We start from the raw sequence: 113,844 nt of genomic DNA, 5'->3' as shown, positions 1-113,844 counted from the left end.
AGAAAATCTTTCTCTCATCTTACTGTGAAAACCATAAAGGCATCAATTTAAGACACAGGTAGATAACAGTTTGGTTCCCGTTTGAAGTTGCTTCATGACACCCATACTTCTGTTGAGGGTTTGCTGTGTGCTACAGAGGACATAAATGTGAATCTGATAGGATACAGTTCTAACAAAACATGCAGCTTAGTAGCAGAGATAAGGCATCCTCGTAAATAATTGTATCAAAAGTGTTAAGGAATTGAAGAGGAGAAGTAGAAACACAGTGCTGGGGGAGATTAGAAGAGGATGTTAAGGGCATGTGCTTCCACCTCCACCTCACTGACCCATTGGGAAGAAAGGACGGCATTCAAACCAGAGTGACTTTGTCTTGAATAGGGGCTGAAGAAAATAAGGAGGAGACATACTAGGCTGCATTACAAGAGGTTAGCCATTCTAGTCACAGGATGAGATAGGAGGTTGACAGAAGATACAGGTCACAGAGACCTTGCTGATAAAACAGGTTGCGGTAAAGAAGCCAGCTAAAATCCACCAAAACCAAGAAGGTGAAGAAAGTTACCTCTGGTCATCCTCACTGCTAATTATAGGCTAATTACAATGTATTAGCATGCTAAAAGACACCCCCACCAGTGCCATGACAGTTTACAAATGCCATGGCAACATCAGAAAGTTACCCCATATAGTCTAAAAAGGCGAGGAACCCTCAGTTCCAGGAATTCCTCACCTATTTCCCAGGAAACTCATGAACAATCCACCCTTATTTAGCATAAAATCAAGAAATAACTATAAGTATACACCACTGCTCTGCCTATGGCGTAGCTCTTCTTTTTATTCTTTTACTTTCTTCAAAAACTTGCTTTCACTTTACTATATGGACTTGTCCTGAATTCTTTCTTGTATGAAGTCTAAGAACCCTCTCTTGGGGTCTGGACTGGTGCTGCATGCCAATGGCACACTAAATTCTACTAGAGAAAAAATTATTTGATGATTCTTGTTAAAACACAGTAAGTGACAGGGCTCAGGACATACCACTCTAAAATGTGACTGCCATAGTCCAGAATATGCCACCCCAAAATAGGCCTCTTCGGCATACAGATTATTTTGAGCTGATTATTTTGAGAAACTGCAGACACAGGAGACGTTCTGGAAAGTTACCCTTTTGTGTAAGAGAAATTTGCAGCTATAAAGGCAGTCTCCATTTTTAAGTGTGTCTCCCTCTCTGCACCAGAAGGAAGACTAAATCTCTAGAGATGCATAATCAATAAAGAAGGAAGGCATCAACCTAAATCTGTATAACAAAGATACCTTTGTTTAAGATGCTTTTTCTGGCCATCTTATCTTAGCTGGCCATTCCCTCCATCCTTATTTCTTTGTTTCAGAGAATAATTATGTTTAAACCTGAGGTTTTAAAATCTTTCTTTGAGAACTACTCTAGAGATTACTCATATCTCTGGGTTATCTCCCATGTTACAGGAGGTATACATGTTATTAAACTTCCGTTTGTTTCTCTCTTGTTAATCTGTCTTTTGTTACAAGGAGTGCCAGCTAAGAGCTCATGAAGTTTGGAGGAGACCATTATTTTCCCTCCCCTACTAAAGAAAGGCAAAATGTTACGTCTTCCCTCAGGGTTTGTTTTTTTCACCCCCACAAGCTGAGAACAAAATTGACATAAGAGAGATCAACAGGAGAAAAGCATACACATGTATTTAGTACAGTTTTACATGGCACGGGGGACTTCATAAGGACATGAAGACCCAAAGGCACTGCTAAAAATGAACACTTTTTTTTATTATTACACTGTGATATATAATAAAAGAAATGAACACATATAAAGAATTAAACAAGAGTAGTAAATTGTGAAAATGTGACACAGCAAAGGGTCTTGGGCTAGGGAAGTTAACTAGTGGTGTAGTGGCTAGGAAGATAAGGATTAGTCTACAAATTGGTTTGTTCAGATATCCTTCAGCCTCAACTTCCCATCCTTGATGATAAGAATGATACTTTCCTTCTGGAATAGGCAGACTATCCCTCACATGGGAATTTCATCTCCTGCTTTTAGGAAACAGAAGGAAGGTCAGAGTGATATTCTTGCATCTGCTGTTTTTTGAGTGCCTCTAACTCAAAATTCTCAAGATGCCAGAGCAGCATATTGTGGGGTGGCAGGTTCTTAACCCCTTCATAAGGCAGACTTCATTCAGGACCATTCAGATACATATAGGGACCACTGTAATGGGATTTTTTGGTAGGGGAGAGAGATTGGGCTCAACTTGTAATATACCATGGGCAAGTGAGAATTTAGAGCCAAGGAGCAGGATACACGTCAGTGGATGGAAAATTATAAAAGGAAACATGCAGGATAAGGGGAGTTCTGGCTAAACCAGCCTAACAGGATTCTTGATGAAGGCAGGCCAGGGTGATCAGACATCATCTGGGGGTATTACAGAACTGAACTGGGGTTGCCTTGTGTAAGGCCGGCTGCCTCACTGGGAGTTAAATGAACACACTTATCTCTCCCCGTGCCGGCCTCTCCATGCTGACACACTTATCTCTCCCCATGCTGGCCTCTCTATGCTGGCTCCCCACACCCACTCCTATCTGGTCTCTCTATGCAGGCTCCACACACCCACTCCTGCATTCCTCACTCGACTCCTTTAAAATTTAAAAAGCCTGCCAAAAATTTGTCCAATGGCAGCTTAACATTAACCTCCCCAGCCGGTCAGCCCACCAGTAGTCCCACCTGGCAACCAATGGCAGCTCGCCCCATCAGCACCTTGACTTCCCCTCACCAATGAAACTCTCTGTTCTTTGTTTCCCTAGTAATCAATCAAACCCCCTCACCAATGAAACTCACCAATGAAACTGTCTGCTCTTTGTTTCCCTAAAGACCAATCAATTACCTCCACTCCCTATAAAACCCCACACCCTGAGAAGCCGAGTGCGACTTCTCTGGCCCCTTCCCGGACCACAGAACCTCGCCTGGGAGCTGAATAAATTGGATTCTCATTTTCTCACACTGGCCTCAGTTTCCTCATTTTAACTCAGCAATATACCTTACACCGGGCACAGCAAAGCCAATCACTGAAATTAGTAGAATGGTGTAGGGGAGAAAAAGTAATGTCTTTTCCTCACTTGTCTCAAGGTTCACAGCTGACGCCCCTATAGCAAAAAACAGGCCAAGTGTGGTGGCTCATGACTAATCCCAGCACTTTGGGAGGCTGAGGTGGCTGAATCACTTGAACTTAGGAATTCGAGTTCAACCTGGGCAATATAGCAAGACCCTGTAAGAAAAAAGGAAAAAAGGAGAAGGGAGGGGAGGGGAGGGAGGAAAAGAGGGGAAGGGGGAGGAGAGGGGAAGGAGGAGGGGAGAGGAAGGAAGAGGAAAGGAACCTGGGAAAGATTGTCTGAGCTTCCCCTGAAGCAGGTCATAAGACCTTATATGAAAGGTGCCCTATGTTCACCAAGAGAAATGGAACATCCTTATTTTCAAAGACACAAAGACACACAGAAGAGTCTGAATAAGCAAGACTTGCTAAGTTTCCCCTAGTTTATTACCATTAGATCATACTCTTTGCCCTATTATATTTCTCCATGACTGTCCACTCTTCATCAAACCAAGCACAAAAATACTCAGGCTTACTCCATTTCTTTGGGGCTTCATTTCCGTATGAAGCTTCTCTGTCATGTAAAACTTACATTAAATAAATTTGGATGCTTTTCTCTTGTTAATCTGTTTTTTGTTACAGGGACCCCCAGCCAATGAAACTAAGAGGAGTGGAAGGAAAGATATTTTTTCTCCTCTACAGTGCTAAGGTTGAAAAACCCTGATCTAGGCAATTAGAGAAGTGAGTATGTTTCTTCTGCTTTGCCAGAAAGGAAAACTGTATCCTTGACATTTGCTGAATTACCTTTTATCCCTCATTGTCTAACACGAATTCATTTGATTACCCCCAGAGTGTGTGCAAGGGTGAATAAGAAACTTAATTATTCCTGTTGAAAATAAGGAAAAAGACCCACCTCCCTACTCCCCCTGACTTTTTTTTTTTAAAGAATTTCTTTCTCAGTCTTTTTCAAATGTATGTAAGCCTTTTTAATAGCTAAATAAGCCTCTTTCCAGGCTCATAGTTCAGGAATGTTTTCTCAAGGACCTGGGAGTCATTTCTTTGAAATGGAACCATCAGGGAAGATAACACCCTACCTTCCTAGTCTCCTGGGAGGAGATGGGCTAACTTTGGCTGTCACCTGACTCCAATTTGCAACTCACCTGCCTAATGTGATGGGTTACGTCCAGTTAGCTGTATGTCAGCAGATTTCTTTCTGTCTTTGCAATCTCTTTAGCAGATTGCCTGAGCTGCACATCACATTCTGGTTTAATGCTTATTTAATCCGAACACTGTTTTCTTTGTCCTCTCTGTAGAAATGTTTTCTGAAATGGGAGTTTTTGTTTTGTTTTTTTTTTACTTATATTGACCAAAGAAATGACATTTTACTTACAATGGTTAAAGTGTAAGATCTGTCAGAGACATGGATACACAAATTTCTTCATGATTTCATGATAGGCTACTTGACCAAGTTATTCTTTTTTTTTTTTCTTTTTCTTTTTCATTTAACAGATGGGGAAACTGAAAACAAAGTTATTCTTATTTTCTTATTTCATCTTGATTGGTTTAAGACCAAGTTCTCTGTTGTTTAAATGTTCTTAGAAAGCTATTAATATTGTATAATACATAGTTATATTAGTAATATATAATATATATTATATAAATGTTTTTAGCTATTATATATTATATATGAGATATATATATAAATGTGTATATATATATAAGTGAACATATATATAAATGTTTTTAGAAAGCTATTATATAGTAGCTCAGAAAGCTACCATATCTATTATAATTTGGTTAAGGACCAAATTATTTTCAAATAAATTGTTTGTGATCTCAAAATCACCTTTGTTTAAAAAAAAAGTGAAAACTGAGGAATGATGAGGTTCATAAGTTTGGAAAGGAGAGCTTTATTTCTCATAAAGGGTTGCAGCCTGCAAGGTGGCCATTCTGACAGGCTGGGAAGCATAATTTCCCATCAGAAGCCAGAAACAACCACTTCAAGGTTGAGAAGAATAAGACAGGAATTTATACTGAAGGGGGTGGCCAAATATACATATTCAATAAGCTATAGGAGGAGCCATGAATGTTTATAAAATGAGAAACATGTGCAATTGACTTTCATGCCTCTTGTCACTCCAAGTGTCAGGTTCCAGCCTATGCTGAGGTCCAACGGCAGTGGGTGAATGGGTGGCAGAAAACTGAAAGAACACTCGGGAGACCATAGGCAGGTGAAATATGGTTTTATTCAGCATCTTTCTTACACTGTTCCTTTGTCTCAGCTGCCTGCTCCAGCTGCATCCCTTTTCAACAGCCAGCTCTGCAGCTCCTGTCACTCCCACACTTATAGCTGCATTCCCTGGCAAATTTGCTGGTTTTTGGGTCCCCCCCATGTCTGTCTGCAAGACTGCTGGCTCTCTCTACAGGCTCAGGAGCTTCACTCCCTCTGAGTGTGTGTCCCATGTACAGCTTCTACAGGGCAGTTATAACTTTTACAAACAATGGTGGCTTTGAGCCAAATATGAGCTTACACAAACAAGTTATATAACAGGAGGAGTTGTGCACCTGCGCTCCGAACTTGCTGAGTCATGCTGGCCTGCATGTCTACCTTGGCCTATTCTTGACTAAAGTACATTCATTTACCTTACACCTCTCCATGAGACCCATGTTTGAAAAATGGTGGCCTTAGCATGATTTCAGAGTGGAGTTTTGGGGCCTCTGATGTCAAAAGGTGAAGCAGGCTAGGCATGTTGGCTTACACCTGTAGTCCCAGCACAAACTTTGTGAGGCCAAGATGGGTCAATCACTTGAGCCCAGGAATTTAAGACCAGCCTGGGAAACATGGCAAAATCCCATTTCTATAAAAAATACAAAAATTAGCTGGGGACACTGTAGTGAGCTGTGATCATGCCGCTACACTCTAGCCTGGGAAACAGAGTGAGTAAGACTGTCTCAAAACAACAACAACAACAAAACAAAAAACAAAAGTGAAGCCAAGGACATGAAGACCCTCACTGTGCATCCTCTTTAGGCTGGCAAGAACTACCCCATGGTGGAAGGCAGCCTCTGGTGTCATGTTTTCTCACCAGGTCCCTGTGACAAGGAAGCAACAGTGACAGCCATGACACAGAAGCATTAGCTTGAAGCTTTAGTGCAGGGACTGCACAACAGCTGCCAGAGCCAAGCCCACCATCTCCTATGATAAGAGCACTTTTGAAGAAACATGTCTGTACTGTTTGCAGTTGTTGGTTCTGGATAACTCTCAAGTGTGTCTCAAATTCAAAGCCACATTGGCACCCAAAATACAGAAACTGATTAATTAAGAAGCATGAAATTATACACTCAGTTTTAAAGAAGCAAAAATTGTGAAAAAGTTCAAAGGCTCCAAAAGTGTTGTAATCAACAACAACTTATAAAATACGCAGAACAGTGAAACATCATGGTAAGAGTAGAAGCTTTCTATCAGCATTGACTAGCAATCCTACCACTCCTACAAGTAAACTCAGCCTGAACACACCAAAGAAAAGGACTGCAAACTCAGATCATGGTATGTCTGGTTCCAAAGGCAAGAGACCAGTATCAATTTTGAGAACACCTACATCTGGATAGTCAGTATTTTCTTGCTTCTCAAACATGTGAGCAAAACAAAGAGACATTTTTCTCAATGAAATGTTGGCTTCCTCTTGGCTCCCTCACAGTTTGGGGAAAAGTTTTTCTATATAATTCCAGGTTTTTATTGTAAAAAATGTATGTTAGTCAGAATGAAACCCAAAAGAATCCAAAGGTGGATCTCAGAAATTTCTGATCTTCTCTGAAGGGTGGACTTTGAAAATAAGAAATGCCTGACGTCAGTCAGTTCTGAAATTAAAGTTAGTGAAGCAACTTTTTAAACTTTTATTTATTTTTTGAATACATGGAAACTTGATCTGAATGGGAAAAAAAAAAATAAGAACCAGCACATGGTCAGTGATCTCTTCTCAGGAAGGAATGCTGGTTGATTATTTTGTGGAAACTGCAAAAGGGAGGGGCAGCATCAGGGTGTTGGTTTAATGAAGGGTGGAATGAGTCTTTCCAAAGGGCTGGTTTTGTTTAATCTTTAGGGAAAAAAAGTCTAATAGTGGTTAGCAAGGGCGGGAGTATAATGAGGCATGATATGTTTTGGCTGTGCCTCCCTGTCAAATCTCAACTTGAATTGCATCTCCCAGAATTCCCACATGTTGTGGGAGGGACCCAGGGGAGGTAATTGAATCATGGGAGCCGGTCTTTCCCATACTATTCTTGTGATAGTGAATAAGTCTCACAAGATCTGATGGGTTTATCAGGGATTCTACTTTAGGTTTTCTCTCATTTTTCTCTTGCTGCCACCATGTAAGAAGTGCCTTTCACCTCCTGAATGATTCTGAGGCCTCTCCAGCCATGTGAAACTATAAGTTCAATCTTTTTGTTCCCAGTTTTGGGTATGTATTAATCAGCAGTGCAAAAACAAATTAATACAGTAAATTGGTACTAGTAGGGTGTGAGGGGTTGCTGAAAAGATACCCAAAAATGTGGAAGCAACTTTGGAACTGGGTAAAAGGCAGAGGTTGGAACAGTTTGAAGGGCTCAGAAGAAGACAGGAAAATGTGGGAAAGTTTGGAGCTTCCTAGAGACTTGTTGAATGGCTTTGCCCAAAGTGCTGATAGCAGCATGGACAATAAGGTCCAAGCTGAGGTGGTCTCAGATAGAGATGAGGAACTTGTTGGGAATTAGCGCAAATTTGACTCTTGTTATGTTTTAGCAAAGAGACTAGAAGTATTTTGCCCCTGCCCTAGAGATTTGTGAAACTTTGAACTTGAGAAAGATGATTTAGGGTATCTGGTGGAAGAAATTTCTAAGCAGCAAAGCATTCAAGAGGTAACTTAAGTCTGTTAAAGGCATTCAGTTTTATAAGAAAAAGCGAGCATAAGTTTGGAAAATTCACAGGCTATGTGATAGAAAAGAAAAATCCTTTTTCTGGGGAGAAATTCAAGCTGGCAGAAATTTGCATAAGTAGTAAGGAGCCTAATATTAATCCCCAAGACCAAGGGGAAAATGTCTCCAGGCCATGTCAGAGACCTTTACAGAAGTCCTTCCCATCACAGGCCTGGAGGCCCAGGAGAAAAAAATGATTTCATGGACTGGGCCCAGGGTCCCTGTGCTGTGTGTAGCCCATGGACTTGGTGACCTGTGTCCCAGCCATTGCAGCTGTGGCTGAAAAGAGCCAATGTAGAGTTCAGGCTGTGGCTTCAGAAAGCAGAAGCCCCAAGTCTTGGCAGCTTTCACATGGTGCTGAGCCTGCAGGTGTACAGAAGTAATGAATTGAGGTTTGGGAACCTCTGCCTAGATTTCAGAAGATGTATGGAAATGCCTGGATGAGCAGGCAAAAGTTTGCTGCAGGGGTGGAAGGCCTCATGGAGAACCTCTGCAATGTGGAAAGGAAATGTGGAGTCAGAGCCCCCACACAGAGTCCCTACTGAGGCACTGCCTAGTGGAGCTGTGAGAAGAGGGACATTGTCCTCCATAATCCAGAATGGTAGATCCACTGACAGCTTGCACAAGGCACCTGGAAAAGCCACAGACACTCAATGCCAGCCTGTGAAAACAGGCAGAAGGGAGGCTGTACCCTGCAAAGCCACAGGGGCAGAGCTTCCCAAGACCATGGGAACCCATCTCTTGCATCAGCATGACCTGGATGTGAGACCTGGAATCAAAGGAGATCATTGTGGAGCTTTAAAACTTGATTGCCCCACTGGATTTCAGACTTGCATGGGCCCTGTTACTCCTTTATTCTGGCCAATTTCTCCCATTTGGAACAGCTGTATTTACCCAATACCTGTTCCCCCATTGTATCTAGGAAATAACTAGCTTGATTTTGATTTTACAGGCTCATAGGTGAAAGGGACTCATCTTGTCTCAGATAAGACTTTGGACTGTCAACTTTTGGGTTAATGCTGAAATGAGTTAAGACTTTGAGGGACTGTTGGGAAGGCATGATTGGTTTTGAAATGTGAGGACATGAGATTTGGAGGAGCCAGGGGTGGCTTGATATGGTTTGGATGTGTGCCCACCCAAATCTCAACTTGAATTGTATCTCCTAGAATTCCCATGTATTGTGGGAGGAACCCAGGGGAGGTAATTGAATCATGGGGGCTGGTCTTTCCCATACTATTCTTGTGATAGTGAGTAAGTCTCATAAGATCTGATGGGTTTATCAGGGGTCTCAGCTTTAGCTTCTTCCTCATTTTTCTCTTGCCACTACCATGTAAGAAGTGCCTTTCACTCCCCGCTGTGATTCTGAGGCTTCCCCAGCTATGTGGAACTGTAAATCCAATTATACCTCTTTTTGTTCCCAGTTTTGGGTATGTCTTTATCAGCAGCATGAAAATCAACTAATACAATGTGTGTCTGATTTTCCATCCTGTCATGTCCAGGAACTCAGTTTTCAAGGTTTCTCTGGGGTCCCCTTGGCCAAGAGAGGGTCCATTCAGTCAGCTGGGGGACTTGGGATTTCTTTTTTGTTTCTCAGTCATAAGACCTTCATGTGACAGCCAGTGAAAGGGACTGAAGACATAGAGACACCAAGATAAATCTGAACACACAGGCCTTTTAAGTCCCCTAGTTTATTACTGTTAGATCATACCCCCTTGTCCAATCATGTTTCTCCACAACTATCCACTCTTCATCAAACCTAAACATTAAAATACACAGTTTTCTCCATTTTGGGGATCTTCATTTCTGAAGGCTTTCATGTCACATAAAACTTTGGCTAAATAAATTTGTTACACTTTTCTCTTGTTAATTTGTTTTTTATTATGAGGTTTAAGCCATGAACTTTGCCAGAAGTGAGGAAAAAATATTACTTTTTGTTCTCTACACCGTTCTATTAATTTCTTTTTGAAAAAATTATTCTATTCTTCATGTGTAGGAGCTATACTTAATAAAAATAATTCCATAGCTGAGCTTACATAAGAAGTAGTAATTAGCCATGCAATTGCAAAAAAACTAAAATAAATAAGCTCCGATTCAGGTTGGGAGGCAAATATTGAACCCCTGCAGAGACTGCAAAATCCCAAAGAAAGACCTTCCCTTCTGCCACCTGTGTAGCCATCCAAAAACCAAGGAATGCTGAACACATGTGAATGCTTCAACAGCAATGTCAAATCTGAACTAAAGGTTAAAAAAAGACAAAAATACTAGCAAACAAGAGTGACCTAGAGGATATTGCCTGTCTTGTAACTTTTAATTGTTTTTGTTTTTTAATTACCTCTTGAGAGGAAAGAGCTTTCTTATCATAAAACTAATATTCACTGTCAAAAACTTAGAAAATAAAGAAAAGACAAAAAAAGTTTTATTAAAACATTTCCTCATCAGGAAATAACTCATGCTGACCCTTTGGGATGCATTCTTCCCACATATACATTTTAATTGTAGTGTGATGGGTTCCCGCCAGGTAACTGAAGGGTACATGCCTGCTGCTTGAACCTTGAAGGCCAGATGGTGAGCCAAGGCCATGGTGCACAGCTGAGGAGCAGGTATCCCTGAGATCCTAAGCATCCTGGGGAGTATCTGAGAGCCTACCAAGAAAAACAGTCTTATCACTCAAACACAGTAGGCAAAGAGCCGGAAAATTAGCTTAAAAATAGTTCAGAGATGCGGGTGGCACAGATCTCTAGAGCTGTCCTGCTGCCATCCAGGAGTGCCCTGTATGTAAATCTTAATAAATTCATCTATTTGACAAGCTGGACTTGTCCAAATAATTCTTTGGTCTCTTGTCTCTCTCTAACCTTGGGGGAATATTTTTTCTACACAATTCGAAGTTTTTCTTGTAATATTAATGCACTTGAATGTGCTGTTTGTTAGTCCTGTGTAAAGGAGACAGGGTCACTGTGGACACCTGTGGTTCAGACATAGTACAGAAGTTGCTAGAAGCTGATGAAAGTAATAATGATCATATCATTCTTGGCAGAATCATCCATCCTTGTTAAGAAGATATTCCAGAATGTTTGTATTTGTACATAGTCAACTCACAGTCTCAGATGAAAAAAAAATAGACTCTTTTGCAAAGACTTTGTAGGGGAGGAAAAGCTTTTTCCTCTACCTTCTTATGTTCTGTAGTTGGGGACTGTGAATTAAACTGACAAAAGACAGATTAATAGGAGAAAAAGCGGCCAAGTACGGTGACTCACACCTGTAATCACTGCACTTTGGGAGGCCTAGGCAGGAGGATCACTTGAGGTCAGGAGTTCAAGACCAGCCTGTCCAATATGGTGAAACCCTGTCTCTACTAAAAGTACAAAAATTAGCTGGTTGTGGTGGTGGACACCTGTAATCCCAACTACTCGAGAGGCTGAGGCAGGAGAATCATTTGCACCCAGAAGGCGGAGTTTGCAGTGAGCGGAGATTGCACCACTGCACTCCAGCCTGGGTGACAGAGCAAGATTCTGTTTCAAAAAAAAAAAAGAAAGGAGAAAAAGGTTTATTCGTATGCACCCAGAAGCCAACAAAAGAAGTAGCTGGCTTGTCAAATGGTTAAAGTTAAAGGTTTATAGACCTAAGTTAGCAGGGGAAAAGGAGGGAGGAGAAAGGGCTTCTATGGGAAGAACAATTAGGTTTCTTTAGGAAAGACAAATGAAGTTTTAGGAGAACAAATAGGAGAAAGAAAATTTGTGATAATGTTGTCTACATAGGCAAGTGGTCCTTCCATCTTCTTTGGGGCTATAAAACTCCCCTGAAGAGGAGATTTATGGTAGACTAACTCTTGCTCTCTCTCCTGGGAATGGAAGCCACCTCACAAGGGAATTTATGGCAGTCCTCATTTCTGAGGTTTCTGCTTTTAGTCAGGTAAGAGAAGGTCTGAGTAGGTTTCTTTCTGCATCTGTTGAATCTCAAGTGCCTTCAGCTCAAAATAATCTTTGTACCAAATCTGGGGTTCCAAGTGGGTCTTCACACCTTCGAAGGGGAAAAGCCACAGAAGCATGGAAGTTAATGCTTTTTGCATCATGGCACTGGGCTGGGCTCGGCTCTTGACTCACAACAGTTCCATGGAAGTGTTACAGGAAATGGGTGTTGATCCAGACCCAAAGAGAGGGTTCTTGGATCTCACACAAGAAAGATTTCAGGGCAAGTCTGTAAAGTGAAAGCAAGTTTATTAAGAAGGTAAAGGAACAAAGGAATGGCTACTCCATAGACAGAGCAACCCCAAAGGCTGCTGGTTGCCCATTTTTATGGTTACTTATTGATGATATGCCAAATAAGGGGTGGAATATTTATACCTCCCCATTTAGACCATAAAGAGTAACTTCCTGACATTGCCGTGGCATTTGTAAACTGTGATGGTGCCTGTGGGATTGTAGCAATGAGGATAACCAGAGGCCACTCTCATGGCCATATAGGTTTTGGTGGGTTTTAGACAGTCTCTTTGCTGCAATCTGTTTTATCAGCAAGGTGTTAATGACCTGTATCTTGTGCTGACCTCCTATCTCATCCTGTAAGTTAGAATGCCTTAACCATCTGGGAATGCAGTCCAGTAGGTCCCAGCCTCATTTTACCTACTTCCTATTTAAGATGGAGTTACTCTGGTTCACACGCCTGTGACAAAATTAAAAGCATTCTGCTTTCATTCCACAAACATTTAATGAGTGAACCCTAAGTGGAAGATTTTACAACCAGGCACTGAGGATGCAAAACCAAGTAATAAATTGATATTGCCTTGAAGGCGTTGCAGTCTAAGGGAAATCAAAGAAGGTTGATTACTGTACACTGTGGCTGGTGCTGTGATAGAGATGGGTATTCTGCATAGAAGCAAGTGCCACAGAAATACAGAGGAAGAACACCTGCATCTGACAGCCCTCTGACAGCCCTCTAGCTGAATCTGAACCTGAGAGGTACCTTATTTGACCGATGCAATTGTTATGGGTTGAATTGTGTCCCCAAAAAGACATGTTGGAGACTTAAACCCCTGTACCTCAGAATGTAATCTTATTTGGAAATAGATAGTTGCAGATGAAATTAGTAAAGATTCCTACTGGAGTAGGGTAGGCCCCTACTCCAATATGACTGATGTCCTTATAAAAAGACTGTAGGCCAGGCGTGGTGACTCATGCCTAAAATCCCAGCACTTTGGGAGGCTGAGGCAGGCAGATCATTTGAAGTCAGGAGTTTGAGACCAGCCTGGCCAACATGGTGAAACTTTGTCTCTACTAAATATACAAAAAAATTAGCCAGGCATGGTGGCACATACCTGTAATCTCAGCTACTTGGGAGGCTGAGGCAGGAGAATCGCTTGACCCAGGAGGCGGAGGTTGCAGTGAGCCGAGATAGCGCTGCTGCACTCCAGCTTGGGTGACACAGTGAGACCCCATCTCAAAAAAAAAAAAGATTGTAAAAGAAAATAAAATTTCAGGATCCTCTAAATTTATTAAGCCCAGCGGAAAGTTAAGCCCTAGAAACTGAGACACAGAACATGTTTACAACTTCCGTTTCTTAGATTATAGATGAAATCTTTTCCATAAATATTGTTCCATTAATGATTAGAAAAGACCAGAGACCAGGCCCCTCCCCTTCCAATCACTGGTCTTTGTTATAGATTAACTGCTTCCTTCATTGTCCCATATCTAAAACAGACCAAATGATGCTGAAGACCCCATGTCTGTTACCCCTTCAGTGTGGAATGTTAAATATACCTTTCCTGAGAAAAAAGACCAACTCAACTAATTCAATCATTGTAACAATGCTTTAGGCCTCACGTTGAAAGATACTGAAATTCTGTTATTCTCTATGTTTTGTCTAAATAAACAATCCTAAACTCCTACACTTTATTTTTATTTTTACTTTTATTTTTTGAGATGGAGTTTTACTCTGTTGCCCAGGCTGGAGTGCAATGGTGTGATCTTGGCTCACTGCAACCTCTGCCTCCTGGATACAAGCAATTCTCCTGACTCAGCCTACTGAGTAGCTGGGATTACAGGCATGCTCCACCACGGCCAGCTAATTTTTTGTATTTTTAGTAGAGATGGGGTTTCACCATGTTAGCCAGGCTGGTCTCGAACTCCTGACCTCAGGTGATCCACCTGCCTCGGTCTCCCAAAGTGCTGGGATTACGGGCATGAGCCACCATGCCTGGCAACTCCTACACTTTAGAACACTGACTTCCATTATTCAGAATCTGTGTTTACTGGGTGGCTGTCCTCAAATTTTGCATCTGAACGAATTTTTTTTTCTTTTTTGGAGACAGGATCCTTCCCTGTCACCCAGCCTGGAGTGCAGTGGTATGATCATGGATGATCATGGCTCACTGCAGCCTGGAACTCCCTGGACCCAGATGATCCTCCCACCTCAGCCTCCCGAGTAGCTTGGACTATAGGCATGCACCACCATGCCTGGCTAATTTTTGTATTTTTGGTGGAGACAGGGTTTCACCATGTTGCTCAGGCTGGTCTCAAACTCCTGAGCTCAAGTGATCCTCCCGCCACAGCCTCAAAAGTGCTGAGCTTACAGGTGTGAACCACTGTGCCCAGCCTAAACAAACTCTTTAAACTAGATTCTGACCCTTTGGATGATTCTTGGGTTGACAAGATGATGTGAAGACATGGGGAGACTGTCACATGATGACAGAGGCAGAGACTGGAGTGATGTGTCTGAGAGCCAAGGATGTCCCCACTGACACTTCGATTTTGGAATTCTAGCCTCCAGAACTGTGAGAGAATCCATTTCTGTTGTTTTCAGCCATCCAGTTGGTGAAACTTCCTTACAGCAGCCCTAGGAAATGAATGCAACAGTGTCACATTGTTTGTTAGACACTGTGATGCCTCATCCCCCTTCTGATGTTCTCTTTCGTGTAGCTGAGGTGAGCCCCACAATCATAATACCCCTGCCTCTCTCCCTCCCTGCACTCGCTCTTTCCTAGCAGAGGTGAAGTAAATTGTGATTGCTGAGTTTGAGATACAAGAACAGGGCTCATGTCCTAGCTCTGTCTTATCCCAGTGTCCTCTTTGCTCCTGCCCTGAGGGTCTCCCTTCTGCTCAGTTCTGCCATGCTCTGAGTTAGAGCTCTAAATCGGGTTCCCAAGAACCAGAACCTGAGATGAAAGTTCTTGTTTCAGTGTTTCACTGATGGATGCTCTCAGGAGAAGCAGAGTGAGGAATGCAGGATGGCACGGAGGATAAAGCTAAGTGAGGAGGTGGTCCCAGCTGCAGCCTGGCTTCAGTCTAATCCCATGAAGATGCTCTGGAGCACAAATGGCCACACAGAGTCAGTCCCTTTGAGGAGAGGGGGCTGGCCTTTTTCTCCTTCCCTGTGAGTTAGTCATCAGAAGACCAGGGGCAGATGGATGAGGATGTGGCAGAGCCTCCTGGGCAGGGCAGGTCCAAGCAGCTCCTGTGTGGCTGAGGGAAGTTCTCCAGCAACAGGGCAGCTCTGGAGTCCATCGGCCTGTAGTCACAGCAGCTGGGAGGCGAGAGTGATGAGAGCACCTGATGGCAAAGGAGATCTGGGCCTGCAGGCACCCCCACTCCTCCACCACAGTAAAGCTGTTATATTGTCCAGTGCTGCTCCTGCCTGGGGGTCTCATGAATGGAAGAATCAGAGCCTGAAGTCCCTTCTTCTCTCAGTGTCTTTCTAGCACCCTCTATCCACAAAACCTAACAAAGTGCTTGCTGCAAAGAACTGCTTACAGAGTCCAGTCCATTAGCACAGAGCAAATGGTAGAGTAGCTTTTGAGCTGAGCAGCAATACATTGATAACTAGCACACCCACTAAGATCTTGTTTATGAAATCCATCTAATTGACCCATAGAACTAATGTTTAATGGTTTCTTTCAAATAAACATAGAAATAGACCCTCTCAGTCTTGAAACTTAAGACAATTACATCTCTCTTATGTGAGTTTCTTTCTCAGAAAACCAACAATCAGGTCTTCCTCATGGTATCCAGGAAGTGAAACTTACTAGATGACCACATCTGGACAATGAGACACCAGATCCCTCATCAATCATGATTGCATAAGTGACCACCTGCTTCCTATGGATGAACTCTTCCTTACCCCTCCCGAATTCCTGTTTTTGTGCATGAAGTTACATTTCTTATCTGCTATATAAGCCCCTAATTTTAGTTGGTCAGGGAGATGGATTTGAGACTGATTCTCATCTCTTCAACTGAAGCACCTGATTAAAGCCTTCTTCCTTGGCAATACTCATTGTCTCAGTGATTGGCTTTCTGTGTGGCAAGCAGCAAAGCCTAGACTGAACCCCTGGTGTTTCAGTGACGTTTAGCACTAAACCTTCGTTTGTGTTTCTTCTCTTTCTTCCTTTTTTTTTTTAAGACGAGGTTTCACCATGTTGGTCAGGCTGGTCTTGAGCTCCTGACCTCAGGTGATCCGCCCGCCTTGGCCTCCAAACTGCTTGGATTACAGGCGTGAGCCACCACGCCCGGCCCTCTTTCTTCCTTTTTAAAACCTTTTTAAGTGTTTATAATATCAATACAAAAATTAGCAAAAGAACCTCTCCTGTCTTGTTCCTTTGCTCAGGCCTGCAGCACTGGCAGGATGGACAAGCGTCAGGGTCTTTGAACTGCCAGGACTGAGTGCTATAGCTACTCAGAATGGGACCAGAAATGTCATGATAAACACAACAAACAAACATGATAAACATACAAGGAGACTCATCTGGGCACAGCCCAGCAAATTGAATTGTGCTGGGAAAGTAGGGATTGAAGCCAAACTGCTCAATTCTGCCATGCGTCTGTTCAAGCAGTGATGGCTGCTCGAACTTTAATAAGGAAAATGATGAAGGCCATTGGATGTGGCTATAGAGAAGTCCCCAGTATTCAAAGACACCACAATGTTACCCAATTCACTTACCTACACCTTACCTCTGACAGGTGGATTTAGTAACAAAGATCATGCTGTTGGTGACTTTCCTGGAGTCTGCCTTTGCCAAAGGAGCCAGTGATTCTCTTTTGAGAGACAAGAAGAAAAGGCCAACATCATAAGTTTTGATAATACATTTTCATAAAATGTACTTATCTTTTATATTATATTTTACATATTTTTATTTTAAAATATATTTCAAGATAAGCCTAGACAATATAGTGAGACCTCATCTCTACCAAAAATTTTAAAAAATTAGCCTGGTGTGGTGGCACACACCTGCAGTCCCAGCTACATGGGAGGTTAAGGTGGGAAGATCATTTGTGCCCAGGAGGTCGAGGCTGCAGTGAGCCATGATTGTGCCACTGCATTCCAGCCTGGGCAACAGACCTTGTCTCCAAATATATATATATATACGTATATATATATATATTTATACACATAAATTTTTTGAAAAAAATAACCAAAGAAAATAGAATCACGTTGTATTTTTTCATATTTTTTCCATTATAGAACACATTGTCATTATTATCCTGAGAAGTTACAGAGGAGACCATGCAAAGTACCATAAAAGGTTTTTTCATGTTCTCTTGTCCGTGTTGATTGACCTCCAAAGTTAATTTCAAATAATGTGCTCAGCATTTACATGTGACATTAGAACTAAGCAAACCCATCAGGCAGAGAGCTTATTTATACTCTTGAACCCTGCAAAAAAAAAGAAAATCTGAACCACTCGCTCTATTATGCACTTCCTGTTCCCATATATTAGGAAATAGCTTTACATTACTTGTATTGCAGGATTTTTTTTTTTCGGTGTTTTAATTGTGCACTTACATGTACTAGAAAAGCTATTCATTTTTCCAGTGATCGATAGAAAAATGTTCTAAAAATCAGCAATTGCCTTCCTCTTTATGGGGTGATTTTAGAAATTATTATTATTATGTTCTTCCATTTCTGGGAACATTACCATTTAGAGGATTAATGGAAATTAGTGAAAAGCATAATACAGTACATTTAATGAAAGATACCATTAATGTTATTCTATTTATGTCAACTTTTGTGAATGAAAGAAATGCTTTAAAATATTTGTCAATTTGATGATCGGAAAAGTACAGGTAAGTGGATTGGGTAGCACTGTGGTGTCTGAATACTGGGACATCTCTGTAGCCACATCGAATGGTCTATTTTCAGTTCTCATTCTCTCCGACCTCTTTGAAATGGTGAATTCTGTCTACATCAGGCTCACATTCTTTATTCTTTGGGGCCTAAAAGGCACTGAGTCTCCTCTTCTCTGTCCACTTCTCCACACCTCTGTTTGCTCTTCTTTCCCTCCGACCTGGGGGTATATCAGACAGTCCTCATTCTCCTCCTCTTCATTGTAATTGTAAGATTAAAAGACATCTTGCTGGTTATATATTCCAAATTGTTTCCCCCAAATTACCTGTCACTAAAAGTTTCCATGAACAAACCATGCCGCTCTCATATCCATCTACATGCTCACAGCTAGGGCTCTAGAAGAACAGAACCATGAATCAGAAAATCTGGATTTCACCCCTTATCTGTTCACTCCTTGTGTGAACGTGAAGGTGCCACTTTGCCTCTGTGAACCTCAGATTCCATATCTGTAAAATGGAGATTTCTGCAGTACCTTCCTGTGAAGGTCATATGGGAATATAGACATGAAAGCACTTTGTAAGGAGTAGCTCCTTTATCAAGACCTTACAGAAATGCAGGTCTTATTGAGGCAGTCTTACACTTGTTATTTCATTTGATTCTAACAACAACCCTGTAAGGTATATATAATTATTATTTTACAAATTGAAAGAAATTGGGGCTTAGAATGCTTGAGTATCTTGTTCAAGGCCACAAAGTTAGTATGAGAGCTGAGATTAGAACCTTCTGCGTTTAATTCCAAAGCTCCCCACAAAGTATCACTCAGGGTTCTTGGTTGCAGGTGACAGAAACTGACTGAGAATTCTAATAGGAGGAGAGTGGAGGTTTCAATATTGGCCAGAGGCCTGAGGACCAAACTTGGAAAATTAGCTGGAACAAATCATCAGGAGAACAAGGGAGGAGGAAGTATACCAAGTCTTCTTTTCACCATGACAGTTGAGAGGGCACTGTGACACCAGACACTGCTGTCATCTCAACAGTGTCACTGCAGTGGTCATGAACAAATCCTCCGTGTCACGTGGTCCAGATTCAAAGTGCCCAGTGAGCATCAGATTGGTAGAATTTGGAACATACAACCCTATCCTGGCCACAAAGGGAAGCGAGAGAGGTGTCTTCCCAATTCCTCTTCCACAGTAAGAAGGAGGGCACTGTGACATGCCAGGTAGGGCCCCTTCCAGTTTCTGAACATGCCCCCTTCCCCCCACATACACCCCCACACACTCACACACACCCTTTCTTTCCTACCTCCTCAGAAGATGGAGTATTTTCTCTCTTGCAGAAAGCTAATCTTTTTTATCTCTTTTTGAAGCAGATACCTTCCTTCTTTCTTCATCTCTCCACTAATTTTAACCCCTCTACTCTACTTGTCTTCAATCCATGAGCAAAGGAGTTTAAGTCTCTCCAATAGCTGCCAACGAGATTCACACAAGGAAGCTGCTGGGTTTCACTATAAATTCGTAATCCCCAACCTCAAATGGGCCTCGGCCCTGCCCAGAAATCACACCGCGTTTCTCTCATCACCTCTCTCTTCCACGTGCCAGAACAGCTGCTTCACATCTCCCTTCCCATCAGATCCCTGAAGGATGTGAGTTCTGTTGCCCTCCAGGAAGGAGAGGAAAACCTATCTTCCCTCTCTCAGAAATGAACGGTAAATGACTTCACAGCCTCAACTAGGAGTGGCAGCAAAGTGGAATGTGGATTCTGGGGCACAGAAGAGGAGACCAGAGCAAGGAAGGAGGGAGATTTGCCTAAGACCCTCCTAAGCTGCTTCCAGATGGACTGAGACACGACACAGCTGAGAAGGTAAAGAAATGTTTTGAAGTTCTTTCTGGTAATGGTCTGAACCTACATCTAGGTCTTGGGGGCAAAGCCACAGAGTTATGTAAGAATACGGTTTCTATAAAGGATGTATCATCACATGTCAGATGGAGAAAGGAGGGCACATTCAGAAGGTGGTGTTGGAATAATTCGTTTAAAATTCAGAGAAATAAAAACTGTTTAGGTTCTTACCTAAATAATACCAAAATAAACTCAAGATACTTTAAAGATATACACATAACAAGAACAAAAACTAATAAACTAAGCTATAATTCAAAAAATAAACTATAAGCTGAAGGGAAGTTGACAAACTTTAGGGCATACTTAACTACATTAAAAAAAATAACTCCTATGTGTAAAAATGTAACAAGAGCTGTGCATAGTGGCATGCGCCTGTAATCCCAGCTACTTGGAAGGCTGAGAGGCAGGAGGATTGCTCGAGCCCAGGAGTTCAAGGCCAGCCTGGGAAACATAGCAAGGGACACTGCAACCTCTGCCTCCTGGGTTCAAGTGATTCTCCTGCCTCAGACTCCCGAGTAGCTGGGATTACAGGCATGTGCCAATACACCTGGCTAATTTTTGCATGTTTAGTAGAGACAGGGTTTCACCACATTGGCCATGCTGGTCTCCAACTCTTGACCTCAGGTGATCTGCCCACCTTGGCCTCCCAAAGTGCTGGGATTACAGGTGTGAGCCACTGCACCTGGCCACTTTTTTAATGTTAAAAACAACAACAACAAAAAAAGAAATACGCATGTGCCCACAAAAGTTTGCAGTGAAGGGGAGGTAAAACTTTACCCCTACCTTCTTAGGGTTTTTCAGCCGAGCCTAAGAATTAAATTAACATAAAAGAAATCATCAGGAGAAAAGCTTACAAATTTATTTAATATGAGTTTTAGGTGGCACAGAAACCCTTGGAAGGAAATGAGGACCCAAAGATGAAGTTAGCGTTGAACACTTACATACTGAATTGGACAAGGAATAGTAAAATGTGAAAAGGTGACAAGGCAAGCGGGCTTGAGCTAGGGGAGTTCACTGGATGGAGAAGGAGCTAGGAAGAGGTGGGTTAGTTTAATAAGGTTTATTTCCACAGATTTCTTTCAGTCTCAACTTCCTGCCCCTGATGATGAGAATGATACTTTCCTTCTGTTTAAGGGATGGCATCTTTCACATGGGAATTTCATCTCCTGCTGTAAGAAGAAGAAAGAAGGTCAGAGTGATCTTCTTGCACCTGCTGGTTTTTTTAAGTGCCCTTGACTCTAAATAGTCAATACGCAGAGTAGCATATTTTTGGTGGCATGTTCTGAACTCCTTCTGCAGCAGATATAGTCAAACAGTTAGTGTATTTTTTTTTTTTTTTTTGAGACAGAGTCTCACTCTGTCACCCAGGCTGGAGTGCAGTGGCATGATCTCGGTTCACTGCAACCTCTGCCTCCCAGGTTCAAGTGATTCTCCTGCCTCAGCCTCCCCAGTAGCTGGGATTACAGGCATGCACCACCATGCCCAGCTAATTTTTTGTATTTTTAGTAGAGACAAGGTTTTGCCATGTTGCCCAGGCTGGTCTTGAACTCCTGAGCTCAGGTGATCCACCTGTCTCGGCCTCCCAAAGTGCTCGGATTACAGGCGTGAGCCACTGCGTCTGGCTGGTTAGTGTATTTTTTTCCAAATTGCCATGTAAGTTGATATGAAAAATGCTGAGAACAAAATAGCTTTGTTGGCAAAGAACATTGTTTCAGGCTGAATTAGGTCTCCTAGCGAATTCATTTGTTGAAATCCTAGACCCCAGTACCTCAGAAGGTGACTGTATTTTGAGATATGGTCTTTAAAGAGACATTTGAGGTTAAAAGATGTCATGAGAGTTGACTTCAACACCAGTCATGTTGACTAATCCAACATGACTGATGTCCCTAAAAGAAGAGATGAGGACACACACACACAGGGAAGACTGTGTGGAAGTACAGGGAGAAGATGGCCATTTACAAGTCAAGGAGAAGAAATCACACCTGCCTGACATCGTGGATTTCTAGCCTCCAGAATTGTGAAGATTTTCTGTTGGTTAAGCTGCTCCATCTGTGGCACTTTGTTATGGCAGCCCTAGCAAGGTAATACAGATATAAATGATACTTTACATACAAGAATACAATTAATAAATAAAAGTATATATTCAACAAGTCAGAAGGGAAATCTTCACAAACGTGATGACATTTGAGCTTGATCCTGAAAAATAAAGAGCTGTTGATATCCAGTCCTCCTGTAATTATTATTCTCTGTTGGTTTGCTTGTTTTTAAAGAAAACACAGCCAGGCACGGTGGCTCACACCTGTAATCCCAGCACTTTGGGAGGCCGAGGCTGGCGGTCACGAGGTCAGGAGTTCAAGACCAGCCTGGCCAACATGGTGAAACCCTGTCTCTACTAAAAATACAAAAAGTTAGCTGGGCATGGTGGTGGGCACCTGTAATCCCAGCTACTTGGGAGGCTGAGGCAGGAGAATTGTTTGAATCTGGGAGGCAGAGGTTGCAGTGAACTAAGATTGCACCATTACACTCCAGCCTGGGTGACAGGGTGAGACTCCATCTCAAAAAAAAAGAAAGAAAAATAGAAAGAAAGAAAGCACTTCACATTTTGCCAAAAATAAGTACATTTGAAACACCAAACTTAATTTTGTAATTTGTATCCACAAAATAAGCCTAGGCAACAAATTCACTTCAGGCTTGTTCCAACAGGAATGTGTGCCAGATACAATCTAAAAGTCATCTGCGTTGCTTTGATAGGGTTTTGTGGTGAGCTAATCTTAGGGCAACAAATAGATTGGATGCTTTGAATGACCATTCACTGTTGCTGTGGTATTTCTGCCAAGGTCAGCACTGGGTTTGCATCTGCCCTGTGGGATGGATGTGGTGGACGGCCACACAGCTGCCATCCTAACTCCCTTCTAGTGTGCCCTCATGAGCCGCAGAGCTGGGAAAACCAAAACCCACGCTGCTTCCCAGGCTTCCTGCAGCTAGGTTCTAGACATGAAACAAATTAAGCAATTAGCCACATGCACAGCTCTGCTCCTGCTGACCACCTGTATCACCTGGGGATGCTTGATTTTGCCTTGCCTCAGTTCCCATGTCTGTAAAATGGGGATAATAACAGTATCTACCTCATCGGGTTTGTTTGTTTGTTTGGACAGAGTCTTACTCTGTCACCTAGGCTAGAGTGCAATGGCACGATCTCGGCTCACTGTAACCTCTGCCTCCCAGGTTCAAGCAATTCTCCTGCCTCAGCCTCCTGAGTAGCTAGGACTACAGGTGTGCACCACCACGCCTGGCTATTTTTTTCATATTTTTAGTAGAGATGGGTTTCACCATGTTGGTCAGGCTGATCTCAAACTCCTGACCTAAAATGATTCACCTGCCTCAGTCTCCCAAAGTGCTGGGATTACAGGTGTGAGCCACCACACTCAGCCTTCATTGGGTTTTTATGAGAACTAAGTGAGTTAAGCATACAAATTGCTTGCCCTGGTACATAGTTAATATCAATAAATGTTAGCTCTATTATAATTGTTATTGTCGTTTTCAGGGTGGGAGTGAGGCAGAGGCTCTCTTTCCTGCTCAGCTGCCTTCCTCTGGCAAGCACCGCTCTCAATCCCCAGGGACTTTCTACAGCAGGGTTCAAGCGTCCACCATTAGCTTCATGGGTGTCCGGAGGCAGCTGCCCTGGATCGAGGTTGTGGAGATGTGTCCTTGAAGTCAACATGCCCTCTACTGCCTCTAATTCCCTGTGGGGCCAATTCTGCATTTCGTTCCTGAGAATCATCTCAGAGGCCCAGCCTAGAGCCCTTTCTCCTAGCCCCTTTGACAATTTTGTAAGTGCTTAATTACCTTTTAAAAAATTCCTTTCTGCTTAAAACACATAGGTATCTATTTCCTGTAACTGAATCTTGAATGATCTACCCATGTGAGCGTCTTTCTCAGTTTCTCTTTGCCCCATTTCTAGTTATGAAGATGCACAGGAAGATTAGTTTAGGAAAAGGATTCTGCGTGCTAGATACAGGAACCACAGAGCTGTGTCAGTGTTGGCCACGACCAGCCTGGAACACAGGTCTCCTTTCTTCCTTTTTGTTAGTGCTTTTTTGTTAGCTCAGAATCGAAAGAAGGCAGCCTGTCCAGATCAGATAGCTGTTCCTGCGATCAATCCCATCTCCCCATAGAGCCAACTTCAGAGAAATGGGAGGAAAGGAATGCACATTTAATTTATTGACTTAGTTCAGGCTGCTGTAACAAAGTACAAAGTACCATCCACTGGGAGGCTTATAGACAATAGTTTGTTGCTCACAGCTCTGGAGGTTGGAAGTCTAAGATCTAGGTGCTGGCAGAGTCAATGTCTGGTGAATGGATGAATAGATGACCCTTCTCACTATGTCCTCACATGGTGGAAGAAGTAAGAGAGCTCTCTGGGTTCCTTTTACAAGGGCACTCAGCCCATTTATGGGGCTCTGCCCCCATGACCTAATCATTTTCCAATGTCCCCACCTCCTAATATGGTCACTTAGAGCATTGGGTTTCATCATATGATTTTTAGGGGGACACAAACATTCTGTCTATGGCACTGACATTCTCTTTGTGTTGGACACCTTCTCTAGAGGCCAGAGACCACTCTTAGTCATTTTATATCCCCACTATTCGCACAATCTCTTATATGCTCATTAAATGCCTGTTAAAAGGTCCAGACTGAACTGTTGAGCAGGGTCTATTATGTTATAGAATTCATGGATCTCCACAGGAAGGTAAAAGTTTCTGAGAATATAAAGGGAAAATTGCAATGTGATTATTTCTATACAGGTTCAGTTTGGTGTTTTTGTTTTGTTTTGTTTTTTATTTTGTCGAACATCTTATTTGCTTTGAGCTGGGAAAGGAAATCCTAATCTGGTAAAACTTAATGAAACTGTTTGGTCCATGATCCTTATTGCACTATTTTTGTTCTAAAAAAGTTAATTTTTTAAAGATTCAGATTCTGTGACTAATATTTAGTAAATTGCCTTTACTTCTCAGTCAGAGTTCTTTGGGTTACAAGTAAGAGAAACCCAAGCGAAGTAACCTAGGATGAAACAGAGGCTTTATTATAAAACGCAGGGGTATTTCATAGCTCCCAAGGACAGGATACACACTCAGGTTCACAAGGGACTGGCACCAGGAACCAGAAGTCTGCCAGAAACCGGCTGCTTTGTCTCTCCCAGGCTTCCAGGCCATTAACTACCGTTGCTTGTCTAGGCTTAGCTGCTTCCCTTTCTCTCTCTGCAGATGGGTTCCTTGGCCTCTACAGATATGTGGAGTGAGGGATGATGACCAGACCAAAATAGTAGCCTCAGAAACCCATTTACAGGGTCTTGCATTTGCATATCGATAGGTAATCTCCTGGGTCTGTAAGTCTCAACTTCCCAGAAAACAGTGACCAAGCTTAAATTAGATTCCCATTCTTGATCCGTCAGTTGTAACCAGGAAACAGTGACTATCACATAGTACACATGCACAGAATCAACTGCACAGAAATCAACTCTGTGGACAGGTGGGAGGAGCAGTTCTTGGAGGCAGGAAGTGAAGACAAACATTACAGAGCATGTGGGTGACAATATCCCAGAGAACAAAGGCTTTGTAACTTTAATGTGAAATTAATGTAACTGTTAAACTGCATATAGGAATATCATGACCTTCACATTTATGAAGTGGTGCTCTTGCATATGGATATGTACACTTGACCCTCCACAGCAACCAACCAGCTGATCTAATTCAACCAACTGTAGATTAAAACTTCAGAAAAAGGCAGGGCGAGGTGGCTCCTGCCTGTAATCCCAGCACTTTGGGAGGCCAAGGCAGGTAGATCATTTGAGGTCAGAAGTTTGAGACCAGCCTGGCCAACATGGTGAAAACTGATCTCTACTAAAAATACAAAAATTAGCTGGCTGTAGTAGCACGCTCCTGTAATCCTAGCTATGGGGAAGGCTGAGGCATGAGAATCACTTGAACCCAGGAGGCAGAGGTTACAGCACTCCAGCCTGGGCAACAGAGCAAAACTCCATCTCAAAAAAAAAAAAAAATTAGAAAAAATTCAAAATAACAATACATCAGAAAAAAAATACAAATAAAAATATAGTATAGCAACTACTTACATAACATTCAGATTGTATTAGGTATTATCTTTTTCCTTTCTTTCTTTTAAATTTTTTTATTTTTGAGACAGAGTCTGTCTCAATCACCCAGTCTGGAGTCCAGTGGTACAATCATGGCTCACGGCAGCCTTGAACTCCTGAGCTTAAGGGCTCCTCCAACCTCAGCCTCCTAAGAAGCTAGGACTACAGGCTCAAGCCACCATGCACAGCTAATTTTTAAATTTTTTTGTAGTTACAGGATCTGGCTTTGTTGCCCAGTTTGGTCTTGAAATCCTTGTCTGAAGTGATCCTCCTGCCTCGGCCTCCCAAAGTGCTAGGATTACAGGCATGAGCCATGGTGCCTGGCCTGTATTAGGCATTATAAGTAATTTAGTCCTGGAACCAGTCCCCCATGGATACTGTATTAGTCAGGGTTCTCTAGAGGGACAGAAGTAATAGGATATACATATATATAGGAATTTATATATATAAAGGGGAATATATATGTGTGTGTATATATATACATATACATATAAAGGGGAATTTATTAAGAATTAACTCACATGATCACATGGTCTCACGATAGGCCATCTGCAAGCTGAGGAGCAAGGAGAGGCAGTCTGTGTCCCCAAGCTGAAGAACTTGAAGTCCAGTGTTCGAGGGCAGGAAGCATCCACCATGGGAGGAAGATGTAGGCTGAGAGACTAAGCCAGTCTCTCATCTTTTCACATTTTTCTGCCTGCTTTATACTCTAGCCATGCTGACAACTGATTAGATGGTGCCCACCCAGATTAAAGGTGGGTCTGCCTTTCCCAGCCCAGTAACTCAAATTTCCTTTGGCAACACCTCACAGACACACCCAGGATCAATACTTGGCATCCTTCAATCCAATCAAGTTGACACTCAGTATTAACCATCACAGATACCGAGGGAACAACTGTTCTCACATAACAACTTAAAATAGCCCACATTAGCTCAGTGGCTTTAGTGTTTCCCTTATGCAAGCAAGACGATATGGCTACTCTGAGAACAGTTATCAAAGTAACTAGAAAGTTAATTAATGAGATAAATAAAAATAGAACTCTAGATGTTGCTTGGTGGCTAAATCATGCTCAGGATGCAAATTAGGCCATTTGAGAGGGGCATCCATTTATTCAGGCCTCTAGGGCACCATGTAAGAAATTATTATTCTGGTAAATGAGGGTAAATAGGACCCTAGTGACTGAAAAATTGGAAGTTGTTTCCAAAAGCACTAATTTGTACCCAGGGAGTACAAAGAAGAATCTGGGTGGAATAAATAGCTGGATAAATAATGCAAAAGCAGAGAGTCTGGGCCAAGGTGGAAGCCATACTTGAAAGCTCAGGTACTGATGGTGTTTTAAAGTGTGTTTTACAGAAAGATGAAAATAGCAAATTGATTGACACAGTGCTTTGACATTTGGGTGTCAGTATCTAGGGCACGTACCGTATGAATTCACAGATAAATTCACAGCTCAAGCTAAGTTTGGGTTTGGGACTGAGACCAAAAATGGCAATATGAGCTTTAGACAAGCGGAGCAGGCTCCTATTCTCACGTGGTTCCTGGTGTCCATGCTTTCTGCAGCCCGCCCTCCTGACTGCTTGTCTAAAGCAGACCCCTCCACTGTGGCATATACATTGTTAGTGCAAGGGGTTTTTGTTTTCTTTTTTCCTATGTCCGCATGGGTAATTTTCTGTGTACAGAAAGTTATTTTTATTTAAAAATTAACATTCAAATTGTTCAAAATCTAATTATTTCTTTAGCTTTCAAGAAGTCACAGTGTTTTTCATTTTCTATTTTTAGATGAGACCTCACTCTGTCGCCCAGGCTGTAGTACAGTGGCGCCATCATAGATCACTGTAGTCTTGACCTCAGGGACCCAAGTGATCCTCTCACCTCAGTCCCCCAAATAGCTGAGACCACAGGCGTGCACCACTATGCCCAACTAACTACTTACTTTTAAAATTTTTGTGTAGAGTCTTCCTATGTTGCCCAGGCTGGTCTTGAACCTCTGGCCTTAAACAGTCCTTTCACCTTGGCCTCTGGAAGTGCTAGGACTACAGGCGTGAGCCGTTGCACTCAGTCAGAAGTCACGGTTTTAAAAACACATGATAATCTTTATAAATCTAGACAATTTCAACACTTACTTTAAAGAAAAAATGTTGATTTAATTGAGTAAATTTCCTTAAATATTTCCAACTGTATTTACACATTTAACACATTTGATTTTCCTTTCAAGTACTGCTTAAACAAAAAAAAACTTTCCCATTTTCTTAGATAAGTTAATATCTAATAAATTAAACCAATAACATTTCAACTTAAAATCATGAGCTAAATTGCTCAATTACACACTTGATTGAGAATTACAAAGCTAAAGTATTACTCTAATAGGCCAAATCCTTTTAAACATTTCCATATCAAGTATGCACAGTTTCTTTAACCCCAAAATATTCATGGATAGGTGTAATTTCTCCTAAACATTCCTATACTTAATGCCTTCTGAGGCCGGGTGCGGTGGCTCAAGCCTGTAATATCAGCACTTTGGGAGTCCGAGGCTGGTGGATCACGAGGTCATGAGATCGAGACCATCCTGGTCAACATGGTGAAACCCCGTCTCTACTAAAAATACAAAAAATTAGCTGGGCATAGTGGCGTGTGTCTGTAATCCCAGCTACTCAGGAGGCTGAGGCAGGAGAATTGCCTGAACCCAGGAGGCGGAGGTTGCGGTGAGCCGAGATCGTGCCATTGCACTCCAGCCTGGGTAACAAGAGCAAAACTCTGTCTCAAAAAAAAAAAAAAAAAAAAAAAAAATGCCTTCTGAGGTTAAATAATGCTTACTCACCAAGGAAAAGATTATGTCCTTCCACATTCTTTGCAGAACAACCAGAGGTTTTAGCCAGGTTGAAGTCTCTTTTGTAACTTCTATAGTTTTTTATGCCATAACTTAAAAAGGGCATGGTCACTTACAGGACTGACTTATTCATTATGCAGAAGGGCATAGTGTCTAGAGCCTATGATACTTTCAAATGCCCACAAATGTGTTTTAATTTTCATTTCTTTTAAAACAGGACAAAAAATAATAAAATAATAATGCATATATAACATTGAATCCAGTTGGATTATGTTTATTTGTATACCAAAGCAGTGGTAAAATAAAATTTCTAATTCATTTTCCCACAAAGGCAAAAGTGCCCAGAGTCCATGAGAGTTATAACATGCCCTGGTCACTTAGCCCACATTCCTGAGTGTGAGTCCTATCACGACCTAATTCTTAAATCAACTTACAGGACTCAGACACCCCACCTAGACTGACCCATCGTGCCAATGAACTTTGCATTTCTTTGGCTCTATAGATAGTTATGTATCTGAATTCACAGAATTCTGCCCTTATATATGTTAAAATGTTATCCAATTAGCAAAAAATTCAACAGTCATTTCATAAAGGAAACTATTCAAATGGCAAATAAGCACTAAAGAACGTTATTGGTCATCAGAGAAATGAAAACTAAAACCACAGTAAGAAAGGATTACACACCCACCAGAACGGCTAAAATTTTTAAAACTGGTAACACAAAGTGTTGGTCTAAGGGAATCACGAGAGCACTCATACGTTGTTCATGGGAGTATAAAATGATACAACCACTTTGGAAAAACTTTTGGCAGTTTCATGTCACTCCTATGACCCAGAAGTTTCATTCCTGGTTATTCGCCCTTGAGAAATGAAAACAGCTCTACAAAAAGAGTGAGATAAGAATGTTTTTAGCTGCTTTATTTATAATAGCCAAAACTTGGCAACAACCTCAAATGCCCATCAGTAGGAAAATGGATAAACAAGCTACGATATATTCATGCAATGGAAACTACTTAGAAAAAAAAAATTGACTCAGATACATACAATAGCCTGAGTTAATTTCAAAAACATTGTGCTGAGTAAAAAGAACTTAACACAAAGCGTATGTAACCTGTGATTCTTCTTCCTCTTCAAGTTCTAGAGCAAGCTAAACTCATTTATGATGGACAAAATCAGTACAGTGCTCACGTTTGGGTATGGGGGCGGGGATTTACTGAGAAAGGGCTTGAAGGGATTTTCTGGAGTGATAGAGGTTTGGGTTTATGAATTTGTTAAAACTTATCCAATGTTACACTCAAGAATTGTGCATTTTACTGTAGGTAAATTTTACCTAAAAGCAAAAAGACCCATAAACAAATGTTGAACTCTAGTTAACAATGTGAATGTTGAACACTTTGTTTTCCTTTCTTAAGAGATAGGGTCTCACTCTGTCACCCATGCTGGAGTGCAGTGGTGCAATCATAGCTCACTCTAACCTTGAACTCCTAGGCTCAAGCAATCCACTCCCAAAGCGCTGAGATTACAGTCAGATGGAGTAAGAACTCTCTCTTAAGAGCCTGTGAGCCTCCAAACATGAAAATAAAGGAAAATCTCGAGTTCCTTCAAAGGAAATTCCAGGTACCTAGCAAGCCCTGAGAAGTAAATAAGGAACTTGACAAGCAGAAGGTAACAGTTGAGTCAGATGTCTGGTTCTTCTATAGAAACTAAAGACAACAACGTTTTTTGTTTGTTTTTTGAGACAGGGTCTCACACTGTTGCCTAGGCTGGAGTGCAGTGGCACAGTCTCAGCTCACTGCAACCTCCGCTTCCCAGGTTCAAGTGAGTCTCCTGCCTCAGCCTCCTGAATAGCTGGGATCACAGGTGTGCACCACCAGGCCTGGCTAGTTTTTGCATTTTTAGTAGAGATGGGGTTTTGCCATGTTGCCCAGGCTGGTCTCAAACTCCTGACCTCAGGCAATCTGCCCACCTCAGTCTCCCAAAGTGCTGGGATTACAGGCGTTTGCCACTGGGTCCAGCCCTAAATATAACATCTTAATATACATCCCTAGGGGCCAGGCGCGGTGGCTCACGCCTGTAATCCCAGCACTTTGGGAGGCTGAGGCAGGTGGATCACGAGGTCAAGAGATCGAGACCATCCTGGTCAACATGGTGAAACCCCGTCTCTACTAAAAATACAAAAAAAAAATTAGCTGGGCATGGTGGTGCTGCTGTATTGGGATGCGAGATTAAAATAATTCACCAAGACAAAAGTATGCCAAATTGCAGGGTCTTTATTGCCGGCGACCACGGAGGACTCACGTCTCTCTAACCTGCAGCCCCAAAGGGAGAGTGCCAAGACTTTTTATACCTGAAAGACCACCTTGGGAGTGGGGGTGACAAGCGGGGAGGGGGATGAAAGGGCTTCAGACATTCCAAGGGCTGGTGGATTCTGTAAATCACCTCCTGGGCAGGGACCGGGGGTGGGGGCCTCCGGACATTCCGAGGGCTTGTGGGGGGTGCTTATTGTCACTCTAATTGCTGCATAAATGATTCACAAAAGTCAAGATAAACATTAGTTTACACATTGTTTGGGTACCGGTGGAAATTAGAGATCTTAGTTCTCAGGGGCCAAGATGAGATTAGCTTGGGCTGCGCATTCTGATAAGCAAAGGCCAGCAATTCTGTCAGTTACTGATGAGAAAGGTAAACAACCTTCACCTAGTGGACATTATCCAGAGCAGACTAGCAGTCTTATTTACAGAAACCAAGTCAGCAGTTATGGCAAGGAGAATGGGGCAGTTATTACAGCTCATTTTTGGAGACACAGCTTTGTCTTATAAAATGGCATTGCTCAGGTTCTGGCTCCAGGCCAGCTATAGCACAGTGCGTGCCTGTAGTCCCAGCTACTCAGGAGGCTGAGGCAGGAGAATTGCCTGAACCCAGGAGGCGGAGGTTGTGGTGAGCCGAGATCGCGCCATTGCACTCCAGCCTGGGTAACAAGAGCGAAACTCCGTCTCAAAAAAAAAAGTTAAAAAATAAAATAAAATAATAAAAAGTATACATCCCTGAGTTGTTTTTCAGAAACCTGGACCTCCACTGATTGGATCCACCGGCACATCAACCTCAGATAAGCAGAACTGAAGACTGAACTCGGAGCACCGTTCTTTGTTCTTAATTTCTTCCTGAGGGGCTTGGAGAGAGTTGCACCCATAAGCCAGAGCTAACATTCTTTTCTGCTGATTTCAAATTTTTAAACAAAGCTTTCCTTCCAGCCAGAGGCAATGGCTCACACCTGTAATCCCAGAACTTTGGGAGGCCAAGGAGGGAGGATTGCCTGAGCTCAGGAGTTCGAGACCAGCCTGGGCAACATGACAAAACCCCATCTCTACCAAAAAATACAAAAATTAGCTGGGCATGGTGGTGCACACCCGTAATCCCAGCTACTCGGGAGGCTGAGGCAGGAGAATTGCTTGAACCCAGGAGGTGGAGGCTGTAGTGAGCCGAGATCACACCACTGCACTCCAGCCTGGGCAACACAGCGAGACTCTGTCTGCCACCCCGACCCTGCCCCACAAAAAAGCTTCCCTTCCTTAACCAATTACAAATCAGAAAATCTTTTACTCTACCTCTGACCTCTAAGCCCCATCCACCCTTCAAGATATCGCACCCTTTTACGTCAAAACCAATTGCAACCTTCATGTCTTGAGTTACAATTTTGTCTATAACTTCTGCTTTCTTGAAACTTACCCCTGCCTTTAGAAACCCTTACCTTCAAGCCATCCAGGAGGTCAGGATTTAAGCATTAGCTGCCTGATCCTCCTTGAAAATAAGTGTCTTCCTGACTTTTTTAAAACTTTATTTTTTAAATATAGAGATGAGGGTCTTGCTGTGTTGTCCAGGCTGGTCTCAAATTCCTGGCCTCAAGTGATCCTCCCACCTCAGCCTCCCAAAATGCTAGGATTACAGGCATGAGCCACCATACCTGCCCCACACCTTCCTTTCTACTGCTGTAGAACCTCAGTGTGGATATCTGGTTTTACTGCTCCAGGCAAGTGAACTCCGGTTTGGCTCTCTTTTTTTTCACCCTTTTTTGAGATAGGGTCCCATTCTCTCACCCAGGCTGGAGTGCAGTGGCTCACTGCAGCCTCAGCCTCCTGGGTTCAAGAGATCCTCCCACTTCAGCCTCACAAGTATTTGGGACTACAATCACATCATCACGCCCAGCTTTTTTTTTTTTTTTTTTTGTAGAGACAAGGTCTTGCTACATTGCCCAGGCTTGTCTCAAACCCCTGAGCTCAAATGATCCTACTACATTGGCCTCCCAAAGTGTTGTGATTACAGGTGTGAGCCACCACACCTGCCCCCAGTTTGGTTCTGTAACAACAGGCATGAGACACTGCACCTGGCCTGAATGTTGCGGTCTTTAAGAGTAAAGTATACTAATCTACAGCTTATACATATTAAATATTTCAAAAAATAAGATACTGGACACAGAATTTAAATAGACACTTCTCCAAAGAAGAGTGGCCAATAAGCACACAAAAAGATCATTTGTCATTAGCGAAATGTACATCAAAACCACAATAAGATACCAATTTGGTAAAAGAGTTCAGAACAAAATGCACCAAAATATTCTACTTTCGTATATTGATTATTTTGAACTAAAAGCACTTGAGAAACAACAGATGTAGAAATTCTCTGATCTCCGCTTTTTTACCAAATGGCAGGTCATAAAGTTTTCTAGGAGAAAGATGCCCTCCTTGTACCAGGAAGAAAAGAATATTCTTATCACCAGAAACTGAGAGTTACCCTGAAGATGATCTGTACAAATCTGAGCATAGTAAAATAGCTTTTATCTTCCACTAGTTTACTCATGTTTCCTAGTCTCTATTCCACACTTTACTGCCCCAGCCCGAGTCCCTTTGTCTCGTCACATCCCCACTAATTTAGTAGTATTTGTGGACAAAGGCATATAAGCTTTAGGGCCCAATGGCTTCTTTGGGTCTTCATTATCCTTGTGAAAACTCCCGTATACATGTAAACATATTAAATGAACTTACATGCTTTTCTCCTATTCATCTATCTTTTTTTTTTTTTTTTTTTTTTTGAGACGGAGTTTCGCTCTTTTTACCCAGGCTGGAGTGCAATGGCCCGATCTCGGCTCACCGCAACCTCCGCCTCCTGGGTTCAGGCAATTCTCCTGCCTCAGCCTCCCGAGTAGCTGGGATTACAGGCACATGCCACCACGCCCAGCTAATTTTTTGTATTTTTAGTAGAGACGGGGTTTCACCATGTTGACCAGGATGGTCTCGATCTCTTGACCTTATGATCCACCCATCTCGGCCTCCCAAAGTGCTGGGATTACAGGCGTGAGCCACCGCGCCCGGCCTCATCTATCTTATATCAGTTCAATTATTAGGTCACAGAACCTAAGTGGGTAGAAGAAAATTTTTCCTTCCCTACAATGGCCATAATAAAAAAGACACACGATAATAAGCGTTGGTGAGGATGTGGAGAAAATAGAACCCTCATATATTGCTGATCGGAATGTAATATGGTATAGTCACTGTAGAAAACAGGTTGGTAGTTCTTCAAAATGTTAAACATGGAGTTATCATATGACTCAGCAATTCTTCTCTAGGTATATATTCAAAAGAATTGAAAATCTTGTACATGAATATTCATAGGAGTATTACACATAATAGTCAAAGAGCAGAAGCAGCACAAATGTCCATCTACTGATAAATTGACAAATACAAGTGGTAGAGCCTCAAAAAGGAAAAAAGTACTGGTTTATGCTGAAACATAGAAGAACCTTGAAAACATGTGGAAAGTGAAAGAAGCCAGACACAAAGTGCTACATATTGTATGCAATGTCCAGAATAGTCAAGTCCATAAACACGGAAGGTAGATAGCAAGTAAGAGTTACTGCTAACGGATATGGAGTTTCTCTTTGGAGTGATGAGAGTGTTCTGGAATTAGATAGTACCAATGGTTGCACAACCTTGTGAATATACTAAAACCCCTGAATTGTACACTTTTAAATTGACCTTTAAAAGGGCGAATTTATTATATGAGAATTGTATCTCAAAGAAATAAGTTAGATTGATGAATAGAGAGAGGGATGATTGAATGGATAGATACATAGTTAACTGTAGAATCTAGGTGGTGGTTATAAACTTTTACACGTGTTTGCAATTTTTATTATAATAAGATGATAGAAATGGTAGAAAAATTTAAATGTTTCCCTGTTCCATGGGTTGTGTCTGAATTCTGGGGCACTTGCACAGTGCTGAGGTGTGATGCACGTCAGGAGTGAGGCCAGGGGCAGGCAGATGACAGGAGGAACTGATCTTCCGCTAATCTGTCCACCCAGGTATCACCTGGAACATCTATTGGTCCATCTGCCCCTGGGTCATCTGCAAGTCCTTTCTGTCAATTGCAGCTTCATCACTATTTTACCATATTTAGTGTAAAATGTTCAATGTATCTAAAATTCATTTACTTTATCACAGAAAATTTCAACATTGTCTGTTTTATGGGTTGACTCTGGGATCAGCATTACTTTTCTCATGAAAGAAAGGAAGGAATTGATGTGAGATTCTTTTAATAAATACAACTGTTAAATTTTTTTAAATTGTTGATTACCTACTTGCATGAGCAAAGTTTATATTAGGAACTTGAAGAGATTGTTGAACGTTATTAATCAAGATGGTGAACAGACATTTCAAATACACTGGATATTAAAAAGTTATGTTCTAGACAGACATGGTGGCTCACACTTGTAATCTCAATACTTTGAAAGGCTGAGACAGGAGGATTATTTGAACCCAGGAGTCGGAGACCAGCTTGGGCAACATAGCAAGACCCTATCTCTACAAAAAAATTTTAAACTTAGCGGGGCATGGTGGTGTGCACCTGTAGTCCCAGTAACTCAGGAGGTTGAGGCAGAAGAATCAATTGAGCCCGAGAGGTTGAGGCTTCAGTAAGCCATGATTGCACTCCAGCCTGGGTGACACAGCAAGACCTTCTCTCAAAAATTAAAAAAAAATATGTGCATGAACTCAAGCATTTATTAAGAAAATGGACGAAACAGTATTTGGAGGTTGTGTGCAAGTAAAACATTTTGCAAACATGTGGTCTGTATTTTACATTTATCATAATTATATAACATACGAAATGTAATGTCTTCTACACCCAGGGTGTGTGGATTCCCTCTAAAGCGCTAGCTTTCCCAGAGTGCTCTACAAATGCTGTAATTTTCTACGTGTGTCAAGGTGTGCAGAAGGTTAGGAAACTGCACAATGCTGAGAATTCTGATGCACCTCATAGAATCGTAGCAGATTTAGGTTTAGGCTTTTGAAAAGAAAAGCTTGTTCTCTCTTTTTTTTTTTTCTGCCATGTCACATCCCACCTTTGAAACAAGCCAAGCTTGCAACTTATTCAAAAAAGACTAGAAAGAAAAAAAGGACATAGAGTAATGTGTCTAAAACAATTCCTAAAATGTGGTCCACAGACCCCCGAAGAGTCCTGGAGACCCCTGAAGAGGTCTGTGAAGTCGAAACTCTTTTCATAATAATATTAAGATGTTATTTGCTCCTTTCACTCTCATTCTCTCCCAAGACTACACTGCAGTTTTCCAGACATTACATGATGTATTGTGATGTAATAAATTTACTGTTGACGTTCATGTGAGAATCCAGCCTCCTTAGTGAGACACTGAAGAGGTCTGCAGATACGTAAAACAATGACACGTTTCTCGCTGATTTTCTTGTTTTAAAAGTATAGTTATTTTTAATAAAAATATGCTTTTTATACTGATATGAAATGTGTTTATGGCCAGGTGCAGTGGTTCATGCTTGTAATCCCACCTACTTTGGAAGAGTAAAACAGGAGAATCACTTGAGACCAGGAGTTTGAGACCAGCATTGGCAACATAGCAAGATCCCCATTTCTACAAAAAGTGTTTTTTAAAAATTAGCCAGGAGGAACAGAAAACCAAACACCACAAAGTCTCACTCGTAAGTGGGAGTTGAACAATGATGATACATGGACACAGCGAGGGGAACATCACACACGGGGGCCTGTTAGGGGATCGGGGGCAAGGGGAGGGAGCGCATTAGGACAAATACCTAATGCATGTGGAGCTTAAAACCTAGATGACGGGTTGATGGGTGCAGCAAACCACCATGGCACCTGCATACCTATGTAACAAACCTGCATGTTCTGTACATGTATCCCAGAACTTAAAGTAAAATAATAAATAAAGAAATTATCCAGGTGTGATGGTACTTGACAGTAGTCCTAGCTCCTTGGGAGGCTGAGGTGAGAGAATTGCCTGAGCCCAAGAATTTGAGGTTACAGTGAGCTATGACCATGTCACTGAACTTCAGCCTGGGTAACTGAAGAAGATTCTGTCTCTACAAGAAAAAAAGTGTTTGTTATATTTTTAATTATTTAACAAATACTTTTAAAATGTCTCAGTTTTCATTTTTAGTGCACCAAATATTACAGATGTAAACCATGTGAAAAAAAAATTCTTTGAAATCCCCAATAATTTTTAATAGTGTAAATGGTTCCTGGGATTAGAAATTTTGAGAACTGCTGCCAAAGTTTTACTCTGCCACACATCTGATACATGGAAACCTCTGCAGCCATTAAAATGGAACATGAAAACATATTAGAATGAAAAGATATCCCTTTTTACTAAGTGGGTATGGTGTGAGCCCATATTTAATTAAAATAAATGTGCGTGTTTGTGTATGTGTCTATTCATAGGGAAAATGTATGGAAGAACACATACCAATAATGCTAATTGTTTCTAGCATGTAAGATTATGACAATATTTATTTTATTCTGTATTCCTTTTCTATACATACTAAATGTTAAAGCTTTTAAAAATCATGGTAAAAAAACACATAAAATTCACCATCTGAACCATTTCCAAGTGAGCAATCCAGTAGTGCTAAGTATATTCACATTATTGTGAAACAGATCTCTGAAATTTTTTATCTTGTAAAACTGAAAGTCTATAACCATCGAATAACAACTCCCCTTTTTGTCCCACCTCTGTCCCTAGAAATCACCATTCTACTTTCTGTTTCTATGTATTTGACTACTTTAGATATCTCATATAAATAGATTTAACAATACTTGTCTTTTTGTGACTGGCTTATTTCATTCAGCATAATGTCTCAGGGTAGTAGCATGTGTCAGAATTTCCTTCTTTTTTAAGACTGAATAATATTTTATTGTGTATACAAGAGGACTTCAAAAAGTTCTTGGGGCTGGTGTGGTGGCTCGTGCCTGTAATCCCAACACTTTGGGAGGCTGAAGCAGGCACTTGCAGTCAGGAGTTCGAGACCAGCCTGGCCAACATGGTGAAACCCCATCTCTACTAAAAATACAAAAATTAGCTGGGCATAGTGGCATGCACCTGTACTCCCAGCTACTCAGGAGGCTGAGACAGGAGAGTCGTTTGAACCCAGGAGGAGGAGGTTGCAGTGAACCAAGATTCTTAGGAAATATAATTAAAAGATAAAAATTAAAAATGTAAACTTCAACTGGGCATGGTGGCTCACTCCTGTAATCCCAGCACTCTGGGAGGCCGCGGTGGGTAGATCACTTGACATCAAGAGTTCAAGACCAGCCTGATTGACATGGTGAAACCACATCTCTACTAAAAATAAAAAAATTAGCCAGGTGTGGTGACAGGCACCTGTTATCCCAGCTACTCAGGAGACTGAGGCAGGAGAATTGCTTGAATCCAGGAGGCAGAGGCTGCAGTGAGCTGAGATCACACTGCTGCACTCCAGCCTGGATGACAGAATAGACTGTGTCTCAAAAAAGTAAAAATAAACTTTATTTCTCAACATAAGCTCCAGCAAAGATACCTGTCATTAATTTATCCCTAAGGAACTGAGGGTCCTAGGAATGTAACCATGTCAATGCAGTCTTTTTAAAATTATTGACTGAAGAAAAATGGGTACTCTTTAAAGATTTTTTAAAATTAGGAAACAAAAAGAAGTTAAAAGGTGCCAAACCAGGACTTTAAGGTGGATACCTAATGATTTCTCACAGAAACTCTCACAACATTACTCTTGTTTGGTAAGAAAAATGAGTAGGAGCGTGGTTGTGGTGAAGAAGGACTCTGTGGTAAAGCTATCCCAGGCATTTTTCTGCTAAAGCTTTGGCTAATGTTCTCAAAACACTCATAATACGTAGATGTTATTGTTCTTTGGCCCTCCAGAAAGTCAATGAGCAAAATGCCTTGAGCATTCTCAGAAAACTGTTGCCATGACCTTTGCTCTGGCCCAGTTCACTGTACTTTAACTGGACCACTTCATCTCTTGGTAGCCATTTCTTTGATTGTGCTTTGTCTTCAGCCATGTTCCATATCCTGCTATTATTTTTTGAAGAAATGCCTCAGAACCTTTATCTCACTTGTTTAAAATTTCCATTGAAAGCTCCACTCTTGCCTGCAGCTGGTTTATATACACAGCAAGTGGGCAGTTTGCTCAACTCTAATTTTTCAGTCAGAATTGTGCAAGCTGAAGCAATTGAGATGTCTAATGCTGTCGGTTATTTTTTCTGCTGTTAGTCATCAGTCCTCTTCAATTAGGACGTGATCAAGGTTAATTTGTGTGTGTGTGTGTGTGCAATATGGTCTGCTGCTGTGGACTTAATATTCAACATTGTCTAAACCTTTCTTAAAACAAGTAGTCCACTTGTAAACTGTTGCTTTCTTTGGGGCATTGTCCTCATAACTATTTTGTAAAGCATCAATGATTTCACCATTCATTCATCCAAGCTTCATCATATTTTTTTTAAATTTTTCCTTTTTTTCTTCTTAGCAAATATATTTTATCATATACCACAATTTTTTTTCTTGCTCTGTCATCCAGGCTGGAGTGCAGTGGTACAATCTCAGGTCAGTGCAACCTTTATCTCCCAGGTTCACACAATTCTCCTCCCTCAGCCTCCCAAGTATGTGGGACTTTAAGTGTGTGCCACCATGCCCAGCTACTCTTCGTATTTTTAGTAGAGATGGGTTTTGCCATGTTGGCCAGGCTGGTCTCAAATACCTGACCTGAAGCAATCCACCCACCTCAGCCTTCCAAAGTGCTGGGATTACGAGTGTGAGCCACTGCACCTGACCCATACATTTTGTGTTTGCTCTTGTTTCAATTTTTGCAGAATTCATGTTGCTCTAATAGGGCTTGATATGATCTATCTCTGTGTCCCCACACAAATCTCATCTTGAATTCAAATCTAATCAAATTGTAATCCTCATGTGTTGTGGGAGGGAACTTGTGGGAGGTGATTTGTTCATGGGGTGGTCCCCTCATGCTGTTCTTGTGATAGTGAGTGATTTCTCAAGAGATCCAATGGTTTTATAAGGGTTTTTTTCCCCCTTTGCTCTACACTTCTTTCTCCTGCACCATGTGAAGGACATGTTTGCTTCCCCTTCCACCATGATTGTAAGTTTCCTGAGGCCTCCCCAGTCATGCAGAACTGTGAGTCAATTAAACTTCCTTTCTTTATAAATTACCCATTCTCAGGTATGTCCTTACAGCAACATGAGAATGGACTAATATAGTAAATTGATACCAAGGTAGTATGGTGCTGCTATAAAGATACCCAAAAATGTGGAAGCTACTTTGGATCTGGCTAACCGACAGAGGTTGGAATAGTTTAGAGGGCTCAGAAAAAGATAGATAGGAAATTGTGGGAAAGTTTGGAACTTCCCAGAGACTTGGAGGGCTCAGAAAACAGGAAGATGTGGGAAAAGTTTGGAACTTCCTAGAGACTTGCTGAATGGTTTTGACTAAAATGCTGATAGTAATATGGACAATGAGGTCCAGGCTGAGGTGGTCTCAGATAGAGATGAAGAACTTCTTGAGAACTGGAATAAAGGTGTTCTTGCTATGCTTTGTCAAAGAGACTGGCAGCATTTTGCACCTGCCCTAGAGACTTGTGAAACTTTGAACTTGAGAGAGCTGATTTAGGGTATCTGGAGAAAGAAATTTCTAAGAGGCAAAGCACTCAAGAGGAAGCAGAGCATAAAAGTTTGGAAAATGGTTAGCCTGACAAAGCAATAGAAAAGAAAAACCCATTTTCGAGGGAGAAATTCAAGCCTGCTGCAGAAATCTGCATAAGTAGCAAAGAGTTGAATGTTAATTACCAGGACAATGGGGAAAACATCTCCAGAGCATGTCAGAGACCTTCAAGGCAGCCTCTCCCATCACACACCTGGAGGACTAGGAGGGAAAAATTGTTTGATGGGCTGGGCCCAGGGCCCCCCTGCTGTGTGCAGCCTAGGGACTTGGTGCTAAAAGTGGCCAAGGTACAGCTCAAGCTGTGGCTTCAGAAGGTGCAAGTCCCAAGCCCCACGGAGTCCCCACTGGGACACTGTCTAGTGGAGCTGTGAGAAGAGTGCAACTGTCCTCTAGACCCCAGAATGGTAGATCCACCAACAGCTTTTCCTATGCACCTGGAAAAGCTGCAGGCACTCAACACCAACCCATGAAAGCAGCCAGGAGCGGGGCTGTACACTGCAAAGCCACAGGGGCAGAGTTGCCCAAAGCTGTGGGAGCTCACCTCTTGCATCAGCAAGACCTGGATTTGAGACATAGAGTCGAAGGAGATCATTTGAAACTTTAAGGTTTAATGACTTCCCCATTGGATTTCAGACTTGCATAGGGCCTGTAGCCCCTCTGTTTTGGCCAATTTCTCCCATTTGGAATGGATGTATTTATTCAGTGCCTATACCACTATTGTGTCTAGGAAGTAACTTACTTGTTTTTGATTTTACAAGATCATAGGTGGAAGGGACTTGCCTTGTCTCAGATAAGACTTTGGATTTGGACTTCCAGGTTAATGCTGAAATGAGTTAAGACTTTGGAGAACTGTTGGGAAGGCAGAGTTGTGTTTTGAAATGTGAAAAGATGAGATTTAGGAGATCAGGGGTGGATGAGATTTGGGAGCTCAGGGGAGATCAATGATATAGTCTGGCTCTGTGTCCCCACATAAATCTCATCTTGAATTGTAATCCCCACATGTTGGGAGAGGTGCCTTATGAGAGGTGATTTGATCATGGGGGCGGTCCCCTCATACAGTTCTCATGACAGGGAGTAAGTTCTCACAAGATCTGATGATTTTATAAGGCACATTCTGCTCTTCTCCCTCTTGCCACCATGTGAAGAAGGATGTGTTTGCTTCCCCTTCCACCATGATTGTAAGTCTCCTGAGGCCTCTCCGGTCATGCAGAACTGTGAATCAATTAAACCTCTTTTCTTTTATTTTTATAAATTACTCAGTCTCAGGTATGTCCTTACAGCAGCATGAGAATGGACTAATACAGGGCTCTTTTCAAACTGATGTCTTACCCTTCTTAATGCATCAGACTAGATGCTGTCCAGACATGTTATAACAAGTTAGTAGGAGTTTATTTTGGTACAGAAAATTCAAGTTCCATGCATAGTTTTTTCATAATACATATTTTCCATGAACGTTTTGAAGACCTTTTCTATATACCATATTTTCTTTACCCATTCGTCCCTCTGTAGACAATTGGATGGTTTCTAAATATACTAACTTTTTAAAAAGAATATGTATTCACTTTATAAACAGAAACAAAAGAAAGCTATTTCCATTTTGGAAGAAGATAAAACATACTCCCTCACAAAGCACAGGTAAGAAAGGGAAAAAAACGTAAGTACATAGGTCTTTAACTTAGTTGATCAGCCTCTTCTCTAGGACTCCTGGGAAGTTAATCAACTATGGTGGGGTGGGGAGGAAAGACTGTCACAAATCCCCAAATCCTTGAAGAAATAAGGGTTTGGGCTAGTTCTCTATATATAAAATCTAGCAAACCACCTAGAAGCTGCAATTTATTCTAATTTGACCTTTTCACTTAGAATATTGGAGTCTCCCTGCTGGCTACTCACCATACTCTCTTCTCTCTCATTTAATACAAATAAACCCATCTAGACAGTCACTGACTTTCACACATGCTGCAATGTGTATGACTGAGGTGTCTGTGAAAGTTTTCCATACTGTAAGGAGGACTCTGTCTCCAGAGAGCTAAAATCATTATAAAATTCCTAATTGCATCTTGCTTTTTAGGAAAATCTGATGGTATATTTCTAGCATTCTTTTTTAATGCCTATAAAAAAATTTTTAAATGTTTTATTACAGACAATTGCAAATATATACAAAAGTAATAAACAGAATGGCATAACACAGTCCAATTTCATTTATATTTTGCTATGTAACAAGCTACTCCAAATCCATGATATAAATCAAGAGCCGTTATGCTCATAATTCTGAAGATCAGGATTTGAACAGCACATGGTAGAGATGGCTTCTTTCTGTTCCATGATGTCTAGCCTTCCACTGGAAAGACTAGAAAGGCTGGTGTAACTTGAATCACTGGGACCAGGATCACCCGGAAGTTGCTTCAGTCTTGTCTGGTTTCTGGGTGGGATAACTTGAAGGCTGGGCTTGGTTGTGTCTACTCACTGGAATGTCTATACATGGTTTGTCCATTTGACTTGAGCTTCTCTCTTTCTTAAACAATTTTTTTCTTTAAAATTTTTTTCTTTTTTCTTTTTTTTTTTTTTCAAGAGATGAGATCTTGCTTTGTTACCCATGCTGCTCTTGTGCTCCTGAGCTCAAGTGATTCTCCTGCCTTGGCCTCTCAAAGTGTTGGGATTATAGGCATGAGCCACCATGCCCAGCATGATTTGAGTTTCTCATAATATGGCACCTGGGTTCTTAAAGAGAGCATCCTAAGAGGAAGTGTCTGAAAAATAAGCATGCCAAGAGAATCAGGTGGGAGCTGCGTGGTCTTGTATAGAATGGCCTCAGCTGTCACATTGTGTTATTTGTTTTACTTTATTAAAGCCCGCCTAATATTCATGGGGAAAGGGCATAGATCCTTGCCTTTCTATGAGATGATAGAAAAGTCAAATTACAGATGAACATGGATGGAAAACATTATTGCCACATTTAAAAAATAAAATCTGCCACAACCATCATGTACCCATCTCCCAGCTTCAATAATTGTTCACTAACAGTTAATCTTATTTTATCCATATCAGTACCTACTCCTTTTCTCCCTTGGAAATTATGTTGAAGCCAATCATAAACATCATGTCAGTTTACCAGTAAATACGTCAGCAGAGCCGGGCGCGGTGGCTCACGCCTGTAATCCCAGCACCTTGGGAGGCTGAGGTGGGCAGATCACTTGAGGTCAGGAGTTCAAGACCAGACTGACCAACACGGAGAGACCGTCTCTAAAAAAAAAAAAAAAAATACATCAGTAGATATCTATGAAAAGCAAGCATACTTGACCCACAATGCCAATATTCCATCTTTTAAAAATTAACAATAACTTGTTTAGTATCATTCAGTATCCAGCCCATGTTTCCTTGATTGCCTTATAAATGGTTTTTAATAAGGTTTATTTGAGTTGGTATTGAAATAAGGTTATTTCTAGCATTCTTGAATAGGTTCTTTAGTATTAGTTTTTTCTTTGGAAGTGAAAGCACATTTCACTTCTGTTTTAAATCTTGAGTATCAGACTGAGGATAAAGATTTGTCTCTACTGGCACACCTAACGCTTTTCCACCTGGTTGCAAATGAAGTAAATTAATGAGACCCATGTTGCTTATCAATAGCATTTTCCATTTGCTATTCATTTCATAAAGTAATGACAAAGTCTAATACAATATTCAAATAATTGGACAATCATGCCTATCTTAGTCTGTTTTGTGCTGCTATAACAGAATACCTGAGATTGGGTAATTTATGATGAACAGAAATTGATTTCTCACAATTCTGAAGGTTGGGAAGTCCAAGATTGAGGAGCCCACATCTGGCGAGGGGATATTTTGCTGCATCGTCCTATGTGGGAGGTAGAAGGAGAGGGCGAGAGAATGACTAAAGGGAGCCATACTGGTTCTTTTTATAACAAGTCCACTTCTACAATAACAGCATTAATCCATGAATGATCTAATTGCCTCTTAAAGGTCCCATCTCATAATAGTTACAATGGCAATTAAATTTCAATATGTGCTTTTTGGAGGACACATTCAAACCATAATAATATCTGAACCATTCAATTAAAATTGTAGAAGCAATTGCCCATCCAGGTCTTTGGCCACTCCCACACGCACTCCAGGCTGAATCTGAATGCAAAGGGTAGCCATTACAAGGCCTTAGTCACCAGTGATAAAGGAGATCCTCCACAAGCAGTCTTTCCTACACAGTCCACCTTCCTTATTAACACCTTATTTGGAGTCCACAAAACAGAAGGTATTTTTGCTCTACTTCAAAACACATATTTCTTGAGAGAGCTAAAAACTGACATCTAGCCAAAAGCCAAGCACATAGTAGAGAGTCTAGCCTACATATAGTATCAGCATAGGACACTTTCTCCCAATCTCCCTACCCCAACCACTTCCTTTTGTTCAATGCACTTGGTAGAATTCTTCCTTCTATGCTATGGTGTTATGATATGTATTGGTATTCATTCACGGTTCCTGGCTCATAACTCTGATAGCCCCTCTTAGAGTCTTTTGTTATAATGTTGGATGCGTTAGGCCTCAGGGGCGGCCTCTGACCTTCTCCTTCCCTCCTTTCATCCGCCCCAAGGAAGGAGTCTAATGTTTCTTAATATGGTTTGGATCTATGTCCCCACCCAAATCCCACATTGGACTGTAATCCCCAGTGCTGGAGGTGGTGGCTAGTGGGAGGTGATTGGATCATGGGGGCAGTTTCTTGTGAGTGGGTTAGCACGATCCCCTCAGTGCTGTTCTCATGATAGTGAGTGAGTTCTCCTGAGATCTTGTTGTTTAAAAGTCTAACTCCTCACCATTCTCTCTCTTCCTCCTACTCTGGCGATGTGAAGTGACTTTCTCCCCCTTGGCCTTTTGCCATGACTGTAAGTTCCCTGAGTCCTCCCTAGAAGCTGATGCTGCTATGTTTCCTGAACAGCCTACAGAACCATGAGACAATTAAACCTCTTTTCTTTATAAATTACCAAGTCTCAGGTATTTCTTTTTCTTTTCTTTTTCATTCTTACACAGGTATTTCTTTATAGCAGTGTGAGAATGGACTAATACAATCTGCCTTTCTGATTGTGGATGTTAAGACCCTCGCCAGCAAGAATCCTGCTGTGTACCCTGGGGGAGGGAATGCTGACATCATGACGGTTCCATAAAATCTCAAGAGGACTGAGTTCAGGGAGCTTTCAGATAGCTGAACATGTGAGGGTTCCTGGAGAGTGGTGCCCAGGGAGGGCAGGGAAGCTCCAACCCCTTCCCCCATACCTCACCCTACACGTCTCTTCATCTCTATCCTTTGCAATAACCTTTATAATAAACCAATAAATGTAAGTGTTTTCCTCAGTCCTGTGAGCCACTTCAGCAAATTAGTCAAACCCAAAAAGGGGGCCATGAAAGCCCCTTTGAAGCCGGTTAGTAAGAAGTTCCAGAAGCCCAGGCTTGCAACTAGTGTGAAAGGGTGAGGCAGTCTTGGGGACTGAGCTCTCAACTTGTGGAATCTGACACAATAGTAGATAGTGTCAGAACCAAATTAAAGAACACCCAGTTGGTGTCTGCTACTTGGTGTGTGGGGGGGAAAACCACACATACCTGTGTTCACAGAAGTCATCTTATGTTGATGATTGTTGTGGTTTGAGAGTAGAGGAAAAAGCACAATTAGAGAGAGCATTTTCCCTACACACATATCCCCTGTGTGTATACTGTTTATACCATTTACAGAGCCTGAAGGCGACATAAGTAATGTCCCCCTCAATTCACTTCATTATGCTTTTTTTGACATGAGTATAACTAACATCTTCCAGGACCTTCATATGCTAAAGGCAGGTGACCAAACTTGGGCAGTCAGCTCTTTAGGGACTAATCCTTCAAACTTCAGGATAATAATCTATCTGGTTATAGTGTTGGTCAATGAGTTTATGAATTCTTCTTGCTCTAGAGATGCTTCCTGCTTTCTCTGGCATCCTCTAGTTCACACACTGATTCCCAGTACCCAGTACCCAATTGCCCACAGATGCAGAGAGAAATATATATTAATTGTGTACTGTGTGTATAAGCTGATGTGTATATATGTATATGTGGATATATATACACACACACATACATAATCTTAATCAATAAAACAGAAACCCCATATCTATAGAGAAATGCACATCCATGTTCTATGAACAGGCATCTACATAGGAGAGGAAATAGAACATTTATAGTTTGCCCTTTTAAAATATGAATCTGAGGCTGAGTACGATGGCTCACACTTGTAATCCCAGTACTTTCAGAGGCCAAGGTGGCATATTGCTTGAGTCCAGGAGTTCAAGACCAGCCTTGGCAACATGGTAAGACCATGTCTCTACAAAGTCACAAAAATTAGCAAGGTGTGGTGGTGTGCACCTGTGGTCCCAGCTACTCTGGAGGAGGATCACTTTAGCTCAAGAGGTGGAGGCTGCAGTGAGCTGAGATCATGCCACTGTATTCCAGCCTGGGTGACAAAGTAAGACCCTGTCTCAAATAAATAAATTAATTTAATTTAATATGAATCTGATCATATCACAGCACTCATTCCAGGCTTGATGCCTTTTCAATGGCTTCTCATTGCTCTAAAAATACTGCAAGGCTCAGCAATGTTTGTTCCTACATCCCCAGCTGCCCCTTTGCTCTCTGTAATCCAGACACACTAGCCTTCTCTCAGTCCCCTCATTCTCCATGCTCTCACACACCACAGGACCTTCCACATCCCATCCCCTTAGCCTTGAATGATTTCCCTCTACCTAGTTGTCTACGCACCTTTCAGATCTTTTTTTTTTCACTCTGTTGCCAGGCGCCATGCTGGAGTTCAGTGGCACAATCTTGGCTCACTGCAACCTCCACCTCCAGGGTTCAAGCAATTCTCCTGCCTCAGCCTCCCGAGTAGCTAGGACTACAGGCACACACCACCATGCCCAGCTAATTTTTGTATTTTTAGTAGAGATGGGGTTTCACCATGTTGGCCAGGATGGTCTCGATCTCTTGACCTCGTGATCCTCCCCCCTCGGCCTCCCAAAGTGCTGGGATTACAGGCTTGAGCCACCACGCCCAGCCTCAGATCTTAAATGTCACATCCTCAATGACCTCTCTCCCCATCTCTCCCAAAGTTGAAATCACATGTAATGCACCATGATCACCTTCAGAGCGCCTACTACACTTACAATTTCACTTTCGTGAGATTTTTAAAAATTTATTTTTATTATTTTTATTATTATTTTTTTGAAACAGAGTCTGTCTCTGTCTCTCAGGCTGGAGTGCAATGGTGCACTCTTGGCTCACTGTAACCTCTGCCTCTTGGGCTTAAGCAATACTCCTGACTCAGCCTCCTGAATAGCTGAAAGCACAGGCACATGCCACGACATCAGCTAAAGTTTTGTATTTTGGGCAGAGATGGGGTTTCACCACTTTGCTCAGGCTGGTCTTGAACTCTTGGACGCAAGCAATCCACCTGCCTCAGCTTCCTAAAGAGCTGGGATTATAGGCGTGAGCCACCTCCAGCCTGTGATTTTTAAAATGCCTTCTACTTCTGCAGTAAGACTTCAGAGTACAGGAACCATCCCTGCTTGCTGCTTACTGTCGCCTAGCTCAGTGTTTGGTACATAGTAGGCACCCAATAACTATTTGAATGAAGAGATGAATAAACAAATATGTGAAAGCACCTTGTAGAACACCATGCATGCAATAGATGCTAACTTCCTTCCTTTCACTGTTCAGCAAAAATTTTCTCTTAGTTTGTCCTTGCTTTGAAATAAAGTTTGATTGTCAAATAATTAAAAGCAAAACTTAACTTTAGGAATTCACAACCCAATAACTCAAAACACATTTGTAACCATTTATGTTCCTGGACATAACCTCAGATGCCTAAAATTTGCCCCCATTAAGAGATTTCTACATTAGAAAAGTCTTAATTTTCTAAACAGACAAGTGATAAGATTATTATTTTCTGAAAATATCCTGAAATCAGTCTGTTGTTTTACAAGTGTTTGTAATTGTTGACCAGGTAAACCTTGTGTGAATCCCTAAAAACCCAATGCCAGTACTGAAAATCAATCCACAGGCCACGTGGAAATGATTGTCACATTATAATTATTTTTGTATTTTTATTTATGTGTTTTTTATTTATTAATTTTTTTTGAGAACAGAGTCTCACTTTGTTGCCTAGGCTGGAGTGCAGTGGCATGATCATGGCTCTCTACAGTCTCTACCTCCTGGGCTCAAGCAAGCGTCCCACCTTAGCCTGCGAAGTAGCTGGAACTACAAGTGCATGCCACCAGACCCAGCTAATTAAAAAACATTTTTTTTTTTTAGAGATGGAGTCTCACTAAACCACAGATGGTTGCTCTGGCTGGTTTCAAACTCTTGGGCTCAAGTGATTCTCCTCCTTATCCTCCCAAAGCACTGGGATTACAGGTGTGAGCTACTGTACCTGACCCTATAATTAATAAAGGTTTCACATAAACTTTCTAGTTCATTTGATGTTTTTTATTTCTAAGTCATTATCATCACATAATTTGTGAGTACCCAAATCCGGATGAGATAGCAGAAAAACTCTGGGCTTGGAATCCGAAAGCTGTAAACCTACTTTACAAGGTTATTGTGAAGATTAAGTGGAGGTAATAATTTTGTTAAAAATAATCTCTCATCTGTTAAACACATGCTTCATATTGCACTGAACTAGCTGTGTTACATATATTGTCAATTAATTATTTAATAAAAGACTATGGGCCAGGCATAGTGGCTCATGCCTATAATTCCAGCATTTTGGAAGGCTGAAGTGGGTGGATCTCCTGAGCTCAGGAATTTGAGACCAGTCTGCGAAGCGTGGCAAAACCCCGTCTCTACCAAAAATACAAAGACTTAGCAAGGCATGGTGGAGCACACCTGTGGTCCCAACTACTTGGGAGGCTGAGGTGGGAGGATTGCTTGAGCATGGGAGGTGGAGGTTGCAGTGAGCCAAGATCATACCACTGTACACCAACCTGGGTGACAGAGTGAGACCTTTTTTCAGAAAGAAACACATCCTATGAAATATGTATTATTACCCCTACTATACAGATGAACAAATTGAGGCTCTTGGAGATTGACAATCTGGCCCAAGATTATACATCCCACCAAGCTGCAGGGCTAAGAATCACGAAAACGGGCTCTAGCTAAGATGTATGTAGCTGTAACTTCCTATAAAAATTAAGATGTCTTTTTATAAAATATCTCTGAAATGACAGTTCCTATTAATATTCTTATATGTATCTCCTTCCTATGTATCCATATAGTCCCGATATCGGACATTGTAAATCAAACCAACTTAGAGGCAGGAGCCAGAAACTCATCTGATCTCAGCCAACAGATCATCCTGTGTGCAAACTGCTTCTCTGCCTCCTTGTTCATGTTTTCCCAGTTTCTTTTCTTTTTCTTTTTTGAAGACAGGATCTCTCTCTGTCGCCCAGGCAAGAGTGCAGTAGCGTGATCTTGGCTCACTGCAACCTCTGCCTTCCAGGCTAAGTAATTCTCATGCTTCAGTCTCCTGAGTAGCTTAGATTATAGGTACACACCACCACTCCTGGCTATGCCATGTTGCCCAGGCGTAGTCTTGAACTTTTAGGCTCTAATGAACCGCCTGCTTTGGCCTCCCAAAGTGTTGGAGTTACAAGTGTGAGCCACCATGCCTGGCCCCCCCAGTTTCCATACTAGTAACTCACATGTAGACTACAAGGATGCACTATTTGGAAAACTTGCAATGGTCCACTTTTCAAATCACCCAAATATGCTAAAGAAATCGGTGTGACTGTTGTCTCACAACAGGAGGCAGGGGCATGGGGTGGAATGTAAGATTAATGTCATGACAAATGTGGAAAAGAAACTGCTGCTGTTTTTCCAACTCCATGTGTTTCCTTCCATATTATTACACTCTCCCGGTAGCATGGTGTTTATATGTGAATCTTTTTCTTATGTATACAGTAAGTATAGGATATGAACCTGATTCCAGTTGCAAAATTTACTATGAGCTTAGCTTTTAAGTTGCTTATGAATAGGTAAATCTATGCAAATAATAATGATAATAATTATTATTATTTTAAGACAGGGTCTCACTTTGTCACCCAGGCTGAAGTGCAGTGGTGTGATCAAGGCTCTCGGCAACCTTCACCTCCCAGGCTCAAACGAACCTCCCACCTCAGCCTCCCAAGTAGCTGGGACCGCAGGCACATGCCACCACACCTAATTTTTTTGTATTTTTTGTAGAGATGGGGTTTCATCATGTTGCCCAAGCTGGTCTTGAACTCCTGGGATCAAGCAATCCTCCCACCTTGGCCTCCCAAAATGCTGGGATTATAGGCATGACCTACCATGCCTGGCCTGATCTCTGCAAATTAGATATGCATTTCAAAACAATTTTTATTTGTCACTTTATTGGTAGTGCAGTCTCAAGTGGAAAAATCGAAGGGTTTTCGTGTTATTTGCTTACTCAACAAGTATTTATTGGACTGTTACTAAGCACCAAGCATGGTCACATGCATGAGCTGTGGCTAGCACAGCGTATAAGACAAACTTGATCTCTATTTTCATGGAGTGTATAATCTAGTAGATGAAGCCAATGTTAAGCAACGTCACAATACTAACAAATGGGTGAGACAGTCTAACAAATTGAGGATGCTATGAGAGTGTGCCATGGGGACTTGCAACCTGGAGATTGAGAGAAAGCTTCCTGGAGGGAAGTTGCGTTTCAGCTGAGACAGACTGCCATCTGCTCGAGGTTTTGTAACTGCATTCACATCCCTATTCGGACACTTCACCCAGTTACTGTCTCAGAGCTTGGGTGTAAAACAAGGACAGTATGCACTTGGCAGGGGTTGTGAGAAGGGGAGAGAACACAGGTAAAGCACACTTAGGCACAGTAAGCACTGAGTGCGCGATGTTCGCTATGATTATTCATCATTGTAAGCACCAAGGGAAAGCTGAAGAAAAGTCTGACCAACAGCCCAAGATAAATGCGCAGAGGGGAAATTTGGCTAAGGCTCCACATTCAGGGGCAGTCCGTACTTTACACTTTGTATGCGGGCTTCAGGTCCTGAGTTCCAGACATTGGAGCAACTAACACTTTAAGATTGCTAAATATTGCCTTCATGAGAAGTGGATAAAGAATTTATCCACTTCTGCATTCACATCCCTATTCGGACACTTCACCCAGTTACTGTCTCAGAGCTTGGGTGTAAAACAAGGACAGTATGCACTTGGCAGGGGTTGTGAGAAGGGGAGAGAACACAGGTAAAGCACACTTAGGCACAGTAAGCACTGAGTGCGCGATGTTCGCTATGATTATTCATCATTGTAAGCACCAAGGGAAAGCTGAAGAAAAGTCTGACCAACAGCCCAAGATAAATGCGCAGAGGGGAAATTTGGCAAAGGCTCCACATTCAGGGGCAGTCCGTACTTTACACTTTGTATGCGGGCTTCAGGTCCTGAGTTCCAGACATTGGAGCAACTAACACTTTAAGATTGCTAAATATTGCCTTCATGAGAAGTGGATAAAGAATTTTGGGCGGTCGATTTCTTTGTAGCTGCAGTTTAGCGTATGCCGAGGTCAGATTTTTTCAGGCAAAAGTAAAAGACCTGAGAAACTACCTGGCAAGAGGACAGTCAGATTTTGGCTGGCTCAAGGGACAAGCAAGTGTTCATAATCTAGATGGAAGGGGAAGGAATGAATGCTCCATTGGAGGTTTTACTCGAGGGTCAGAAAGAGACCCGGCGCCACCAGAATGAGACCTGGAAGTGGGAAACGCTGGGTTCCCACGAGCGCGCGCAGGACACGTGCGTTAGGAAGCTGGGTCCGGGGTCGGGGTGCCCAGCGCTGCTCCCCGGGCGCTCCTTCCCAGGCCTCCCGGGAGCTTGGATCCCTGCCATCTCCGCACCCTTCAAGTGGGTGTGGGTGATTTCGTAAGTGACGTGACTGCCACCGAGGGGAAAGCGAGCAAGGAAATGGGAGTGAGCGGGGCAAGCGGGGCGGGGTTGGATCGGAAGCAGTGGGAGGGATGCAGAAGAGGAGTGGGAGGGATGGAGGGCGCAGTGGGAGGGGTGAGGAGGCGGAACGGGGCGGAGGAAAGGAGAAAAAGGCGCTGGGGCCCCGCAGGAGGAAGTGCGCGAGCTCTCGACTCTCCGCTGCGCGGCCCCTGGCGGGGGGAGCAGCCAGGTGAGCCAAAGATGCTGCTGTGCTCGAAGCCTGCGCTGCCGCCGCCGCTGCTGCTGCTGCTCCTGGGGCCGCTGGGTCCCCTCTCCCAGGGCGCCCTGCCCGGACCTGCGCAAGCACAGGACGCCGTGGACCTGGACTTCTTCACCCAGCAGCCGCTGCACCTGGTGAGCCCCTCGTTCCTGTCCATCACCATCGACGCCAACCTGGCTACGGACCCACGGTTCCTCGTCTTCCTGGGGTAAGCGCCAGCCTCCTGGTCCTGTCCCCTCTCCGGTCCTCCTGACACCTATGTCTGCCCGGCCAGCCACTCTCCTGCTTTTGCGCGGAAACAACTTCACGCCGGAACCTCTCCGCCTGCCTCGCCCCACCCCACTTCCCGCCTCTCATTCTCCCTTTCCCTCCCTTACTCTCTGACCCCAAGCCGCCTTTTTGGGGTATCATTTTTAAAAAATAGATTTAGGGGTTACAAGTGCAGTTCTGTCACATGGGTATATTGCATTGTGGTGACATCTGGGCTCTTAGTGTAACTGTTGCCCGAATCGCATACTGTATCTAATAGGTAATTTCTCATCCCTCATCCCTCTCCCACCCTCCCACCTTTTGGAGTCTCCGGTGTCTACTATTCCACTAAGTCTGTGTGTACACATTGCTTAGCGCCCATTCTAAATGAGCCTTTTTATTTCTTTCATTCTGTGTTGATTAAGCACCACGTAAGGTCAAGTATAAGTGGAAATCTGAAAAAGAAACTGCCTACTTGCCCCAGTACATTCCTCCCATGAGGAGGGGAATCCGGCAGGTGCACGTGGAGGCCTGAGAGTGCTTGAATCGCTGTGCAGCGTAGGACAAGTAAGAGTGTGCCTAGGCTTCCATCTTTTAAACTCTGTTAGGAAGATTTCTTTTTCTTTTCTTTTCTTTTTTTTGGGGGGGAGGCAGATGAAAAGGGCTTCATAGAACAATAATAAATGAGACCGAGAGGACTACTGCAGTGACTTACAAAGTCCTAATAAAAAGATGTCTCTCCAAAATGGGGCTGCAAAATGTGGTGCTGCCTTATCAGCTCTAAGTTTTTTTTCTTACTTGAGAAAGAAGGATTCTGATGCAAGTTCAGAGCTCCTGCCCCACGAATGCAGCCTGACCCCAAGATGGGGAGCTACAGGGACAATCTCAGGCCTTCTAGGCTTCTTACCTAGTCCCTTTATCTAGGCCCTGGGAGCCTCCAGTGATGGCCACATCTTGACCAGCCAAGATAGAGGGAAAGATCACCATGTGTCAAATACTTAGCTGCTGTCCTCCCTGAACCCACACTATAGTTGCCAGTGCCAATTTCATGGGTAGTGTACTGGTTAAGAGATGGACAGACCATCCTGGCTTGACTCTCAGCTCTGGCAAAGATGAGTGACTTGGTTTTTCCATGTCTCTTGGACACACCAACCCTCCATTTCTTCAGCTGTAAAATGGAATTTCTCAAGCTTGCCTCAAGGATTACGGCCTGAGGATTTGATGATTTGTTAAGAGCTTCACAGTGTTTGACCCATAATAAGTGTTTGATGCTTAAAGGAATTGTTTCTTCCTAGGACATGGTGAGCATTTGGTAGTCATTCACCGGCCTTCTGTTTCTTTGGGTCATAGTTAACCTCTCCTTTCCCTTGTGGCACTAGAATTTTCTGGTGAGAAGGAACCCTCACGTTTTGCCCTTCCCCTTAAGGACAGGAAGCTGATACTAGGCAGCAACTAGTTTGGGAATAGGAAGATTACTCCAGAGAAATGCTGAACCACAGAGCTGCAGATCTCAGGACCCCAGTATTCCCTTGCTGGGGTTGAGGGGGGAGTTTACTAAAAATGAGGATGAAGTTGATGTCCATTTGCTGAAATGTGAGGACTCGAGGTCTCTTCTGCTGCAGCCAGCATATTCCCCCACCTGTCCCCTAGAAAGAACAGATGCGGGTTCCCCTCTAGAGTAGCAGCCCCAAAAGAAAAAACATAGAGTATGACTTTCAGCGTCTGGGCCTGATCAGCCATCAGTCAAGCTCCCCGCAATTGACTAACACCCCCCCTAACATATAGAACTTCCAATCTGCAATTTAGTGAGGATGATGATAACTTCGTTCTTCTCAAATACATCTTTTAGTTTCCCAGAGCACCCTTCCCCCTGCCCCTTGCACCTTTCTGTTAAAGACTTGGGTATAATGAAATACCAAGAGAGCATAACATGTGATAGATAAAACTTTTTTTCTGGTTTACAAAACAGTTTATTCCTGTCCATACGTGCTTCTTTCCAAGGCTAGCTGCTGTCTGTTTCAGCCCCCTTCCCTGCAGAGGCCATCTGCCATACCTGCTTCCCAGAAGCATCAACAAGCACACCCAGAATGTTCTCTGCTAAGACCTAAAAAAGGCAGAAACCCCTTCTCCTCATCTAAGACCTAGCTTCAAAATTAGAGTCTGAGGGTTCATCTCCCCAGGAGGGCACAGGGCCCAAGTGGCCCAGCCACCTCAGAAGACAGCACTAAGCTTTCTATGGGCCCACAGTAGAGGAGGATAGGACGCCTGTTGTTTATTTATTATAGTTCCTCAAAAGTGAAGATGTGTGGGTGGGATGGCAAGAGCTGAGCAGACGAAAAGCTGAAGGAATAAGGAAAGAGAGGCGGACACAAACAGTGAACACTTTCTGAGTTCTTGTCATTTGCCTGGCCCTGTTCTAAGCACCTTCTAGGTGTTAATCCATCTAGCCTGGGCTACAACACTATGAGGTGACTACTTTTATCATCCCCATTTTAAAAATGAAGAAATCGAAGCTCAGGGAGATTAAGTAACTTGACCACAGTTTGAAACTAAACTCTGATCACATGAGACAATAGTACCCATAAAAATGGAAAGCAGTATATATATATATATATTAGATGGAGTCTTACTCTATCACCCAGGCTGGAGTGCAGTGGCAAGATCTCAGCTCAATGCAACCTCTGCCATCCGGGTTCAAGCGATTCTCCTGCCTCAGCCTCTGAGAGTAGCTGGGATTACAGAAGCCTGCTACTGTGCCTGGCTAATTTTTGTAGTTTTTAGTAGAGACAGGGTTTCACCATCTTGGATAGGCTGGTCTTGAACTCCTGATCACCCACCGTGGCCTCCCAAAGTCCTGGGATTACAGGTGTGAACCACTGTGCCTGGCCCAGCAGTTATTATTTTTTGCAGGAAAGAGAGTAGGATATGGTAGAAAAAGACTGTTTGGAAATGAATTGAAAGATTGATATAATGAAAAGAAGCATTGATGTGAGAGTAACAGTATCAGGGTCCAAACCTTCATTTAAGGTACTTCAAAGAGGCTTAAGCAAACTTAATTATATGGCGTGGTTCTGGTCTCCACGATGGCAAATACTTTTTTTTTCATCTTTGCAACCAGAGAAGATAAAGTACACAAAACTTAAATACTAGTGGTAGAGCAATCTAAAATTTGAAAAAAAAAAAAAAACTTTCAATTTTTCCTCTTCCCAGAGGGACTTAATCAAGAAACCAATCAAAATACTTCCGAAGCCCAACTGTGTACAGAATTCCAAAGAGAGCCTGGCCGTAAACCAACACCATCTAATGGAAGTAGAATGTGGGTCTCATATGCAAGGTTGTATGTAATTTTAAATTTTCTAGTAGCCATATTAAAAAGGTAAAAAGAAACAACTGAAATTAATTTTAATAATTTTATTTAGTTCAATATATCCAAAATGTTTTCTCAGCATGTAATCAATATAAAATATTAATGAGATATTTATTATTTCCTTTTCTCGAACCAAGTCTATATAATCTGGCATGTATTACTTACAGTACTTGTCAGACTATATTTCTCCTTTTTTTTTTTCTCCGAGACAGTTTCACTCTTGTTGCCCAGCCTAGAGTGCAATGATGTTACCTCGGCTCACTGCAACCTCCATCTCCCGGGTTCAAGTTATTCTCTTGCCTCAGCCTCCCAAGTAGCTGGGACTAAAGACGTGTGCCACTATGCCTGGCTAATTGTGTATTTTTAGTGGAGCTAGGGTTTCACCATGCTGGCCAGGCTGGTCTCAAATTCCTGACCTCAGGTGATCTGCCCGCCTCGACCTCCCAAATTGTTGGGATTGCAGGCATGAGCCACTGTGCCTGGTCTCAGACTAACTATATTTCAAGCACTCAGTAGACACATGTAGCTAGTGCTATAGTAGTGGACAGTACAGATCTGCATTTCAGTGAAGACACATATACAAGCATAACAAAAAGTATAGTGCTGAGTCAGTGGTAGAAATCCTAAGTACTGCAGAGCAAAAGCGGTACAAACAGCAATTTCAGTGATACTGCAACTACACTTGCTTTTCATCGTGATTTGCTTATTTTCCTTCAGCAAAGTTTATCTGTTTTTGCCGATTTGATAAATATTTACCCATAATAACTTTCAATATTAGATTCTTGCATCTTCATAGACAGAGTTGCTTTTCACATTTGGAAAATTACTTATCAATGTTAAACACACGCTTTGATGACCAATGTTGGAAAGAGGCACAGACCCCCCACTCCCGCACTCCGCCATGTGCCTACTGATGGCAGAAATATCCATGGCCAAAGGGAAACAACGAGCTGGGGACAATCACACCCCTCATGTCTCCTAACCCCTGAAAAGTGCTGTACCTCTTAATAAGCTCTTATTGTTCCCTTACCCACTAACTCTATCCACTGTGCCCTGGAGTCTTTTGTGGGGTAACCCTATTCTAGCCTTCTCACAGAATATCTCCTCTACCTCCTTGTCCAAGCTATGACTTGGCTCTTCTCTGAAGATACTGTCTTCCCTGTAGTTCTTTTGAGTAGTGGCTGCACATTCTCCCATAGTCCAGTTCTTTTCCTGTTCTCCAGTCCGGCTTCTGGACAATAGCCCACTAATTTGAACTCCATACTGCTATAGTTCAAATCCCTTTTGACTTGTTACTTTGGGCAAATTACCTCCTATTGTTCAGGTTCCTTGTTTAAAATGATGATAATAATGCCACTTGCTTCATTGGCTTGTTTTGAGATGAAGTGAAAGAAGGTAGGTAGCTTTGCTTGCCTAATCACTCAATTTGGACTAGCCTGATGTGAATTACAGATGATGCCATGACTCCAGTGTGGGGTTCCTCATCTCCACATCGGCCTCTCATCCAGTGCTCCTGCTCACTGCACCCTGTCCCTCTCTTACTTACTCCCTCTTATTAACTGAAGACTGGCACTGATCTCACAGTTTCCTCTCCACCTCCAAGTCTCACCATCATCCTAGATGACTTCAAGTTACCCACATAAACTGTCTTGGTTCTTCACTCTCACATATTTTTATATGTTGTAACAGATAATGTTACACTCAATGTAACACTCAAGGTGTAACAGAACCAGCTTGTCCAGCTCATGAAATGTAGGCATTTCTTCTCAATTCTGCATTCAGTGGCATCCTGTGAGTATCTGGAAATCAGCCATGGTGAGAATATTTACCATGGGAATTGGCAAATACTAAAAAGCAGGGCACCTTTTTTATCTGAGAGCCAGACCACAGCTCTCTTACTCCATAGCTCCCATCATAACAATTTTTAAACACCTCCACTGAACAGCTTCCTCCTCTCTCTACTTCTTCCATATCTGATTTGAGCTTCTTAATCTATCTTGTGAACCACTCTTGTGATAATAACCCCAAATCCCTGTTCCATTGTTCTTCCTGCTAAAATCCCAAACCTGGCTTAGTCCAACTGTATTTTCTCTCTTTGGAATCTACAGGGTGGCCCAAACACCTGGAAATGGAAATATATTACTTGTTAATTTTAGTGCATATTAATAAGTCAATTTTATGCCTCAGTTCCAGTCTCAGTGGCTGCCCTGTATAGCCGGGCTCTTGAGCTCTTGTGGGAGGAGGGAGTGGACAGTCTCCCAGCCACATAGATTAATGTTGCACCATACATTTTTTAGCTTCCAGACTTCCCTGGCCCTTAGTGTTCCCTTAACTTTCCATGTCTCTGCCTTTCTCATTCTCTACTTTTTAAAACTCTCGGACTCCACCTTCACCTTATCATTCTTAGCACATGACTGTACTTCTGCCTCCCAAAGAAAATGAGCTGTTACTTCCTTTTCCTTTTCCTCCTGTCATCAAATCTGCAGACATGTCATGCCTATGTCCAGCTTTCCTCCTTTCTCTGATCTCAGGCTGCTTCTTCCAGTTCTGCTCTGAATCCCATCCCCTCCCCAGCCCCCAAGGACTTGGCTCTATCAGTCACCTCTTTCCTCTCCTGTATCTTCAGCTCCTCCCTGTTTACCAGCTTCTTCCGCTCAGCATATAAGCATCCCCTCACCTTTTCCATCTCAATCACTTCCTCACAGAGGTGCCTCTGCAGAAACCACCCATTTCTTCCGTCCCCTCTGCAGCCTGTTCTTTCATGTTCCGCCCTCGTGATGGCACCATTATTGTGTCACTAAAATCAATCTCTCTGACATCATCAATGGCCTTCCTCTGTTGGGAAACCTAATAAACACTTTATCTTATTTGGTCTTTGTTATAGGTTGAATGAGGTCACACCAAAATCCATATTAGAAGTCCTAACCCCCAGTACCTCAGAATGTGACTGTATTTGGGAATAGGGTCATTGCAGATATCATTAGTTAGGATCAGGTCATACTGGAATATGGTGAGCTTGTCATCTAATATGACTGATGTCCTTATAACAAGGATAAATTTGGAGACAGACATGCACATAGGGAGAATACCATGTGATGACTAGAGTTATGGAGTTGGAGTCAAAAAGCTATGAGAAGTTAGGAGAAAGACCTGGAGCAAATCCTCTCCCATGTCTTCAGAGGGAGTATGGCCCTGCCAATACCTTGATTTCAACTTGATGGCTTTTCAGAACTGTAAGACAATACATTTCTGTTGTTCAAACCCACTCATTTACAGTACTCCGCTACAGCAATGCTAACAAACTAATAGACTCTTGGATACATTTGGCAAGGTTGACAACGGAAGCACTTTCTTACCTCTTTAGGTCCGTCACTTTTTATGTGGGTTCTCTGACAATTCCTCTCCATCTCTCTCTAGCTTGCTTAAACGTGACGTTCCTCAGACTTCTAACCTAGGCCTTCTTTTCACTTCATGTATTCCCTGGGTGGTCGGTCTCATCCACTTCCAGAAATTACTTAAATTGCTGCTAATGCAGTGCTATGCTGGAAACTATTTAACAACTGGCCCTCTGGGAGAAGGGAGACTGGTTTATGGTTTTTGCTGATTTCTGTGCTGTAAATACTCCTCCGTGGTCAATTTCAAACTGCCAACAGTTTAACAACTGGCTCACAAAATTTCTCCAGATTTAGCATGTGGCTTTCACAGGCTGACAAGGTGGCACAGCCCACTCCAGCACACCTCTGCTTTTGTGGCAGAGAGAAGTAACTTATTTTTGTACAAAAGGTAAAATAAAAACACCTATAGGCCCTTTTTTTTTTCCCTTAACAAACTGCTCTAGACATAGAATAGCTGCAGCTTCTTTCATGCATTTGTCCGTTATTTCTATGTCACTGTGGTGGTGGGATTATTTTTCCTTTATTTTTCTTGTATGTGATTAAAATACTGCACGTTTGATCAGTTTTAGTTTTATGGCATGTTTTGCAGCCATACTAAATCTAGTTTTTGTCAGAGGTGATCAGTATTATTTTCTCAAAACAAGAAAATATTTCATTGCAAAAGAGACAAACAAAAAGGTCCTTAATACCAAAACTTTGAGCAGTGTCCAAGTGGTAAACCCAAGCAGCACTGGGTTTTCATTTTGTTCAGGAAACAGTCCTTGTCTGGCCCCCACTTCCCCTTACATCAGGCGGGCCTTGCTCATTCATTCACTTAAATATTTGTTAAACACCAGCGGTGTGCCGAGTACTTATCTAGGTGTTGAGTAGATTCTGATAAGTCAGTCAGGTCCCTGCTCTTGGGCAGCTTGCAGCAGAGATGGGGGCTTCAGTAGAGAGTAAGCCAAGGAAAGGAACTAGGAAGCTGATTTCAGAGACCAATGAATGCTATGAAGAAAACAAAGGCAGGGCAGTGTGATGGAGAATGACCCAAGATGGTACAGTTTGTATCTCTAGGGACCAGGCTGTGACCCAAGTCATGCACAGATGCCTGTCATGTGATGCCACAGCCCCTTTTCCAGGTACTCATTTCCTCCCACTTCCCAGCGCAACTGCTTACAAATACAGCTAGAGGAACCCAAATGAGCTGCCTTTAACATCAAACCCAATCAAAATGCCAAGGACCAGAATCAGTGCCCAGCTGAAGAAAGTGGTACAGAACGAGCCTGGAGTGATTCTCTCTGAGGAAGTTCCTCATCTTGGTTTTAGGGCCATGCCTTGGGACCTGTGAGCTAGGGGTTACCAGTCCCTGACATTTCCACTGAGGACTTGCCAGTCTATATCCCTAGCCTAGATGTGTCTCCTGAGTTCCAGAGATACACGGCCAAGTGCCCAATGGATAGAAATACGTTTTTTGGTGTTCCATTGGTATCTCAAATTCTACAAAACTGAGCGCCCCTTCTTTTCCCTGTTCCTCCCCATCTTCAATCTATTACTTATTCCTCATCCAGCAAATGATATTACCATTTTCCAAGGTGCTTCCTAGGAGCAATCCTTGACTCCTCCTCAACATCCAGTTAACAACCAAATTTAGGCTAGGTGCAATAGCTCACGCCTATAATCCCAGCATTTCGGGAGGCCAAGGCAGGTGGATCATTTGAGGCCAGGAGTTCAAGACCAGCCTGACCAACAACGTGGAAACCCTTCTCATTTATATATATATATAGAAATATATACACACACGCATACACACATATATATATGTAAATCCAAATCTACTATTTCTACCTCTAAATGTGTCTTGAATTATCCATCTCTTTCCATCTCTGGGCTGTTACCTTACCTCAGTCTATTATGTTTTGTCTACATTAACATGACCAGAGTCTTGTTCCTTCTCTTCAGTTATTTGTAATGCAGCCTGTAATTCCTTTCTAAAATAAATCTGGTGAGGTCACTCCAACTGCTTTAGATCCTTCCATGGCTCCCTGCTGGCCCTCATATGAAGTTGGCCCTCATATGAAGTTGGCCCTCATGTGAAGTTGGCCCTCCATGATGTGGCCCTATTTGCCTCTCCATTCTGTTCTTTCCCAACCTTTCCACTGTTGAGATTCATTCGGGGTGCTGGCAAAATATTAGGGAAAGTTATAGATTGTAGTCTCAACCTTTTAGAAGGCCAAAAGGTTTAATTGGGACAGGCCGAAGGCAGCCGGCTCATATACATTAGATTAAGGAAAAGACAGTTGATAAGAGGCTTTCCCTGTTAAGTCTGTTTACCCCACATCCCTTTGTCTCTACTTTGTTTGCTCGTGTAAACTTTGTGCTGGATGGCCCTCTCACTGGGAGATCAAAAGGGAATTATCCATTAACAGTGTTTACTCTGGGCTCTGGAACCTAAAGCTTTTATCATTCATAAAACCACTCTTTTAATTATCCACAAGTGTGTTGACTTAGAACCTCTGTTATGAAATCTTTACTAAATAAATGTTAGGATGTGACAGGGTGGTCTTGGTTGATTGGCAGCAGTCATCCTCTGAAAGTAGTCAACGACCATCCCTAGCCCACTTGAATCACTAATGGTGTGAGAGTGCATTCATTCATCCGTCATCGAGTCAGGGTCTGCAGGACAGACCTCCGCAGGTGGTGATCCACGTCTCACTCTGTCCCCCATCTCTAGGCACCAGCCACACCCTCTGCTCTTCAGTGATACCAGCTTCTCTTCTATCTCTGGTCTTTGCACAGACTTTTCCCTTCACCTGGAATGCTTTCTTCAATCCTACCCCACTCTCTTTCATCTAGATAAGGTTTATTCCATTTTTATGTCTAGCAGTGAAGCCATTTCCCCTGAAAAACCTTCTCTAACCACCCCTCTACCCTCAGCCCAAAGTCTGGATTCGGAGCCCCTCTGAATGTTTCCATAGCGTTAAGAATTGCCTATTTACTTGTTTGTATCTATCACTAAACTATAAACTGTATGAGAACAGATGCTATCTCTGACTGGTTACTGTTCATCTCCAGCAATTAGCATAATGCCTGGCAGGTTCAACCTGCAACAAATATTTGTTGAATAAATTAACAGATGGCGTTATCTCCTTAAGTAAATCTTGCTTTTTTCACCTATTAAAACAGACATATAGGCCAGGCATGGTGGCTCACGCCTGTAATCCCAGCACTTTGGGAGGCTGAGGCGAGAGGATCTCTTGAGGTCAGGAGTTCAAGACCAGCCTGGCCAACATGGTGAAACCCCATCTCTACTAAAAATACAAAAATTAGCTGGGCATGATGGTGGGTGCCTGTAGTCCCAGCTACTAGGGAGGCTGAGGCAAAAGAATTACTTGAACCTGGAAGATGGAGGTTGCAATGAGCCAAGATCATGCCACTGCACTCCAGCCTGAGGCAATAGAATAAGACCCTGTCTCAAACACACACACACATGCACACCAACTTGTATAATTTAAAATATCACATGCTTGTTAGGGAACACTTGTAAAATACAGGAAAGTAATGAAAAAGTCTACCATCTATCTCACCACATAATGACCATTGCTATCATCCTGGCATATTTCTCTCCTATATAAAAATACACATTTGTTTATTGTTAAAATTACACTATAAGTACTATTTATTTATTTTATTGTGGCATAATATGCAAAACATAAAACTTGCCATTTTAACCATTTTAAGGTGTGCAGTTCGGTGCACTCAGCACACTCACATTGTTGTGCAAATATCACCACTATCTATCTGTCTCAGAACTCTTTCTTCTTCCCAAACTGAAACTCTGCACCCATTAAACAATAGTTCATCCTGTGTTTTCCCCTCCCTACAATTTATTTTTATTTGCATTTCTACCAAACTGAAAATAGCTGCTTCTTCCTTACTTAGTTTACATCAGCATTTCCATTTACTTAGCAGTGGTTTTGAGGATCCCATGGCAGATGTCATCCTTCCTACAGCTCTTTAGGGCTGTCAGGTATTTCAGTCAGGGTAAATTCTGGGTTCATAACATTTTAAAATCTCACTTTATTCTGAGGTTCCTAGTGCCAGAGCCCACCATACTTTTAGGGGGCTCCCAAGTTACAAATGAAAATGTGGTGAGGAGGACTCACTGAAGTTTTAATATAGGAGACTTATCTTTTATTCAATTTCTCTTTTAATTTATTTCCTAAACATAAAGAAATACTTTGAAAATTTTACATAGCATTATACATATATAATTAAGCATGAGCACATCTTAAAATTTTAAATCTTAGATCAGATCTTTCATTCCTAGGGTATTAAGAAGTGCTGGCAATTTGGCTGGGCATGGTGGCTCACGCCTGCAATCCCAACACTTTGGGAGGGTGAGGTGGGTGAATCACTTGAGCCCAGGAGGTAGAGGTTGCAATGGGCTGAGATCATGCCATCGTACTCCAGCCTGGGCAATGGGAATGAAACCCTGTCTCAAACAAACAAAAAAGTATTGGCAATTAGTGCTCCAGCAATAATTTCCCAATTTGAAATAAACCTACATGTAGACAAACTATTTAGGCCATTCCAAGAGTTACATAGCATTGGTTGAATATGTTTTCAGAGCATTCCAGGAAGCAGTGTGGCCAGCATTGCATGTTTGATACTTTAGAAACGTATGACACGTGTGTCTCTTATCCAGGTCTTTTGTTGTCTTAGTTTTGCTCACATAAATATTTATGAACATCTTCATCTTTTTGAGGGAGGGGATTATAGATCATTCTAATTCCATTCTATAGCATTTGGTACCATTCTATGCATATAACAGGCAGTCATTCAGAGCATTTTTGGCTTCACAGAATATGCAGTTAGAATTGTTCAAATTAGAGGTGTCAATGATGGGAATTAGAATCCTATATAATTCTAAGTCATTTGACTTAAATACAAAAGAGTGATTTTCCTTGGTAGGTAATGGTGAAGGGAGGCAGGAGTTAAGGAGAGGAGAAGAGATCCTAAGTCATTTATAAACTTCTCTGGAAACACAGGTGTTTGAAGACTTTTTAAAAGGTCATTCACCAAATTTTGTGTGTCTGTGTGTGTGTGTGTGTGTATGTGTTTTAAATAGACTTTATCTTTTAGAGAAGTTTTAGGTTCACAGCAAAATTGAATGGAAGGACAGAGATTTCCCATAGACCCCCTGCCCACACACATGCACTGAAGCAGGAGCAGCCTCTCTCAAACACCAAACAGGGAAGGAAGTGGTGATTTATTCAGCTGGGAGCTGCCCAGGTGCAAATACCTGCAACAGGTGAAAATACCTTAACAACCAAGCTCCTCGACAAAGAAATTTCTTGCCCTTTTAAAGGCTTACAATTCTAGAAATTACATGTGCAAGGGTCTTAATCCATGAAGTAGGCGGGACTACGTGACTCGGTGGGGGTTTGATCATGTTTAAGCAAAAACAATGCCTTCCAGACAGATTCCTCCATACCATGCCTGTGATCTACAGGAATGTGATTAAGGGTGGTGCCCAGTATGCCAGCCTTTACCTCTCCTACTGAAATGCAATGTAGAATTCTAGGGGGAAGGGCTCGTAGACGCTTAAGAGGATTAAGGGTCTCCTTCCTCACTCTCCCCTTTGAGAATCTCACCTACAGCATTAGTGAGAGTCCTTACTCTCATTCTCATTTTCCTAATCCTCTATTTTAGCTATTAACTTAGTAGGGCTGTTCCATTGCTCTGTTATGAGTTTAACTTCAAAAGTTGTATGCATAGAGGGTTCTGATGGATCGTAGCAGACATCAGATTGTCCATCCCCTGGGCTACACACCTTATACTGACTACCATTATATAAACAGGTTCCCTTCTGTGTCCCTGCACATTCATATTAACTGTAGAACAAAAAAATGGCAGTAACTTTCCATCCTACCTCAGTAACCTGGTGCACACACTGAGAGCATTCCCCAAAATCAGTTAATGTCCCTACTGTGTAAGTCCAAATTCTAAGAAGAATAAGTCCCATGATGAGTTTCTTCATGCTTCAGCCATGTGTGGACCAGCCATCTTCCAGGATGGGGCTGGAGCAAGGCCTGTTGTCCTTCTCAAGGTGATTCTGCAGTTGTTGTCTGTTTTCTTAGAGGGAGTACATCTAATTTTGAATAACACTAAGGGAAGTGTCTGCACCCACTTTAATCCTGTTTCCTGACACATTTTCCCTAAGCTATTCTTAATAGCCCAGTCCATCCAGTCCATCTTTCCGGAACTCTGTGGTCAGTAGGCAGCATGCAGCTTCCAAGTGATACCCAATGCAATTGCAGTTTTCCAGACCAAATCAGCCACAAATGCTGGTCTGTTGTCTGAGCTGATGTGCAATGGCAGTCCAAACCTAGGGATGAGATCTCAAAGAAGTACACAGATTACTTCATGGGCCTTTTCAGTCCTAGTCAGGAAGACCTCTACCCACCCAGAGTATGTGCACACCAGGACCGACAAATACTTATGTCCTCTACACTTGGGCATCTCAGTGAAATCTACCTGGAGATCTTCAAATGGAGCTGCTCCATAAGCTTGAAGGCCAGGGGGAATAATTGGACCTTGCCTCGCGTTGTGCTATCGACACATAATGTGTCGCTGTGCCACAGTTTTAGTCAGGGCCGATAAGTGTGAGATGTAAAAATACCAGCCTAACAACTTCTTAAGTGACTCTTGGCCTAAATAAGTGGTTTTTTGTACAGCCTGTACGACCGCAGCCCCTAATAGCTGCAGCACCACTACTCTTCCATCTGATAGCTGGATCCATCCCTCTTTAATTATTTGCCCCCACTCTGCTTGGAGAAAGTTTTTTTCCCTTGGAATAAGTGGGCACCAAGTTAGGTATCTGGGGAATTAGAGGGGCTCTAACTGCAGCTCGGTAGGGAGTAGATGCCACCTTATGTGCTGCTGAATCAGCTCAGGAATTTCCCAGGGCTACAGAGGTGTGGGCCAGCTGATGTCCTTGGCAGTGCACAACTGCCACCCTCCAGGGTTTCCAAACTGCTTCTAACAACTGCAAGATTTCATGTTGGTACTTTATTTCTTTTCCCCCGAATTTAACAGTCTTTTTCATTGTACAGTGCCCCATGTACTTGAAGGGTTAGAAAGGCATACCGGGAATCAGTACAAATGTTCACAGCCTTATCTTCACTCAGTTCTAGGGCTCAGGTCAGAGCAGTAAGTTCAGCCTTCTGAGCCTAAGTACCCCGAGGCAGTGGCTTGGCCTCGATTACAGTGTCCAGAGTTACTACTGCACAGCCTGCACACCTTTCTCCTCGTGGATTAACAAAACTGCTTCCATCCACATACAACTCCCAGTCTACTACCGTCCATGGTTGATCCCGAAGATCGGGCCTGCTAGAATAAACTGAGTCCAATACTTCAACACATTGTGTTCAACCGGGCCTTCTGACACTGGGAGCAAAGTGGCGGGGTTTAAAGTGTTGCAGACCTCAATAGTGATGTGGGGATTTTTACATAGCAGGCTCTGGTATTTGGTTAACCTAGCATTTGTCAACCAGTGATGCCCTTTGGTATTCATTAGAGTCACTACTGCGTGGGGTGCTTTGATATTTAAGCTCTGCCCCAGAGTTAGATTACCAGCCTCTTGTGCTAGCAGAGCAGTTGCTGCCAGGGCCCTTAAACATGAGGGCCATCCCTTCAAAACTCTGTCCAGCTGCTTGGACAGATAAGCTACAGACCTGGGCCGAGGTCCCACTGTTTGTGTTAGAACTCCAACTGCTATTTTTTCTCTTTCTGACCCATACAAAGTGAAGAGCTTTGTTAAATCGGGTAACCCCAAAGCTGGGCTGACAAAAGTTTCTCTTTCAGTTTCTGAAAGGCCTGCTGCTGCTGGGATCCCCATTCAAAGGGTTCCTTGTCTCCCCACTTAGTAACTTCATATAGGGGTTTGGCCAGTACTGCAAAGTTTAGAATCCACAATCTACAGAAACGGTGGCTCCCAGGAACTCTCTCACCTGCCTTCTAGTCTCGGGTCCTGGCAAATTGCAAATGACTTGTTTTCTCTCTGCTTCTAGGCTGCACTCTCCCTGCCAGATGGTGAACCCCAGATACTGCACTTGCTGTCAGCAAATTTGGGCTTTCTTTTTAGACACTTTATACCCATAGTCCTCCAGGTGCCGAAGCAAGGCATCTGTTCCTTTAGTGCACCCGACTGCTGTGGGGAGTTCCAATAAAAGGTCATCAGCATATTGGAGCAACACACAGCCTAAGTCCATAGCAGGAGATTTCTGGAGGTCATGGGCTGGTGCCTCCCCAAAGATGGTGGGAGAGTTCTTGAACCCCAGGGGTAGCCAGGTCCAGGTGTACTGGGTGGTTACACCTGTTTCTGGATTTTCCCATTGAAAAGCAAATAGTTTCTGACTCTCCGAGGCCAGTCTAATACTAAAGAAAGCATTCTTTAGGTCCAAGCAGGTGAACCAACTATCCTCTTCTGGCAATAATCCCAACAGCGTGTACGGGTTGGGTACAGTTGGGTGCAAAGTCACTGTAGCCTGATTAACCAAATGCAAGTCCTGCACTGGCCTGTAGTCTTTGATCCCTGGTTTAGGAACAGGCAAGGGTGGGGTGTTCCATGGAGACTGGCAAGGAACTGTAATTCCATAGTCCTTTAAGCACTTTAGGTGGACCTGAATGCCTTCTAGGGCCTCACAGGGAACTGGGTACTGCTTTTATCTACCCGGCTGAGCCCTGGGCTTGACCTCAGTGAGCACAGGGGTGTGGTTGATTTCCAGTCCTGGCGGATTGTCCTCTGCCCAGATCTTAGGCCATCGTCTTGCTACTTACTGCAGGTTCTATCTCCTGGTCTGGTTCAGTTAAGAAGAGCCTCCACCCTTCTTCACGAGGAATGCTGAGGGCCATTATGACTCCAGTTTTAGGCAGTGCTAGCTGTAAAATGCCACTCTCGGTGAAGGTGATGGTTGCCCGTAGCTTTCTGAGCAGATCCCTTCCTAGCAGGGGCAAAGGGCAATCAGACATGTATAAGAACTGGTGAATTACCTCATGACCCTCTACCTCACAAGTCTGAGACCAACAAAAAGACTGTTTCTCTGACACCCCAGTATCTCCAACAATATCGGTTGTTTCCTTTGATAGGAGGGATACAGGGGTGGTTACCACCAAACATTCAGCACCTGTGTCAACGAGGAAGTCAGTGTCCTTGCCCCCCACTGTCATCCTGACCATGGGCTCTTTGGGGGCAATTGAGCCCAGTCCCCTTCAGTCCAGTGGCCCTTCCATTAGACTGAACAGAGCTCCTTCACTTGTATCTGAAGCCTCATGCTTAAGGTCTCCCTGTTTTCCTGTCAGCTGGGGGCACTTGTCCTTCCAGTGTCCCACTTCCCTACAGTAAGCACAATGGTTATGCTGCAGGTGCAGCAACTAGACTGGGTAGGCTTCCAGGAGCCCCCATTCCCTGTCCTTCTGGGGGTGCTCCTCTAATAGTGGTAGCTATCAAGTCAGCGCTTTGTCAAGCTTGACGCTCGTTTTCTCTACAGCTTACTGCATCTCTCTTTACAAACACCTGGTTAACTATTGCCAATAACTGTGAAGTATTTATACTCGCAAATCCTGCTGCTTCTGTAACTTTCTCCTAATGTCTTCTGCACACTGACTGACTAATGCCATATTTACCATGCGTTGGTTTTCAGGCCTCTCAGGATCGAAAGGAGTGCAATAGGCTTCACGCAGTCTTTCATAAAACTGTGCCGGGCTTTCCTCTTTCCCTTGAATGACCTCAGAGACTTTTTCGATATTTGTACCTTTCTGGGCTCCCTTTTTCAATCCTTCCAGTAAGGCCTGTCTGTACCAGGTTAGCCTTTGCATGCCCTTTGGGGTGTTTGGATCCCACTAGGGGTCAGTCCCTGGCAGCTGGGCCCTGACATACTCTTGGGGGTTCTGGTAATCTACTGGAACATGCTCCTCCAAACATTTGGAAGCAGCTTGAAGTACTCTCCGCCTTTCACCAGTGTTTAAAAGATACATAAGCAGCTGGTGGCAGTCAGCCCAAGTGGGGTTATGTGTCTAGACAATAGTTTGCAGTAGGTCAATGAGAGCTTGGGGCTTCTCGGTATAAGAAGGGGTGTCATTTTTCCAGTTGATAAGATCAGCGAGGTGAACCGCAGGTACGTGAAAACATGTCTTTCCACCATCCACTCCTGTATACCTTTGCACTCTTAAAGGCATCTGCACCCCTGCCTTGGGTTGCAGACGGGCTGCTAGAGGGGGAGTCCCTCCTGGGAGGCGAGTGGCTATGGGAGGAGTCCCTCTGCATTCTTTCTTTTCTGGGTGGTTTGGAGGTGTGCAATTCTGGCGGGGATGCTGAGGCTTCAGGCCCAGGGGCAAGGACTCCTTCCTCCTGACAAGTGTCAGGGAGGGAGTATCATCAGCAAAAGCCCTTCTGCCATTGGATCTGTCAGGACCTTAGAAGCCTGTGTCCCTCGGCGGGTGGAGCAGAGTTTTTCCCCAGCTGCCTGCGCCTTTGCCATCGGTACAGTTGCTGACTGTTCTCTCAGCCACTGTGGAGGGTTTAGAACTAGCTGTAGCCACAAGTCTATGTATGGAAATTGATCAGGGTGTCCTAGCTTGCATGTAACCTTATGCCATACTTTGGAGACAAGAGGCCTGTCTAGGCTTCCCTCTGAGGGCCAATCCACCCCAACCAAATGCTGGCCAGTCTACCTCACATAAGGTCCTAAGCTTTCCTGGTGTCATAATCACTCCATAATCCCCACTAAATCCCTTCTTGAAAATTTTCAGCATAGCCCCAGAGGAGTAGGCTTGCTATGAGTGTGACCCATGTTTTGCACAGAAAACAGTACTCACAGGCAGTAGAGTTTTACTCTACCCTCAGTTTTTCCCTCCCTGTACTGCGTGACACACTTTTTCAGTTTCCCTTCTGGCCGGTAGGACCATCTCCCTCTTGGGAGTGCTTGCGACGCTGCTTGGCATTGGAGAGTTCGTTAATCCCCCTGCAATACCTAGACTGTGAGGGCACCTCCTTCTAGCCATATGTGGATTGCCCCTAATCCCAGCTGGACCCACAATACACTCTGAGCTTACAGACCTCTCTAATGGACCTGCCATGCCCACATTTCATGGCTGGTGAGTCCAACTGGACCCCTCCAATCACTCACACAGTCATGCACCTCACCCAGTTTTTCCCACCCTGCATGGTGCAATACACTCTCTTTTATATTCGATTCAAGCCAGTAGGACCGTCTCCCTCTCGGGAGTGCTTTCAGATGCCACTTAGCATTGGAGAGTTCATTAATCCCCCTGCAATACCTAGATTGCGAGGGCACCTCCTTCTAGCCGTATGCGAATCTCCCCTGATCCCAGCCAGCCCCACAGGAGCTTGCAGCCCTCTCTAACGGACCTGCCGCTCCCACATTTCATGGCCGGTGAGTCCAATTGGACCCCTCCAATCATTCACACAGTCATACACCTCCCTTCACCCAAATTGAAACCAAAAGCAAGACTTCCAAGGTTAGTTACAGAGAGAGAGAGAGAGCGCCAAGTTCAAGAGTGCCAAATCTGGCACACATGGGTGATTAGGCCATGTTTCCACTTAAAGGAGGTGGGCGAGTTTCCCAGGACCGGTCCTACCGTGTTTTTGTCATCCAGACACTTCAGGCACCCATTCCTTCTCAGTGTTCAGCCACTGGGTGGATCCACACTGTGGGGGCCTACCCTGCTTTTGCTCTGGCGAGGCATTCCACTGGGGCCAATGCCTATGTCGCCCAAATGGGCTGGAGTCCCCACAGGGGTGCTCCACAGGGCAAGGCAAAACCTCCTGGGAGGCTGTCCCAGCCGTCCGCCAACCAAAACTCATTTCCCAGTCAGGGAACCAAAATGAAGCAGGGGTGGCCGCAAACAAACCTCTTGAACACCAAACGGGGAAGGAAGTGGTGATTTATTCGGCCAGGAGCTGCGGCAGGTGAAAATACCTTAATAACCAAGCTCCTTGACAAAGTAAATCCTTGCCCTTTTAAAGGCTTACGATTCTAGAAATTACATGTAAAGGATCTTGATCCATGAAGTAGGCGTGGGGTATGTGATTAGGTGGGGGTTTGATCATGTTTAGCAAAAACAATGCCTTCCAGAAAGATTCCTCCATACCATGCCTGCGATCTACAGGAGTGTGATTAAGGGTGGCACCCAGTCTGCCAGCCTTTACTTCTATTGAAATGCAATGTAGAAGTCTAGGGGGAAGGAGTCCTCAAAGCTTAAGAAGATTAAGGGTCTCCTTCCTCAGCATAGCCCCCCCATTATCAACATCTCCCCCAGAGAGGTGTTTGTTCTAGTGGATGAACCTACACTGACACATCATTGTCACCCAAAGTCCATAGTTCACAGGAGAATTCACTGTTTGTGTACATTCTATGGGTTTGGGCAAATGTATAATGGCATATATCCACATTATAGTGTCATACAGAGTATTTTCAGTGCCCTGCAAATCCCCTGTTCTCCACCTATTCATCCCTCCCTCTCTGCATCTCCACCCCCAACCCTGGTGACCACTGATCTTTTTACTGTCCCATAGTTCAGACAGTTTGTTTTTTTCAGACAGACATAGAGCTCTCTTTCCCTTAGTTTCCATTCTCTTATTTCTTTTTCCCCATCAATCATAAAAGGCTATGAGGTTTTTTCTTTAAGTGTTGAACACTATCCTACTTGTCAAGTTAAAATATAAGCTCCTGGCTGGGTGCAGTGGCTCATGCCTGTAATCTCAGCATTTTGGGAGGCTGTGGCAGGAGCATCACTTGAAGCCAGGAGTTCGAGACTAGCCTGGGCAACATAGCAAGACCCCATCCCTACACAGACCACACACACACACACACACACACACACACACACACACACACACACACACTCTCTTGCCAGAATTAAAGCTGCAAGTTTTCCTCAGGTGCTTAGATCAGTCCTTCAATTAGATTCAGATTGAGATGCTTCCTCTTTGAAACAATGATTCCCTTTCTATCATGTCCAATAAGAAAAAAAATAAAAATTAAACAATATTGCCTGTAATCCCAGCTACATGGAATGTGGAGACACAAGAATTGCTTGAACCCGGCAAGCAGAGCTTGCAATGAGCTGAGATCATGCCACTGCACTCCAACCTGGGCAACAGAGCAAGATTCTATCACAAAAACAAAACAATATGATTTTTCCTCTAAGTCCTGCATAGGAAAATGTTAAGAAATAGGTCTACCAGGAAAGAAGGAAGTAAGAATGTTTGACTAGATCTTCTTGGAAAAATTATACTTTCTTGCTTGTCTTCCTAACAGTTCTCCAAAGCTTCGTACCTTGGCCAGAGGCCTGTCTCCTGCGTACCTGAGGTTTGGTGGCACCAAGACAGACTTTCTAATTTTCGATCCCAAGAAGGAATCAACCTTTGAAGAAAGAAGTTACTGGCAATCTCAAGTTAACCAGGGTGAAAATTGTTAAAGATTAACTCTATATTTTAATTAACATGAGTTTGTCATGAGAATGCTTAGAGAAAAATGTTATTGCTCACACCTAACAATTCATAAGAGATTAACTTCCTCTCCCCTCATCTGGCCTAAGGAGAAACCTGAACAAAAGGAGGAGGCAGGGCTGGATGTGGTGGCTCATGCCTGTAATCCCAGAACTTTGGGAGGCCAAGGCAGGTGGATCACGTGAGGTCATGAGTTCGAGACCAGCCTGACCAACATGGAGAAACCCCCATCTCTACTAAAAATACAAAATTAGCTGGGCATGGTGGCTCATGCCTGTAATCCCAGCTACTCAGGAGGCTGAGGCAGGAGAATCGCTTGAATCTGGGAGGCAGAGGTTGCAGTTAGCCGAGTTGGCACTACTGCACTCCAGCCTGGGCAACAGAGCAAGACTCTGTTTCAAAAGAAAAAGAAAAAAGAAAAAAAAGGAGGAGGCAGTGGGCAGGTTTCCTTATCATGATGTTTGTCATGTTCAGTGTGAGACTTCACAAAAAAAAGATGTCCTGAATATAACTGAAAGCTCATTGTACTGCAAATATTAATAGAACAGTGATTGTTAGCTGAAGGACAGAGCTGCTTGGAGGGAGCAAGTAGGTAGAATTGCATCAAACTAAAGACAGTATTTCTAGCTGAAGACACGATGATAGATTGAAGGATATAGATTCTAAAAATAGAATGTGAGTGAAAGAGATCCATGATCACCTGGGTGAATTTAAATATTAGGAGTCCCTGAGCAAGTGCTCCCAGGCAGAACACTCATGCCGAGTCTCCCAAGTCCAGAGGATGTATATAGAATACATTATATACACGTTATTATAATTCAGTGGTATACACAATATTTTCAGTACTTTTTTTCTTTTTAAATTATTAAAAAAGTGGGCGAGGAAAAAGAAAAAAAAATTATTAAAAAATATAGATAGGGTCTCTCCACATTGCCCAGGCTGGTCTCAAACAGACTCTAATGTTGGAGCTTATACACCTCCAGGGCCATTTTATACACATTTTATTTTATTTATTTATTTATTTTTAAGAGACAGGGTCTCGCTATGTTGCCCAGGCTGGAGTGCAGTGGCTATTCACAGGCGGGATCCCACTACTGATCAGCACGGGAGTTTTGACCTACTCCATTTCCGACCTGGGCCAGTTCACCCCTCCTTAGGCAACCTGGTGGTCCCCTGCTCCCGGGAGGTCACCATATTGATGCCAAACTTAGTGTGGACACCCAATCGGCATAGTGCACTACAGCCCAGAACTCCTGGGCTCAAGCAGTCCTCCCGCCTCAGCCTCCCAAGTAGCTGGGATTACAGGCACACGCCACTGCGCCCGGCTATGCATGTTTTATTTTATAAAACGTGTATAAAATGGCCCTGGAGGTGTATAAGCTCCAAAGTTAGATTCTGATTTTAGCAAGCTTGTCAGGCGATTCTGATATTGAAAGTCTGTGGCCTTCACCTGAGAAACCCGCCCTAGGGAGCCACGAAAATGTGTCCTGTCTTTCAGAAGTGCTATCAGACATCCAACGGAAGTTAAATCATTATCTTAATTACTAGGCTGGGTGCAGTGGCTCACACCTGTAATTTCAACACTTTGAGAGCCTAAGGCAGGAGGATCACTTGAGCCCAGGAGTTTGAGACCAGCCTGGGCAACATAGAGAGACCCTATCTATATGTTTTTAATAATTTTTTCTTTTTCTTTAACCTTTTTTTCTCCTGCCCCCCTTTTAATAATTTAAAAAGAAAAAAAGTACGGAAAATATTGTATATACCATTGAATTATAATAACGTGTATATAATGTATATACTCATTATATGGAATATTTGATTATTTCATATATTATATCTTTTCCTTCTGTTTATTTCCTTCAGTTAGGAAGTATTTAGAACAGTTCATCAGTAATTAGGGCTAAATTGATGGAATAGTAATTAGAGAAAACAGAAAAAAGACAGTTGGGTTCTCTTTGAATACCAGGTTGGAATTGTTTATAAGTTTGTTTTGTGTTTTGGGGGGTTTTTTTTAGACAGAGTCCTACTCTGTTGCCCAGGCTGGAGTGCAGTGGCACAATCATAGCTCACTGCAGCCTCAACCTCTTGGGCTCAAGCAATCTTCCCACCTCTGCCTCCTGAATAGCTGGGACCACAGGTGCATGCCACCACACCCAGCTATTTTTTAAATTTTTTGTAGAGACAGTCTTTCTACGTTGTCCAGGCTGGTCTTAAACTCCTGCACTCAAGTGATCCTCCTGTCTTGGCCTCCCAAAATGTTGGGATTACAGGTATAGCCACCACACTTGACCTAGTTTCTGTTTAGACTTGGCCCTTTCCCACCAGTCATGTGTGTCCAAAAGATCTCATAAGTTCAGACAGGAAACTGTCCTTTGCTCATCAGTTTTCTTCATCCTGTGTCTAGGAGGACGGTGAGTGAGGGGAACTGGAGTTATCCAAGTTCCTCTGAAACATCCTCTGTGAGCCCAGGGACAGATGAGGCACCAGCTGCCAGCGAGTCAGTGTGCAGCTTTCCAGAAGGGAAGTTGTCAACCAGTCAGCCAGCCCTGGCAGCCAGCACCAAGCGACCCTACTGTCTTGTGATAAAGAAATGGTCTGCCTGACAGGATGGGGTGGATTTTTCTTTTTTCTTTTCTTTTTTTTTTTTTTTTTTTTTTTGAGACAGGATCTGGCTCTGTCTCCCAGGCTGGAGTACAATGGGGGGATCTCAGCTCACTGCAGCCTCTGCCTCCCAGGCTCAAGTCATCCTCCCACCTCAGTCTCCTGAGTAGCTGGGACCACAGGCACACGCCACCACACCCAGCTAATTTTTTATATTTTTAGTAGAAACGGGGTTTTACTATGTTGTCCAGGCTGGTCTCAAACTCCAGAGCTCAAGCTATCCATCCACCTCGGCCGCCCAAAATGCTAGAATTACAGGCATGAGCCACTGTGCCTGGCCGGGGTGGATTTTTTCAGTGCACAAGTTGTGGTCCAAGAGCTTTGATGATACCAAGTTCAAGGGCAGAAAAAGTCAATGATTCCCACCCATCCTACCTCCCATGATGGCAAGAGGAAATCACCACACTGCAGATACAGTCCATGTAAAACCAATTGCTGTGGATTTTGAAAGTGAACCTTAAGAGAACTGTACTGTTTTCTTCACTAGGGTTCTCTGGTTATTTCAAGCTTTTTTTTTTTTTTTTTTTGAGACGGAGTCTCATTTTGTTGCCTAGTGTCACCCAGGCTGGAGTGCAATGGTGCGATCTTGGCTCACTACAACCTCTGGGAGTGAGGAAGTGATTCTCCTGCCTCAGCCTCCCAAGTAGATGGGATTACAGGTGCCTGCCACCATGGCCAGCTAATTTTTTTGTATTTTTAGTAGAGACAGGGTTTCACCATTTGACCAGGCTGGTCTCAAACTCCTGACCTCAAGTGATTCACCCGTCTCAGCCTCCCAAAGTGCTAGGATTACAGGCATGAGCCACTACGCCTGACCAGTAATTTCAAGCTTCTGAGGAGTCCTCTAAATTGTTAAATAACTTGGAGCTATGTCCAGCGTATCCGTGTTCAGCGTATGTTCAATATTTCTTAGGAAACCTGCCCTTGTTTGTTTTCTTTGTGGTGATTGATGAGCCAGCAAATTTGACACGTGTTACGGAATGTATGTTTTCTCTGCTCTCCTACCTCATAACCAGAACTTAATTATCCTGCTTTAGTCACATAAATAGCTAACTAAATAAATATATGGAATTTCAACCTGCTTACTGTGAAAACAGATCCTCTTAAATGATCTCTTCCACTTGCAGATATTTGCAAATCTGGATCCATCCCTCCTGCTGTGGAGGAGAAGTTGCAGTTGGAATGGCCCTACCAGGAGCAACTGCTGCTCAGAGAACACTATCAGAAAAAGTTCAAGAACAGCACCTACTCAAGTAAGAAATGAAAGGCACCCTAGAGGTATTCCAGCCCCAGAGATATTTGGATAGGCTGGACTCGGGCACCAATCTATCAAGTCCTACAGAACTTGTATAAAGCTAAAAATACTGAAGCATTTCCCAAATGGGAAATCCTGAACTCAAAATTTGTTTGTTTTTTCTTCATCTGACATTGCCTAATAGCCACAGAGTGAAAGATAAATCAATCATTCATGATCTAACAATGATCTTCACTGCTCTAAAAAACTAGGGAGTCTGGGAAAATATGAATATATTCCTTAAGTAAAATTAAAATACAGATATGTAAAGGGTAAAATGCAGACATCATTCATACCTTGCTGTCCATCCCCCTCCCAGAAATAACTCCCAGGATGCATTGGTTTAGAGCATTAGGCAGGGGGACCCTGAGTCACTCCAGATGGTCTTGGCCACCAAGCAGCATTCTTTTTGTTTCTTCTGAGGCTTTGCAGACACAGGGCTAGCTCAGCTAACATTATTGTATTTCCAGTCACTAAAATAGTCTTCCAGTCTTCCAAATAGTATGACATTGTCACATGGGGCTTTAAAGCAAGTGAAACAAGCAATCCTCTTTTTGGACCTAGAAATAGAAATTCCATTTGACCCAGCAATCCCATTACTGGGTATATATCCAAAGGATTATAAATCGTTCTACTATAAGGACACATGCACACAAATGTTCATTGCAGCACAGTTTACAATAGCAAAGACCTGGAACCAACCCAAATGCCCATCGATGATAGACTGGGCAGGGAAAATGTGGCACATATACACCATGAAATATTATGCAGCCATCAAAAACGATGAGTTCGCGTCCTTTGTAGGGACATGGATGAACCTGGAAACCATCATTCTCAGCAAACTGACACAAGAACTCAAAATCAAACACCACATGTTCTCACTCATAGGCGGGTGTTGAACAATGAGAACACATGGACACAGGGAGGGGAGCACTACACACTGGGGTCTGTTGGGGGGAATAGGGGAGGGACAGCGGGGGTTGGGGAGTTGGGGAGAGATAGCATGGGGAGAAATGCCAAATATAGGTGAAGGGGAGGAAGGCAGCAAATCACACTGCCATGTGTGTACCTATGCAACAATCTTGCATGTTCTTCACATGTACCTGAAAACCTAAAATAAAATAAAAAAGAATTATATTTTTATCTGAAGGTTGACGTTTATACCCAACTGAGGGGTAATGTTGCCCCATGTCTCAGTTAGAGAAGTAACCTGCTCAGATACCCTAAAGCTCTTCTTTTGACTTTTGAAAACAAATTATCTTGAAGTTACTGTACTTTATCTGGGTTAGTTAACATTATTTAAAGTATATCGTTTTAATTAATAAATTATGTTTGTAAGATTTTACTATATACTACCTGGAGTTCCATGTATCAGATGGATTTCAAATTTATATACATTTTTATGTATATGGTACAGAAAAATATGTGATCCATAAGAAATCAGAAAATAGTTTATATGCTAATAGCTAATGTCCTCTAAACTTTTTTTTTTTTTTTTTGCATTTTAAGAGGGAGATCAACTCTGATACTTTAGTAAGTGTAATTAATTATTGAATGGAATGTGGCATAAGGCAGGGCCGTTTCAGATCCCATTAAAGGAATGACATGTACCACAGAACCACAGAAGTAAGGTCATGTTTGTGATAAATCATTATAGCTCTGCTAGGAGAAGACCCTGTGGTATTAGGTAATTAATGGATTTGCTCTTAAAACACATGTCCCAGAAGATATAGGTAAGTCTTGGGGAGGTCATATTAAACATTATACCGGTTTATCTTAAATTTCTAAGAAAGTTTTGCGACTTCACATGATCTTTCTATTACCAGAATGGTAGGTTTCCAACTCCAGTACTTGGCTTTCATAGTTCCTACACCAGGGGAAATGCCTTCCTCTGCTAACTGTGCAACTGGATTAGTTGGTGTGAGTCCAGCCACCCTGCTGGCAATGCCAAAATGTATAACGAATACAGAATTTTATTTGTATTTGAAACATTTGACTTCTGGCTTGAAATTTTCAGTTTTCATGGGCACGTCATGGAAACAGAAATCTACTGTGTTTAGTTTGGGCACCTACTCGTTGTAGTGACAGATATTTCAGAAGCCAATAGGAGATTCCACACATTGTTCCGAACCTGTGGCTGAGGTTGGTAATGCCTGAGCGACATGGGGACATACCATAGAGGAAGAGGTAGCAAAAGCCTGCTGAGACAAGGACATGTTCATTGCTTAGCTAGTGGCCTGCACCCTTAAAACAGGTGTCCCAGAAGATATAGGTAAGTTTTCTAACACAGGTCCTCTTGAATGGTGTGCTCCACTTAAGCAGAAGATGACAAAAACATTTGTCATGGGAATATGGACTCACATTTTAAACCTGTTTGAGCAGGAAAAGGAAGCAATGTTACAGATGTAATTCTGGGTGTGACAGCAGAAAGGATGATGACTCCCTTATTAAAGTAATCATCCTGAGTGAGCTAACTCTTTGTACTTCTTCTTCTCCTCCTGTTCCCCTCATCACCCCATTCTTCCATCCCCTACACCCCGGCCCACACTGGATGCTGACATAGACTTCCATGATATAGTGCAAGGGAAAGAGTCTGCCATTTTTTTCGAGGTGTCGTCTTGGTTACCTTGATTCCAAGGATCTCTCCACTGTTTATACAGTAAGAGATGAGAGTTTGGAAAAGGATTGGAGATACAATAATGAATTGCAAGTTTTTAAAATGTTCTTTCTATTGTGGGGAAGGAGTAGGCTAGGTGGCCCTTCTTTTTTAAAAAAAAAAAATTTATTTTAGAGTAGATTTGGCCAGGCACGGTGGCTCGCGCCTGTAATCCCAGCACTTTGGCAGGCCGAGGCAGGTGGATCACTTGAGGTTAGGAGTTTGAGACCAGCCTGGCCACACATTGAAACCCTGTCTCTACTAAAAATATAAAAATTAGCCAGGCATCATGGCATGCACCTGTAGTCCCAGTTACTTTGGTGGAGGAGGCAGGAGAATCGCTTGAACCCATGAGGCGGAGGTTGCAGCGAGCCAAAATCGTGTCACTGCACTCCAGCCTGTGTGACAGAACGAGACTCTGTCTCAAAAAAAGAAAAAAAAAGAGTAGATTTGAACTCAGTCATCAATAGCCTCTATTCCAGGAGATGTTACAGTTTATTATGTTATAGGGGGTGTATAATAGAACTTCAAGCTATGTAAATTCCAAGCACATTTGGAAGAATGAAGAAATGGAGGAAGGGGAATGTATGAGCGCAAGTGTTCCAGGTTTTGTGAAAATGCTATAAGCTTTGTACACAGGGATAGTACAAAGTGCTATTTATCTGTAAGAGATTTTTTGTGATTTACAGACAGTTTTCACATGTGATATTTCAACCTTGGTTTTATGGAGTAGGCATGTGATGGTGTTTGTCCAAGAACTATAGATCCATAGTTGAGGTTCACGCAGGGTAAAGATATTACCCCCAATCATATTATGGTCTGTAAGTGGGAGAGCTGTGCCTGGAGCTCAAGTCTTATGATTCCTGATCTAGGACACTTTCTACAACATGATTTTGCAATATACAAGCCTATAATATGTGACTAAAGCAGGTGAGTTACCCCTTGTAACAGGCTCTAGTAATGGCACTGCCACCAAATGGCTGTGTGATATTGGGCAAAGACTTACCTTGTTTGGATCTCAGTTTCCTCCTAGAAAAATGAGGGTAGAGGTTAAGCTGGTGATCCCAAAGCCTCCATACTGCCCTCAACTGTGGATCTAGATCCAGTAGAATGCTGGGTCACAGGACTCTAGAGAGTTTTTCAAACCCAAAGGTCTGTCATTCCTTGACGGTAGGCAGCAGCTTTTGGAAGCGGGTGACACAGCAAATATCAAAACACCTAAAACTTACAAGAGTTGTTTCTGCCTGATGGCCTTTATAATTAATATCAGTTTTTTTGTTTTTTGAGACAGAGTCTTGCTCTGTCACCCAGGCTGGAGTACAGTGGCGTGACCTCAGCTCACTGCAACCTCCACCTCCCAAGTTCGAGCAATTCTGTCTCAGAGTAGCTGGGACTATAGGTGCATGCCACCACACCCAGCTTATTTTTGTATTTTTAGTAGAGACGGGTTTCACCATATTGGTCAGGCTGGTCTTGAACTCTTGACCTCAGGTGATCCATCTGCCTCAGCCTCCCTAAGTGCTGGGATTACAGGCATGAGCCACCACACCCAGCCTAAATAGTTAATATTTAACATTATATTATAGTTATCCAAGTAATTCAGGCCAAAGATTTAGAAAATAAAACAAAAACAAAGTCACTTTTAAGGGGTACATTTGCCAGATAGATAATTTTTTTTTAACTACAAGAGTTCAGGAATGAATTACTCTTTAACAAACGACTCTAGATATACATGAAAATTAGAAGGACTTTCTATGCATATGATAATCAATTTAAAGACAACATTTAAAATAATATTGTTGCCACTCTCAAAAAGTGATAATATAACAGCTGATGGTTTAAAAAGCAGAGGACAGAAGTCCCCAAACTTATGGCACCTTAATATGTCAGAAAATTTTTTTACAGCATACCTAGGCAACAAATAATACCTGTGTTTTGATTATTAAATTGTAAGATCTACACAACCTAATATAATCGGTCTTGTGTTGTCCAATAGATGTTGATGTTTTTCTCTTGCAAACTTAAAAGATCCTGCAGTGCCTCTGTGAATAGCATTGCCTGGTTAAAGTTGAATTTCAGATAAATAACTAATTTTTTTATGTTAATTTTTTTTTCTTTTCTTTCTTTTTTTTTCTTTTGAGACAGGGTCTCATTCTGTTGCCCAGGCTGGAGTGCAGTGGCGTGATCATGGCTCCCTGCAGCCTTGACCTCCCTGAGCTCAGGTGCCTCCCACCTCAGCCACCCAAGTAGCTGGGACTACTGCTACGCACCATCATACCCAGCTAATTTTTGTGTTTTTTGTAGAGACGTGGTTTTACCATGTTGCCCAGGGTGGTCTGGAACTCCTGGGCTCAAGCGATCTGCCCACCTCGGCCTCCCAAAGTACTGGGGTTACAGGCATGGGCCACTGCACCTGGCCCCTGTGTTAAGTACTTCTTCACGATTACATAGGACACGCACTAAAAATTATTTATTGCTTATCTGAAGTTCACATTTAACTAGGTGTCCTGCACTTTTAGTTACTAAATCCTGCAGCTGTACCCATGCATTCACCGGTGCTCCCCAGCCTGCCTTGTACAGAGTTTGGAAACCACGGTCCTATATCCCTAGGTCAATTTTTTAATGTAAAATTTGAAATATAATTTAAATTATCAAAATGTTTTGTAACTGAACTTGTGACCAGAGACATTTAGATCATGAAGAGTGGGCTTTATGCTAACTAATGACAGTCTGGCTATGCATGTGGAGCACTGAGCTATAAATTGTGGCTTCCCCAATTCTCCTCATGTCACTTGAACAAAACCTAAGTGTCAGACCAGAGCTTCTGATCTCTTCCATGGGACTTCATTCAACAGCTGGAGCAAATGAAGTCAGGCTGATTTTTTTCAAAATTTTTCCAATTTCGTTGTCTCATAGACATAATCATTTATTAGGACTAGAATTTCTTCAGTTTAACAACAGAAATAGTAATTCATTATGAAAAGCAAATCTGGAGGCCTTCTTCACTGTGGTGCCAAGCTAATCATTAAATTGCAACATTTTTCTTTTAGGAAGCTCTGTAGATATGCTGTACACTTTTGCAAATTGCTCAGGACTGGACTTGATCTTTGGCCTAAATGCATTATTAAGAACAGCAGATTTGCAGTGGAACAGTTCTAATGCTCAGTTGCTCCTGGACTACTGCTCTTCCAAGAGGTATAACATTTCTTGGGAACTAGGCAATGGTAAGTACCCGAGGGAATAATTCATTAATAAGGAGATGCCCCACTAGCATTATTTCTTCCTATTTATGACACTCTTTTTAATATTAGCAAATATACTCCTGCCTGGGCACATTCTTACAAGTGCTCAACAATGCAACTTTTGGAACTGCAGATGGCAGAAAACTCCTGTATCTATTCTAGAACCTATTATTGCTAATCCCAGTTTATGTTACGTTTGAAGTGAGAACCAGCTGGAGCTAGCAACCTTCCTAGCTCCCAAGTTCCCTTGAGATTTTCAGAATCACTTAATCCTATTATGCTTGGCAGGCTGGCCTCAGCAAAACTGGGAAGTCAGTAATTTGTTTTATTCATCCCTTCCCACCTGGGTCAAGCTCCTGATTGTCTCCTTCTTCACAATTTTTTGCAAAGAACTTGTAAATTCTAACTATAAGTATTCATGATTAGCCACATTTATTCAAAACCTAGAGTGCTTTTTCCACATGTCAACCAATGGAAATGAGGGTTAAATGGGAAATGAAATGTAGTAATAAGGTGAGCACATGTCTTCTTCCTCCTCAAACTTTTTTTTTTTGAGACAAGGTCTTGCTCTGTTACCCAGGCTGGAGTGCGGTGGTATGTTCATAGCTCACTGTAACCTCCAACTCCTGGGCTCTTGCAATCTCTCACACCTCAGCCTCCTGATTAACTAGTACTACACTATGCCTAGCCAATTTTTTTTACTTTTATCTTGTTGTGTTGCCCAGGCTGGTCTCAATCTCCTGGCCTCAAGCAATCCTCCTGCCTCAGCCTCCCAAAATGCTGGGATTACAGGCATGAGCCACTGTGCCCGGTCCCAACCCTTTTTTTCTAAAGTAAATGAGGTTATTACATATGGAGCATAGGCTACTTCCCAGATATCCATATATATTGGTTTGTTACCCACATTATTAACTTCAAATTGTTCAGTAGCCCCTCATAGCTCAGTGATACAGTTAAAATTTTTGTTTTGTTTTTCTGGAGTATCTTATCTATAACTACGAGTTTTACTTTACTTATTTTTTTGAGACAGCCCTGCTCTGTCACTCAGGCTGGAATGCAGTTGCATGATCACGGCCTACTATAGCCTCGGCCTTCTGGGCTCAAGTGATCCTCTCCCTCAGCCTCCCAAGCTGGGGCTACAGGCGTGCACCACCGCGTCCAGCTAATTTTTTTTTTTTTTTCGTGGAACAGGGTCTTACTGTGTTACCCAGACTGGTCTCAAACTCCCGGCCTCAGGGGATCCTCTTGTCTCAGCCTTCCAAAATGCTGGGATTTCAGGCATGAGCTATAGCACCAGGCCTGATTTTACTTTTCATCACTTTGAATTACAAGTTTTTGTAATTTGGAAAATGTTTTGTTGCTTTTACCTACTTCTGTATGTTTGCTTTTAAATACAACATTTCTCGATATATATTTTGAGAATTGCTGTCTTTCAGAACCTAACAGTTTCCTTAAGAAGGCTGATATTTTCATCAATGGGTCGCAGTTAGGAGAAGATTTTATTCAATTGCATAAACTTTTAAGAAAGTCCACTTTCAAAAATGCAAAACTCTATGGTCCTGATGTTGGTCAGCCTCGAAGAAAGACTGCTAAGATGCTGAAGAGGTAGGAACCAGAGGATGCAGAACCACTTTTCTTTTCTTCTTTTTTTTTTTAAGGCAGTCTCACCACTCCACCCAGACTAGAGTGCAGTGGTACGATCATAGCTTATGGCAACTTTGACCTCCCAGGCTCAAGCAATCGTCCCATCTCAGCCCCACAAATAGCTGGCACTACAGGTGAACACCACCACACCTGGCTACTTAAAAAATTTTTTCTGTAGCGATGGGGTCTCCCTTTGTTGCCCAGGCTGGTCTTGAACTCCTGTGCTCAAGCCATCCTCCCATCTCAGCCTCCCAGATTGCCGGGATTATAGACATGAGCCACCACACCCAGCTACCACTTTTCTAAACAAACAAAAAAAAAATCTCTCTGGTAGACAATCCTCAATAGTCCACATGTTATTAAACAATTCGCTGCCTGAATACATGATTTGCCAAAAAAATAAAATTTTGACTGGTTCACAATATCAAGAGATCTGAGGCAAATGGCACCTATGATAAAATTTGCTATCAAAATTAGGAATTTTGTGTTCACCTGATCCTAAAGCAGTAACCAGCCCATTTTTAGGGACTAAAACTTTCATGCATATATTGTGCATATATGTGTATTATCATATGACTGAGTGATAACTTAGTATAATTTTTTTTTCTAGTTTCCTGGAGGCTGGTGGAGAAGTGATTGATTCGGTTACATGGCATCAGTAAGTATGTCTCCTATTCTTCATACTAGGAAAGTAAGGCTAGCTTTATTTATTACCTAGTTTTCAAAAAATTAGTTCCACTTAACTGTCGATTGACTTTACAGTTCAAATAAGAAACAAATAGTGTCTCAATTGGCACAGTACTCCAGTTTAAATATTAATAAAACAAAAATTTAAAGTTATTTTAAATAATGTGGTGGTTTCTATAAAGATCAAAGAACAGTGCCAATTAAACCATGGAACATATAAGTAGCTAAAACCAATTACTTGCCAAAGAATCAGTAACCCAGGAGTGCATGTACTTGCCCCTGTGTTTTTTCAAGACAGAGTAATAGATTTCTAGTTACTTGCATAGAATAGACTCTTCCTCATATCCCCCTTTTATCTTGGTCTTTCCCTAGTAGAACTTCTACCTTTTCTTAGTAACAGGTGAGTGGGAGAGGCAAGAAGGAGAATAAGGTCAGCAATTAACCTAAAAGTAGAAAGTAAAGTTTGTTGGGTTTTTTTTTGAATATTTTCTGTATAATTTAGCTACTACTTGAATGGACGAACTGCTACAAAAGAAGATTTTCTAAACCCTGATGTACTGGACATTTTCATTTCATCTGTGCAAAAAGTTTTTGAGGTAATAGTCTTTTTAAAAATTTTTAATGTAAAACCAGAATCCCTATTTTATAGTCTAGCTAGTTCTAAATCCTATAGGTATATATATGTATGTGTCTTTCTAATTTTAGAGAACAAATTTATTCACTGTTAGTTTCCCCCTTAGCATTGGGTCTTACCCCATGTATGTGATTAGAAATTTGAAATATTTCCAATAGCCTTTAGTAGAATTAACTCACATAGGTGATAAGAGTGGGTTGATTTACTTCCTATTCCTTCCACAGCCTTCTATTCCAATAAAAGAAAATTTCCCAAGACCTAAATGACTATGAACATATTTTATAACTATTTAGGATAGATGGGTCTAGGAATACAAGGTTTTTGTTTGTTTGTTTGTTTGTTTGTTTGTTTTTCGAGACAGAGTTTCGCTCTTGTTACCCAGGCTGGAGTGCAATGGTGTGATCTCGGCTCACCGCAACCTCCGCCTCCTGGGTTCAGGCAATTCTCTTGCCTCAGCCTCCTGAGTAGTTGGGATTACAGGCACGCGCCACCATGCCCAGCTAATTTTTTGTATTTTTAGTAGAGATGGGGTTTCACCATGTTGACCAGGATGGTCTCGATCTCTTGACCTCGTGATCCACCCGCCTCGGCCTCCCAAAGTGCTGGGATTACAGGCATGAGCCACTGCGCCCGGCCCAAAATACAAGGTTTTGAATGCTGTTTAACACCACAGGTGAAGCCACACATCAACTCTTTTGCAATTACCATGGATTCTTTTCTGTCCTATAGGTGGTTGAGAGCACCAGGCCTGGCAAGAAGGTCTGGTTAGGAGAAACAAGCTCTGCATATGGAGGCGGCGCACCCTTGCTATCCAACACCTTTGCAGCTGGCTTTATGTGAGTGAGGCAGCACTGGCATTAGGGGTCAGAGTGCAGCTCTTCTCCATCCTTCTATTCCATTGAAATAGCTCCCCAGCCAAAAAGCAGATCAAAGAAAGTTTCAGTGGCTGAGCCCCAAAATTCATACCAGATTTCATGAGAAAATGATTTACTAAAGCTTGATGGACATCTTCGACAAGTGTCCCAATTAATCATTGTAAGGACTAATTGTTTTAGAAATGTTGTCCTTTAATTATGGCCCATACAAATGTCAAGTAGTACTTACTCTAAAGAAGTGCATTGTAAAAGAACGCATATAGCTGTGTCTGGTAGTTCCCTGTAATCCCAACACTTTGGGAGGCCGAGGCAGAAGGATTGCTTGAGCCCAGGAGTTTGAGGCTGCAGTGAGTTATGATGGTACCACTGCACTCTAGCCTGGGCAACAGAGTGAGACACTATCTTTTTATTTTTTCCCTCTGTCACCCAGGCTGCAAAGCAGTGGCACAATCTCACCTCACTGCAACCTCTGCCTCCCAGGTTCAAGCAATTTTCCTACCTCAGCCTCCTGAGTAGCTGGGACTATAGGCACACCACCCCACTGGGCTAATTTTTGTATTTTTAGTAGAGATGGGTTTTGCCATGTTGCCCAGGCTGGCCTGATTCACCCTGAGCTCAAGTGATCTGCCTGCCTCAGCCTTCCAAAGTCATGATTACAGACATGAGCCACCATGCCCGGCTACACCCTGTCTCAAAACAAAAAAACAAAACAAAACAAAAATGCAACTTATAGCATATTACAAGCTTTGTCTCTCAGGAGGATACTTAGTGTATGTAGCTATAATTCATAGATTTCCAAGGACTTTAGAGCCTGAAGTATGAGGTCCCATCAGAGGGACTATCATTGAATTTAAAGATTTATTAAATCATCTCATTATCCAACACCACAAACTTGATTGCTTTAAAATACTGGTTTAGTTACATTCAGTAACTCTGTTAGTGCTTTTAATCTATAGTGCTATATCCCCACACTGAAATTTTTTTCTCTTTTCTCTCCCACTTTCATTCTTTTTTCTCTCATCCTCATTCTTCTAAGCCCAGAATAAAGCACAAATCCTTTATGCTCATGGAAGCATGAAGAATAGAGAAAAGAATGGAGATGTTTGTTTTGCCATTAACTAAAGATCTGGGGTGTCAGGGAGAGGGGGATAGAGATGGAGAAGTGGAAAGAGGTGTTGATAATAGCTTAGATGCAGTTCTACTAATTTTACATTTTATCCCTGCTGACTGCAACTTTTTCTTCAGCCCTCACACAGTGGTTGTGCAGGGACCTCATAGGATGAAGAATTGTTGATAGGGGTGGGAATTGGTCCACTCTGCTTTGTGGAAGTTGTCTCACCCTGAAAGGGATACCTCTAGCATGGTAATAATCTTCTAGGATTTGTTATCGTACAGAAAGGTGTAAAGGGAGGGATTCGCTGCTGCAGTTGCCATTTCATTTAGATGACTTATGTATAATTGATGACCTCCCTCAAAGGTGAATATGTTCAGAACCAGGCATGGTGGCATGCACCTGTGGTCCTGTAACCGCCCAACTGGTTCACCTTGCCTGCTGCCTAGACAGAGCAGATTATCAAGACAGGGGAATTGCAATGGAGAAAGTAATTCATGCAGAGCCGGCTGCGCGGGAGACCAGAGTTTTATTATTACGCAAATCAGTCTCCTGGAACATTCTGGGATCAGAGTTTTTAAAGATAATTTGGTGGGTAGGGGTTAGGAAGTGGAGAGTGCTGATTGGTTAGGTTGGAGATGTAATCATAGGGAGTGGAAGTGAGGTTTTCTTGCTGTCTTCTGTTCCTGGGTGGGATGGCAGAACTGGTTGGGCCAGATTACCCATCTGGGTGGTGTCAACTGATCCATCCAGTGCAGGGTCTGCAAAGTCTCTCAAGCACTCACTGATCTTAGGTTTTACAATAGTGAGGTTATCCCCAGGAACAATTTGGGGAGGTTCAGACTCTTGGAGCCAGAGGCTGCATTACCCCTAAACTGTAATCTCTAATGTCGTAACTAATTCATTAGTCCTACAAAGGTAGACTGGTCCCCAGGCAAGAAGGGGGTCTTTTCAGAAAAGGGCTATTGTCAGTTTTGTTTCAGAGTCAAACTGTGAACTAAATTCCTTCCCAAAGTTAGTTCAGCCTACACCCAGGAATAAACAAGGACAGCTTAAAGGTTAGAAGCAAGATGGAGTCAATTAGGTGGGATCTCTTTCACCGTCATAATTTCCTCAGTTATAATTTTTGCAAAGGTGGTTTCAGTCCCAGCTACTTAAGATGCTAAGGCAGGAGGATCACTGGAGCCCAGGAGTTTGAGGCTGCAGCGGGCTATGGTCACGCCACTGCACTCCAGCCTGGGTGACAGAGTGAGACCCTGTCTCTAAATAATAAATAAAATCAAGATGGTGTGCAATTAGAATTAAGCAATTTTGTTTCCAAACCTGAAGAAAGCCTGGTCTCGCTCTGTCCCAGGTGGCTGGATAAATTGGGCCTGTCAGCCCGAATGGGAATAGAAGTGGTGATGAGGCAAGTATTCTTTGGAGCAGGAAACTACCATTTAGTGGATGAAAACTTCGATCCTTTACCCGTAAGTGACCATCTTTTTCATAATTCTAGAAGAGTAGATTAAAGTCAACTTGGGACCCCTGGTGTTAACCTCCTATGAATAATCAGTCCTCTCAATAACTAGCCAAATCATGAGATGATGAATTTAGGAAGAACCTTAGATATCATCCAATCTAACATTTTTTGCGTGCGTTTGAAGAGAAGAAATCAAAAGCTAGGAATAACTTATTAAATGTGAGCCATTTGGGGCATAGTGTGGATTTTGTTTAAAAGAGGGATAATTTGAAATTTTATGATTCATTGTACAAAATAACAACTTGGATTTTCAAATGTTTTACAAAGTAATCAAAGTTATAATTGCCTACAGTACACTTCAAAACATTTTTATGTTATGAAATTGTAACTTATTTAACTTTAAAATGACCCAGTACCATATATTTGCTTAAATATCTCAAGCTAAGAATTTACTGTTTTGTTAATGATCTTCAAGATACTTAGGAATAAAGTCTCATTTCTAACCCTTCCTTCAACTACAGCTGGTGCTAAATCAGGAAATGTTTCTTCCCAAAAAGTCTCGTGGAAGATCTATATGTCTAAATACATGTCAGAGATAACATAGACATAGCCCTGAGAAGCACGACCTTGATTCTTATAGTCTAAAATGTCATTTGCAGATACCTATTTTCTAAGAATAATTCCTAAAGGAATTACTTGAATGTTGTAGGAAAGCTAAGAAATTTGCAAAGAGCATATGTAAAAATACAAGCCAGGCTTTTGTGGTTTGTGGATGGATTTCCCAACAAAATTGCTTTTTATCTATAGTGGTCCAAGCCTGTGGAACATATTACTCATCCTTTTTTAGAAAATTCTTAGAAAAGTGACCTTGCAAAAATGGAATTTATCTTTCCCCATGTCATCTATAGAGTTAAACTAAGCTAAGCATAGTAACTTCACTAGACAAACATTCAAAATCTACTCCTGACCTTTTTATCTCATCTCATCCAAATTTTCCCAGGGCCCAGACATAAACCTTTGACTTACAAACTCTTTGTATATGCACTAAATATGCTTCTCCTTCCAGGTTCTCAGTCAGCTAGAAAAACTTGCAAGAGTAAATGGTAACCTTGACACTTGTAGATCCAAGGGAATTAGACTTAAACTCACTGAACATGTCTGTGAATTCATTTTATTTGCATGACAGTCCTGTAAGGTGACAAGGCAGTTATCTTGGATCCATTTTTTAGATAAGGAACTTCAAATTAAGAAGAGATCGCATGATTTACAGGAAGCCACACCGTAGTCCTATGTTACTCTGAAAATCCCATTCAAATCTTGCCTCTGAGACCCACATACTTTCTACCCTACCCATGCTTATGTCTCCTTTGAAAACATTTAGGTGATTCCACTCTTGTCTCCAGTGAAAAAAGTGAATTTAAGCAGAGAAACAAAACTTGTTTGTCTTGTTAAGTCTACTTTCCCTCAATTCAAGAAGGAAAGTTGGGGTATGTGTTGAGTGGTGTTTTATTTATTTATTTTTTATTTTTTTTTTAATTGAGACAAGGTCTCTCTATATTGCCCAGGCTGGTCTCGAACTCCTGGGCTCAAGTGATCCTCCTGCTTTAGCCTCCCAGTGTTGGGATTACAGGTGTGAACCATTGTGCCCACCACTGACCCTAAGTTTTTTAAGAAGAACTTTTACTGTAGAAAATTTTAATCATATACAAAATACAGAGGAAAGTATATGGACCCACTTTAGGAGACTAGAATATGCCACCCCAAAATATGCCACTTTGGCATAAGGATTATTTTGAGCTGAAGGCAACTGGAAAGAAACACATAGAAGAAAAGTTCTCTGTCCTCCTCCATTTGCCTAAAAGCAGGATATAAATTTACAAAAGTCCCCTCCTTCCTTTTCTACCAGGAAAAACAAGAGTTAATCAGTGACGATAATTTCAGACCCTTATTGGTCTAAAGATGGCCCTAGAAGAATCTATATTACATACGCATTTATTTTCCTTCCCACAATTTGCCACCCCTAGAGACTCAAAATCCTTTTCCTTTGTCATGTCTGTTGTCCAAAAATTTATTGTTCTTTGTTAAAGATGTTATATAAGCTGGAGTTCTAAGCCACCTCATTGAGAATTACTTGTTCCCTTGGTACTTTCTGCATATATATATGTGAAATATACATGTCAATATACTTACATTTGTTTTTCTCTTGCTTTATGTCTTGTTACAGAGGTCCATCCCAAATAAGAACTAAAAGTAGGAGGAAAATGTTTTCCTCCTGCATACTTTGATCCTGTTTAATCCATAATCCTACCCACTTTTCACCTCCTACCTATTAGATTACTTTGAAGCAAATCTCAGATATATTATTTTATCTATAAATATTTCAGTATGTGCTAGGTGTGGTGGCTCACACCTATAATCCCAACACTTTGGGAAGCTGAGGCAGAAGGATCACTTGAGCCCAGGAGTTCGAGACCAGCTTCAGCAACAAAGTGAGACCTCCATCTCTATAAAAAAATCAAAAAGTTATCTGGACATGGTGGCACACGCCTGTGGTCCCAGCTACATGAGAGGCTGAGGCAGGATGATCACTTAAGCCCAAGAGGTTGAGGCTGCAGTGAGCTGCATTCACACCACTGCACTCCAACCTGGGCGACAGAGTGAGACCATGTCTCAAAAAAATATATAGTTTAGTATGTATCCTTTTTGTAAAAACACAATACTTTTATCTTACTTTATTAACAATAATTCATAATTCCTTAATATCACCAAATCAGTGGCTCACATTTTCCTTATTGCCTAAAATATTGTTGATAGTTCATTCAAATCAGAATCCAAACAAGGTCCATATACTGCATTTGGTTGATACGTCTGTTAAGCTTGTTCATCTTTAAGTTCCTCCTCCCTTTCTTTCATCTCTTGTAATTTATTAATGTGAAAAAACAGGTAACTTGTTCTGTAGGTTCTATAGTACTTCCCACATTCTGGAGTTTGCTAAATTTTTTCCTGTGATACCATTTAGCATGTTCCTCTGTCCCCTGTATTTCCTGTAAACTGGTAGTTATACCTAGAATCTTCAGTTTATTTAGGATTTTTACTATTATTATTATTATTATTATTTGCAAGAATTCTTTATTATGTGCTTCTGAAAGCTCAAATGTTCTTTGGGCTTCCCAGGCTGGAGTGCAGTAGCACAATCATGGCTCACTGCAGCCTTGACCTCCTGGGCTCAGGTGATCTTCCCACCTCAGCCTCCTGGGTACCTGGAACTACAGGTGCATACCACCATACCTAGCTAATTTTTTAGAGAAGCGGTTTCATCATGTTTCTCAGACTGGTCTTCAACTCCTGGGTTCAAGCGATCTACCCACTTCAGCCTCCCAAAATGCTGTGATTATATTTTGGCCACCGTGCCTGGTATAAATAAAATTATTTGTCTCGTAAATAGACGGAAGTTTTACTTTAAAAATTTGTCTTTGTGCTGTGTGTGTGTGTGTGTGTGTGTGTGTCTGTCTGTCTGTCTGTCTGTCTGTCTGTCTGTCTAAAAGTTTGGCTTTGAGCTTTGCTTTGAATTCGTGGATGAAAGATAACCCAGAATACTTAAACTCTGATCATTCTTGACAGATATCCCCTAGAGGCTATGGCCTTTTGAATTGTATCCTCCAGTGATAAAAAGCAGCGAGCAAGCTATTGCTCTCAGATTCATGGTGGTCACATGCGAGGAAAAAAAAAGAAAAGAATAATCCTATTTAAAAGCCCCCAGGATTGCAGTGATACTCTTTGTAGGATAACAATTTGCTTGCCACTGGTTTCGTTAAATAAGGAAGTAAGTAAAGATCTATTTTTGTCTCTTTTTCTCCCCAACCACCACAACTAGGATTATTGGCTATCTCTTCTGTTCAAGAAATTGGTGGGCACCAAGGTGTTAATGGCAAGTGTGAAAGGCCCAGCGAGAGGGAAACTTCGAGTATACCTTCATTGCACAAACATTAACAAGTAAGTATGAAACACACCCTTTACCAATCATCAAGTTTTAGTGGGTAAGCTCGTAACTTTACTCAAACCACCCCGTTGCATATATCTATACATTGCATAAGTATAGGCAGTTGCAGTTTAGTAAAGTTTTATATGATTTTATTTTATTTTTTATTTTTTTAAAAAAGAAAAATAAGAGCCTTTAAGACAAAGTCTCGCTCTGTCAACCAGGCTGTAGTGCAGTGGTGCAATCTCAGCTCACTTCAACCTCTGCCTCCCAGGTTCAAGTGATTCTTGAAAAGGAGAACAATAATAACCACAGTATTGTTTTCAAAAGTTGCAACCAGTTTCTAGAGTTGAGAAGCCACAGAGATTTTTGTAGCCTCTGAGGTAGCAAAAAATGTTCCTAAATCTCAGGAATATTCTTAAATAGGTTTCAATCTATCATTCCCGATAAGATGATACTGAAATACTAATTCCAGCCAAAAAAGACCACCTACCATTTCCCACTGTTGGTGACTGGGAATTCTGTGGCTAGTGAGGACCCCACTGGGAAGTAGCGAGGGGAATGTTTTGAATGGATAAATTCATAAAAGTGTCAATAGATTTAATTTTCTTATTTGTTTCAGTCATTTTATAAGGCTAGGAAAAGCCCCTGTTTGTATGTTTATAATTTGAATTCACATGAACCCACAGAATTTGCCTTTTACCTTCCTATGTCTGAAAATGGATAGTCTAGCCGGCCTCCTAGCAACCCAGTTGGCAGAGCTGTGAGGATCTCAGCATGCTTTAGCTCAGACGTTGGCAGCATGAAGAGCAATGATTTTAATCGTGTTTTCAAAATAGGACCACACGAGTGGTCTAATAGGATCATACAAGAAGGCTACTCAGGGGACCCACTGTCATCATGAATACGAATACTTAGGATCACATTTGTAATTGAGTTTTTAATTACTTAAATTAGATAAATATTTTTATTGAGTTAACCTATTTGCTTTTAGTCCAAGGTATAAAGAAGGAGATTTAACTCTGTATGCCATAAACCTCCATAATGTCACTGAGTACTTGCGGTTACCCCATCCTTTTTTTAACAAGCAAGTGGATAAATACCTTCTAAGACCTTTGGGACCTGATGGATTACTTTCCAAGTAAGTAATTTTTCTCGTTCATTTCAAACTTTCAACACATTTATTGGTGTTTATCAGAACAGAGAGTTTGGACAGGGGCCAAAAAGCAAAGTCAACTATTTCAAGTTCTAAGAAGGCTTAATATTCAGGAAATTTCTGTGTGAATACTTACCAAGATGAGTATAACTCACCCTAAGAGTCTAAAGCAAAAGGATGTGAACACAAACTAGCAGTTACTTAGAGAATAAGTTTCCATTTCAAAATAACTTGACATATCAAAATCCACTCAACACATTTAAATTATTTACTCTAAAAAGACACAATTCTTGGTAACACATTCAGTAAAGCAAAATATACCTACATATAATTGCTGTCAAAGGTATGTGGGTTGGTGTAAAATATCATACCATGTGAGATCAGTGTGATTCTTTTACAGCATTCATTTTTACAGTAAGAAAAAGAATAGCTAAGAGTGTACTTTTTAAGTAGATTCTCATACACTTTAGTTCAAAAACCAATTATTGACTACATAATTCAGTGGAGTGCCAAAAAATGACTATGAGTCTTGAAAAGTTAGGCATATAAATATTTTAAGGTTTCTGTTCAATGTATGTTGGAAGGAGCTTCTTTCTCATGACTATTCTCATATTGAAGCATAAAAAGAGTTTACAGCCTTGGCACAGTGGCTCATGCCTGTAATCCCAACACTTTGGGAAGCTGAGGCAGGCAGATTGCTTTAGCCCAAGATTTGAGACCAGCCTGGGCAATATGGTGAAACTCTGTCTCTACAAAAAATACCAAAATTAGCCAGGAGTGGTGGCGCATGCCTGTAATCCCAGCTACTTGGGAGGCTGAGGTGGGAGGATTGCTTGAGCTCAGGGGGTTAGGGCTGCAGTGAGCTGTGATGGTGCTCCTGTCACCCAGCCCAGGTGACAGAGTGAGATCCTGTCTCTAAATAAATAAATAAATAAATAAATAAATAAATAAATAAAAATTAAGAGTTTACAAAATTCTCAAAATCCTCCCATCTTTGCAAATGCCACAAAAGTGATGTGTTCCAGGAATATTAGCCTCGGAACCTGAGGCAGTCCAGTGAGCATGCTTTCTCCAACGTCCTATCCCCCACAGACAAACATTGTTAACACTGGTTACTGTTCTTTTCTGTTTTTTCCCTCTCTATGCTTTATTTTATTCTCACTATAATCATATAACATGTAATAGGAAAAAGGCAAGGTTGGTGGAGAGGTCCAGAAGTCTTCCCAAAAGCCTTTCCAACATCGCCCCTGTAGACATTTTTTTCTTTCTTTCTTTTTTTTTTTTTTTTTTGAGACAAAGTCTCACTCTGTCACACAGGCTAGGGTGCAGTGGCATGATCTCGGCTCGCTGCAACTTCTGCCTCCCAGGTTCAAGTGATTCACCCACCTCAGCCTCCCTAGTAGCTGGGATTACAGGCATGCATCACTACGCCTGGCTAATTTTTGTATTTTTAGTAGAGACGAGGTTTCACCATGTGGGCCAGGCTGGACTTGAACTCCTGACCGCAAATGATCCACCTGCCTTGGTCTCCCAAAGTGCTGGGATTACAGGTGTGAGCCACCATGCCTGGCTCATTTGTAGACATTTTTAATGGGCTGTTTGTTAACCATTTTCCTACTGTTTAAATCTTTTCTTCCCCCTGTTGTAAATAATGCATTTTAGGGTAACAGATACTTTTTTCAATTTCAATTCTGATCTTTTTTGAATTTTTTTTTAGTATATTTGTTTGCTGCTGATAAAAATAATTTTCTGAAGTAATTGAATAACAGTTGCAGAGTTGGAAATGTCATAAGAGATCTAGTCCAGCTACCCATGGAAAGCCCTACAGGGTAACTGCTGTCTCTGGCAAGGGTAAAGTGAGCCTCTTGGGGCCTTCGCTTGCTGCTCTTAGTTCTGTTCTCTAGAGGAGGAGTTGAAAACTATACCTCATTCTTGTTGACAAGTTGGTTTGGAGGATTCCCCACTTCCCTTTCTCTGGTAGGGGAGGTTGGCATGCACTTTGTGTTTTGTTTTTAGTTAATTGTCAACATAAAAAAATTGACAGCTATTAAAATATCAGGATCTCCAGCTTTTCTTTAAAAATGGATACTTGGGCAACTCTGGGCTTGCTTTCTCAACTAGCTGGAGTTGAATGGGGGTTGTATACTTTAGACAGGTCTTTCAGCTTTACAGATATCTACAGTCTCTACCTGACCCTATTATCTTATGCCTGTCCTACTGTTCTTGCACATATCACTTTCTTGGCCCTTGTGGCATTTGAGTTTGCCACCCCTAATCTAGAGTAATGCTGAATACCTCATTTTCTCTGGGATAACTCCCAAATATTTGAAGGAAAATTGGAGTGTCTTGACTTTAGGATAACTATGTCCAATTTCTTCAATGACTATTCTTTATGCTGTAATTAGCAGACCCTATTACATTCATTTTTTTTTTTTTTTTTTTTGAGGCAGTCTCACTCTGTCGCCCAGGCTGGAGTGCAGTGGTGTGATCTTGGCTCACTGCAACCTCCGCCTCCCAGGTTCAAGAGATTCTCCTGCCTCAGCCTCCTGAGTAGTTGGGAATACAGGCGCCCACCACCACAACTGGCTAATTTTTGTATTTTTCGTAGTGATGAGATTTCACTATGTTGGCCAGGCTGGTCTCGAACTCCTGACCTCAAGTGATCTGCCCACCTCGGCCTCCCAAAGTGCTAGGATTACAGGCATGAGCCACCATGCCCTGCCTCTATTACATTCTGATCACACATTTCATAATTGGAAAACTGGTGAAATTAGAGACAATGTTTTATTTCCCCTAAATTCTCTTTGATGAGTATATATTACTTACACTCTTCCGTCTTTAAAATTTTGCAAAAAAGTATCCTAGATAAGTTTATGAGTGCACAGTCTGTACACTTGCTCGTATTAATGATCTCAGAGAGTTAAATAACAGTCACCTTTAGGAATTATTACTATTACTATAATTATTATTATTATTGAGGCAGGGGTCTCATTCTGTCACCCAGGCTGGAGTGCAGTGGTGCAGTGGTGCAGTCACAGCTCACTGCAGCCACTGCTGCCTGGGCTCAAGCAATCCTTCCTCCTCAGCCTTCCAAGTAGCTGAGACCACAGGCTTATGCCACCACACCTGGCTAATTTTTTAATTTTTTGTAGGAACAAGGTCTCATTATGTTGCCCAGGCTGCTCTCAAACTCCTAAGCTCAACTGATCTTCATTAGCCTGCCAAAATGCTGGGATTACAGATGTGAACAACTGCACCTAGCCCTAAAAATGATTAGGGTCCTGCATAATAAGTATTTAATAAGTATTTGAATGAACATATGGTTTTTTAAAAAATATATAGAGATGAGTTCTCACTATGTTGCCCAAACTAGTCTCAAACTCCTGAATTCAAGCAATCCTGCCACCTTGGCCTCCCGAAGTGTCGGGATTACCAGCATGACCCGCCTCATCTGGGCTGAATGAACATTTTTAACATAAAGGCAGTATTTTATATTTATCTCATAAATTTTGTCCAGCATCCCCACTTCTGCCGAATCTGTTGCTTGCTAATTCCTTCCAGCTTCATTTCATCTGAAATTTGACAAACATCTTCTATTTATTTGTCACCATGTTATTGACTTCAGAATATAAAATAAGATGCCACACTCAAGTAAAACCCCATCCTCATTGCCCAGCCTGATGTGGAAATAGTCATCATACATTAAGCTTACCCTTGATATATGTATAGCATCTTTTAGATAAATGTACAGCTGATTAAACAATATAGCCTGATGGTATAATGTCTTGCCCATGTACCTCATCTTAGCCACAGCAGTATTAATTCACAATGGTCAGATTCACATTTAAGGTTTGTAGCAAAATATTCTCTCCAAAAGCATATCTAAAACTTTTGTGTGTACTCTGGTAAGGTTCTTAATTTCATGCAGAACAGATGCTTACCACTGTCAGTTGGAGACCTTTTCAAGACCTATTTTTGTTTATGGTTTCCTGATGATGGTCATGGCATTTCCTCCTTCACCGCATCTAAAAATTGAGGTGATACAGACTTTTAAACAAAACCAACTCATGTAGACTGAGTACAACTACAATGCAGACATGCTAGCCTCTGGCACAATCATGGCCGTGCTATTGATACATCTTAAGTTGCAGAGCCCAGGGCCGAGCATCTCATTAGGTCAAAATGGAAACCAGTTTTTCTGCTCACTGATGCTTAATGAGGACAGAGTGTGAGAGACTCACTTTTTTTTTGAGACGGAGTTTCTTTTTTTTTTTTTTTTTTTTATTTTACTTTAGGTGCATACTTATCTGACATTTCTCCCCATATTATCCCTCCCCACCCTCCCCTCCCTCCCCAGCCCCTGCTGTCTCTCCCCTACCCCCGCCAACTGCCCCCAGTGTGTGATGCTCCTCTCCCTGAGTCTACGTGTTCTCATTGTTCAACACCCACCTATGAGTGAGAACATGCGGTGTTTGGCTTTCTGTTCTTGTGTCAGTTTGCTGAGAATGATGGTTTCCAGATTCATCCAAGTCCCTACAAAGGACATGAACTCATCATTTATGGCTGCATAGTATTCCATGGTGTATATGTACCACATTTTCTTTGTCCAGTCTATCACTGATGGGCATTTGGGTTGGTTCCAGGTCTTTGCTATTGTGAACAGTGCTGCTATGAGCATACGTGTGCATGTGTCTTTACAGTAGAATGATTTATAGTTCTTTGGGTATATACCCAGTAATGGGATTGCTGGGTCAAATGGAATATCTATTTCTAGATCCTTGAGAAATCGCCACACTGTCTTCCACAATGGTTGAACTAATTTACACTCCCAACAGTGTAAAAGTGTTCCTATTTCTCCACATCCTCTCCAGCATCTGTTGTCTCCAGATTTTTTAATGATCACCATTCTAGCTGGCATGAGATGGTATCTCCATGTGGTTTTGATTTGCATTTCTCTGATGACCAGTGATGATGAGCATTTTTTTCATATGTTTGTTGGGAGACAGAGTTTCACTCTCGTTGCCCAGGCTGAAGTGCAATGGCGTGATCTTGGCTCACCACAACCTCCATCTTTCCTGCCTCAGCCTCCCGAGTAGCTGGGATTAACGGCGTCCGCCACCACACCCAGCTAATTTTTGTATTTTTAGTACAGATGGGGTTTTGCCATGTTGGCAAGGCTGATCTCGAACTCCTGACCTCATGATCCACCTGCCTCTGCCTCCCAAAGTGCTGGGATTACAAGGTGTGAGCCACTGCACCCAGCCGAGAGACTTTTTTTTAAGTGAAAAAGGTATATAATAATGCTACATGGAAAAATATCTAACATTAGAGAATTAAGTAAATAATATACTCACACCATGGAATCTTGTGCAGTCATTAAAATTACGTAGTGGATGAATGTTTAAAGGTGTGAGAAAATCTTACGATATGCTGGGGCGGAGGGGAAGAGTAAAGTTTTAAGAAAACACAGTATACCCATACTTAAGTGAAAAAAAAAAAGAAAGAAAGATGTGTACAGTCATGGGTTGCTTAATGATGGAGATACATTCTGAGAAATGGGTCAATAGGTGATTTCATCCTTGTGTGAACATCATAGAGTGAATTTACATAAACCTAGATAGTCTAGCTTACTATACATTGAGGCTGTATGGTACAGCCTGTTGCTCCTAGGCTACAAACCTGTAAAGCATGTTACTGTAGTGAATATACAAATACCTAACACAATGGCAAGTTACCATTGCATTAAGTAGTTGTGCATCTAAACATAGAAAACTAATGTGTCGTGCTATAATGTTACAATGGCTATGATATTGCTAGGCAATAGGAATTATTCACTATTGGAATTCAAATTAATTTTATAATTTTATGGGACCACACTCATATATGCGGTCTGTGGTGGACCAAAACATCGTTATGTGGCATATGACCATATGTATGTACATAAAAAATAGATGAAAGAATGAATATACATCAAAATGTTTAAATAGGTATGATGACTTAGGGTACTTTTCTTATATTTATCTGAGTAATAATAATGATAGGTAATACTTCTATAGTGTTGACTACATAAAAGGCACTGTTATAAGTGTTCTACATATACCACATGTATTACATAAATGACATAACTATAACTCTGACAGTAACTAATCTTGTAAGTTTTCTTTTGAGACAGAATTTTACTCTATTGCCCAGGCTGGAGTGCAGTGGCATGATCTCAGCTCACTGCAACCTCTGCCTCCCGGTTTCGAACGATTCTCATGTCTTAGCTTCCTGAGTAGCTGGGACTACAGGCACATACCACCATGCCAGCTGATTTTTGTATTTTTTGGTAGAGATGGAGTTTTGCCATGTTGGCCAGGCTGATCTTGAATGCCTGGCCTCAAGTGATCTGCCTGCCTCAGCCTCCCAAAGTGCTGGGATTACAGGTGTGAGCCACTGCGCCAGGCCTAATCTTACAAGTTTTCAGTATTTAAAGAGTGCTAACTTTGTTCTTAATATAAAACATATTTCAGAAAAAGAGATATAAGCATCTCATTTAGAATTATGAAAATAACTATCAATAGACCTACAGCCAACTAAAGCTTTTCTTCATAAGCTCTTGTTCACATTGATTTGCTTCTTTGGAGACGCATTAATTTGATTTAAATAATAAGTATGTATAGGAAATAACACTTTCCCTTAATTTTTAAAAATGTTCAACAGTTTTTAATTTGAATTCCAATAGTGAAATACATTAAAAATATAAATTTTTCTGTAGTTTAGCCAAATAAAATTGTTTTTGTTTCACCACAGCATTCTACCAAAGTATCTTAATAACAGTAAGAAAATGAATGCATACCTCCTGCGAGGAGGTAAGAATCAGTTTATGGGCATAGTTACAAGTGGGAAATTTCACTGGCTACCATTTATGCTAAATTAATAAAAACTGCATTCTATTCTATATATGTATTTACTTATATAAAAATGATTTCAATTATTGGCCATTAAAATAGCCACCATTCCAGAAGTTGTGTCATATTTATCCTTTTTATACCACCACCATATTGCCTAGTATAGATTATGTGTGTTCCATTTTCTGTAAAGGGCCAGACAGTAAGTATTTCAGGCTTTGGGGCCCATATGGTGTCTATCATAACTACTCAACTCTGCCATTGTAGCTTAAAGATTATCTAGGTCAAATGCCTAACTGATATAGTGTTGAAACACAAGTTATATAATATAGGCTGCCAAACACACAAAAAGTTTTTTTGGTCTAAGAAAGATTTCATGGCTTTCGTAGGGGCGTGGATGGGGGCGTGCACCACTTGGTTAACTTGGTATATCTTTCCCCTCTGCAGATCTGTCCAACTCAATGGTCAAACTCTAAAGATGGTGGATGATCAGACCTTGCCACCTTTGATGGAAAAAACTCTCCGGCCAGGAAGTTCACTGGGCTTGCCAGCTTTCTCATATAGTTTTTTTGTGATAAGAAATGCCAAAGTTGCTGCTTGCATCTGAAAATAAAATATACTAGTTCTGACACTGAATTTTTCAAGTGTACTAAGAATAAAGCAACTCAAGTTATAGGAAAGGAAGCAGATACCTTACAAAGCAACTAGTGGATGCTTGAGAGACATTGGGACACTCTCAGTGCGAGATTTAGCACAGTATTTTGATCTCTCTAGGTAGAACACTGCTAATAATAATAGCTAATAATACCCTGTTCCAAATACTGCTTAGCATTTTGCATGTTTTACTTTTATGTAAAGTTTTGTTTTATTTTTTATTTATTTATTTTTTGGGTGACAGAGTCTTACTCTGTCACCCAGGCTGGAGGGCAGTGGTGTGATCCCGGCTCACTACAACCTCAAGCAATTCTCCTGCCTCGGCCTCTTGAGTAGCTGAGATTATAGGCATCCGCCACTATGCCCAGCTACTTTTTGTATTTTTAGTAAGATGGGGTTTCATCATGTTGGCAAAGCTGGTCTCTAACTCCTGACCTCAAGTGATCCACCCGCCTCAGCCTCCCAAAGTGCCGCGATTACAGGCATGAGCCACTGCACCCAGCAGTGTTTTATTTTTGAGACAAGGTGTCACTCTGTTGCCCAGACTGGAGTGCAGTGGTGCAATCATAGTTCACTGCAGCCTTGTAACTCCTAGGCTCAAGTCAGCCTCCTGTGTCAGCCTCCCAAGTAGCTAGGACCACAGACACATGCCATCACAGTTGGCTATTTTTTTTAATTTTTTTTTAGAGATGGGGTCTCGCTATGTTACCCAGGCTGGTTCTGAATTCCTGGACTCAATTGATCCTCCCACCTTGGCCTTCCAAGTGCTGGGATTTCTTTGGGAGTACAGCATGGTACAACAGGAAATCATTTGATGTTACCTTTGTGCAGTGTTGCTACTCAGTGAAAGACTTTAATACTTGTGGGTACAGCAATTAGCCAACACACCCAGTCTTTATTTAAAGTTATTAAAAATGTCCAGGCACAGTGGCTCACACCTGTAATCCCAGCAATTTGGGAAGCTGAGGCAGATAGATCACCTGACATCAGGAGTTTGAGACCAGCCTGGCCAACCTGGTGAAACCCCATCTCTACTAAAAATACAAAAATTAGCCAGGCATGGTGGCACACACCTGTAGTTCCAGCTATGTGGGAGGCTGAGGCAGGATAATTGCTTGAACCCAGGAGGCAGAGGTGGCAGTGAGCCAAGATTGTGCCACTGCACTCGAGCCTAGGTGACAGAGCAAGACTCCATCTCAGCCAGGCGCAGTGGCTCACGCCTGTAATCCCAGCACTTTGGGAGGCCGAGGCGGGTGGATCATGAGGTCAAGAGATCGAGACCATCCTGGTCAACATGGTGAAACCCCGTCTCTACTAAAAATACAAAAAAGGTCATGGTGGTGTGCGCCTGTAGTCCCAGCTACTCGGGAGGCTGAGGCAGGAGAATTGCTTGAACTCAGGAGGCGGAGGTTGCGGTGAGCCAAGATTGTGCCACTGCACTCCAGCCTGAGTAACGAGCAAAACTCCATCTCAAAAAAAAAAAAAAATATGTGGGTCAGGCACAGTGGCTCATGCCTGTAATCCCAGCACTTTGGGTGGCCAAGGCGGGCAGATAACTTGAGGCCAGGAGATCAAGATCATCCTGGCCAACATGGTGAAACATCGTCTCTACTAAAAGTACAAAAATTAGCTGGGTGTGGTGGTGCATGCCTGTAGTCCCAGCTACTCAGGAGGTAGAGGTAGGAGAATCTCTTGATTCTCCTGGGAGGCGGAGGTTGTAGTGAGCTGAGATTGCACCACTGCACTCCAGCCTGGCGACAGAGCGAGACTCCATCTCAAAAAAAAAAAAAAATATGTGAATGCTAATATGGCCAGGAAGCAAGGAAGGAAAGGATAGATTTTGAGTTTTAAGAAGGTGTTTAGTTGTATATTTATCTTTCAAAATGTATTAGAAGATTTTAGAATTTTTTCCTTCATGTGCCATCTCTACAGGCTCCCATCAGAAAAAGTGTACTGCCATTACCATGAAACTGGTTGTAAAAGAGAAACCATCTATTTGCACCTTAAAAGAGAACTAGATTTTGCTGATTTTCTTCTCTCCTGTTTGTCTTTATCAGCAATAATATGTGAGAGGACATATTGCTAGTTGTGATAGTATAAAAAATGGTTAATGACAATTCAGATGGGGCAGATTCTGTAAACTTAAAATTACTATAAATGACATTGATTTACCAAAAGGATAAATTTTAGAAAACACCCAATACATTATAACCATCTGTTAATGTTTACTTTTTCTCTACCTTTCATTCTTGTTTCAGTTGGGAAGCTTTTGACTGCAAGTAACAGAAACTTCTGATTCAAATGGCTTAAACAATAAGGAAATGTATATTCCCACATAACTAGACGTTCAAATAGGGCAGGCTCGAGCATTTCCATATGTCACCAGGGATCTGAGATCTTCCCAGCTCTCTGGTCTGCCATCTTTAGTGCTGGCTTCATTCTCAGCCTCTGGTAGCATGATGGTGGCTGTGGCTATTCCATGGGCCCCTTCAGACCTCGTAGCAACCAGAGGGAAAAAAATGAGCAATTTTTTGAGTCTCCTTCATAGATATGAATAACTCTTTTTCAGAGCTTCTGACAGCAAACCTCTCCTCATGTCTCCTTACGTCTTATTGTTCAGAAATGGGTAATGTGGCCATTTCACCAGTCACTGCCAACAACAGTGAGGTTTCTCTGAGTAATCCTTTGGAATGGAGAGGGTGTTGGTCAGTCTACATACTGAATACTACAGTTCTCTGCTTTTTACCAGTGACAACATATAATATTTTCCCTTGTATTCTAATTCTCTTAAGGATTAAAATTCTTTATATTTATGCCTGTTATGAATGCAGTATCTTTAAATTTTTTATTTTGATAGATTTAGGGGTATACGCTTTTTGGTTACATGGATGAATTGTATAGCAGTGAAGTCTCGGCTTTTAGTCTACCTGTCACCTGAGTGATGTACATTGTACCCAATAGGTAATTTTCATCCATTACCCCCCTCACGCCCTCCTCCATTCTGAGTCTCCAGTGTCCATTATACCACTGTGTATGTACTTGTGTATCTATAGCTGAGCTTCCACTTGTAAGTGAGAACATGCAGTATTTGGTTTTCCACTCCTGAGTTACTTCCCTTAGGATAACGGCCCCAGTTCCATCCAAGTTGCTATAAAATACATTATTTTATTCTTCTTTATGGCTGAGTCATATTCCATGGTATATATATACCATATTTTCTTTATCCACTTATCAGTTGATGGACACTTAGGTTAATTTCATTCAATTAAATTTAAGTACATTTATAAGGAGCTAAAGCAGGAAATTAAATTTTAGATCTTTCAATACTCTTAAATTTTGTATGTAAGTGGTTTTTATATTTTCACATTTGAAATAAAGTAATTTTTATAACCTTGATATTGTAGACTATGCTTTCAGTAAAGCTAAAGCCTACAGATTCCTACATTTGGAAGCCTTGTTTTCTTTCACTGCTTTGTTTATACCTGGAAACAGCATACAGAACCACAAGTGTGTTGGGTTTCACCCTTGTTATGCTATTAGGTATCAGAAGTGGGAGTTTTCCAATGCACAGTCTGAGACAAGGACTTGGCGTCAGGTGGGTTATTTGAGAATAAGGAAGGAGAGATCTGGGAGTATGAGAGGGAGGAGAAGAAAAAGCCAGTATTAAGTTTTCCTGTTGAGTTTGCTGCCATAGGCAATGAGCGTTCAGTTCCACCAGCACTACTGAGAAGCATAGGCATGCCTCCCAAAATTTTTCTCTTAATATTCTCTTATTTCTCATCAGTTATCATTTTACAGTTGCATTATTGTCAATTCCAATTTCTATAAAGAACACCAGTTTCACATAAAATTGTTTTAAGGCCTGAAGCAATTATAGTTAATGATTGTATCTGTTAAGCTTGAAAGTCACTTTAACATCTCATTGGGAGTCAAATGATAAATATTTTTTTCTTTTTTCTCTTTTTTTGAGACAGAATCTCACTCTGTCACCCAGTCTGGAGTGCAGTGGCATGGCATGCTCATGGCTCACTGCAGCCAGGCCTCCTGGGCTCAACCCACCTCAGCCTTCCTAGTAGCTGGGACTACAGGTATGTGCCACCATGCATTTTTGTATTTTTTGTAAAGACGATGTTCTGCCATGTTCCCCAGGCTGGTCTTGAATTTGGGGCTCAAGCAATCCACCTGCCTCAGCCTCTCAAGGTACTGGGATTACAGGCATGAGCCACTACACCCAGCCAATAAACATTTTTTAGACCTAAAACACCTTCTCTAGGGCCGACCCAAAAATTCATATGAAACATAGTAGATATGAAAAATACGAATATAGTGCTTCAAATGTGTCAATCTATAAAATGAAGGGTACATATAAAGTGGAATGTTCTGGTTAACACACGACTTAAACAAATATTTGTGGGATTAATGAATTTATTCACCATCTACTAGGTGCTATATTTCTGCATTAGGGTTCTCCAGGGAAGAGAAACAGTACCAATAGGATATATATATCTATATATAGACATTGGCAGATATATATATACCAATAAGATATATAGACACAGATACCTCTCTCTCTTTCTCTCATCAGCAGGATTGTATTCTGCTGATGTCACTGCACATGCCTGCTGGTGACTACCAGAAATGACATATATATATATCCAAAATCTGCAGGGTGGGCTGGCTGGCAGGCTGGAGACCCAGGAAAGGGCCAATATTGCAGTTCAAGTTCAAGTCCAAAGGCCATTTTCTGGGAGAATTCCTTCTTGCTGAGGTAGGTCAGTCTTTTGTTCTATTCAGGCCTGCAACAGATTGGATGAAGCCCACTCACATTATGAAGGGCAATCTGCTTTACTCAAAATCTACCACTTTAAATGTTAATTTCATCCTAAAAACACCCTGTATTAGTCTTTTCTCATGTTGCTAATAAAGACATACTCCAGACTGGGTAATTAATAAAGGAAAGAGGTTTATTTGACTCACTGTTCCATAAAACTTGGGAGGCCTCACAATCATGGCAGAAGTTGAAGGAGGAGCAAAGCCATGTCTTACATGGTGGCAGGTAAGAGAGCTCGTGCAGGGGAACTCTCCTTTATAAAACCATCAGTTCTCATGAGGCATATTCACTATCATGAGAACAGAATAGGGAAGACCCACCCCCATTATTCAATTACCTCCCACTGGGTCCCTCCCATGATGCATAAGAATTATAGGAGTTATAATTCAAGATGAGATTTGGGTGGGGACATGGCCAAACCATATCATTCCACCCCGGCCCTTCCCAAATCTCATGTCCTCACATTTTAAAATCAATCGTGGCTTCCCAACAGTCTCCCAAAGTCTTAATTCATTTCAGCATTAACTCAAAAGTCCACAGTCCAAAGTCTCATCTAAGACAAGGCAAGTCCCTTCCCCTTATGTGCCTGTAAAATCAAAAGGAAATTAGTTACTTCCTAGATACAATGGAGGTACAGGCATTGGATAAACACATTTGTTTCAAATGAAAGAAACTGGCCAAAACGAAGGGGCTACAGGCCCCATGCAAGACTGAAATCCAGCAAGGCAGTCAAATCTTAAAGCTCAAAAATGATCTCCTTTGACTCTATGTCTCATATCTAGGTCACACTAATGTAAGAGGTGGGTTCCCATGGTCTTGGGCAGCTCCACCCTGTGACTTTGCAGGATACAGCCCCCTTCCTGGCTACTTTCATGAGCTGGCATTAAGTGACTGCAGCTTTTCCAGGTGTGCAGTGCAAGCTCAGTGGATCTACCATTCTGAGGTCTGGAGGATGGTGGCTCTCTTCTTACACGCCACTAGGCAGTGCCCCAGTGGGGACTGTGTGGAGGCTCACACCCCACATTTCCCTTCTGCACTGCCCTAGCAGAGGTTCTCTGTGAGGGCTCTGCCCTGGCAGCAGACCTCTGCCTGGACATCCAGGCATGTCCATGCATCCTCTGAAATCTAGGCAGAGGTCCCCAAACATCAATTATTGACTTCTGTGCACCCACAGGCACACCACCATGTGTAAGCCACCAATGCTTGGGGCTTGCACCCTCTGATGCAATTGGCTAAGCTGTACATTGGCCTCTTTTTGCCACAACTGGCATGCAGGACATCACGTCCCAAGACTGCACAAAGCCGTAAGGCCCTGGGCCTGGCCCACAAAACCATTTTTTCCTCCTAGGCTTCCTGGCTTGTGATGGGAGGAGCTGCCGTGAACACCTCTGACCTGCCATGAAGACCTCTGATGTGCCCTGAGACATTTTCCCCGTTGTCTTGGTGATTCACACTTGGCTCCCCATTACTTATGCAAATGTCTGCAGCCCCCTTGAATTTCTCCTCAGAAAATGGGTTTTCTTTTCTATTGCATCATCAGGCTGCAAATTTTCTCAACTTTTATGTTGTGCTTCCCTTTTGAACATAAGTTGCAATTCCAAACCATATCTTTGTGAATACATAAAACTAAATGCTTTTACCAGTACCCAAGTTACCTCCTGAATGCTTTGTTGCTTAGAAATTTCTTCTGCCAGATGTCCTACATCATCTCTCTCAAGTTTGAAGTTCCACAAATCTCTAGGGCAGGAGCAAAATGCCATCAGTCTTTTTGCTAAAACATAGAAAGAGTCACCTTTGCTTCAGTTCCCAGGTTCCTCATCTCCATCTGAGACCACCTCAACCTGAACTTTACTGTGCATATCACTATCATCATTTTGGTCAAGGCCATTCAACAAATCTCTATGAAGTTCCAAACTTTCCCACATCTTCCTGCCTTCTAGCCCTCCAAACTGCCTGTTACCCAGTTCCAAAGTCACTTTCACATTTTTAGGTATCTTTACATCAGCACCCCACTTTACCAACTGTATCAGTCTGTTCTCATGCTACTAATAAAGACATACCTGAGACTGAGTAATTTATAAAGGAAAGAGATTTAACTGACTCACAGTTCCCCATGGCCAGGGAGGCCTCACAATCATGGCAGAAGTTGAAGGAGGAACAAAGGCGTGTTTTACATGGTGGCAGGCAAGAGAGCTTGTGCAAGGGAACTCCCCTTTATAAAACCATCAGATCTTGTGAGATTTATTCACTATCACAAGAACAACATGGGAAAGACCCACCCCATGATTCATTCACCTCCCACTGGGTCCCTCCCATGATGGGTGGGAATTACGGGAGCTACATTTCAAGATGAGATTTGGGTGAGGACACAGCCAAACCATATCACACCCTCATAGAAACGACCAGAATAATGGTTTACTTGTCTAATTTTTTTTGAGACAGAGTCTTGCTCTGTCACCTAGGCTGGAGTGCAGTGGTGTGATCATAGCTCACTGCAACTTTGACCTCTCAGGCTCAAGTGATTCTCCTATCTCAGCTTCCTGAGCAGCTGGGACTAAAGGAGACCAGCTAATTTTTTAAAGATTTTTTGTAGAGATGAGGTTTCACTATGTTGCCCAGGCTGGTCTTGAACTCCTGGGCTCAAGCAATCCTCCTGCCTCAGTTTCCCAAAGTGTTGGGATGACAGGAGTGAGCCACCAAGCTGAGCCTCATAAGCGTCTTAACTAATATCCCTACTTCTATCACTGTTTGCCTACAGTTTACTCTCAACCCAGTAGTGAGAGTAATTATTTAAAATAGAAGTCAGTATGAGACAAGAACTATGAGAGAAAAATAAAACAAATAAAATAGAAGTTGGGTCATGTCACAGTTCTGTTCACAATCCTCCAATGGCTCCCCCTTATTTCACTTAGAGAAAAGTCGAAGTCATTACCATGATATGTAAGACCCCACACAACCTGGTTCCCAGTACTCTCTGCTCTCATCCCTGATCTCTCTCCCCTTTGCTCACTCTACTCTATCCACACTGGCCTCTTTGCTCTTATTAAGAAAGCACTTCAGCCAGGTGCGGTGGCTCAAGCCTGTAATCCCAGCACTTTGGGAGGCCGAGGCGGGTGGATCACGAGGTCAAGAGAGCGAGACCATCCTGGTCAACATGGTGAAACCCTGTCTCTACTAAAAATATGAAAAATTAGCCGGGCATGGTGGCGCGTGCCTGTAATCCCAGCTACTCAGGAGGCTGAGGCAGGAGAATTGCCTGAACCCAGGAGGCGGAGGTTGCGGTGAGCCGAGATTGCGCCATTGCACTCCAGCCTGGGTAACAAGAGTGAAACTCCGTCTCAAAAAAAAAAAAAAAAAAAAAAAGAAAGCACTTCAAGCTTGCTCCCATCTTAGGGCCTTTGCACTAGCCATCTCCTCTAAGAGTATCTAGTGATATTCTTCCCTAAGATCTCTCATAGCTACTCCCTTACCTCCTTCAAGTCTTTGAGAAAGTGACATCAGGGCCACCCTACCACTCCAATCACCCTATTTACGTATACATACAACCTGTCCCTATTTTGCTCCCTTACTCTTCTTTTCTCCATGCTACTTATCACCATTGAACATACTGCAAAATCTATTTGATCACCTTTCTCAGTCCTTGTGATGTGGGGAGGGGTTGCCTTGTTTTCAAAGCCTTGTCAGTCATTGTAATACATTCTTCCAGCTACTACAAAAAAGATGAAAGAGGCTGGGCATGGTGGCGCACACCTGTAATCCCAGCACTTTGGGAGGCCAAAGCCGGAGGATTATGAGGTCAAGAGATCAAGACCATCCTGGCCAACATGGTGAAACCCCATCTCTACTAAAAACACAAAGATTAGCTGAGCATGGTGGCGTGTGCCTATAGTCCCAGATACTCAGGAGGCTGAGGCAGGAGAATCACTTGAACCTGGGGAGTGGAAGTTGCAGTCAGCCGAGATCATGCCACTGAACTCCAGCCTGGCAACAGGATGAAACTCCATCTCAAAAACAAAAAAGAAAGAGGTTTTTTTTTGTTTGTTTTTGAGACAGGTTCTCACCCTGTCACCCAGGCTGGAGTGCAGTGGCATGGCTCACTGAAGCCTCAACCTCCCGGGCTCAAGCAATCCTCCTACTTTAGCCTCCCAAGTAGCTGGGACCACAGGCATATGCCACTATTCCCAACTAATTTTTAAATTTGTAGTAGAGATGAAGTCTCGCTCTGTTGCCCAGGCTGGTCCTGAGCTCTTGGGCTTAAGCAATTCTTTCACCTGGGCCTCCCAAAGTGCTGGGATCACAGGCATAAGCCATGGCACCTGGCCTGAATAATTTTTGAACAAACATATTGGCACTAGGGCCTAGCCAAATTGACATGTAAAATTAACCATTTCAGTTCCTGTGGGTAATAAGTTTAAAACAAAACGAGTTCCTGGCCAAGCCAAAATGAGGAATCAGAGCCTTTTGGCTCTTTTAGAGAAAGCCTAGTCCCTGCCTTTTCTGAAGAGTTTGCAGCAGTTAAATGGCTTTCCCAAGGGCATACTGTGCCTTGGCATTAGTCTAGAGGAGACTTGTGAAAGTTAGGGTTCTACACTATGTGACTGTTCTCTTGTCCTACACATTAACTCAGTAACATGTGGGTACCCAGCTCAGTCTCCTGTGCACTTTAATTGGACTAAATACCTTAGGATCATATCAGCTGTGGGCAGGGTCAGCATCATGGGTACCTGTGCAGTCACTCAGGGCCTACATTAAGAAGCACCTTGTACTTGGTTTAATGCACTGCTGTTGCCATCCTGAAATTCTTAATATATTTTTTTTAAACAAAGAGTGTGGCCTAAATTGGAAAGTCATGGATGCAATACGTGACTGATATTACACCCTTTTCAGGTTTGAGTCTGATCTAAATAGTCTCCAACCTAAACAACTAGGAGTGTTACTAAATTGCCTATTGGCCTTTATTCTTTGCAGGCAGGAGAAAGGCTGGGTACCCCCTGCCTCATTACACCAAAGTGGCCAGGCATTCAACTTGCTGTACTTGAGACATGCAAGTAGTCACAGAATTATTGTACAGGTTTTAAGGAAAGGAGCCTAAAGCCTAAGTCAATTTCCTAGAATACTAAAATCCAGATGAGTTACTTGCCTAGGGTTACCCAGTGAGAGGTTAAATGGGATGATACATGTAAAATGCCTGGCAGACAGCAGTATACAGAGTTGCCTATGAATAAGAGTGCTGACCATCTGAGGCAGAAGGATCACTTTAGCCCAGGTGTTCGAGACCAGCCTGGACAATACAATGAGACCTCCTCTCTACAAAAAGTTAAAAATTTAGCCAGCCATGGTGGCTTGTGCCTGTGGTCCCAGCTGTTTAGAATGCTGAGATGGGAGGATGGATTGAGACTGAGAGGTGGAGGCTGCAGTGAGCCATGAACCCTCCACTGGTCTCTAGCCTGGCTGAGAGCAAGACTCTATCTCACAAAAAAAAAAAAAAAAAAAAAAAAATGCTGACCAGACTTTTCAGCTGCAGGTTCTTAGCATCATACACGCTGGCTGTCTGTTGATTATACCAACTCCTTTGAATGGCTGTCAAATTTTAAATTTTCACTTGTGTAACAAACATCCCTTAACCCTGAATGTGATTTTAATTTACAGTCTTGTATGTGTCCACTTTTTGTTTTAAAATGACTAACCCTGTATGCAAATTCTTCTTTTGGGTTCAGTAGGTTTTTCAAAGCTTTTTTTTTTTTAACTGTTCCATATGAATAAACACTATCCTTTTCCATTTATTGAGAAAGCTGATAATAGGGTTAAATTATAGGGGGCCATTGTTTTGAACTAAGTTCCTGCACTAGGTCCCAGCATATCAGACTAAGAATCAAGAGTCACCCATGCTAAAGTTCCAAGTCCCAAACTAAAGCTAAGTTGTATCTGACATTCTGAGAAGTCAGGATAGACAACAGCCAATTTTCCAAACAGGACGTTTCAACATGCAATCGTCATGACAATTAAGTTCCCTGTTTTAATCCACAACCTGAAGTAACCTGATGTTAACCAGTTATTTCTCTATTGTTGTTTCCCTGTCCCCGCCTCACAATGAAAGTAATCTGAAGTGACCAATTCGCTTTTTGTTCTCTGCTTTTGCTTTCTTCAGCCCTTTTTCTGTCTATAAAGCCAACTTCCTCTGCTCGACTCTTTAGAACACTTATTCTATTTTATGGAATAAGGTGTTGTCCGATTCTATTTTTTGTTTGTTTTTTCCCTCAGAGACCCCTGTTCTGAGTGTTGCCCGAT

General features: G+C 42.2%; 1 protein-coding gene, 1 long non-coding RNA gene and 1 pseudogene across 3 annotated transcripts; 2 read left to right on the top strand and 1 right to left on the bottom strand.

The window, feature by feature from the left end:
- Positions 1 to 6,049: 6,049 nt before the first annotated feature.
- LOC105713274 (UPF0711 protein C18orf21-like) lies at positions 6,050 to 6,930 on the top strand (annotated as a pseudogene).
- Positions 6,931 to 53,234: 46,304 nt separating this feature from the next.
- On the top strand, positions 53,235 to 109,292 carry HPSE (heparanase). 2 transcript variants are annotated; one of them, XM_064368727.1, is made up of 14 exons: positions 53,235 to 53,461; positions 73,590 to 73,735; positions 77,569 to 77,694; positions 83,442 to 83,615; positions 85,070 to 85,238; positions 85,888 to 85,935; positions 86,467 to 86,560; positions 87,328 to 87,434; positions 89,939 to 90,053; positions 93,921 to 94,039; positions 95,020 to 95,166; positions 106,700 to 106,813; positions 107,394 to 107,493; positions 108,905 to 109,292. In XM_064368727.1, exons 1-14 carry the CDS (start codon positions 53,235 to 53,237, stop codon positions 108,956 to 108,958), a joined length of 1,740 nt encoding a protein of 579 aa, XP_064224797.1. In that variant the 3' UTR covers positions 108,959 to 109,292. The 2 variants fall into 2 exon arrangements, with proteins under 2 accessions (XP_064224797.1, XP_012302485.2); XM_012447062.2 differs by lacking the exons at positions 106,700 to 106,813; positions 107,394 to 107,493; positions 108,905 to 109,292 and adding an exon at positions 102,519 to 106,121.
- LOC135271467 (uncharacterized) lies at positions 69,078 to 99,726 on the bottom strand. Its single transcript, XR_010339625.1, has 3 exons — positions 99,631 to 99,726; positions 99,123 to 99,206; positions 69,078 to 69,251 (listed from the first exon to the last, which is right to left on the bottom strand). It is a non-coding gene; the product is annotated as an uncharacterized LOC135271467 (long non-coding RNA).
- Positions 109,293 to 113,844: the final 4,552 nt, after the last annotated feature.

This window comes from Aotus nancymaae, unplaced genomic scaffold, assembly GCF_030222135.1.
Source record: "Aotus nancymaae isolate 86718 unplaced genomic scaffold, 86718_ANA_hifiasm-v0.15.2.pri h1tg000006l, whole genome shotgun sequence".
Lineage (NCBI taxonomy): Eukaryota > Metazoa > Chordata > Mammalia > Primates > Aotidae > Aotus > Aotus nancymaae.
This window is presented reverse-complemented; position numbering and strand designations above follow the sequence as displayed.

Excerpts from the sequence above, each read along its gene's own strand:
- HPSE (XM_064368727.1), top strand. The coding sequence starts at position 53,235 with ATGCTGCTGTGCTCGAAGCCTGCGCTGCCGCCGCCGCTGCTGCTGCTG. Across the intron at positions 85,239-85,887 it reads ACTGCTAAGATGCTGAAGAG|TTTCCTGGAGGCTGGTGGAG; the intron begins GTAGGAACCAGA and ends TTTTTTTTCTAG. Across the intron at positions 90,054-93,920 it reads AAAACTTCGATCCTTTACCC|GATTATTGGCTATCTCTTCT; the intron begins GTAAGTGACCAT and ends CACCACAACTAG.